The 144,179-nt window shown below is 50.1% G+C and overlaps 1 protein-coding gene and 1 long non-coding RNA gene across 2 annotated transcripts; both read left to right on the top strand.

Annotated features, from left to right (window-relative positions):
- Positions 1 to 55,267: 55,267 nt before the first annotated feature.
- On the top strand, positions 55,268 to 74,525 carry LOC139274768 (uncharacterized). Its single transcript, XR_011595608.1, has 3 exons — positions 55,268 to 55,354; positions 62,752 to 62,861; positions 74,336 to 74,525. It is a non-coding gene; the product is annotated as an uncharacterized lncRNA (long non-coding RNA).
- Positions 74,526 to 74,573: 48 nt separating this feature from the next.
- Positions 74,574 to 127,565, top strand: LOC139274687 (uncharacterized). Its single transcript, XM_070891396.1, has 9 exons — positions 74,574 to 74,677; positions 78,368 to 78,637; positions 85,449 to 85,790; positions 85,869 to 86,138; positions 99,038 to 99,145; positions 118,048 to 118,125; positions 119,163 to 119,219; positions 124,102 to 124,145; positions 124,286 to 127,565. The coding sequence occupies exons 3-9, from the start codon at positions 85,607 to 85,609 to the stop codon at positions 124,355 to 124,357; spliced, it is 813 nt and encodes a 270-aa protein (XP_070747497.1). The 5' UTR covers positions 74,574 to 74,677; positions 78,368 to 78,637; positions 85,449 to 85,606; the 3' UTR covers positions 124,358 to 127,565.
- The last annotated feature ends 16,614 nt before the right edge of the window (positions 127,566 to 144,179 follow it).

The following is a 144,179-nucleotide window of genomic DNA, read 5'->3' as shown; positions in this document are numbered from 1 at the left end:
CCACACCATCACTGGGCACACCATCACCAGGCACACCATCACGAGGCACACCATCACTGGACACACCATCACCGGACACACCATCAACGGGCCTACCATCACCGGGCACACCATCATGATGCACACCATCACCAGACACACCATCACCGGGCACACCAACACTTACACACCATCACCGGACACACCATCACCAAGCACACCATCGCTGGACAAACCTTCACCAGGCACACCATCACCAGACACACCATCACCGGACACTCCATTACCAGGCACACCATCACCAGACGCACCATCATCAGACACACCAGCACCAGGCACACCATCACCAACACACCATCGCCAGACACACCATCACTGGACACACCATCACTGGACACACATCACAAGACACACCATCCCCGGACACACCATCACCGGACACACCATCACCGGGCCCACCATCACGAGGCTCACCATCACCAGACACACGATCACCAGACACACGATCACCAGACACACGATCACCAGACACACCATCACCGGACACACCATCATAGGACAAACCATCACCAGACACACCATCACCAGGCACACCATCACCAGGCAAACCATCACCAGGCAAACCATCACCAGGCGCACCATCACCAGACACCCCATCCCCGGGCACACCCTCACCAGGCACACAATCACGAGGCACACCAACACCGGACACACCATCACCAGGCACAGCATTACTGGGCACACCATCACCGGGCACACCATCACCGGGCACACCATCACGAGGCACACCATCACCAGACACACCATCACCAGACACACCATCACCCGGCACACCATCACCAGATACACCATCACCGGACACACCATCACCGGGCACACCATCACCGGGCACACTATCACCCGGCACACCATCACCAGACACACCATCACCAGGCACACCATCACCAGACACACCATCACTAGACACACTATCATCAGGCACACCATCACCAGACACACCATCACCAGACACACCATCACCAGACACACCATCACCGGACACACCATCACCCGGCACTCCATCACCAGACACACCATCACCAGGCACACCATCAGCAGCCACACCATCACCGGGCACACCATCACCGGACACACCATCATCAGACAGACCATCACCCGGCACACCATCACCAGATACACCATCACCGGACACACCATCACCCGGCACACCATCACCAGATACACCATCACCGGACACACCATCATCCGGCACACCATCACCAGATACACCATCACCGGACACACCATCACCGGGCACACCATCACCGGGCACACCATCACCCAGCACATCATCACCAGACACACCATCACCAGACACACCATCACCAGACACACCATCACCGGACACACCATCACCAGACACACCATCACCAAGCACACCATCACCGGACACACCATCACCAGGCACACCGTCACCAGACACACCATCACCAGGCACGGCATCACCTGACACACCATCACCAGACACGCCTTCACCAGACACACCATCACCAAACACGCCATCACCTGACACACCATCACCTGACACACAATCACCTGACACACCATCACCGGACACACCATCACCAGGCACACCATCACAGGACACACCATCACCGGACACACCATCCCCGGACACACCATCACTGACAAACCATTACCAACACACCATCAACAAGCACACCATCACCAGACACACCATCACCGGGCATACCATCACCGGACACACCATCACCGGACAAACCATCACCAGGCACACCATCACTGGACACACCATCACCGGACACACCATCACTGGACACACCATCGCCGGGCACACCATCAGCGGACACACCATCACCAGACACACCATCACCAGGCAAACCATCGCATGACACAATATCACCAGGCACAACATCACCAGGCACACCATCATCAGGCTACCATCACCAGACACACCATCACCAGACACACCATCACTGGGCACACCATCACCGGGCACACCATCACCAGATACACCATCACCAGACACACCATCACTGGACACACCACCACCGGGCCCACCATCACCGGGCACACCATCACCAGGCACACCATCACCGGACACACCATCACCGGGCCCACCATCACTGGGTACACCATAACCAGGCACACCTTCATCAGGCACACCATCACCAGACACACCATCACCAGACACACCATCACCGGGCACACCATCACCGGACACACCGTCACCGGGCCCACCATCACCGGGCCCACCATCACGATGCTCACCATCACCAGACACACGATCACCAGACACACCATCATCAGACACACCATCACCAGGCACACCATCACCGGGCACACCATCACCGGACACACCATCATCGGACACACCATCACCAGACACACCATCACCAGGCACACCATCACTAGGCAAACCATCAGCAGGCAAACCATCACCAGGCGCACCATCACCAGACACCCCATCACCGGGCACACCATCACCAGGCACACCATCACCGGGCACACCATCACCGGGCACAACATCACCGGGCACACGATCACGAGGCACACCATCACCAGACACACCATCACCAGACACACCATCACCCGGCACACCATCACCAGATACACCATCACCGGACACACCATCACCGGACACACCATCACCGGGCACACCATCACCCGGCACACCATCACCAGACACACCATCACCAGGCACACCATCACCAGGCACACCATCACCAGACACTCCATCACCAGATACACCATCACCGGACACACCATCACCCGGCACACCATCACCACACACACCATCACCAGGCATACCATCACCGGACACACCATCACCAGGCACACCATCACCAGACACACCATCACCAGGCACACCATCACCAGACACTCCATCACCAGATACACCATCACCGGACACACCATCACCCGGCACACCATCACCACACACACCATCACCAGGCATACCATCACCGGACACACCATCACCAGGCACACCATCAGCAGCCACACCATCACTGGGCACACCATCACCAGGCGCACCATCACGAGGCACACCATCACTGGACACACCATCACCGGACACACCATCAACGGGCCTACCATCACCGGGCACACCATCATGATGCAGACCATCACCAGACAGACCATCACCGGGCACACCAACACTTACACACCATCACCGGACACACCATCACCCGGCACACCATCACCACACACACCATCACCAGGCATACCATCACCGGACACACCATCACCAGGCACACCATCACCAGACACACCATCACCAGGCACACCATCACCAGACTCTCCATCACCAGATACACCATCACCGGACACACCATCACCCGGCACACCATCACCACACACACCATCACCAGGCATACCATCACCGGACACACCATCACCAGGCACACCATCAGCAGCCACACCATCACTGGGCACACCATCACCAGGCACACCATCACGAGGCACACCATCACTGGACACACCATCACCGGACACACCATCAACGGGCCTACCATCACCGGGCACACCATCATGATGCACACCATCACCAGACAGACCATCACCGGGCACACCAACACTTACACACCATCACCGGACACACCATCACCAAGCACACCATCGCTGGACAAACCTTCACCAGGCACACCATCACCAGACACACCATCACCGGACACTCCATTACCAGGCACACCATCACCAGACGCACCATCACCAGACACACGATCACCAGACACACGATCACCAGACACACGATCACCAGACACACCATCACTGGACACACCATCATAGGACAAACCATCACCAGACACACCATCACCAGGCACACCATCACCAGGCAAACCATCACCAGGCAAACCATCACCAGGCGCACCATCACCAGACACCCCATCACCGGGCACACCCTCACCAGGCACACCATCACGAGGCACACCAACACCGGACACACCATCACCAGGCACAGCATTACTGGGCAAACCATCACCGGGCACACCATCACCGGGCACACCATCACGAGGCACACCATCACCAGACACACCATCACCAGACACACCATCACCCGGCACACCATCACCAGATACACCATCACCGGACACACCATCACCGGGCACACCATCACCAGGCACACTATCACCCGGCACACCATCACCAGACACACCATCACCAGGCACACCATCACCAGACACACCATCACCAGACACACCATCATCAGACACACCATCACCGGACACACCATCACCCGGCACTCCATCACCAGACACACCATCACCAGGCACACCATCTGCAGCCACACCATCACCGGGCACACCATCACCGGACACACCATCACCGTGCACACCATCACCAGGCACACCATCACCAGCCACACCATCACCAGGCACACCATCGCCACGCACACCATCATCGGACAGACCATCACCCGGCACACCATCACCAGACACACCATCACCAGGCACACCATCACCAGACACACCATCACTAGACACACTATCACCAGGCACACCATCACCAGACACACCATCACCAGACACACCATCACCAGACACACCATCACCGGACACACCATCACCCGGCACTCCATCACCAGACACACCATCACCAGGCACACCATCAGCAGCCACACCATCAGCAGCCACACCATCACCGGGCACACCATCACCGGACACACCATCACCGGGCACACCATCACCAGGCACACCATCACCAGCCACACCATCACCAGGCACACCATCGCCACGCACACCATCACCGGACACACCATCACCAGGCACACCATCACCAGACACACCATCACCGGACACACCATCACCGGACACACCATCACCGGGCACACCATCACCAGGCACACCATCACCAGCCACACCATCACCAGGCACACCATCACCAGGCACACCATCACCAGACACACCATCACCGGGCACACCATCACGAGGCACACCATCACTGGACACACCATCACCGGACACACCATCACCGGGCCTACCTTCACCGGGCACACATTCATGATGCACACCATCACCAGACACACCATCACCGGGAACACCATCATCGGACACACCATCACCGGGCACACCATCACCAGACACACCATCACCAGACACACCATCACCGGACACACCATCACCAGACACACCATCACGAGGCACACCATCAACAACACACCATCGCCAGACACACCATCACTGGACACACCACCACCAGACACACATCACAAGACACACCATCACCGGACAAACCATCACCAGACACACCATCACCGGACAAACCATCACCGGACAAACCATCATCAGGCACACCATCACCACGCACACCATCACCACGCACACCATCACCAGACACACCATCATCAGACAGACCATCACCCGGCACACCATCACCAGATACACCATCACCGGACACACCATCACCCGGCACACCATCACCAGATACACCATCACCGGACACATCATCACCCGGCACACCATCACCAGATACACCATCACCGGACACACCATCACCGGGCACACCATCACCGGGCACACCATCACCCGGCACATCATCACCAGACACTCCATCACCAGATACACCATCACCGGACACACCATCACCCGGCACACCATCACCACACACACCATCACCAGGCATACCATCACCGGACACACCATCACCAGGCACACCATCACCAGACACTCCATCACCAGACACACCATCACCAGGCACACCATCAGCAGCCACACCATCACCGGGCAAACCATCACCAGGCACACCATCACCAGGCACACCATCACCGGACAGACCATCACCGGACATACCATCACCGGGCACACCATCACCAGGCACACCATCACCAGTCACACCATGACCAGGCACACCATCGCCACGCATACCATCACCGGACACACCATCACCAGGCACACCATCACCAGACACACCATCACCGGGCACACCATCACGAGGCACACCATCACTGGACACACCATCACCGGACACACCATCACCGGGCCTACCTTCACCGGGCACACCATCATGATGCACACCATCACCAGACACACCATCACTGGGCACACCATCACCGAACACACCATCACCGGGCACACCATCACCAGACACACCATCAACAGGCACACCATCACCAGACACACCATCACCGGACACACCATCACCAAGCACACCATCACCGGGCACACCCTCACCAGGCACACCATCACGAGGCACACCATCACCAGGCACACCATCACCAGACACACCATCACCGGACACACCATCACCAAGCACACCATCACTGGACACACCATCACCAGGCACACCATCACCAGGCACACCATCACCAGACACACCATCACCGGACACACCATCACCAAGCACACCATCACTGGACACACCATCACCAGGCACACCATCACCGGACACACCATCACCAGACACACCATCACCGGACAAACCATCACCGGACAAACCATCATCAGGCACACCATCACCACGCACACCATCACCACGCACACCATCACCAGACACACCATCACCAGGCACACCATCACCAGACACACCATCACCAGACACACCATCACCAGACATACCATCACCAGACACACCATCACCAGACAAACCATCACCAGCCACACCATCACCATACACACCATCATCGGACACACCATCATCAGACAGACCATCACCAGACACAACATCATTGGGCACACTATCACCAGACACACCATCACCGGACACACCATCACCGGGCACACCATCACCGGACACACCATCACCATACACATCATCATTGGACACACCATCACCAAACACACCATCACCAGACACACCATCACCGGACACACATCACCAGGCACACCATCACTGGACACACCATCATTGGACACACCATCACCAGACACACCATCACCAGACACACCATCACCAGACAAACCATCACCAGGCGCACCATCAACAGACACCCCATCACTGGGCACACCATCATCGGGCACACCGTCACCGGACACACCATCACCAGGCACACCATCACCAGAAACACCATCACCAGAAACACCATCACCAGGCACACCATCACCGGACACACCATCATCGGACACACCATCACCATACACACCATCACCAGACACAACATCACGAGACACACCATCACCAGGCACCCCATCACCGGGCACACCATCAGCAGGCACACCATCACCAGCCACACCATCACCATACAGACCATCATCGGACACACCACCATCAGACACACCATCACCAGACACACAATCATTGGGCACACCATCACCAGACACACCATCACCGGACACACCATCACCGGGCACACCATCACCGGACACACCATCACCATACACACCATCATCGGACACACCATCACCAAACACACCATCACCAGACACACCATCACCGGATACACCATCACTGGGCACACATGACCAGTCACACCATCACCGGACACACCTTCATCGGACACACCATCACCATACACACCATCACCAGACAAACCATCACCAGGCACCCCATCACCGGACACACCATTAACAGACACACCATCACCAGACACACCATCACCAACACACCATCGCCAGACACACCATCACCGGACACACCATCACCGGACACACATCACAAGACACACCATCACCGGACACAACATAACCAGACACACCATCACCAGACAAACCATCACCGGACAAACCACCATCAGGCACACCATCACCACGCACACCATCACCACGCACACCATCACCAGACACACCATCACCAGGCACACCATCACCAGACACACCATCACCAGACACACCATCACCAGACACACCATCACCAGACAAACCATCACCAGCCACACCATCACCATACACACCATCATCGGACACACCATCATCAGACAGACCATCACCAGACACAACATCATTGGGCACACTATCACCAGACACACCATCACCGGACACACCATCACCGGGCACACCATCACCGGACACACCATCACCATACACATCATCATCGGACACACCATCACCAAACACACCATCACCAGACACACCATCACCGGACACACATCACCAGGCACACCATCACCGGACACACCATCATCGGACACACCATCACCAGACACACCATCACCAGACACACCATCACCAGACAAACCATCACCAGGCGCACCATCAACAGACACCCCATCACCGGGCACACCATCATTGGGCACACCGTCACCGGACACACCATCACCAGGCACACCATCACCAGAAACACCATCACCAGAAACACCATCACCAGGCACACCATCACCGGACACACCATCATCGGACACACCATCACCATACACACCATCACCAGACACACCATCACCAGACACACCATCACCAGGCACCCCATCACCGGGCACACCATCACCAGGCACACCATCACCAGCCACACCATCACCATACAGACCATCATCGGACACACCATCATCAGACACACCATCACCAGACACACTATCATTGGGCACACCATCACCAGACACACCATCACCGGACACACCATCACCGGGCACACCATCACCGGACACACCATCACCATACACACCATCATCGGACACACCATCACCAAACACACCATCACCAGACACACCATCACCGGATACACCATCACTGGACACATATGACCAGTCACACCATTACCGGACACACCATCACCATACACACCATCACCAGACACACCATCACCAGACACACCATCACCAGGCACCCCATCACCGGACACACGATCAACAGACACACCATCACCAGACACACCATCACCAGACACCCCATCACCGGACACACGATCAACAGACACACCATCACCAGACACACCATCACCAGACACACCATCACCAGGCACCCCTTCACCGGACACACCATCAACAGACACACCATCACCAGACACACCATCACCAGACACACCGTCACCAGACACACCATCACTTGACACACCATCACAGGACACACCATCACCAGCCACACCATCACCAGACACACCATCACCACACACACCATCACCAGACACACCATCACCGGACACACCTTCACCAGGCACACCGTCTCCAGGCACACCATCACCAGACACACCATCACCAGACACACCATCACCAGGCACACCATCACCGGACACACCTTCACCAGGCACACCGTCACCAGGCACACCATCACCAGACACACCATCACCAGACACACCATCACCAGGCACACCATCACCAGGCACACCATCACCAGGCACACCATCACCAGACACACCATCACCAGACACACCATCACCAGACACACCATCACTGGACACACCATCACCGGACACACCATCACCAGATACACCATCACCAGGCACACCATCACCGGACACTCCTTCACCAGGCACACCGTCACCAGACACACCATCACCAGGCACACCATCACCAGGCACACCATCACCAGACACACCATCACCAGGCACGCCATCACCAGGCACACCATCACCAGACACACCATCACCAGACACACCATCACCAGACACACCATCACCGGACACACAGACAAACCATCACCATACACACCATCACCAGGCACACCATCACCGGACACACCTTCACCAGGCACACCGTCACCAGGCACACCATCACCAGACACACCATCACCAGACACACCATCACCAGACACACCATCACCGGACACACCATCACCCGACACACCATCACCAGGCACACCATCACCGGACACACCATCACCAGGCACACCGTCACCAGACACACCATCACCAGGCACGCCATCACCTGACACACCATCACCTGACACACCATCACCGGACAAAACATCACCAGGCACACCATCACTGGACACACCATCACCGGACACACCATCCCCGGACACAACATTACTGACAAACCATCACCAACACACCATCAACAGGCACACCATCACCAGACACAGCATCACCGACACACCTTCACCGGGCATACCATCACCGGACACACCATCACCGGACAAACCTTCACCAGGCACACCATCACTGGACACACCATCACCGGACACACCATCACTGGACACACCATCGCCGGGCACACTATCACCGGACACACCATCACCGGCACACCATCACCGGACACACCATCACCAGACACACCATCACTAGGCAAACCATCGCATGACACAATATCACCAGCCACAACATCACCAGGCACACCATCACCAGGTACACCATAACCAGGCACACCATCACCGGGCCCACCATCATCAGGCACACCATCACCGGGCACACCATCACCAGGCACACCATCACCAGACACACCATCACCGGGCCCACCATCAACGGGCACACCATCACCAAGCACACCATCACCGGACATATCATCACCGGGCCCACCATCACGATGCTCACCATCGCCAGATACACCATCACCAGACACACGATCACCAGACACATGATCACCAGACACACCATCACCGGACACACCATCATCGGACACACCATCACCAGACACACCATCACCAGGCAAACCATCACCAGGCGCACCATCACCAGACACCCCATCACCGGGCACACCCTCACCAGGCACACCATCACGAGGCACACCATCACTGGACACACCATCACCAGGCAAACCATCACCGGGCACACCATCACCGGGCACACCATCACCGGGCACACCATCACTGGACACACCATCACCGGGCACACCATCACCTGGCACACCATCACCAGACACACCATCACCAGGCACAACATCACCAGACACACCATCACCAGACACACCATCACCAGACACACCATCACCAGGCACACCATCACCAGACACACCATCACCAGACACACCATCACCAGGCACACCATCACCAAACACACCATCACCAGACACACCATCACCAGGCACACCATCACCAGATGCACCATCACCGGACACACCATCACCCGGCACACCATCACCACACACACCATCACCAGGCATACCATCACCGGACACACCATCACCAGACACACCATCACCAGGCACACCATCACCAGACACACCATCACCAGACACACCATCACCAAACACACCATCACCTGACACACCATCACCGGACACACCATCATAGGACAAACCATCACCGGACACACCATCACCAGATACACCATCACCAGACACACCATCACCAGCCACACCATCACCAGGCACACCATCGCCACGCACACCATCACCGGACACACCATCACCAGACACACCATCATCAGACACACCATCACCAGACACACCATCACCAGACACACCATCACCTGACACACCATCACCAGACACACCATCACCAGACACACCATCACCGGACGCACCATCACCAGACACACCATCACCAGGCACACCGTCACCAGGCACCCCATCACCAGACACACCATCACCAGACACACCATCACCAGGCACACCATCACCAGGCATGCCATCACCTGACACACCATCACCAGACACACCATCACTAGGCAAACCATCGCATGACACAATATCACCAGCCACAACATCACCAGGCACACCATCACCAGGTACACCATAACCAGGCACACCATCACCGGGCCCACCATCATCAGGCACACCATCACCGGGCACACCATCACCAGGCACACCATCACCAGACACACCATCACCGGACACACCATCACCCGACACACCATCACCAGACACACCATCACCGGGCCCACCATCACCGGGCACACCATCACCAGGCACACCATCACCGGACACACCATCACCGGGCCCACCATCATGATGCTCACCATCCCCAGATACACCATCACCAGACACACGATCACCAGACACACGATCACCAGACACACCATCACCGGACACACCATCATCGGACACACCATCACAAGACACACCATCACCAGGCAAACCATCACCAGGCGCACCATCACCAGACACCCCATCACCGGGCACACCCTCACCAGGCACACCATCACGAGGCACACCATCACCGGACACACCATCACCAGGCACACCATCACCGGGCACACCATCACCGGGCACACCATCACCGGGCACACCATCACCGGGCACACCATCACGAGGCACACCATCACCAGACACACCATGACCAGACACACCATGACCCGGCACACCATCACCAGATACACCATCACCGGACACACCATCACCGGGCACACCATCACCTGGCACACCATCACCAGACACACCATCACCAGGCACACCATCACCAGACACACCATCACCAGACACACCATCACCAGGCACACCATCACCAGACACACCATCACCAGACACACCATCACCAGACACACCATCACCAGATACACCATCACCGGACACACCATCACCCGGCATACCATCACCACACACACCATCACCAGGCACACCATCACCGGACACACCATCACCGGACACACCATCACCGGGCACACCATCACCAGGCACACCATCACCAGCCATACCATCACCATACACACCATCGCCACGCACACCATCACTGGACACATCATCACCAGGCACACCATCACCAGACACACCATCACCAGGGACGCCATCACAAGGCACACCATCACTGGACACACCATCACCGGACACACCATCACCGGGCATACCATCACCGGGCACACCATCATGATGCACACCATCACCAGACACACCATCACCGGGCACACCATCACTGGACAAACCATCACCGGGCACACCATCACCAGACACACCATCACCAGGCACACCATCGCCAGACACACCATCACCAGACACACCATCACCAGACACACCATCACCAAGCACACCATCACTGGACACACCATGACCAGGCACACCATCACCAGGCACACCATCACCGGACTCTCCATTACCAGGCACACCATCACCGGACACACCATTACCGGACACACATCACAAGACACACCATCACCGGACACACCATCACCAGACACACCATCACCGGACACACCATCACCGGACAAACCATCATCGGGCACACCATCACCACGCACACCATCACTACGCACACCATCACCAGACACACCATCACCACGCACACCATCACCAGACACACCATCACCAGACACACCATCACCAGACACACCATCACCAGACAAACCATCACCGGCCACACCATCACCATACACACCATCATCGGACACACCATCATCAGACACACCATCACCAGACACACCATCATCGGGCACACCATCACCAGACACACCATCACCAGACACACCATTACCGGACACACATCACAAGACACACCATCACCGGACACACCATCACCAGACACACCATCACCGGACACACCATCACCGGACAAACCATCATCGGGCACACCATCACCACGCACACCATCACCACGCACACCATCACCAGACACACCATCACCACGCACACCATCACCAGACACACCATCACCAGACACAACATCACCAGACACACCATCACCAGACAAACCATCACCGGCCACACCATCACCATACACACCATCATCGGACACACCATCATCAGACACACCATCACCAGACACACCATCATCGGGCAGACCATCACCAGACACACCATCACCAGACACACCATCACTAGGCAAACCATCGCATGACACAATATCACCAGCCACAACATCACCAGGCACACCATCACCAGGTACACCATAACCAGGCACACCATCACCGGGCCCACCATCATCAGGCACACCATCACCGGGCACACCATCACCAGGCATACCATCACCAGACACACCATCACCGGGCCCACCATCAGCGGGCACACCATCACCAGGCACACCATCACCGGACACACCATCATCGGGCCCACCATCACCAGACACCCCATCACCGGGCACACCCTCACCAGGCACACCATCACGAGGCACACCATCACCGGACACACCATCACCAGGCACACCATCACCGGGCACACCATCACCGGGCACACCATCACCGGGCACACCATCACGAGGAACACCATCACCAGACACACCATCACCAGACACACCATGACCCGGCACACCATCACCAGATACACCATCACCGGACACACCATCACCAGACACACAACCACCAGACACACCATCACCGGACACACCATCATCGGACACACCATCACCAGACACACCATCACCAGGCAAACCATCACCAGGCGCACCATCACCAGACACCCCATCACCGGGCACACCCTCACCAGGCACACCATCACGAGGCACACCATCACCGGACACACCATCACCAGGCACACCATCACCGGGCACACCATCACCGGGCACACCATCACCGGGCACACCATCATGAGGAACACCATCACCAGACACACCATCACCAGACACACCATGACCCGGCACACCATCACCAGATACACCATCACCGGACACACCATCACCGGGCACACCATCACCTGGCACACCATCACCAGACACACCATTACCAGGCACACCATCACCAGACACACCATCACCAGTCACACCATCACCAGGCATACCATCACCAGACACACCATCACCAGACACACCATCACCAGACACACCATCACCGGACACACCATCACCCGGCACACCATCACCACACACACCATCACCAGGCATACCATCACCGGACACACCATCACCAGGCACACCATCACCAGACACTCCATCACCAGACACACCATCACCAGGCACACCATCACCAGCCACACCATCACCGGGCACACCATCACCAGGGACACCATCACCAGGCACACATCACCGGACACACCATCACCGGACACACCATCACCAGATACACCATCACCAGACACACCATCACCAGCCACACCATCACCAGGCATACCATCACCAGGCACACCATCGCCAGACACACCATCACCAGACACACCATCACCAGACACACCATCACCAAGCACACCATCACTGGACACACCATGACCAGGCACACCATCACCAGGCACACCATCACCGGACTCTCCATTACCAGGCACACCATCACCGGACACACCATTACCGGACACACATCACAAGACACACCATCACCGGACACACCATCACCAGACACACCATCACCGGACACACCATCACCGGACAAACCATCATCGGGCACACCATCACCACGCACACCATCACCACGCACACCATCACCAGACACACCATCACCACGCACACCATCACCAGACACACCATCACCAGACACACCATCACCAGACACACCATCACCAGACAAACCATCACCGGCCACACCATCACCATACACACCATCATCGGACACACCATCATCAGACACACCATCACCAGACACACCATCATCGGGCACACCATCACCAGACACACCATCACCAGACACACCATTACCGGACACACATCACAAGACACACCATCACCGGACACACCATCACCAGACACACCATCACCGGACACACCATCACCGGACAAACCATCATCGGGCACACCATCACCACGCACACCATCACCACGCACACCATCACCAGACACACCATCACCACGCACACCATCACCAGACACACCATCACCAGACACACCATCACCAGACACACCATCACCAGACAAACCATCACCGGCCACACCATCACCATACACACCATCATCGGACACACCATCATCAGACACACCATCACCAGACACACCATCATCGGGCAGACCATCACCAGACACACCATCACCAGACACACCATCACTAGGCAAACCATCGCATGACACAATATCACCAGCCACAACATCACCAGGCACACCATCACCAGGTACACCATAACCAGGCACACCATCACCGGGCCCACCATCATCAGGCACACCATCACCGGGCACACCATCACCAGGCATACCATCACCAGACACACCATCACCGGGCCCACCATCAGCGGGCACACCATCACCAGGCACACCATCACCGGACACACCATCATCGGGCCCACCATCACCAGACACCCCATCACCGGGCACACCCTCACCAGGCACACCATCACGAGGCACACCATCACCGGACACACCATCACCAGGCACACCATCACCGGGCACACCATCACCGGGCACACCATCACCGGGCACACCATCACGAGGAACACCATCACCAGACACACCATCACCAGACACACCATGACCCGGCACACCATCACCAGATACACCATCACCGGACACACCATCACCAGACACACAACCACCAGACACACCATCACCGGACACACCATCATCGGACACACCATCACCAGACACACCATCACCAGGCAAACCATCACCAGGCGCACCATCACCAGACACCCCATCACCGGGCACACCCTCACCAGGCACACCATCACGAGGCACACCATCACCGGACACACCATCACCAGGCACACCATCACCGGGCACACCATCACCGGGCACACCATCACCGGGCACACCATCACGAGGAACACCATCACCAGACACACCATCACCAGACACACCATGACCCGGCACACCATCACCAGATACACCATCACCGGACACACCATCACCGGGCACACCATCACCTGGCACACCATCACCAGACACACCATTACCAGGCACACCATCACCAGACACACCATCACCAGTCACACCATCACCAGGCATACCATCACCAGACACACCATCACCAGACACACCATCACCAGACACACCATCACCGGACACACCATCACCCGGCACACCATCACCACACACACCATCACCAGGCATACCATCACCGGACACACCATCACCAGGCACACCATCACCAGACACTCCATCACCAGACACACCATCACCAGGCACACCATCACCAGCCACACCATCACCGGGCACACCATCACCAGGGACACCATCACCAGGCACACATCACCGGACACACCATCACCGGACACACCATCACCAGATACACCATCACCAGACACACCATCACCAGCCACACCATCACCAGGCATACCATCACCGGACACACCATCACCAGGCACACCATCACCAGACACTCCATCACCAGACACACCATCACCAGGCACACCATCACCAGCCACACCATCACCGGGCACACCATCACCAGGGACACCATCACCAGGCACACCATCACCGGACACACCATCACCGGACACACCATCACCTGATACACCATCACCAGACACACCATCACCAGCCACACCATCACCAGGCACACCATCGCCACGCACACCATCACCGGACACACCATCATCAGACACACCATCACCAGACACACCATCACCAATCACACCATCACCTGACACACCATCACCGGACACACCATCACCAGACACACCATCACCGGACACACCATCACCAGACACACCATCACCAGACACACCATCACCGGACACACCATCACCGGACACAGCATCACCAGACACACCATCACCAGACACACCATCACCATACACACCATCACCAGGCACACCATCACCGGACACACCTTCACCAGGCACACCGTCACCAAGCACACCATCACCAGACACACCATCACCAGACACACCATCACCAGACACACCATCACCGGACACACCATCACCCGACACACCATCACCAGGCACACCATCACCGGACACACCATCACCAGGCACACCGTCACCAGACACACCATCACCAGGCATGCCATCACCTGACACACCATCACCAGGCACACCATCACCAGGCACGCCATCACTGGATACACCATCACCAAACACGCCATCACCTGACACACCATCACCTGACACACCATCACCTGACACACCATCACCGGACAAAACATCACCAGGCACACCATCACTGGACACACCATCACCGGACACACCATCCCCGGACACACCATCACTGACAAACGATCACCAACACACCATCAACAGGCACACCATCACCAGACACAGCATCACCGACACACCATCACCGGGCATACCATCACCGGACACACCATCACCGGACAAACCATCACCAGGCACACCATCACCGGACACACCATCACCGGACACACCATCACTGGACACACCATCGCCGGGCACACCATCACCGGACACACCATCACCGGCACACCATCACCGGACACACCATCACCAGACACACCATCAAAAGGCAAACCATCGCATGACACAATATCACCAGCCACAACATCACCAGGCACACCATCACCAGGTACACCATAACCAGGCACACCATCACCGGGCCCACCATCATCAGGCACACCATCACCGGGCACACCATCACCAGGCACACCATCACCAGGCACACCACCACCGGGCCCACCATCACCGGGCACACCATCACCAGGCACACCATCACCGGGCACACCATCACCAGAAACACCATCACCAGACACACCATCACCGGGCCCACCATCACGATGCTCACCATCCCCAGATACACCATCACCAGACACACAATCATCAGACACACGATCACCAGACACACCATCACCGGACACACCATCATCGGACACACCATCATCGGACACACCATCACCAGACACACCATCACCAGGCAAACAATCACCAGGCGCACCATCATCGGGCACACCATCACGAGGCACACCATCACCAGACACACCATCACCAGACACACCATGACCCGGCACACCATCACCAGATACACCATCACCGGACACACCATCACCGGGCACACCATCACCAGGCACACCATCACCAGACACACCATCACCAGGCACACCATCACCAGACACACCATCACCAGACACACCATCACCAGGCACACCATCACCAGACACACCATCACCAGACACACCATCACCAGATACACCATCACCGGACACACCATCACCCGGCACACCATCACCACACACACCATCACCAGGCATACCATCACCGGACACACCATCACCGGGCACACCATCACCAGACACTCCATCACCAGACACACCATCACCAGGCACACCGTCACCAGCCACACCATCACCGGGCACACCATCACCAGGCACACCATCACCAGGCACACCATCACCGGACAGACCATCACCGGACACACCATCACCGGGCACACCATCATCAGGCACACCATCACCAGCCACACCATCACCAGGCACACCATCGCCACGCACACCATCACCGGACACACCATCACCAGGCACACCGTCACCAGCCACACCATCACCGGGCACACCATCACCAGGCACACCATCACCAGGCACACCATCACCGGACAGACCATCACCGGACACACCATCACCGGGCACACCATCATCAGGCACACCATCACCAGCCACACCATCACCAGGCACACCATCGCCACGCACACCATCACCGGACACACCATCACCGGGCATACCATCACCGGGCACACCATCATGATGCACACCATCACCAGACACACCATCACCGGGCACACCATCACTGGACAAACCATCACCGGGCACACCATCACCAGACACACCATCACCAGGCACACCATCACCAGACACACCATCACCGGACACACCATCACCAAGCACACCATCACTGGACACACCATCACCAGGCACACCATCACCAGGCACACCATCACCGGACTCTCCATTACCAGGCACACCATCACCGGACACACCATCACCAGACACACCATCACCAGGCACACCATCACCAACACACCATCACCAGACACACCATCACCGGACACACCATCACTGGACACACATCACAAGACACACCATCACCGGACACACCATCACCAGACACACCATCACCAGGCACACCATCACCAGACACACCATCACCGGGCACACCATCACGAGGCACACCATCACCGGACACACCATCACCAGACACACCATCACCGGACACACCATCACCCGGCACACCATCACCACACACACCATCACCAGGCATACCATCACCGGACACACCATCACCAGGCACACCATCACCAGACACTCCATCACCAGACACACCATCACCAGGCACACCATCACCAGCCACACCATCACCGGGCACACCATCACCAGGGACACCATCACCAGGCACACATCACCGGACACACCATCACCGGACACACCATCACCAGATACACCATCACCAGACACACCATCACCAGCCACACCATCACCAGGCATACCATCACCAGGCACACCATCGCCAGACACACCATCACCAGACACACCATCACCAGACACACCATCACCAAGCACACCATCACTGGACACACCATGACCAGGCACACCATCACCAGGCACACCATCACCGGACTCTCCATTACCAGGCACACCATCACCGGACACACCATTACCGGACACACATCACAAGACACACCATCACCGGACACACCATCACCAGACACACCATCACCGGACACACCATCACCGGACAAACCATCATCGGGCACACCATCACCACGCACACCATCACCACGCACACCATCACCAGACACACCATCACCACGCACACCATCACCAGACACACCATCACCAGACACACCATCACCAGACACACCATCACCAGACAAACCATCACCGGCCACACCATCACCATACACACCATCATCGGACACACCATCATCAGACACACCATCACCAGACACACCATCATCGGGCACACCATCACCAGACACACCATCACCAGACACACCATTACCGGACACACATCACAAGACACACCATCACCGGACACACCATCACCAGACACACCATCACCGGACACACCATCACCGGACAAACCATCATCGGGCACACCATCACCACGCACACCATCACCACGCACACCATCACCAGACACACCATCACCACGCACACCATCACCAGACACACCATCACCAGACACACCATCACCAGACACACCATCACCAGACAAACCATCACCGGCCACACCATCACCATACACACCATCATCGGACACACCATCATCAGACACACCATCACCAGACACACCATCATCGGGCAGACCATCACCAGACACACCATCACCAGACACACCATCACTAGGCAAACCATCGCATGACACAATATCACCAGCCACAACATCACCAGGCACACCATCACCAGGTACACCATAACCAGGCACACCATCACCGGGCCCACCATCATCAGGCACACCATCACCGGGCACACCATCACCAGGCATACCATCACCAGACACACCATCACCGGGCCCACCATCAGCGGGCACACCATCACCAGGCACACCATCACCGGACACACCATCATCGGGCCCACCATCACCAGACACCCCATCACCGGGCACACCCTCACCAGGCACACCATCACGAGGCACACCATCACCGGACACACCATCACCAGGCACACCATCACCGGGCACACCATCACCGGGCACACCATCACCGGGCACACCATCACGAGGAACACCATCACCAGACACACCATCACCAGACACACCATGACCCGGCACACCATCACCAGATACACCATCACCGGACACACCATCACCAGACACACAACCACCAGACACACCATCACCGGACACACCATCATCGGACACACCATCACCAGACACACCATCACCAGGCAAACCATCACCAGGCGCACCATCACCAGACACCCCATCACCGGGCACACCCTCACCAGGCACACCATCACGAGGCACACCATCACCGGACACACCATCACCAGGCACACCATCACCGGGCACACCATCACCGGGCACACCATCACCGGGCACACCATCACGAGGAACACCATCACCAGACACACCATCACCAGACACACCATGACCCGGCACACCATCACCAGATACACCATCACCGGACACACCATCACCGGACACACCATTACCAGGCACACCATCACCAGACACACCATCACCAGTCACACCATCACCAGGCATACCATCACCAGACACACCATCACCAGACACACCATCACCAGACACACCATCACCGGACACACCATCACCCGGCACACCATCACCACACACACCATCACCAGGCATACCATCACCGGACACACCATCACCAGGCACACCATCACCAGACACTCCATCACCAGACACACCATCACCAGGCACACCATCACCAGCCACACCATCACCGGGCACACCATCACCAGGGACACCATCACCAGGCACACATCACCGGACACACCATCACCGGACACACCATCACCAGATACACCATCACCAGACACACCATCACCAGCCACACCATCACCAGGCATACCATCACCGGACACACCATCACCAGGCACACCATCACCAGACACTCCATCACCAGACACACCATCACCAGGCACACCATCACCAGCCACACCATCACCGGGCACACCATCACCAGGGACACCATCACCAGGCACACCATCACCGGACACACCATCACCGGACACACCATCACCTGATACACCATCACCAGACACACCATCACCAGCCACACCATCACCAGGCACACCATCGCCACGCACACCATCACCGGACACACCATCATCAGACACACCATCACCAGACACACCATCACCAATCACACCATCACCTGACACACCATCACCGGACACACCATCACCAGACACACCATCACCGGACACACCATCACCAGACACACCATCACCAGACACACCATCACCGGACACACCATCACCGGACACAGCATCACCAGACACACCATCACCAGACACACCATCACCATACACACCATCACCAGGCACACCATCACCGGACACACCTTCACCAGGCACACCGTCACCAAGCACACCATCACCAGACACACCATCACCAGACACACCATCACCAGACACACCATCACCGGACACACCATCACCCGACACACCATCACCAGGCACACCATCACCGGACACACCATCACCAGGCACACCGTCACCAGACACACCATCACCAGGCATGCCATCACCTGACACACCATCACCAGGCACACCATCACCAGGCACGCCATCACTGGATACACCATCACCAAACACGCCATCACCTGACACACCATCACCTGACACACCATCACCTGACACACCATCACCGGACAAAACATCACCAGGCACACCATCACTGGACACACCATCACCGGACACACCATCCCCGGACACACCATCACTGACAAACGATCACCAACACACCATCAACAGGCACACCATCACCAGACACAGCATCACCGACACACCATCACCGGGCATACCATCACCGGACACACCATCACCGGACAAACCATCACCAGGCACACCATCACCGGACACACCATCACCGGACACACCATCACTGGACACACCATCGCCGGGCACACCATCACCGGACACACCATCACCGGCACACCATCACCGGACACACCATCACCAGACACACCATCAAAAGGCAAACCATCGCATGACACAATATCACCAGCCACAACATCACCAGGCACACCATCACCAGGTACACCATAACCAGGCACACCATCACCGGGCCCACCATCATCAGGCACACCATCACCGGGCACACCATCACCAGGCACACCATCACCAGGCACACCACCACCGGGCCCACCATCACCGGGCACACCATCACCAGGCACACCATCACCGGGCACACCATCACCAGAAACACCATCACCAGACACACCATCACCGGGCCCACCATCACGATGCTCACCATCCCCAGATACACCATCACCAGACACACAATCATCAGACACACGATCACCAGACACACCATCACCGGACACACCATCATCGGACACACCATCACCAGACACACCATCACCAGGCAAACAATCACCAGGCGCACCATCATCGGGCACACCATCACGAGGCACACCATCACCAGACACACCATCACCAGACACACCATGACCCGGCACACCATCACCAGATACACCATCACCGGACACACCATCACCGGGCACACCATCACCAGGCACACCATCACCAGACACACCATCACCAGGCACACCATCACCAGACACACCATCACCAGACACACCATCACCAGGCACACCATCACCAGACACACCATCACCAGACACACCATCACCAGATACACCATCACCGGACACACCATCACCCGGCACACCATCACCACACACACCATCACCAGGCATACCATCACCGGACACACCATCACCGGGCACACCATCACCAGACACTCCATCACCAGACACACCATCACCAGGCACACCATCACCAGCCACACCATCACCGGGCACACCATCACCAGGCACACCATCACCAGGCACACCATCACCGGACAGACCATCACCGGACACACCATCACCGGGCACACCATCATCAGGCACACCATCACCAGCCACACCATCACCAGGCACACCATCGCCACGCACACCATCACCGGACACACCATCACCAGGCACACCATCACCAGACACACCATCACCGGGCACACCATCACGAGGCACACCATCACTGGACACACCATCACCGGACACACCATCACCGGGCATACCATCACCGGGCACACCATCATGATGCACACCATCACCAGACACACCATCACCGGGCACACCATCACTGGACAAACCATCACCGGGCACACCATCACCAGACACACCATCACCAGGCACACCATCACCAGACACACCATCACCGGACACACCATCACCAAGCACACCATCACTGGACACACCATCACCAGGCACACCATCACCAGGCACACCATCACCGGACTCTCCATTACCAGGCACACCATCACCGGACACACCATCACCAGACACACCATCACCAGGCACACCATCACCAACACACCATCACCAGACACACCATCACCGGACACACCATCACTGGACACACATCACAAGACACACCATCACCGGACACACCATCACCAGACACACCATCACCAGGCACACCATCACCAGACACACCATCACCGGGCACACCATCACGAGGCACACCATCACCGGACACACCATCACCAGACACACCATCACCAGGCACACCATCACCAGACACACCATCACCGGGCACACCATCACGAGGCACACCATCACTGGACACACCATCACCGGACACACCATCACCGGGCATACCATCACCGGGCACACCATCATGATGCACACCATCACCAGACACACCATCACCGGGCACACCATCACTGGACAAACCATCACCGGGCACACCATCACCAGACACACCATCACCAGGCACACCATCACCAGACACACCATCACCGGACACACCATCACCAAGCACACCATCACTGGACACACCATCACCAGGCACACCATCACCAGGCACACCATCACCGGACTCTCCATTACCAGGCACACCATCACCGGACACACCATCACCAGACACACCATCACCAGGCACACCATCACCAACACACCATCACCAGACACACCATCACCGGACACACCATCACTGGACACACATCACAAGACACACCATCACCGGACACACCATCACCAGACACACCATCACCGGACACACCATCACCGGACAAACCATCATTGGGCACACCATCACCACACACACCATCACCACGCACACCATCACCAGACACACCATCACCACGCACACCATCACCAGACACACCATCACCAGACACACCATCACCAGACACACCATCACCAGACAAACCATCACCGGCCACACCATCACCATACACACCATCATCGGACACACCATCATCAGACACACCATCACCAGACACACCATCATTGGGCACACCATCACCAGACACACCATCACCGGACGCACCATCACCGGGCACACCATCACCGGACACACCATCACCATACACACCATCATCGGACACACCATCACCAAACACACCATCACCAGACACACCATCACCGGATACACCATCACTGGACACACATCACCAGGCACACCATCACCAGACACACCATCATTGGGCACACCATCACCAGACACACCATCACCGGATACACCATCACCGGGCACACCATCACCGGACACACCATCACCATACACACCATCATCGGACACACCATCACCAAACACACCATGACCAGACACACCATCACCGGACACACCATCACTGGACACACATCACCAGTCACACCATCACCGGACACACCATCATCGGACACACCATCACCATACACACCATCACCAGACACACCATCACCAGACACACCATCACCAGGCACCCCATCACCGGGCACAGAATCACCAGGCACACCATCACCGTACACACCATCACCAGGCACCCCGTCACCAGACACACCATCATCGGACACACCATCACCAGACACACCATCACCGGACACACCATCACCGGACACACATCACCAGGCACACCATCACCAGACACACCATCACCGGACACACCATCACCAGACACACAATCACCAGACACACCATCACCAGACACACCATTAGCGGACAAACCATCACCAGACACACCATCACCAGACACACCATCACCGGACACACCATCACCGGACACAAATAACCAAGCACACCATCACCAGACACACCATCACCGGACACACCATCACCAGACACACAATCACCAGACACACCATCACCAGACACACCATCACCGGACAAACCATCACCAGACACACCATCACCAGACACACCATCACCAGACACACCATCACCAGACACACCATCACCAGACACACCATCATCGGGCACACCATCACCGGACACACCATCACCAGGCACACCATCACCGGACACACCATAACCAGGCACACCATCACCGGACACACCATCATCAGACACACCATCACCGGACACACCATCACCGGACACACCATCACCAGGCACACCATCACCGGACACACCATCACCAGGGATAAATGGGTCATTCTCGGGTTGGCAATCAGTAACTAGTGGGGTGCCGCAGGGATCAGTGCTGGGACCCCAACTATTTACAATCTATATTAACGACTTGTAAGAAGGGACTGAGTGTAATGTAGCTAAGTTTGCTGATGATACAAGGATGAGAGGAAAAGCAATGTCTGCAAAAGGACATAGTCAGGCTAAGTGAGTGGGCAAAAATTTGGCAGATGAAGTATAATGTTGGAAAGTGTGAGGTCATGCACTTTGACTGAAAAAAATCAAAGAGCAAGCAGGGTGGATAGAGGTGTACCGATGGATGTGGTGCATTTAGATTTCCAAAAGGCATTCGATAAGGTGCCACACAAAAGATTACTGCAGAAGATAGAGGTACGCGGGGTCAGAGGAAATGTATTTGCATGGATCGAGAATTGGCTGGCTAACAGAAAGCAGAGAGTTGGGATAACTGTGTCCTTTTCGGGTTGGAAATCGGTGGTTAGTGGTGTGCCACAGGGATCGGTGCTGGGACCACAACTATTTACAATATACATAGATGACCTGGAAGAGGGGACGGAGTGTATTGTAACAAAATTTGCAGATAACACTAAGATTAGTGGGAAAGCGGGTTGTGCAGAGGACACAGAGAGGCTGCAAAGAGATTTGGATAGATGAAGTGAATGTGCTAAGGTTTGGCAGATGGAATATAATGTCGGAAATTGTGAGGTCATCCACCTTGGGAAAAAAAACAGGAAAAGTGAATATTATTTGAATGGGGAGAAATTACAACATGCTGCGGTGCAGAGGGACCTGGGGGTCCTTGTGCATGAATCCCAAAAAGTTAGTTTGCAGGTGCAGCAGGTAATCAGGAAGGCGAATGGAATGTTGGCCTTCATTGCGAGAGGGATGGAGTACAAAAGCAGGGAGGTCCTGCTGCAACTGTATAGGGTATTGGTAAGGCCGCACCTGGAGTACTGCATGCAGTTTTGGTCACCTTACTTAAGGAAGGATATACTAGCTTTGGAGGGGGTACAGAGACGATTCACTAGGCTGATTCCGGAGATGAGGAGGTTACCTTATGATGATAGATTGAGTAGACTGGGTCTTTACTCGTTGGAGTTCAAAAGGATGAGGGGTGATCTTATAGAAACATTTAAAATCATGAAAGGGATAGACAAGATAGAGGCAGGGAGGTTGTTTACACTGGTAGGGGAGACTAGAACTAGGGGGCACAGCCTCAAAATACGGGGGAGCCAATTTAAAACCGAGTTGAGAAGGAATTTCTTCTCCCAGAGGGTTGTGAATCTGTGGAATTCTCTGCCCAAGGAAGCAGTTGAGGCTAGCTCATTGAATGTATTAAAGTCACAGATAGATAGATTTTTAACCAATAAGGGAATTAAGGGTTACGGGGAGAGGGCGGGTAAGTGGAGCTGAATCCACGGCCAGATCAGCCATGATCTTGTTGAATGGCGGAGCAGGCTCGAGGGGCTAGATGGCCTACTCCTGTTCCTAATTCTTATGTTCTTATTATTTAAATGGATAAAGATTGCAAAATGCTGCAGTACAGTGGGACCTGGGGTACTTGTGCATGAAACACAAAAGGTTAGTATGCAGGTACAGCAAGTGATCAGGAAGGCCAATGGTATCTTGGCCTTTATTGCAAAGGGGATGGAGTATAAAAGCAGGGAAGTCTTGCGACAGTTATACAGGGTACTGGTGAGGCCACACCTGGAATACTGCGTGCAGTTTTGATTTCCATATTTACGAAAGGACATACTTGCTTTGGAGGCAGTTCAGAGAAGGTTCACTAGGTTGATTCCGGAGATGAGGGGGTTGACTCATGAGGAAAGGTTGAGGAGGTTGGGCTTCTATTCATTGGAATTCAGAAGAATGAGAGGTGATCTTATCGAAATGTATAAGATTATTAGGGGGTTTGACAAGGTGGATGCAGAGAGGATGTTTCCACTGATGGGGGAGACTAGAACTAGGAGGCATAATCTTAGAATAAGAGACCACCCATTTAAAACTGAGATGAGGAGGAAGTTCTTCTCTCAGAGGGTTGTAAATCTGTGGAATTTGCTGCTTCAGAGAGCTGTGGAAACTGGGACATTGAATATATTGTGTTCCTAACACAGATGAGGCTGCACAAAGGGAGGTTAAAGTAACAGTGACCTCAGTCTTTATTAAGACACTCCAGAGTGAGGAACAGGCCTTAGGGGCCAGTTTATATACAGTGCTCCCAAGGGATGCAAGGATCCCTTAGGACTTCAGGGGATGAGCTCCCTGGTGGCGGAACATGGGAGTGCATGCTTTACAGATACACAACATCACTCCCCCCGCAAAGTCAAAGTGAAAACTATTTACAAGGTGAGGCAGTCGGGAGCCTTTCCCTGGTGGACCGCTTCGGTACAAATGTCTGATCTGGTGTGTTGGCTGTGCCCTCGCTGGGCTTGGGTGTTGTTGGCCCTGCAGGGCTGATAGTTGAGCCTGGCCTTGCTGGGCTGTTGGGCGTGATGGGTTCGATGTCCTGGTCCGGTGTGGTGTCGTTGATCCTTTGGGTGTGTGTTGTGGGTTCGAAAAAGGTGGTGTCTGCTGTGGGTTGTTCAGGGCAGTCTCTGAACCGCAGCCTCGTTTGGTCCAGGTGCTTTCTGCAAATTTGTCCATTGTCTAGTTTGACTACAAACACCCTACTCCCTTCTTTAGCTATCACCGGGCCCACGATCCACTTGGGACCATGTCCATAGTTTAGCACATACACAGGGTCATTCAGATCAGTTTCCAGTGACACAGTGGCGCGACCATCGTTTACATTTTGTTGCTGCCGCCTGCTCTCTACCTGATCATGCAGGTTGGGGTGAACCAGCGAGAGTCTGGTTTTAAGTGTCTTTTTTATGAGTAGCTCAGCCAGGGGCACCCCTGTGAGCGAGTGGGGTCTCGTGCGGTAGCTGAGCAGTACTCGGGACAGGCGGGTTTGGAGTGAGCCTTCTGTGACTCGTTTGAGGCTCTGTTTGATTGTTTGTACTGCCCGCTCTGCCTGTCCATTGGAGGCTGGTTTAAACGGGGCCGAGGTGACATGTTTGATCCCATTGCGAGTCATGAATTCTTTAAATTTGGCACTGGTGAAACATGGCCCGTTGTCACTGACCAGTATGTCAGGCAGGCCGTGGGTGGCAAACATGGCCCTCAGGCTTTCAATGGTGGCGGTGGCGGTGCTTCCCGACATTATTTCATATTCAATCCATTTTGAAAAAGCATCCACCACCACCAGGAACATTTTACCGAGAAACGGGCCCGCATAGTCGACATGGATCCTCGACCATGGTCTGGAGGGCCAGGACCACAAACTTAGTGGTGCCTCTCTGGGCACGTTGCTCAACTGAGCACATATGCTGCATTGCCGTACACAGGACTCGAAGTCAGAATCTATACCGGGTCACCACACGTGGGATCTGGCTATCGCTTTCATCATTACTATACCCAGGTGTGTGCTGTGGAGATCCGAGATGAACATCTCCCTGCCCTTTTTGGGTCGCACTACGCGGTTACCCCACAACAGGCAGTCTGCCTGAATGGACAGCTCGTCCTTTCGCTGCTGGAACGGCTTGATTAGCTCTTGCATTTCAACGGGGATGCTGGCCCAGCTCCCATGCAATACACAGTTTTTTACTAGGGACAGCAGAGGATCTTGGCTGGTCCAAGTCCTGATCTAGCGGGCCGTGACAGGTGATTTATCATTTTCAAATAATTCCATGACCATCAACAAGTCTGTGGGCTGCGCCACCATCAACAAGTTTGGCAGACTGCGCCATTTCCACCCCCGTGGTGGGCAATTGTAGCCGACTGAGAGCATCCGCACAGTTCTCGGTGCCTGGCCTGTGGTGGATGGTATAGCTTTTCGCTGATAGTGTGAGTGCCCACCTTTGTAGGCGGGCTGAGGCATTAGTATTTTTCCCCTTGTTTTCAGCGAACAGGGATGTGAGGGGCTTGTGATCAGTTTCTAGCTCAAATTTGATGCCATGCAGGTACTGATGCATTTTCTTTACCCCGAACACGCACGCTAATGCCTCTTTGTCAATCATGCTGTAGGTCCTCTCGGCCTTAGACAAGCTCCTGGGAGTATAGACGACAGGTTACAACTTCCCTGCAACGTTAGCTTGTTGTAATACACACCCGACTCCGTACGATGACAAGTCACATGCTAGCACAAGTCTTTTACACGGGTTATACAACACAAGCAGCTTGTTGGAGCATAAAATGTTTCTGGCTGTCTCAAAAGCAATTACTTGTTTTTTTCACCATACCTAGTTCTCACCTTTGCGCAATAACACATGTAGGGGCTCTAAAAGGGTGCTTAACCCCAGTAGGAAGTCACCAAAATAGTTGAGGAGTCCCAGGAACGACCGCAGCTCCGTGACGTTCTGTGGCCTGGGCGCATTCCTGATAGCCTCTGTCTTGGTGTCTGTGGGCAGAATGCTGTCTGCCGCGATCTTTCTCCCCAAAAACTCCACTTCTGTTGCCATGAAGACGCATTTTGACTTCTTCAGCCGCAGCCCTACGCGATCCAGTCGCTGGAGGACCTCCTCCAGGTTTTGTAGGTGCTCAGCGGTGTCCCAACCCGTGACCAGTATGTCGTCCTGAAAGTCCACCGTGTGTGGTACCGACTTGAGTCAGCTCTCCATGTTTCTCTGGAAGATCACTGCAGCCGACCGAATTCCAAACGGGCATCTGTTGTCGATGAACAGTCCCTTGATGCAGGTGAGACCCTTCGAAGACTACTCCAGCTCCTGTGTCATGTAGGCCGAAGTCAGGTCGAGCTTGGTGAACCTCTTGCCTCCTGCCAGTGTCGCAAATAGGTCGTCTGCCTTAAGTAGCGGGTGTTGATCCTGTAGCGAGAAACGATTAATAGGTACTTTATAATCGCTGCAAATCCTGACCGTGTCATCTGTTTTGAGTACTGGAACAGTCGGGCTGGCACACTCGCTGAATTCCACTGGGGAGATGATGCCCTCGCGTTGCAGCCAGTCCAGCTCGATTTCCACTCTCTCCCTCATCATGTGAGCTACTGCTCGCCTGGCTCAAAAAGGGAAAGAAATTTGTTAAGAACCTGGTACATGAGGCCTCATCGACGTGTGATAGCGCTCGGATGTCATCCCAGTTCCAGCAGATTTTGCCCAGCCAGCTCCTTCCAAGCAGTGTGGGGCCATCGCCCGGGACAATCCAGAGTGGCAGTTCATGCACCGTGCCCTCGTAGGTGACCTTCACCAGGACAGTGATAAGCTCTTTGATGTACGTTCTCAGTTTCGTGTGGATGGGGCTCAAGGCTGGTCTGAATGCCTTGTTACACCATTGTCTCTCAAACATATTTTTACTCCAATGGATTGGCTAGCACCAGTGTCCAGTTCCATGGCTACGGGTAAGCCATTCAATTTTACGTTTAGCATTATAGGTAGACATTTCATCGAAAATGTGTGCACCCCGTGTACTTCAGCATCTGCCTCCTCTCTCTGATGCTCGAAATTGCTTTGATCCACCATGGACCGATCTTCTTCTGCCACGTGGTGGATAGCAGATTTTGCAGAGCTTGCAGCTCGTTTGCAAGCTCGTTGGAGGTGCCCCATTGTTCCACAGCTCTTGCAAACATATCCTTTGAAGCGGCTGAATGGAAGCCTCCACAACGCCAACAAGGTGTGAATTGCCTTGCATTCATCCTTTGTTGGGGATTCTGAGTCATCTGGGTCACCTGAGGCCTGCTGGCAGTTGCAGATTTGTGGGTTCTGCCCTGTACATTTCTGCTCGCAAACATAGTTCCAGTTAATTTATGAACATTGCTAGCACTTGTGTGCTGAGAGATTTGGTTGGTGTTATCACTGGTGGACTTAAAAGCCTGTGCTATCGCAATGGCCTTACTGAGGGCCAGTGTCTCTACAGTCAAACGTTTTCATAGGATAGTCTCGTGGCCAATGCCCAGAACAAAAAAGTCTCTGAGCATTTGCTCCATGTAGCCATCAAACTCACATTGTCCTGCAAGTCATCTTAGCTCGGCGACGTAGCTCGCCACTTCCTGACCTTCAGATCGCTGGCACGTGTAGAACTGATACCTCGCCATCAGCACGCTCTCCCTTGGGTTAAGATGCTCCCGAACCAGTGTACACAGCTCCTCATACAACTTATCTGTGGGTTTCACCGGAGCCAGAAGATTCTTCATGAGGCTGTAGGTCGGTGCCCCGCAGACTGTGAGGAGGACCGCTCTCCTTTTTGCAGCACTTCCTCCTCTGTCCAGCTTATTGGCTACAAAGTACTGGTCTTGCCGTTCGACATAGGCTTCCCAGTCCTCAACCTCCGAGAACTTCTCCAGGATGCCCACAGTTTGTTGTATCTTTGCGTTGGATTCATATTCTCGTCGCCAGTTATTGTGCTCCTAACACAGATGAGACTGCACACAGGGAGGTTAAAGTAACAGTGACCTCAGTCTTTAATGAGACACTCCAGAGTGAGGAACAGGCCTTCGGGACTGGATGCTGGGATCCCTTGGGACTTTAGGGGATGCGCTCCCTGGTGGCGGAACATGGGAGTGCATGCTTTACAGATACACAACAGAATAAATTTAAGACAGAGATAGACAGTTTCTCAACCGATAAAGGGTTAAGGGGTTATGGGGAGCAGGCAGGGAAGTGGAGCTGAGTCCATGATCGGATCAGCCATGATTGTATTAAATGGCGGAGCAGGCTCGAGGGGCCGTATTGCCTACTTGCTTGGATGATGTGGAATCTATATGGGTAGAGCTGCAGAATACCAAAGGGCAAAAAACGTTAGTGGGAGTTGTGTACAGACCTCCAAACAGTAGTAGTGATGTTGGGGAGGGCATCAAACATGAAATTAGGGGTGCATGCAATAAAGGTGCAGCAGTTATAATGGGTGACTTTAATATGCACATAGATTGGGTTAACCAAACTGGAAGCAATACGGTGGAGGAGGATTTCCTGGAGTGCATAAGGGATGGTTTTTTAGACCAATATGTCGAGGTTCCAACTCGGGGGGAGGTCATCTTAGACTGGGTGTTGTGTAATGAGAGAGGATTAATTAGCAATCTCGTTGTGCGAGGACCCTTGGGGAAGAGTGACCATAATATGGTGGAATTCTGCATTAGGATGGAGAATGAAACAGTTAATTCAGAGACCATGGTCCAGAACTTAAAGAAGGGTAACTTTGAAGGTATGAGGCGTGAATTGGCTAGGATAGATTGGCGAATGATACTGAAGGGGTTGACTGTGGATGGGCAATGGCAGACATTTAGAGACCGCATGGATGAACTACAACAATTGTACATTCCTGACTGGCGTAAAAATAAAAAAGGGAAGGTGGCTCAACCGTGGCTATCAAGGGAAATCAGGGATAGTATTAAAGCCAAGGAAGTGGCATACAAATTGGCCAGAAATAGCAGTGAACCCGGGGACTGGGAGAAATTTAGAACTCAGCAGAGGAGGACAAAGGGTTTGATTAGGGCAGGGAAAATGGAGTACGAGAAGAAGCTTGCAGGGAACATTAAGACGGATTGCAAAAGTTTCTATAGATATGTAAAGAGAAAAAGGTTAGTAACTACAAACGTAGGTCCCCTGCAGTCAGAATCAGGGGAAGTCATAACGGGGAACAAAGAAATGGCGGACCAATTGAACAAGTACTTTGGTTCGGTATTCACTGAGGAGGACACAAACAACCTTCCGGATATAAAAGGGGTCGGAGGGTATAGCAAGGAGGAGGAACTGAGGGAAATCCTTATTAGTCGGGAAATTGTGTTGGGGAAATTGATGGGATTGAAGGCCGATAAATCCCCAGGGCCTGATGGACTGCATCCCAGAGTATTTAAGGAGGTGGCCTTGGAAATAGCAGATGCACTGACAGTCATTTTCCAACATTCCATTGACTCTGGATCAGTTCCTGTAGAGTGGAGGGTAGACAATGTAACCCCACTTTTTAAAAAAGGAGGGAGAGAGAAAGCAGGGAATTATAGACCGGTCAGCCTGACCTCAGTCGTGGGTAAAATGACGGAATCAATTATTAAGGATGTCATAGCAGCACATTTGGAAAGAGGTGACATGATAGGTCCAAGTCAGCATGGATTTGTGAAAGGGAAATCATGCTTGACAAATCTTCTGGAATTTTTTGAGGATGTTTCCAGTAGAGTGGACAAGGGAGAACCAGTTGATGTGGTATATTTGAACTTTCAGAAGGCTTTCGACAAGGTCCCACACAAGAGATTAATGTGCAAAGTTAAAGCACATGGGATTGGGGATAGTGTGCTGACATGGATTGAGAACTGGTTGTCAGACAGGAAGCAAAGAGTAGGAGTAAATGGGTACTTTTCAGAATGGCTGGCAGTGACTAGTGGGGTATCGCAAGGTTCTGTGCTGGGGCCCCAGCTGTTTACACTGTACATTAATGATTTATACAAGGGGATTAAATGTAGTATCTCCAAATTTGCATATGACACAAAGTTGGGTGGCAGTGTGAGCTGCGAGGAGGATGCTATGAGTCTGCAGAGCGACTTGGATAGGTTAGGTGAGTGGGCAAATACATGGCAGATGAAGTATAATGTGGATAAATGTGAGGTTATCCACTTTGGTGGTAAAAACAGAGAGACAGACTATTATCTGAATGGTGACAGATTAGGAAAAGGGGAGGTGCAACGAGACCTGGGTGTCATGGTACATCAGTCATTGAAGGTTGGCATGCAGGTACAGCAGGCGGTTAAGAAAGCAAATGGCATGTTGGCCTTCATAGCGAGGGACTTTGAGTACAGGGGCAGGGAGGTGTTGCTACAGTTGTACAGGGCCTTGGTGAGGCCACACCTGGAGTATTGTGTACAGTTTTGGTCTCCTAACTTGAGGAAGGACATTCTTGCTATTGAGGGAGTGCAGCGAAGGTTCACCAGACTGATTCCCGGGATGGCGGGACTGACCTATCAAGAAAGACTGGATCAACTGGGCTTATATTCACTGGAGTTCAGAAGAATGAGAGGGGACCTCATAGAAACGTTTAAAATTCTGACGGGGTTAGACAGGTTAGATGCAGGAAGAATGTTCCCAATGTTGGGGAAGTCCAGAACCAGGGGACACAGTCTAAGGATAAGGGGGAAGCCATTTAGGACCGAGATGAGGAGGAATTTCTTCACCCAGAGAGTGGTGAACCTGTGGAATTCTCTACCACAGAAAGTTGTTGAGGCCAATTCACTAAATATATTCAAAAAGCAGTTAGATGAAGTCCTTACTACTCGGGGAATCAAGGGGTATGGTGAGAAAGCAGGAATGGGGTACTGAAGTTGCATGTTCAGCCATGAACTCATTGAATGGCGGTGCAGGCTAGAAGGGCTGAATGGCCTACTCCTGCACCTATTTTCTATGTTTTCTATGTCTATGTTACTCCTGCTCTTATTTCTTTTATTTCCTTTAACAGGATAAGGCAGTGACTAAAAACAGCAAACTGGTCAAAACTGTCATTGGGTAATAATACAGAGGATCAGTGGGAGATGTTGAAAAATCATTTAGTTTAATGCAGAACCGGTATATAACCGTAAGTGCAAGAACTCTACTTAATAAATAAAACAGCCCTGACTGATAAAAGAGCTGAGAGATAACATCAAACCAAAGGAAAGAGCAGACAGAAGTGTAACGAATAGTGTCGGTCCAGGGGACTGGGAGAGATATAAAGACCAACAATACGACAATGATAGTAAGAGCTGCAAAAAGAGAATATGAAAAGAAAGTTGGGAGGGATATCATGATTACCACAAAAAAAGTTGTAATGATATTTGAAGATCAGGGTAGTCACGGTTAATGCGGGCCCTTTAATAACAGATGCAGGTGATATTACAAATGAGATGAAGTAATGGCTGTTACTGCTCTCGCCGCACACTCAACACTATACACCGCTACATGTACACTGTCGACCGCTCTCTTCAGCAGCACAGACTCACTCGATCTCTCAGCTGTCCTGGTCCACAGTTCCATTTCATCCTTCGTCTCATCCGGCACTTTAACAAATAACTTTTGTCCTTCCTTTCAGGTGTCAAGGATGGTAAACTTCAACAACTCTTGGGCACCTACGGCCTTCCAGAACCTTCTTCCCTCTTCACTTCCCTCTGATCTTATCCATTCTTCCAATCTCACTCCCTGCCATGTTTTCACTATCCCCTCTGACCTTCTCCTCTCTGATCCCGAATGATCAGTCCTCAGCAAAGGTCTGAGCTCCATTCCCTTACTGAGTCGAATACCTCTTGTGCTTTGAACAAAGCAGTCTTTATTACCGGCCAGTAAGACCTATCAGACAGAAGATATACTCTCTGGATAGAGCGTACACACTCCCTACGGATAGGTGAAGTTACATCGTAAAGCGTTAACAGTTATACAGTTTTGAAATCAGATAACAAAATACAAATGGATGGACAGTCTAACTCAGTCACTCATTAGTCAATCTATATGAGATGTTCTTCTTGAAAGCTCAAGTATTGCCTCTAAATGTTTCAATCTAATGGTGTGACTATTAACTGAGACCTTGCAATTCTGCAGATTTATTTCATGTTACAATTCGATGTCATTGGCAGGAGTAGTGACTTGAAACCTTGAGACAGACTGTTAGCTATGCTGATGTTGCACTATTTGCAATCTGACATTCTCCCAGCTATTCTTCCACGGCTTATACATTTTCATATATCCCGTTTACTTTACTGTCCTTAATTCCATATATTCCGTTCAGATATCCACAGCCCCACCTCAATGAATTTCGAGCTCGGCACGATGCTGAGCTCTTTTTCTGCCGCCTTCATCTCTGTGCCCACCTCTTCGGCCAGGAGTCTTCCCCCGGCACAGCTGACCCTTTCTCCCGTTTTCAAAATTCTCACTCTGCCTGGACCCCTCTCTCTGGCCTCTGACCCTCTCTACATCTCTTCATTGCAAACTGCCGATGGAACATCGACCATCTTCATCTCTCTGCTCCCCTCACTCACTCCAACCTCCCTCCCTCTGAACTTGCAGCACTCCACTCGCTCAGATCCAACCCCAACCTTGTCATCAAACCTGCTGACAAAGGTGGCACTCTTGTTGTTTGGAGAACCGACCTCTGCCTTGCAGAGACTAATCGCCAACTCTCTGACACCTCCTTCTACCTCCCCCTGGACCATGACCCCACTACTGAACACCAAGTCATCATTTCCCAGACTGTCACTGACCTCATCTCCTCCGGAGATCTTCCACCCACAGCCACCAACCTCATAGTTCCCCAACCCCACACAGCCTGCTTCTACCTCCTTCCCAAGATCCACAAACAGGACTGCCCCGGTAGACCCATCATTTCAGCCTCTTCTTGGCCCATGGATCTTATTTCTTCCGATCTCAACTCTATTTTTTTCTCCCCTTGTCCAGTATCTTCCCACCTACATCCACGACTCCTCCGACGCCCTCTGTTACTTTAACAGTTTCCAGTTTCCCAGCCCCAACCATCTCCTTTTCACCATCGTCCAATCCCTCTACACTTCCATCCCCCACCAGGATGGCCTGAGGGCGCTCCGCTTCTTCCTCGAGCAGAGGCCCAACCAGTCCCCATCCCCCACCCTCCTCCGCCCGGCTGGACTTGTTCTCACATTGAACAACTTCTCCTTCAACTCCACTCACTTCCTCCAAATTAAAGATGTTGTTATTGGAACCCACATGGGTCCTAGCTATGCCTGCCTTTTTGTGGGATATGTGGAACATTCTTTGTTCCAGCCCTACTCCGGTCCCCTCCCTCACCTCTTTCTCCGTCACATTGATGACTATATTGGTGCTGTTCCTGCTCTCGCCCTGAATTCAAAAATTTTATTCGTTTTGCATTCAATTTCCACCCTTCCCTTCCTCGACTTCTCTGTCTCCATCTCTGAGGATAGGCTATCGACCAGTATCCACTATAAGCCCACTGACTCCCACAGCTACCTGGACGACACGTCCTCCCGCCCCGCATCCTGTAAGGACTCCATTCCATTCTCCCAGTTTCTCCGTCTCCGTCGCACCTGCTCTGACGACGCCACCTTTCACACTAGTGCCTCTGACATGTCTTCCTTTTTCTTCAACCGAGGATTCCCCTCCACCATGATTGACATGGCCCTCGACCTTGTCCGTTCTATTTCCCGCATCTCTGCTCTCACCCCTTCCCCCCCCCCACTCTCAGAACCACGACAGGGTTCCCCTTGTCCTCACCTTTCTCCACCAGCCTCCACACTCAACGGATCATCCTCCGCCATTTCCGCCACCTCCAGCATGATCCCACCACCAATCACATCTTCCCCTCCCCTCTCAGTGTTCCGAAGGGACCGCACCCTCCGTGACACCCTGATCCACTCCGCAGTCACCCCCAGCACCCCCTCCCCTTCCCACAGCACCTTCCCGTGCAAGTGCAGGAGATGCAACACCTGCCCTTTTACCTCCTCCCTTCCCACTATCCAGGGCCCCAAATACTCCTTCCAGGTGAAACAGCGATTTACTTGTACTTCTTTCAGTTTAGTATACTGTATTCACTGCTCACGATGTGGTCTCCTCTACATTGGGGAGACCAAGCGTAGATTGGATGACTGCTTTGTGAAACACCTCCGTTCAGTCTGTAAGGATGACCCTGAGCTTCCGGTCGCCTGTCACTTTAATTCCCCGCTCCACTCCCACTCTGATCTCTCCGTCCTCGGTCTCCTACACTGTTCCAACGAAGCTCAACTCAAGCTCGAGGAACAGCACCTCATCTTTCGTTTAGGCACTTTACAGCCTCTGGACTCAACACCCAGTTCAACAATTTCAGCCGTAACCCCTGCCCATCTTTTGCTCTCTTTCCTCCTTTTTTAACCCCTCCCCTCCCCACACCCCCCCTCCCCCCTCCCCTCCCCCCCCCCCACACCCCCCTCCCCCTCCCCCCCCCAACCCCCCCTCCCCCCCCCCACCCCCGCTGATCTTATGTATTTTTTCTCTGTCTCTGTTTCCGATGGCAGCTGGTAATTATTCCACTGTTCACACCCAATCTAGACTCATCTTTTCTAACTTCCACCATCATCATCTCAAGGCGGCCCATTTTCCGTTTTCTCTCTCTAATCTCTCCTGTCTTCCACCCGATCACAGACCTTCCCTGTTGTTCTTTCCTCCCCTCCCCCTTTCAGTGCTTTTAAAGAATCTGTTCCTTTTGTACATTCGCCGGTTCTGACGAAGGGTCATCGACCTGAAACGTTAACTCTGTTTCTCTCCACAGATGCTGCCTGACCCGCTGAGATTTCCAGCATTTTCTGTTTTTATTTCAGATTCCGGCATCCGCAGTATTTTGCCTTTGTGTTCAGTAATGGCAGACTTGCTGAATAATTACTTTGTGTCAGTTTTCACAGCGGAGGAGTAGGATAATATACCTGACATTCCAGGCAAACTAATAAAGTATCAAGGAGCGGAACTCACTAAAGTTAATGTAAGCAAGAAAATAGTATTAGAAACAATGATGGCACAACAGAGCACCAATCTCCAGGACCTGGAGCGAGCAGCAGTTTCACGGAAAGCCATGAACTCCGCCCGCATCAGACCCTCCGAGCCGGCAACATTCCGGCCAGTGTGACTGAGCACAGGGAGACATTTCAGCTGATTGGAGAGAGCCAACGTGGATTTGTAAAGCCTTTGTCATCTGTAACAAATTCATTGCTTTTTTTGAGAAAGTAACTAAAGTGGTAGAGGAATGTCTGTGGATATAGTTGAACATCCAGAAGACATTAGATAAGGGAAGGGGAAGGCTGCAAAGCCCAAGAAGACATCGGGTGAACAATCAAGGAACAGCAAGAGGCAACGTGCAATCCTCATTGGGGCCTCCACCTTCAGGCACACAGACAGCACCCTTTGTAGTTGACCAACTGACTATTGAGGCGCCACAGGGATCAGTGCTGGGGCCTCAACTATTTACAATCTATATTAATGGCTTGGATGAAGGGACCGAGTGTAACGTAGCCAAGTTTGCTGATGATACAAAGATGGGTGGGAGAGCAAGTTGTGAGGAGGACACAAGAAATCTGCAAAGGGATGTAGGCAGGCTAAGTGAGTGGGCAAAACATAGTTGTATGGAGATGGAGTATAATGTGGGAAAATGTGAGGTTATCCACTTAGGCAGAAAAAATAAAGAAGCAAATTATTATTTAAATGAAGAAAAATTACAAAGTGCTGCAGTACAGAGGGACCTGGGGGACCTTGTGCATGAAACACAAAAGGTTAGTATGCAGGTACAGCAAGTGATCAGGAAGGCCAATGGAATGTTGGCCTTTATTGCAAGGGGGATAGAGTATAAAAGCAGAGAAGTCTTGCTACATTTATACAGGGTGTTGGTGAGGCCACACCTAGTACTGCGTATAGTTTTGGTCTCCTTATTTAAGAAAGGATATACTTGCATTGGAGGCAGTTCAGAGAAGGTTCATTAGGTTGATTCTGGAGATGAGGGGGTTGACTTATGAAGATAGGTTGATAGGTTGGCCCTCTACAAATTCGAGTTCAGAAGATGAGTGGTGATCTTATTGAAACATGTAAGGTAAAGAGGGGGCTCGGAATAAGGTGGATGAATTAACTGCGCAGATAGCAGTTAACGGATACGATGTGATTGGCATCACGGAGACATGGCTCCAGGGTGACCAAGGCTGGGAACTCAACATCCAAGGATATTCAGCATTTAGGAAGGATAGACAGAAAGGCAAAGGAGGCGGGGTGGCATTGCTGGTTAAAGAGGAAATTAATGCAATAGTAAGGAAGGACATTGGTTTGGATGATGTGGAATCGGTATGGGTGGAGCTGCGGAATTCCAAGGGGCAGAAATCGCTCGTGGGAGTTGTGTACAGACCACCAAACAGTAGTAGTGAGGTTGGGAACAGCATCAAACAAGAAATAAGGGATGTATGCAATAAAGGTATAGCAGTTATCATGGGGAACTTTAATCTACATTTTGATTGGGCTAACCAAACTGGTAGCAATGCGGTGGAGGAGGATTTCCTGGAATGTATTAAGGATAGTTTTCGAGACCAATATGTCAAGGAACCAACCAGGGAGCTGGCCATCCGAGACTGGGTAATGTGTAATGAGAAGGAACTAATTAGCAATCTTGTTGTGCGAGGCCCCTTGGGGAAAAGTGACCATAATATGGTAGAATTCCTTATTAAGATGGAGAGTGACAAAGTTAATTCGGAAACTAGGTTTCTGAACTTAAGGAAAAGTAACTTCGAGGGTATGAGGCGTGAATTGGCTAGAATAGACTGGGAAATGATACTTAAAGGGTTGACAGTGGATCGTCAATGGCAAACATTTAAAGATCACATGGATGAACTTCAGCAATTGTACATCCCTGTCTGGAGTTAAAATAAAACTGGGAAGGTGGCTCAACCGTGCCTAACAAAGGAAATTAAGGATAGTGTTAAAGCCAAGGAACAGGCATATAAATTGGCTCGAGAAAACAACAAACCTGAGGACTGAGAAATTTAGAATTCAACAGAGGAGGACTAAGGGTTTAATTAAGAGGGGGAAAATAGAATATGAGAGGAAGCTTGCAGGGAATATAAAAACTGACTGCAAAAGCTTCGATAAATATGTGAAGAAAAAAAGATTAGTGAAGACAAACGTAGGTCCCTTGCAGTCGGATTCAGGTGAATTTATAATGGGGAACAAAGAGGTAGCAGACCAACTGAACCAATACTTCGGTTCTGTCTTCACGAAGGAAGATACAAATAACCTTCCGAAGGTACTAGACGACAGTGGGTCTAGTGAGAAGGATGAACTGAAGGATATCCTGATTAGGCGGGAAATTGTGTTAGGGAAATTGATGGGATTGAAGGCCGATAAATCCCCGGGGTCTGATAGTCTGCATCCCAGAGTACTCAAGGAAGTGGCCCTAGAAATAGTGGATGCATTGGTGATAATTTTCCAACAGTCTATCGACTCTGGATCAGTTCCTATGGACTGGAGGGTAGCTAATGTAACACCACTTTTCAAAACAGGAGGCAGAGAGAAAACGGATAATTATAGACCGGTTCGTCTGACATCAGTAGTGGGGAAAATGTTGGAATCAATCATTAAGGATGAAATAGCAGCGCATTTGGAAAGCAGTGACAGGATCGGACCAAGTCAGCATGGATTTATGAAAGGGAAATCATGCTTGACCAATCTTCTGGAATTTTTTGAGGAGGTCACTAGCAGAGTGGACAAGGGAGAACCAGTGGATGTGGTGTATTTGGACTTTCAAAAAGCTTTTGACAAGGTCCCGCACAAGAGATTGGTGTGCAATATCAAAGTGCATGGTATTGGGGGTAATGTACAGGCGTGGATGGAGAACTGGTTGGCAGGGAGTTGGGATAAACGGGTCCTTTTCAGAATGGCAGACAGTGACTAGTGGAGTGCCGCAAGGCCCAGTGGTGGGACCCCAGCTCTTTACAATAAACATTAATGATTTGGATGAAGGAATTGAGTGTAATAACTCCAAGTTCGTGGATGACACTAAACTGGCTGGCAGTGTGAGCTGTGAGGAGGACGGTAAGAGGCTGCAGGGTGACTTGGACAGGTCAGGTGAGTGGGCAAATGCATGCCAGATGCAGTATAATGTGGATAAATGTGAGGCTAACTATTTTGGAGGCAAAAACACGAAGACAGAATATTATCTGAATGGCGGCAGATTAGGAAAAGGGGACGTGCAACGAGACCTGGGTGTCATGGTTCATCAGTCACTAAAAGTGGGCATGCAGGTACAGCAGGCGGTGAAGAAGGCAAATGGTATGTTGGCCTTCGTAGCTAGGGGATTTGAATATAGGAGCAAGAAGGACTTAATGCAGTTGTACAGGGCCATAGTGAGGCCTCACCTGGAATATTGTGTTCAGTTTTGGTCTCCTAGTCTGAGGAAGGATGTTCTTGCTATTGAAGGAGTGCAGCGAAGGTTCACAAGACTGATTCCAGGAATGGCTGGGCTGTCATATGAGGAGAGACTGGATCAACTGGGCCTTTATTCATTGGAGTTTAGAAGGATGAGAGGGGATGTCATAGAAACCAATTAGATTCTGATGGGACTGGACAGGTTAGATGCGGGAAGAATGTTCCCGATGTTGGGGAAGTCCAGAACCAGGGGACATAGTCTCAGGATAAGGGGTAGGCCATTTAGGACTGAGATAAGGAGAAACTTCTTCACTCAGAGAATTGTTAACCTGTGGAATTCCCTGCCGCAGAGAGTTGTTGAGGCCAGTTCATTGGATATATTCAAGAGGGAGTTAGATATGGCCCTTACAGCTCAAGGGATCAAGGGGTATAGAGAGAAAGCAGGAAAGGGGTACTGAGGGAATGATCAGCCATGATCTTATTGAATGGTGGTGCAGGCTCGAAGGGTCTACTCCTGCACCTAGTTTCGATGTTTCTATGACAAGGTGGATGCAGAGAGGATGTTTCCACTGATGGGGGAGACTAGAACTAGGGGGCATAGTTTCAGAATAAAGGGCCGCCCATTTAAAACTGAGATGAGGAGGAATTTCTTCTCTCAGAGGGTTGTAAATCTGTGGAATTCTCTGCCCCAGAGAGCTGTGGAGGCTGGGTCGTTGAATATATTTAAGGGGGAGATAGACAGATTTTTGAGCGACAAGAGAATAAAGGGTTATTGGGAGCGGGCAGGGGAGTGGAGCTAAGTCCATGATCAGATCAGCCATGATTGTATTAAACGGTGGAGCAGGCTCGAGGGGCAGGTGGCCTACTCCTGCTTCTATTTCTTATGTTGTTATGTAGAGGTAAGGCTCTGTCTAGAGCAGTTTTCTGTTTTCCAGGGGATAAGGTAGCTGATCTCCAGGATCGTGTACATAAACTGATGAAAGGTGAGTGTAAAGATACTGTAATAGGCTTACATATTAGAACTGATGATATTATGGATAGAAGACCATTGGTTTTGCAGGATACCTACAAAAGCCTCATTAATGTCCTTCAGCAAAGGGGTGCGAGGGCAATAGTCTCTGGGCTATTACCGGCCATGTCCCGATCGATGGAGAGGAATATCCGGATCGTGGGATTCAACATCTGGCTTCGGGATCTCTGTAAAAAGAAGCTTCACTTCGATAATTGGGAGCTGTTCACTGGGCAAGGCAAGTTGTTTCGAAGGGACAGTTTCCATCTTAACTTCGTGGGAGCACAAAGGCTGGCAGAGGATATTGAGCATGTGTTCAGAAAGCATTTAAACTAAGTCAGAACGGGGAGAGTGGCGATAAGTTCAAAGTTAGTAATAACTACATACATGCTAAGCAGAAAGATGTACCAGGTAGGGAACAAATAATGAATAACTTTAAGAAATTTGATGGAGACCTTTAAATTACTTTGCTGTAAATGCACGGAGTGTTAGCAGCAAATGCTGTGGTGAGGAATTTAAACGTATCGTGTATTTCTGAGACATGGCTGGATGACAATGATGGGTCAGACATTCACCTAAAGGGCTACGAGGGTTTGAGAAAGGATAGGGTGGGTCAGAGGGGAGGTGTGGTTGCTATTTTTATCAGTGAGAATCTAACAGCTAGACAGAGACTTGATATTGTCTGATCAGGCTCAGCTGGAGCTATCTGGGTTCCAGTGGACCAAGCTCACGGGCAGGGATTAATTATCGGTAATTGTTATAGTCCCCCGGGTCAGACACTTGAACGTGACGAGTTATTATGGAAACGGATCACTGATGTTTTTAATATAAAATGCCACCTTTGTCTGGTGGGTGATTTTAATTTTCTGCCATTCAGTGGCACCATGGTTTACCTGCTGCTGAGGCGGAAAGTGCAGCTGGAAAATGTATTGAACATTTACAGGACTGTTTCCTGAATCAACATGTGAATGAAGTAACTGGGGAAAACCATAGACTGAATCTGGTGTTCAGTCGTGAGCCTGACCTTGTATCAGGTCTCCATATGGGGAACATCTGGGCAACAGTGATCACATTATACATCCCAATTGGCCGGGAGAACCAAAGGGACTGAGAACCTGCAACTCAGACCACATTTCAGAAGGGCAACCTTCTCCAAAATGGCAGAGGTCGTGCAACAGATAAATGGGCCAACCCTCCTCGTGGTGAAGCGTCCGATGTTGAATATAAATGGAAAGTTTTTAAGAATAAGATTAAAAATGTGGAAAACAAACATGTACCCAAGATCTAAAGGTGGAAATGTGATAAGAAAAGGCCCAGGTGGCCGACTGACTCTGTACAAAGACAAATAAGATGTAAACAGAAATGTTTTTATGAACTGAAGAAATTTAACACTCAACTAAATAGGGTTGACTACAAAGAACAACTAAAGAAAACTAAGGCTGCTATTAGATCAGCAAAAAGGCTGATGGAAAAAAGGATTGTCGACAACTGTGGCAGTAATGGGAAGAGCTTGTTTAGTTATGTGAAGAGTCAGAGAACTATCAAAGACTGTATTGGGCCACTGAAGGGTGTTCAAGGACATCATCATCGTCACAGGCACTCCCTCGTATCGAGGATGACTTGCTTCCACGCCAAAAAGGGATGAGTGCACAGGTGTTTCAATGAAGGACCGAATATTCCAGGTCCCAGACTCTATGTTGAAGGGTGGAAGATGCCTGTGTGTGGATGTTTTAACGTGGGGTGACCGTTGCACACCAGCCACCACACGGGCTTGACAGAGCGAGGTCTTGGTCCAGTGGCAAGGATTACCCAAGATGACTGGAGATCAGCTCTGCTGCACGGACCCAGTGTGCACACATATCACAGTGTGAGCTGGGCCATGCTGCCCCTGGGCCCTCGCCTCTTCTGGGCCCCGAACTCTCGCCTCTCCTGGGCCCCGATCACATCGCTCCACAATCTCTCGCTGCTCCTTTGCCCCAACCTCGCCGCTCCTGCTGTACCTGCCCACGCTCCAATCAGCAACCTGGACCTTGGTGATGTCCAATCCAGTCATCCTCTCCACAGCCGTCGCTCTCCAGCCCGCGCTGTACCTTGAGGCGGTACGCTCCGCGCTGCTCCTTTGAAGGCCCCGACCTGTTGATGGTCCTTGCAGGTCGGGGCCGCTGTGCAGAATGCCGGGTCGGGCCACACATTCAAAGACAGGTTACTAATGACTCACTGAGTATGGCGGAAATATTGAATGAGTAATTTGTATCAGTATGCACCTTGGAAGATCATGCTCAAATATTAGACATTAATAATACTAGTTTTATCAGTAACATTAGCAGAGATAAGCACATCTGTAATGGATCCGTTGCTAAGGATCATGGCCTGCATGTCGCCGTGGAGCAGGTGAAGGATGATGGAAAACTTTTGGGGGCATCCGAAATGGAGGAGGACGTTCCATAGATTCTCGCGGTTGACATAGAAACATAGAAATGAGGTGCAGGATTAGGCCATTCGGCCCTTCGAGCCTGCACTGCCATTCAATAAGATCATGGCTGATCATTCAACCTCAGTACCCCTTTCCTGCTTTCTCTCCATACCCCTTGATCCCTTTAGCCGTAAGGGCCAGATCTAACTCCCTTTTCAATATATCTATCGAACTGGCCTCAACAGTTTTCTGCGGTCGAGAATTCCACACGTTAACCACTCTCTGGGTGAAGACGTTTCTCCTCATCTCGGTCCTAAATGGCTTACCCCTTATCATTAGACGGTGACCCCTGGTTCTGGAACTCCCCAGCAACGGGAACATTCTTCCCGCCTCTAACCTGTCTAATCCCGTCAGAATTGTATATATTTCTATGAGAATATATTTCTTCTAAACTCCAGTGGAGACAAACCCAGTTGATCCAGTCACTCCTCATATGTCAGTCCTGCCATCCCGGGAATAAATCTGGTGAACCACCGCTGTACTCCCTCAATAGCAAGAACGTCCTTCCTCAGATTAGGAGACCAAAACTGAACACAATATTCCAGGTGTGGCCTCACCAAGGCCCTGTACAACTGTAGCAACACCTCCCTGCCCCTGTACTCAAATCCCCTCGCTATGAAGGCCAATATGCCATTTGCCCTCTTCACTGCCTGCTGTACCTGCATGCCAAATTTCAGTGACTGATGTACCATGACACCCAGGTCTCGTTGCACCTCCTCTTTTCCTAATCTGTCACCATTCAGATAATATTCTGTCTTCCTGTTTTTCCTCACATTTATCCACATTATACTGCATCTGCCACGCATTTGCCCACTCACCTAACCTGTCCAAATCACCCTGCAGCCTCGTAGCATCCTCCTCACAGCTCACACTGCCACCCAGCTTGGTGTCAGCTGCAAACTTGGAAATATTACACTCAATTCCTTCATCTAAATCATTGATGTATATTGTAAATAGCTGGGGTCCCAGCACTGAGCCCTGCGGCACCCCACTAGTCACTGCCTGCCATTCTGAAAAGGACCCGTTTATCCCGACTCTCTGCTTCCTGTCTGCCAACTAGTTCTCTATCCACGTCAATACATTACCCCCAATACCATGTGATTTGATTTTGCACACTAATCTCTTGTGTGGGACCTTGTCAATAGCTTTTTGAAAGTCCAAATACACCACATCCACTGGTTCTCCCTTGTCCACTCTACCAGTTACATCATCAAAAAATTCTAGAAGATTTATCAAGCATGATTTCCCTTTCATAAACCCATGCTGACTTGGACCGATCCTGTCACTGCTTTCCAAATGCGCTGCTATTTCATCTTTAATGATTGATTCCAACATTTTCCTCACCACCGATGTCAGGCTAACCTGTCTATAATTACCGGCTTTATCTCTCCCTACTTTTTTAAAAAATGGTGTTACATTAGCTATCCTCCAGTCCATAGGAACTGATCCAGAATCAATAGAATGTTGGAAAATGATCACCAAAGCATTCACTATTATTTTTGGGGCCACTTCCTTAAGTACTCTGGGATGCAGCCTATCAGGCCCTGGGGATTTATTGGCCTTCAATCCCATCAATTTCCCGAACACAATTTCCTGACTAATAAGGATTTCCTTCAGTTTCTCCTTTTCGCTACACCCTCGAACCCCGAGGATTTCCAGAAGGTTATTTGTGTCTTGCTTAGTGAAGACAGATCCAAAGTATTTGTTCAATTTGTCTGCCATTTCTTTGTTCCCCATTATAAATTTACCTGATTGTGTCTGCAAAGGACCGATGTTGGTCTTCACTAATCTTTTTCTCTTCACACATCTATAGAAGCTTTTGCAGTCAGTTTTTATGTTCTGTGCAAGCTTCCTCTCATACTTTATTTTCCCCCTCTTAATTAGACCCTTTGCCCTCCTCTGCTGAATTCTAAATTTCTCCCAGTCTTCAGGTTTGCTGCTTTTTCTGGCCAATTTATATGCCTCTTCCTTGGCTTTAACACTATCCCTAATTTCCCTTGTTAGCCATGATTGAGCTACCTTCCCCTTTTTATTTTTACTCCAGACAGGAATGTACAATTGTTGAAGTTCATCCAAGTAATCTTAAAGGGTTGACAGTGGATAGACTTTAAGTATCATTTGCCACTGTCAACCCTTTAAGTATCATTTGCCAGTCTATCCTAGCCAAGGCCTTTGTAAGCTGAAAAAGGCCAGGTATAGGGCGCTGAGCACTTCGAGTCTCAATGCAGAGAGCGTGCAGAAATCAAGCGCAGCCAGCAGAAAGAGCGTGCGGTAAACCAGTCCCACCCACCCCTTCCCTCAACAACTATCTGTCCCACCTGTGACAGGGACTGTGGTTCTCGTATTGGACTGTTCAGCCACTGAAGAACTCACTTGAGGAGTGGAAGCAAGTCTTCCTCGATTCCGAGGGACTGCCTATGATGATGATGATGATGAGATTAGCATGTTGTTTTAGAAAGAACAGGGCTCCTCAGGGCTCATATATCACAAACATTGAGAGGGTTCTGATCGCTCTGCTGTTTCTGTTTCTGTGAGGTGGATGGCCGCTGTATAATGGGTTTTACATTTAGAGAGAGAGAAAGGTGGATGACCTGACTTGGTCCCCACCCCGTAATGTGTAGCCCACACGTAGGGGATTTATTACAGAACAATAACATCTCCAGCGGAGACTCTCCCCTTCCCGTATCTTCAGTGCACCATCGCATCTCAAAGCACATTGATGTTCTCCATCTTCCCTCAGCTTCGGTCGTGGCCAGTGTTGTCCCGGCAACCATAAGGCTCCGTATCATGGTCTGTGGGAAACACCATCAGTGTAGCATTTACTCTTTGGCAGTTTTTAACTGATCAATGTGAACAATGTCTTGTACTTAACACCCTTGAACCTCCAACCATCCAACTCAGAGGCGAGAGTGTGACCACGGAGCGCAGGTCACTTGATGGTCCTTATATGAAATATTTTCACCCAGATCAGAGGTTTATTTGCTAAGTTTTAATTATAACTCAGAATACACAAATGAATAGTCACTAACTCAAATTGTGAACAGGCTCCTTGAGCCTATTAACTGCCGTTCAATTAGATTATATCTGATCTCTCGATCTACTCCATTCACCCACTGTTGCTCCATATCCCTTGATACATTTACGCAACAAAGATCTTCCATCCTCAGCCTTGAACATTTCAATTGTCGCAGCATCCACAAACTATTGGGGCAGTGAGTTCCACATTTTCACCAGCCTGTGTGTAAAGAGGGTTTGCTCGCTGTAACATACGTTTTACAAATGATGCCCCTTCAGCACAGGAAGTGCTGCAGACAGGTTTCAGAGAAAAGCCAGCAACTCAGCCTGGCCATAAACAGACCACATTAGTTCTGTTCACAGATTGTGAAAGTCTGGGTGTATTCTGTAACATCAGCACGGAGTACAATGGAGGATGTACGAGGAAAGTGGAACGTTTTAAACACAAATAATTTCCCCAATTTCCCAACTTGTGAACCTGTCGTCATGGTGACTGACGTCCTGCTCCCCTCCCCCTCCCCCACACACCCTCCCCCACACTCCCCCCATACTCCCCCTCCCCCATACTCCCCCTTCCCCACACTCCCCCTCCCCCCACACTCCCCCTCCCCCACACACCCTCCCCCACACTCCCCCCATACTCCCCCTCCCCCATACTCCCCCTTCCCCACACTCCCCCTCCCCCCACACTCCCCCTCCCCCACACACCCTCCCCTACACACCCCCCACACTCCCCCTCCCCCACCACACACACTTCCCCTCCCCCACACTCCCCCCACACTCCCCCTCCCCCACACTCCCCCCACACTCCCCCTCCCCCACACTCACCCCACACTCCCCCTCCCCCACACTACCCCCACACTCCCCCTCCCCCACAATCCCCCTCTCCACTCCCTCTCCTCCACCGCTCCCCCTGCCCCATAATCTCCATACTCCACCCCCTCCTCACAATTGCCCTCTCCCCATCCCACACCAACCCCTCCGCCTCCCACGCCACCCACACCGTTCCCCTCCCCCCTGTACCATCCCCTCCCTTCTTCCCACTCCCCCTCCCCCTCCCCCCTACGCCCTCCCCCTCCCCCCCACACACTCCCCTTCCCTGCCCCCCCCACGCCCTCCCCCTCCCCCCCACACACTCCCCCTCCCCCCCCCACGCCCTCCCCCTGCCCCCCACACACTCCCCCTCCCCCTCCCCCGTATTACTGCCTGCCCGTACATCTGATGGACAGCTCCTTCTCCACACACTCGAATGTAACTGGAAAATGGTGCCTGAGACCAGGTGGACTGATGCTCCTGGTGTTTTTTTGGTATTTGCTTCTGAATTAATCCAATTGGAAGGAAATCAGACCCACAGCAATGTGGTTGACCTTAACTGCCCTCTGCAATCACATAGCAAGCCACTCAGTTTTAACAAACCGCTACGAAAAACAAGAAGAATAAAACTGGACGGACCACCCAGCATCGACCTCGGTACCTGCTTCACACACGACAACGGCCCACCCAGCCCAGCCCACCCGGCAAAGTCCTCCTCACCCACATCTGGGGACGTGGTAAAATTGGGAGAGCTGTCCTACAGACTAGTTCAGCAACAGCCTGACATACTCATACTTACACAATCATACCTTTCAGACAATGTCCCAGACTCCTCCATCACCATCCCAGCGGCAGGACAGACCCACCTGAGGTGGTGGCTCAGTGGTATACAGTGCGGAGGGAGTGGCCCTGGGAGTCCTCAACATTGACTCCGGACCCCATGAGGTCTCATGGCTTCAGGTCAAACATGGACACAGAAACCTCCTGCTGATTCCCACCTACCGCCCTCCCTCAGCTGATGAATCAGTTCTCCTCCATGTTCAACACCACTTGGTAGAAGCACTGAGGGTAGCAAGGGCACAGAATGTACTCTGGGTGGGGGACTTCAATGTCCATCACCAGGAGTGGCTCGGTAGCACCACTACTGACCGAACTGGCCGAGTCCTGAAGGACACAGCTGGCAGACTGGGCCTGCGGCAGGTGGTGAGAGAACCAACACGAGAGAGCAACCTACTTGACCTTGTCCTCACCAATCTACCTGTCACAGATGCATCTGTCCATGACAGCATTGGTAACAGTGACCACCACACAGTCATTGTGGAGACAAAGTCCCATCTTCACACTGAGGATACCCTCCATCGTGTTGTGTGGCACTACCACCGTACTCAATGGGATAGATTCAGAACAGATCTAGAAGATCAAATCTGGTCATCCCTGAGGCGCTGTGGGCCATCAGCAGCAGCAGAATTGTATTCCACCACAATCTGTAACCTCATGGCCCGACATATCCCTCACTCTACCATTACCATCGAGCCAGGAGACCAACCCTGGTTCAATGAGGAGTGGAGAAACAGCATGCCAGGAGCAGCACCAGGCGTACTTGAAAATGAGGTGCCAACCTGGAGAATCTGCAACACAGGACTACATACATGCTACACAGCAGAAGCAGCATGCTATAGACAGAGCTAAGCGATCCCACAATCAACGGATCAGATCAAAGCTCTGCAGTCTTGTCACATCCAGACGTGAATTCATGGAGCCTCCTCCTCCCATTAGTTGTTTAGTGGTGGACCATTAAACAACTAATGGGAGGAGAAGGCTCCACAAATATCCCCATCCTCAATGATGGCGGAAACCAGCTGTGAGCGTAAAAGACAAGGCTGAAGCCTTTGCAACCGTCTTCAGCCAGAAGTACTGAGTGGCTTTCTGCTGAGGTCCCCACCATCACAGAAGCCGGTCTTCAGCCAACTCGATTCACTCCATGTGACACCAAGAAATGGCTTAGTGCACGGGATACAGCAAAGGCTATGGGCCTTGACAACAGCCCGGCTGTTGCGTTGAACACATGCTCCAGAACTAGTCTCGCCTCTAGCCAAGCTGTTCCAGTACAGCTACAACACTGGCGTGTACCTGACAATGTGGAAAACTGCCCAGGTATGTCCTGTCCACAAAAAGCAGGACAAATCCAATCCGACCAATTACTGCCCCATCAGTCTACTCTCAAACAAGTGTGGCAGCAAGGAGCCCTAGTAATGAAGTCAATGGGAATCAGGGGGAAAACTCTCCACTGGCTGGAGACATACCCAGCACAAAGGAAGATGGTTGTGGTGGTTGGAGTTCAATCGTCCCTGACCCAGGACATCGCTGCAGCAGCTCCTCAGGGCAGTGTCTTAGGCCCAACCATCTTCAGCTGTTTCATCAATGACCTTCCCTCCATCATAAGGTCAGAAGTGGGGGATGTTCGCTGCTGACTGCACAGTGTTCAGTTCCATTCACAACTCCTCAGATAATGGAGCAGTCCATGCCTGCATACAACAAGATCTGGATAGCATTCAGGCTTGGGCTGATAAGTGGCAAGTAACATTCATGCCACACAAGTGCCAGGCAATGACTACCGAGAGTCTAACCACTGCCACTTAACATTCAATAGCATTACCATCACCGAATCCCCCACCTTCAACATCCTAGGTATCACCATTGACCAGAAACTTAACCGGACCAGCCACATAAATACTGTGGCAACAAGAGCGGGTCAGTGGCTGAGTATTCTGTGGTGAGTGTCTCACCTCCTGACTCCCCAAAGCCTTTCCACCATCTACAAGGCACAAGTCAGGAGTGTGATGGAATACTCTCCACTTGCCTGGATGAGTGCAGCTCCAACAACACTCGAGAAGCTCGACACCATCCAGGACAAAGCAGCCGCTTGATTGGCTCCCCATCCACTACCTTCAACACTCACTCCCTCCACCACCGGCGCCCCCTGGCTGCAGTGTGTACCATCTACAAGATGCACTGCAGCAACTCACCAAGGCTTCTTCAGCAGCACCTCCCAAACCCGGGACCTCTACCACCTAGAAGGACAAGGGCAGCAGGCGCATGGGAACACCACCACCTCCACGTTCCCCTCCCAGTCACACACCATCCTGATTTGGAAATATATTGCTTTTCCTCCATTGTCGCTGGGTCACAATCCTGGAACTCCCTCCCTAACAGCACTGTGGGAGCACCTTCACCACACGGACTGCAGCGGTTCAGGAAGGCAGCTCACCACCACCTTCTCAAGGGGCAGTTAGTGATGGGCAATAAATGCCGGCCTTGGCAGCAACGCCCACATCCTGTGAACAAATAAAAAAAACATTATTTCGTGTAGATGAGACTAATTTTTTACTTTTAATTTTCACTTTAACAATAAATAGCAACAGGACCCAAAAGTGTAAAGACTGACAATAAGAGCTATGTGCAGAGAATGAGGGTAAACCAGTATTTCTGTGCCTGCCCCACACCAGCCATTCTGGACAGCAGCCTGGCTCCCATGAAGGTGAGCGCTGGGCTCAGGATTCCCTCAGACCCATTCCACTGTCCCCTGCTCATTCTTCCCCTTTGTTTTACTTTCTCAATCCCTCCTCTCTCTGGGAATGTATCCGATTCTCTCTTCATCCCCTGTCTACCATTTGATTCAATGGTCTTCCCTGTTATCTGATCCCATCACTAATATCCTTTCAGTGAAAACATTCTCCCTGCCCTCGCTTCCTATGCAGAACTTAATTTGTCTCACCCGTTATGTCGCCCCTCATCATACGGAGCAACTTGTACGGATCAATTCTGTCTGCTCTCTAAGGATCTTGAACATTTCCGTCTGACAATCTCCAGGTGTGACTTCCTGAACCTTTCCTGATAAATTACACTCCTGATCTCCAAATCATCTTTCTTGCTCATCTCTGTAATCCTCTATCGGTAATAATATCCTTCCTGTTATTGGGTGACCAAAGATGTACACAGCAGTGCAGAAAGGGTTCCACTCATTGTCTGATAGATTTGTGGCTGTAAGATTTCAGTCCTTCTGAATCTGGTTATAATGTTCCTGATTTGCCCTCTCTCATTTTCTGCTATCTGGAGCCGTCATCTCCCGATCCTTATCACCAGGAGTGGATCGAGGGGGAATCACAGATTAACCTGACAGGTCTGATGGAATCACCCAAACGTGCGAATGAACCCATCCCTGGGATTTGGGGCGGGGTCAGTGTTTATGGCTAGAGATGGCCAGGAGATCTGCTCTGTCCCTGTTCTGTCGTGGGGCTGGAACCCCTGAATTTCAACCCTGGCACTTCATGGTAAACACTCCTTTCATTATCAAACAGCAGCTTCTCCCATTTACCATGAGCTCTGCCATTTGAGATCCTCCAGTAACATTTAAATGACCAAGACTAACCCCTTTGCCTCCCACCCCTAAATGTTTTTGAGCTTGATAAGTTCCCATTTTGAGCTGCCCTGTGTTTTATTTATTGAGCCAATATTCTATCTCAGCTCGAACAGGCACAGCACCAATGATGTCTGACCCCTGAGCTGAAAGGGAAGAGGAATCTTGCCTGTCCTGTGCTTTCACAAGAGACTACGTCAGTTACTTTGTGCAGAGTAATGACTGAGACCTCAGAGTGTTGTGTATCGCTGGGAGCTTTGCTGCTCCGTCTCTGGACTCCTTCACTGGTCTCTTCCCACAAGGTAGGCAATCTTACTGCAATCATACTTCTTTTCAAAGGATTGATGTAAATGTGCTTTCAATAACTGATCCCATTTGGGCATTGCTCAAAGACCTTGTCCCTTGTTGATCTTTCACTCTTTCAGGTCACTTCCTCTGTTGCACCCTGTTCCTCTTTAGACTAAACACGGGCATCAAGTGCTTATTTATTTGGTTTGTCTCATTTTTCATAAAGCTCCAAGAAGGAGGTTTCTTACAACTAACTGACGGCCAACTTTTGTCTAAAATTAGGGTCTTAAATCTGACCAAAGCAAATTACGTAGGTATGAGGGGCGAGTGGGCTGAGGTAGATTGGGAAACGACTTTAAAAGATTTGATGGTAGTAAAGCAATGGCAAACATTTAAAGAAATAATTCACAACGAATATAAATTCGCTTAAGGAATAAAATCCCTACGGGAAACGTAGTCCAACCGTGGCTAACAAGGGAAGTTAAAGATAGTATTAGATTAAAGGAAGAGGCTTATAATGTTGCCTAAAGGAGAAGTAAGCTTGAGGGTTGGGAGGATTTTAGAATTCAGTAAGGAGGACCAAGTAAAAATAATAACAATTTTAGGCATTGCTCAACCGAGAGTCAATGTAGGTCAGTGAGCACAGCGGGTGATGGGTGAGCAGGACTTGGTGCGAGTTAGGACACGGTCAGTGAGCACAGGGGGTGATGGGTGAGCAGGACTTAAACATAGAAACATAGAAAATAGGTGCAGGAGTCGGCCATTCGGCCCTTCGAGCCTGCACCACCATTCAATGAGTTCATGGCTGAACATGCAACTTCAGTACCCCATTCCTGCTTTCTCACCAAACCCCTTGATCCCCCGAGTAGTAAGGACAACATCTAACTCCTTTTGAATATATTTAGTGAATTGGCCTCAACAACTTTCTGTGGTAGAGAATTCCACAGGTTCACCACTCTCTGGGTGAAGAAGTTTCTCCTCATCTCGGTCCTTATCCTTAGACTGTGACCCCTGGTTCTGGACTTCCCCAACATTGGGAACATTCTTCCTGCATCTAACCTGTCTAAACCTGTCAGAATTTTAAACGTTTCTATGAGATTCCCTCTCATTCTTCTGAACGCCAGTGAATACAAGCCCAGTTGATCCAGTCTATCTTGATATGTCAGTCCCGCCATCCCGGGAATCAGTCTGGTGAACCTTCGCTGCACTCCCTCAATAGCAAGAATGTCCTTCCTCAAGTTAGGAAACCAAAACTGTACACAATACTCCAGGTGTGGCCTCCCTGCCCCTGTATTCAAATCCCCTCACTATGAAGGCCAACAAGCCATTTGCTTTCTTAACCGCCTGCTGTACCTGCATGCCAACCTTCAATGACTGATGTACCATGACACCCAGGTCTTGTTGCACCTCCCCTTTTCCAAATCTGTCACCATTCAGATAATAGTCTGTCTCTCTGTTTTTACCACCAAAGTGGATAACCTCACATTTATCCACATTATACTTCATCTGCCATGCATTTGCCCACTCACCTAACCTATCCAAGTCACTCTGCAGCCTCATAGCATCCTCCTCGCAGCTCACACTGCCACCCAACTTAGTGTCATCCGCAAATTTGGAGATACTACATTTAATCCCCTCGTCGAAATCATTAATGTACAATGTAAACAGCTGGGGCCCCAGCACAGAACCTTGCAGTACTCCACTAGTCACTGCCTGCCATTCTGATAAGTAACCATTTACTCCTACTCTTTGCTTCCTGTCTGACAACCAGTTCTCAATCCATGTCAGCACACTACCCCCAATCCCATGTGCTTTAACTTTGCACATTAATTTCTTGTGTGGGACCTTGTCGAAAGCCTTCTGAAAGTCCAAATATACCACATCAACTCGTTCTCCCTTGTCCACTCTACTGGAAACATCCTCAAAAAATTCCAGAAGATTTGTCAAGCATGATTTCCCTTTCACAAATCCATGCTGACTTGGACCTATCATGTCACCTCTTTCCAAATGCGCTGCTGTAATATCCTTAATAATTGATTCCATCATTTTACCCACTGCTGATGTCAGGTTGACCGGTCTATAATTCCCTGTTTTCTCTCTCCCTCCTTTTTTGAAAAAGTGGGGTTACATTGGTTACAATGGTGCGAGTTAGGACACGGGTCAGCAGAGTGTGTGATGGGTGAGCAGGACTTGGTGCGAGTTAGGACACAGGTCAGTGAGCACAGTGTGTGATGGGTGAGCGGGACTTGGTGTGAGTTAGGACACAGGTCAGTGAGCACAGGAGGTGATGGGTGAACGGGACTTGGTGTGAGTTAGGACACAGGTCAGTGAGCACAGGGGGTGATGGGTGAACGGGTCTTGGTGTGAGTTAGGACACGGGTCAGCACGGGGTGATGGGTGAGTGGGACTTGGTGCGAGTTAGGACACAGGTCAGTGAGCACAGTGGGTGATGGGTGAATGGGTCTTGGTGTGAGTTAGGTCACAGGCAGCGAGCACAGTGGGTGATGGGTGATCGGGACTTGGTGCGAGTTAGGACATGGGTCAGCGAGCACAGGGGGTGATGGGTGATTGGGACTTGGTGCGAGGTAGGACATGGGTCAGCGACCACAGGGGGTGATGGTTGATTGGGACTTGGTGCGAGTTAGGACAGGGGTCAGCAAGCACAGGGGGTGAAAGGTGAGCGGATTCGATGCGAGTTAGGACACGGGTCAGCACAGTGGCTGATAGGTGAGCGGGACTTGGTGCGAGTTAGGACACGGCAGCAGACTTTTGGATGAATTTATGGAGCACAGGACGTGGGATGCCAGCCAGGAGTGTGTTGAAATAGTCAAGTCTAGAGGTAACAAAGGCATGGATGAGGGCTTCAGCAGTAGATGAGCTGAGATAGGGGTGGAGTTGGGCGATGTTACGGAGGTGGAAATAGATGGACTCAGTGATAGCACGTTCAACTGTATGAGGGACACCACCACCAGCGCTATTTAAAAGTATCATAAACTACTTGCGGGTTAGTTGGTGGATTATTTCTTCTGTAAGTTGCTGAAATTCTATGGTTTGGATGTTTTCCATACTGGTTAAAAGTTTCAATATTCCACATGGAGCGGTCTGTCTGGTGCTGAATTACTTTTTGGTAACGTAAAGGCTTGTGCACAAACCAGTTGCTTCCAGGCATAAGTGGCCTAGTAGGGTTTCCTCTTGGCTTTGAGCATGACTGGGAGAGTGAGCAGAGGCCACGCAGAGCAGTACATCTGCTGGAAGAGGGAGGAGGAGGGAGGAGGAGGGGGTTAAGTGTGCTCAGCAGGAGGCCATATCCACAGAGAGCCTTCAGGGAGCAGGTCTGTTGATGAACAAACTCCTGGAGTGTTGTGATGCCCTGGAAAGTCCTTTGAACATTGGTAACTACGGCCACGATGGCAGCAGTCTGAGGATCCAATGACCACAAGCTGAGATTGCCTGACAACAGTCTGAGGATCCAATGACCACAAGCTGAGATTACCTGACAACAGTCTGAGGATCCAATGACCACAAGCTGAGATTGCCTGACAACAGTCTGAGCTGCCAATGACCACAAGCTGAGATTACCTGACAACAGTCTGAGGATCCAATGACCACACGCTGAGATTGCCTGACAACAGTCTGAGCCTCCAATGACCACACGCTGAGATTACCTGACAACAGTCTGAGGATCCAATGACCACAAGCTGAGATTGCCTGACAACAGTCTGAGGATCCAATGACCACAAGCTGAGATTACCTGACAACAGTCTGAGCTGCCAATGACCACAAGCTGAGATTGCCTGACAACAGTCTGAGGATCCAATGACCACAAGCTGAGATTACCTGACAACAGTCTGAGCTGCCAATGACCACACGCTGAGATTGCCTGACAACAGTCTGAGGATCCAATGACCACAAGCTGAGATTGCCAGACAACAGTCTGAGGATCCAATGACCACAAGCTGAGATTGCCTGACAACAGTCTGAGGATCCAATGACCACAAGCTGAGATTGCCAGACAACAGTCTGAGGATCCAATGACCACACGCTGAGATTGCCTGACAACAGTCTGAGGATCCAATGACCACAAGCTGAGATTGCCTGACAACAGTCTGAGGATCCAATGACCACACGCTGAGATTGCCTGACAACAGTCTGAGGATCCAATGACCACAAGCTGAGATTGCCTGACAACAGTCTGAGCTGCCAATGACCACAAGCTGAGATTGTCTGACAACAGTCTGAGGATCCAATGACCACACGCTGAGATTGCCTGACAACAGTCTGAGGATCCAATGACCACAAGCTGAGATTACCTGACAACAGTCTGAGCCTCCAATGACCACAAGCTGAGATTACCTGACAACAGTCTGAGGATCCAATGACCACAAGCTGAGATTACCTGACAGCAGTCTGAGGATCCAATGACCACAAGCTGAGATTACCTGACAACAGTCTGAGGATCCAATGACCACAAGCTGAGATTGCCTGACAACAGTCTGAGGATCCAATGACCACAAGCTGAGATTGCCTGACAACAGTCTGAGGATCCAATGACCACACGCTGAGATTGCCTGACAACAGTCTGAGCTTCCTCTGCAACACTCAGACTTTGGGTGGGTGCTGCTTGTGTTGCAATGGAAGCTGGGACATTGGCCATCAGACGCTGCGTCCTGGTTGGTTCCACAGGTGTGCTGCTGGAGGTAGCCACCCGTTCCATGTTGGAAATGATGGGCTCCAAGCTCTGCACAAAGCCCTGTGCCAAGTTAGTGCCTGAGTTGTCCATGCTCCTTAACATTGAAGGTAGGCTTCTGGCAGGCTTTCCGGTGTGTCCACCCAGCAGCCTCTGGTGTAGCCTGGCCCATCGAAGTCATTAGCTGAGTCCTCTGTATCAGAACTAGTGCGTGGCCTCAACCTGCGGCGAGCTGCTACCTGAGCTGTCATTTCCCCCTGCCCTGGCTGCAGCGCACTTGTGCCCAGTGTCTCACCGTGTGCAGATCCCACCTCTTTCCTCTTGCAATTACACACAATGTCAGTATGTGAGCTGGTGGCTGCGACTGTGAAACCCAGTGACGGTGTGTCTTCCTGCTCTGCCTCCACTGTCTGGGCAGCTTGTAGTTCCTGGCTATTTCAAATGAAAAGTGACACGTGAAGGGTTGTGGTGAGGGGCGAGGAGAAAGTAAGAAGTGCTTGTTTACACCATCTGCAGCTTCTCAGTCAGAAGAGATTGTGGGATGGGACAGAGGTGGGATGAGAGAAGGAGGATTAGGAATGTGGATACCCTTATCTTCAATGGTCTCAGCCCCGCTGGTGGCCACGGCCTCAACAATGGCCCTTCCCAAAATGGCCAGCATCGTATCTCCATAGAGGTTCCAACATGCAGGCACGCCTCACCCTCTCCGGTTAGTCCCTGCTGCATCCGGTTCTGCATTACCTTCTCCACCGAGAAAGATGGAAGTGTGTCAGTGAGTATTGTGCAATCTGTCCGGGTGATGTGACTGACATGGTTGAATAGCTGCCTGTGTGTGCAAGCTGTGAGATGTAGGTTGGAGGCTTGCAAAAGTGCTAAGTGTGTGAGGGTGAGGTGAAACACATGAATGTTTGGGTTGAGTCCTGATTGATAGAGATTAGAACGCTCTATCACGTTCTCAGGGGTTATTCAATTTAACCCCTACTGCCTTTCAAGAATTCTGTTTGGAAATATTTAAACGGAAGGATTACTTCCCATTTACAGTTATCTGGGCCTTGACAGTTCAGTGAAGGATGTAAATGTGGTTAATGCGAAACAGTGACACTAAGATAACTATCTACTGCTTTGGGTCTCTCACATGACCAAAGTCAGGACCAATTAAACAAGCCCACCACCATTTCACTATTGTCCGACATTTCAAAGATTCATAAGAAAACATTTTAGGTCGTGTTTTGGAGTTGGTATTCTACGTTTTATTTGTAACACTAAATATAAAAATGATTAGTTTCACCTAACTTTCAGACACAAGACTCTGTATATAAGGTGTCAGCCATGGCTCAGTGGAACACTCTCACAGATACGTTTGTGCATCTTTAAGGGAAAATTGGATAAATATTTGAAGCGGGGTAAGATTGAGGGCTGTGAGAGAGTGGGGCAGTGGGATTAGTTTTTGGATTGTTCGAGCAAAGTGTTGGCACAGACACAACGGGACAACTTCCTCTGATGTAATCTTCAATGTCTCTATAGAAAGGAGTGACACCATTGAAGAATATAGTGAGCAATTATCTTTGTATCCATCAGAGAGAACCGAATCCTGGAGCGAATCAGTTACTTGTATAGATTCTGCCTGAGATGTAGAGAACAAGAAATGCTGCTGAGAGAATAAGCACAAAGTGGGAGATCTTGTACAAGGAATGATGTCTCTTCAGCTTCACTCCAACCCAGTTCCACACACGCACACACGTGTATGTGCATGCACACACGCATTAGAGAGAAAGAACTGGTACTTATATACTGTGCTTGAAATCAAGACAGCATTTAACCAAGTGAGGCAGTAAGGAGCCCCTGTAAAACTGGTATCAGTGGGAATGAGCGACGACGATGGTTGTGACAATTTCAAGCCAATCATCTCAACCCTATGACATCGCTGCCCACCATATTGGAAGGTTAGGGATCCAGCTTGTGCCCAAAAAATGGGCGCTGCCCCATCGAGTTTCTAGGCCTGAGTCTCAGCCTCAAGACAGCTTCCAACTCCAGGCTGCTGATTTGATACAACCTCATTTACAAAGAGTTTCATTGGTCACTACAGAGAGCACCAACCTGAGGGAAGGCTGCCAAATAGATCACACAACTGAGGTGCAAAATGTAGCGGTGGTCAGGTGTGATGGAACTAAGTTACCTCTGATTTGGCTCAGTGTTAGTGATAGTCACACCAGGACTTTCCTTTTGCTAACTAGTTCTTTTAACCCCAATCCCGACCAGTAGTTTATGTTTTACATCAGTTTGTGAGATGGTATCCTGTAATACCTTTTTGCCGGGGTGCATAACGGCCTGGTAAAAGTCTTTCAAATATATTTTATTAATAATTCTTCTCGGGATATGGGCGTCGCTGGTAAGGCTGGCATTTTTGCCCATCTCTAGTTGCCCTTGAGAAGGTGGTGATGGGCCGCCTTCTTGAACCGCTGCAGTCCGTGTGGCAAAGATATTCCTACAATGCCCTTAGGGAGGGAGTTCAAGAATATAGACAGGGTGACATGTGACTTGGAGGGGAACTTGGAGGCGATGGTGTTCCCATGCGTGAGGAAATCATTTGGTAAGCTGTTTTATCCGTTTTATTTTTCTTCACAGTCCGAAGTGTTAAACATATTGAAGAAATGTGCCTCAGTTTTACGTCTGGTGGTTTTCTGGTACTATATATATCTGTATCTATGTGTGTATTTCTTACAGGGAAAGAGAGTGAATCTGTGAAATGAGTCGACGATTTGTCTGCAGCAAAATGCCAGCTGGTTTGATGTTCAGTTTCTGTGTGTTTCTCCTTCCGTCTGTTCTCACACACAGTAAGTGTCTTATTTCCACCAATCACAGTTTTACTGTATCACTGTTTAATGAATTCATTCAGCGGGTATTCAGGAAGTACGTAAGGTCTATGGCCTCAAATTTCCCCAATGCCGTTTTTTTAGCGTATTGCCAGAGTTACGCCTCAACTCCAAAAAAATAAGTAGCAAGTTTCCCCGGTCTATTGTTTGAAATTGGGGCCACGCAGCCTGCCCTGTATCTTCAGGGGGTGGAGCCTAATGTCTGCGCCGAAAAAACAATGTCCCCCTTCTGCGCATGCGTGAAAAAAATGGATGTTTTTGACGTGATTGCTGTGGGCGCGCATGCACAGGACAGCTCTCGGTCTGCTTTCGGCCATTTGTAAAGGACCAGTTGGGTGTGAGAACTTTAATTCTCATTGGAAAAATCCGAGCTGCAATACAAGATGCAACGCGGCACAAGGACCTAGAATTCCTTACAGGGTGAAGTGGACGCACTAGTTACTGTGATTGAGGCCAGATGGCATGAGCTGGACACCAGCAGAGGTCACATAAAAGTTTCACCAAAAGAAATGAAGAAACGCTGGAACCAACTTGCAGAAGATTACTGTGCAATGCTGACCACCCCGAGGTCTGGAGGTCGGTGCAGAGAGAAGTGGCAGGACCTTGGTCAAGTAGTCAGTGTAAGTAATATTTTCATTTATTCAATGGAATTGCAATTGTAAATGTGACCAGCTGCATGTCCCACACAGCAGAAAGACACCCTTCCTAAAAAGTTATGTTTTCATCTTTGCAGAGGAAGCTGGCACACAACAAAAGGGAAAGAACTCGAACAGGAGGAGCCTGGTAAACCTGCACCCACCGACACCCTTGGAAGAGAGGCTCACTGCTTTGATGGTCCTGCCTGGAGAAAAGCAATCACCACGACACAAGCTGGGCCCACACTCGAGGGAGAGGGTAAGTCCTGCAAATTCCACAGTCTGCCTTTGCTAAATGTTAAGTACCGCGCGGGCTAGCCACGCTTCGGTTCATGGGGATGTCTCCATCAGCTACACTTCAGTTAATGCAATGTGCTATCATTCATCGTGGTCCTTCAAATCAGCCTGCTGCCTGCACTGTGTGAGCCTCCTCATACCCCCCACCCTGGCCCCTCCTCTGCTGCTAACCATTTGTCTGTTCTGTTATATTTTGCAGAACTTGAGGCCAACCTTGACGATGCAGAAGATTGAGACACGGACAAGCCAATCCCATCTTCCCGACCAAGAGCATGAGGGTGAGGGGGAGGGGTTGTACTCACTCTGGAGGAGGTGCAGGTGTCCCCCATTGAGGTGCCGTCCCTTTTCCTGAGTGGTACGAGTGTTGCTGGGACATTCCATGGGTTCCCACAGTCCGAGGCTGTGGGTCCCAGTGGGATGTAGTGAGCCACACCCAGGGACCCACTGTTCGAGGCTGCGGGTCCCAGTGGGATGCAGAGAGCCACACCCAGGGCCCCACTGTCCGAGGCTGCGGGTCCCAGTGGGATGAAGTGAGCCACAGCCAGGGTGAGGAGGGGAAGGAGAGCTCGACAGCGCTCTCCTCAGGTGCAGGATCTAACAGATGTGGTTCAGATGATGGCAAAAGAATGTGGAGAGCATTGACCTTACACGATCACTCCTGGACACCAATAGTGGGATGGGTGATGAGGTATCAGGACTGTCGGGAGAAGTAACAACACTCTCAGGAGAAATGGAAACACTGCGGGAACATGAGGGAGGGAGTTTTGCAGGTGGCTGATACATTGTCGGTGAACGTGAGGGAGGAATGTCACAGGTAGTTGACACACTGTTAGTGAACATGAGGGAGGGAATGTCACAGGTAGTTGACACACTGTTAGTGAACATGAGGGAGGGAATGTCACAGGTAGTTGACACACTGTTAGTGAACATGAGGGAGGGAATGTCACAGGTAGTTGACACACTGTTAGTGAACATGAGGGAGGGAATGTCACAGGTAGTTGACAACTGTTAGTGAACATGAGGGAGGGAATGTCACAGGTAGGTGACACACTGTTAGTGAACATGAAGGAGGGAATGTCACAGGTAGGTGACACACTGTTAGTGAACATGAGGGAGGGAATGTCACAGGTAGTTGACACACTGTTAGTGAACATGAGGGAGGGAATGTCACAGGTAGGTGACACACTGTTAGTGAACATGAGGGAGGGAATGTCACAGGTAGGTGACACACTGTTAGTGAACATGAGGGAGGGAATGTCACAGGTAGGTGACACACTGTTAGTGAACATGAGGGAGGGAATGTCACAGGTAGTTGACACACTGTCAGTGAACATGAGGGAGGAATGTCACAGGTAGGTGACACACTGTTAGTGAACATGAGGGAGGGAATGTCACAGGTAGGTGACACACTGTTAGTGAACATGAGGGAGGAATGTCACAGGTAGTTGACACACTGTTAGTGAACATGAGGGGAGGAATGTCACAGGTAGTTGACAACTGTTAGTGAACATGAGGGAGGGAATGTCACAGGTAGGTGACACACTGTTAGTGAACATGAGGGAGGAATGTCACAGGTAGGTGACACACTGTTAGTGAACATGAGGGAGGGAATGTCACAGGTAGTTGACACACTGTTAGTGAACATGAGGGAGGGAATGTCACAGGTAGTTGACACACTGTTAGTGAACATGAGGGAGGGAATGTCACAGGTAGTTGACAACTGTTAGTGAACATGAGGGAGGGAATGTCACAGGTAGTTGACACACTGTTAGTGAACATGAAGGAGGGAATGTCACAGGTAGGTGACACACTGTTAGTGAACATGAGGGAGGAATGTCACAGGTAGTTGACAACTGTTAGTGAACATGAGGGAGGGAATGTCACAGGTAGGTGACATACTGTTAGTGAACATGAGGGATGGAATGCCACAGGTAGTTGACACACTGTTAGTGAACATGAGGGAGGGAATGTCACAGGTAGGTGACACACTGTTAGTGAACATGAGGGAGGGAATGTCACAGGTAGTTGACACACTGTTAGTGAACATGAGGGAGGGAATGTCACAGGTAGGTGACACACTGTTAGTGAACATGAGGGAGGGAATGTCACAGGTAGGTGACACACTGTTAGTGAACATGAGGGAGGGAATGTCACAGGTAGTTGACACACTGTTAGTGAACATGAGGGAGGGAATGTCACAGGTAGGTGACACACTGTTAGTGAACATGAGGGAGGAATGTCACAGGTAGGTGACACACTGTTAGTGAACATGAGGGAGGGAATGTCACAGGTAGGTGACACACTGTTAGTGAACACGAGGGAGGGAATGTTGCAGGTAGGTGAGACGCAGTCGGGGCACATGAGGGAGGGAATGTCGGAGTTAGCTGCTGCAATAGGGGAACGCGCTCAGACCCTGCGCCCATTGACAGAATCAGTTGCCACTCCCACTCCAATCCCCAGACCAGCCTCTGAAGGGGCCCAAGTCGGGCCTTCTACATTACCGCCCCTCCCCCCCCGACCCCCCCATCAAGAAGTGCACAATATCCGAGATGTTCGAAAGAATAAGCTTGGTACCAACCCAAGAAACGATGCGTGTCACCAACACCAAGTACAGCGGGCGGTCTGAGAATAAGGTGGAGGAGAGATGGGTGCTGCCTTTCTTTGCTGCTGCTGTTCTTTTTATTATTGCTGTTACTGTTGTCACTGTTCTCAAATTAAACATTTTTGTAAGTTATATAAATTTACAAGTTTCAAAGTTTCAAAGTGATCTTAAAGCTTTTAATGATCTTAGAGTTTGAAGTGATCTTAGATTTGTCAGCATTGTTAAAGTTTGTAAGTGATCTTAACTGAAAACTTTAAAGTTTGATACAAGAATATTTTTATTAAAGGTAAGTACAAACAAATGTTTGTTAAACTTTTGAATAAAATATATTTTAAATTATAACTGAATCATTGCCATTATTTGTTCCATTACTAACACAAGATTTTGAAGTAAACAAGAATCATTTCCATGATTTGTTCCATTAACACAATTAACATTACGGAATAGTTGCCGCTGAGCCCTCGGGCAGCAAAGTGTTCATGGATGAGCTGCTGGTGCAAGGCGCGAGCAATCGTTAAAGGGGCACGAAGGCCCGCTCTCCTCCGCCATCGTACTCTGGGTTCAGGTAGTTGCATGGCTTCCTCGTCCTCCTCCTCCTCCTCCTCCTCCTCCTCCTCCTCCTCCTCCTCCTCCTCCTCCTCGTCCTCCTCCTCCTCCTCTTCCTCCTCCTCCTCCTCATCTGCAGCTTCCTCATCATCATCAGCCACTCTCACCTCAGGTGGGTCTTCACTACCAGCTGCTGCTGCCTCATGACTAAGTTATGCAGCATGCAGCACACAACAGTGAACTGACCGACAATCTCAGGGGAGTATAGCAAGTAGCCTCCAGAATGGTCCAGGCATCGGAAACACTGTTTCAAGATGCCAAAGGTCCTCTCTATTATGCTGTGCGTCGCAATGTGCGACATGTTGTATTCCCGGTCAGCTTCCGTCCGGGTTATACGCAAGGGCATCATGAGCCAGGTGGCAGGCCGTACCCTTTGTCTCCCAGTAGTCAGCTCTGCCCTTCTGGCTGCTGCTGAAACATGGTAGATATAGCGCTCTTGCATTGGATGAACGTATCATGGGTACTCCCAGGGTATCTTGCATCAACTGACATGATGCGATTCATGTCGTCACACATGAGTTGCACATTAATGGAGTGGAAGCCTTTTCTGTTCCTGTACAACTCGCATTCCTCCCAAGATGCATGCAAGGCGATGTGGGTACAATCAATGCCGCCTTGTACCCTTGGGAAGCCAGCAATCCTGGAGAAGCCCACAGCCCTTTCTCGCATTGCCTGGGTGGACATGTAGTCATTCCTCCGGGCATATACTGCAGCAGTCACCTGCCGAATGCAGACATGTGTTGCATGTTGAGAAATGGTGCACACATCCCCAGTTGTAGCTGGAAACGATCCAGATGCATAGAATGAAAGTGCAGCTGGAACCTTCACTTCAACTGACAAAGCAATCCTCCTGACGCTTCTAGGTTGCAGGTCTGCTTTCACTAACTCACAGATCTCAGTTACAACTTTTTTGTGGAAATGCAGCCTTCTGACACAGTCTGCATCACTCAGGTGCAGGTACTAACACCTGTCTCAATATACCCGAGGTGGGTAAGGCCTCCTGCCCATCATCCTACATGTTCTGAGGTTCCTCACACGATGGCGTCGAATCAATTGTCTCCTCCGCAGCACCATCATGCAGCAGGCTTGCACGTAGTATGGCATTGTCACTATTGCCCCCATGATTAAATTGTACCTTTGCAAGAAGCTCAAAACGACAGGCAGGACAAGTTTCTTTGTTGTCTCGCTCCCCAAGGTCAATGTCCCAGTATGGACCACACCCAGGTCTGAGCATGTGCAATGGGTTTGCATAGATCGGGAACCTCCCCCCGCTGGATTTATTTGATGCAGAGTGACATAGTGTAAGGGTTCTCATCCCTTCAGTTCAGATTCCATCCCCCCCTCCCGGCCCACCCCGCTGGGCTTTTCGAGCCGAGCCCCGAGCCCCTGTGTGCGGGCGAGGGACTGAATCTGCCGGTTGACGCTCCGACCCTCGAGCCCGGTTTGGAGATGTCCGGTGGGGGCGTGGCACTTTAAAAATTATCCAAACTTAAAGAATTGCACGAAAGCTCCATTCTCTGCATCTTCAGTTGGACAAATGAAGCCCGATGATGTGTATTTATGTGTTCGTGACTCCCTCCAAAACTTCACCGAAACACAACGGTGTTTTTCTGCGTTGATTTTTTGACGTGCGCTGGTTTTTTGTAAGTGCCCAGAAGGTTTTTTAGGAGTGGTCACATTCGCTGTCCTCGGAGAAATGGAAGTTGGCCAAACTTGCATAATTGTGTAAAAATGACGCAGACATCAGGTTACTATGTCTCAAACAAACCGTAACTAACTGAGTTACGCTGGCGCACAATCTTTGGGGAAACTTGGACTTTAAAATTTAGGTCAAAAAAACGGCACAAATCACTGGGGAAAATTGAGACCCATAATTTTCATGTCCCTGCTCCTTTAGAATCAGAGAATCATCGGGGCTGAAATTGGGGAGCACCCCGTGTGGGCTGTTAACTTTTAAAAGTTTAAAAAATTAGTTCCAAACGCAAATGATTTCAAACTTTTACAACATTTTCCGTTTGCCCAGTGGGCAGCACGGTTCCACTTCCTTCCTGGAGCGCGATGGGCAGCGGGCAGGGGGAGGGGTCACTGGGCACTGGGGGGCACACTGGGCACTGGGGGGCACACTGGGCCGGGGGGGTAGCGGGGGGGTCACTGAGTGGAGCCGTGGAGCAGAGACCTTGCAGAAAGCAACGGTCCCAATACCGACCCTGGGGAACACCACTGTGTAGCGACCCTGGGGTACACCACTGTGTACCGACCCTGGGTAGCACCACTGTGTACCGACCCTGGGGTACACCACTGTGTACCGACCCTGGGGAACACCACTGTATACCGACCCTGGGGAACACCACTGTGTACCGACCCTGGGGAACACCACTGTGTACCGTTCCTGGGGAACACCACTGTGTACCGACCCTGGGGAACACCACTGTGTACCGAACCTGGGGAACACCACTGTGTACCTACCCTGGGGAACGACACTGTGTACCGATCCTGGGGAAAATCATGGTGGACCGACCCTAGAGAACACCATTGTGTACCGTTCCTGGGGAACACCACTGTGTACCGACCCTGGGGAACAACACTGTGTACCCACCCTGGTGAACACCACTGTGTACCATTCCTGGGGAACTACACTGTGTACCGATCCTGGGGAACACCACTGTGTACCGACCCTGGGGAACACCACTGTGTACCATTCCTGGGGAACACCACTGTGTACTGACCCTGGGGAACAACACTGAGTACCGACCCTGGGGAACGACACTGTGTAACGATCCTGGGGTACACCACTGTGTACCGACCCTGGGGAACACCACTGTGTACCGACCCTGGGGAACACCACTGTGTACCATTCCTGGGGAACACCACTGTGTACTGACCCTGGGGAACAACACTGAGTACCGACCCTGGGGAACGACACTGTGTAACGATCCTGGGGTACACCACTGTGTACCGACCCTGGGGAACACCACTGTGTACCGATCCTGGGGAACACCACTGTGTACCGACCCTGGGGAACACCACTGTGTACCGACCCTGGGGTACACCACTGTGTACCGACCCTGGGGAACACCACTGTGTACCGACCCTGGGGAACACCACTGTGTACCTCCCTCCAGTGCGATAAACAACTGTTGAGTTGATCTTCTCGCTGCAGATGGTCAGTAAATGTTTAGGGACCAGTATCGCCCCCCCAGAGGTAACAACGGGAGGTGCTGAGGAGGCCAATTCCTCGACCTCTGTGTTTAAACTTCACTGTGTATACATTGAGCATGGAACACTTTTATTTTTGCTAACTGTGATGTGAATTGCTATTTAATCTAGAGTCACAGATACTTGGAATTTATCACTTCAGCTAAGTTCATTTATGAACAAGTAAATTTAAAAATGGTTACAATGGGGATTGTACTGTTACCCTTGAGTATCCAATAATATTTGTTTACTGCTGTGCTTAGAGTGAAGGCACCTCATGAATCAAAGGAGAAAGTGCAGTTCTGTGATTGGTAGTGATGGACTATTGACTGAATGATGTGACCACTGTCACCAGAGGCCACCTGGAAGTATCGGAATACATTAACCTAAAGTACATTTGTCACTGTCACAGCCACAGTTGACCAGGAGTTGTAACAGTAACATGGGGGTACTTGTGCATGAAACACAAAAGGTTAGTATGCAGGTTCAGCAAGTGATCAGGAAGGCCAATGGTATCTTGGCCTTTATTGCAAAGGGGGTGGAGTATAAAAGCAGGGAAGTCTTGGTACAGTAACACAGGGTATTGGTGAGGCCACACCTGGAATACTGCGTGCAGTTTTGGTTTCCATATTTTTACGAAAGAATATGCTTGCTTTGGAGGCAGTTCAGAGAAGGTTCACTGGGTTGATTCCGGTGATGAGGGGGTTGACTTATGAGGAAAGGTTGAGTAGGTTGGGCCTCTACTCATTGGAATTCAGAAGAATGAGAGGTGATCTTATCGAAACGTATAAGATTATGAGGGGGCTTGACAAGGTGGATGCAGAGAGGATGTTTCCACTGATGGGGGAGACTAGAACTAGGGGGCATAATCTTAGAATAAGGGGCCGCCCATTTAAAACTGAGATGAGGAGGAATTTCTTCTCTCAGAGGGTTGTAAATCTGTAGGATTCACTGCCTTGGAGAGCTGTGGAAGCTGGGACATTGAATAAATTTAAGACAGAGATAGACAGTTTCTTAACTGATAAGGGAATAAGGGGTTATGGGGAGTGGGCGGGGAAGTGGAGCTGAGTCCATGATCGGATCAGCCATGATTTTATTGAATGGCGGAGCAGGCTCGAGGGGTCGTATGGCCTACACCTGCTCCTATTTCTTATGTTCTTATATTCATAGTGGTTATGTTACTGGGCCAGTAATCCAGAGGCCTGGACTAATGATCCAGAGGCCAGAGTTCAAATCCCACCACGGCAACTGGGGAATAAAATATTCAGTGAGTTAAAATCTGGAATGAAAAGCTATTATCAGTTATGGTGACCATGAAACTATCTGATTGCTATAATCCCCATCTGGTTCACTAATGCCCCACCCGGTCTGGCCTACATGTGACTCCAGACCCACAGCAATGTGATTGACTTTGAACTGCCCTCTGCGGTTCAGGAAGGCGACTTACCATCAGCTTCTCACGGGCAATTAGGGAGGGCCCTAAAGGGTGACCTTGGCAGTGGTGCTCATATCTCAAGAATTAATTCAAAAAAACATTTTTACAATTGCTGAAGTACAGAGAAAAGGAATAATCACTGGCCACAATGATCTAACAATACTTTGGGGGAAAGCTTGCCCTGTGCCCTGATTGGGGCAGTAAGTTTCTGGGGCCAGGACTTTCAGCGCCCGGAATTGCCCCACACAGGAAGTGGAACATAATCTCACGCGCTGCACTTCCTTTGGGGGTGGGACCCGGAGCACTATTGGGGAACTGAAGGAAGCTCTATATGGATGCTCCACACAGTGTGCTGACACACTTCAACGCCTCTCCCCTTGCTCTCTGCAAGGCCTCAGATGTGGTTGACCCTTAACTGCCCTCTGCAATCACATAGCAAGCCACTCAGTTGTAACAAACCGCTACGAAAAACAATAATAAGAATAAAACCGGACGGACCACCTGACATCTACCTTGGCACTGGCTTCGGGCACGATAACGGCCCACCCAGCCCAGCCCACCCGGCAAAGTCCTCCTCACCAATGTCTGGGGACTTGTGGTAAAATTGGGAGAGCTGTCCCACTGACCAGTCAAGCAACAGCCTGACATAGTCATACTCACACAATCATACCTTTCAACCAATGTCCCAGACTCCTCCATCACCATCCCACCGGCAGGACAGACCCACCTGAGGTGGTGGCTCAGTGGTATACAGTGTGGAGGGAGTGGCCCTGGGAGTCCTCAACATTGACTCCGGACCCCATGAGGTCTCATGGCTTCAGGTCAAACATGGACACAGAAACCTCCTGCTGATTCCCACCTACCGCCCTCCCTCAGCTGATGAATCAGTTCTCCTCCATGTTCAACACCACTTGGTAGAAGCACTGAGGGTAGCAAGGGCACAGAATGTACTCTGGGTGGGGGACTTCAATGTCCATCACCAGGAGTGGCTCGGTAGCACCACTACTGACCGAACTGGCCGAGTCCTGAAGGACATAGCTGGCAGACTGGGCCTGCGGCAGGTGGTGAGAGAACCAACACGAGAGAGCAACCTACTTGACCTCATCCTCACCAATCTACCTGTCACAGATGCATCTGTCCATGACAGCATTGGTAGCAGTGACCACCACACAGTCATTGTGGAGACAAAGTCCCATCTTCACACTGAGGACACCCTCCATCGTGTTGTGTGGAACTACCACCGTGCTCAATGGGATAGATTCAGAACAGACCTAGAAGGGCAAATCTGGTCATCCCTGAGGGGCTGTGGGCCATCAGCAGCAGCAGAATTGTATTCCACCACAATCTGTAACCTCATGGCCCGACATATCCCTCACTCTACCATTACCATCGAGCCAGGAGACCAACCCTGGTTCAATGAGGAGTGTAAAGAGCATGCCAGGAGCAGCACCAGGCGTACTTGAAAATGAGGTGCCAACCTGGAGAATCTGCAACACAAGACTAAATACATGCTACACAGCAGAAGCAGTATGCTATAGACAGAGCTAAGCGATCCCATAATCAACGGATCAGATCAAAGCTCTGCAGTTCTGCCACATCCAGTCATGAATGTAACAATTGGAGGAGGAGTCTCCATGAATATCCCCATCCTCAACGATGGCGGAACCCAACACGTGAGTGCAAAAGACAAGGCTGAAGCGTTTACAACCATCTTCAGCCAGAAGTGCCGAGTGGATGATCCATATTGGCCTCCACCTGAGGTCCCCACCATCACAGAAGCCAGACTTCAGCCAAGTCGATTCACTCCACGTGATACCAAGAAAGGGCTGAGCGCACTGGATACAGCAAAGGCTATAGGTCCCGACAGCATCCCGGCTGTTGTGCTGAAGACTTGTGCTCCAGAACTAGCCACGTCTCTCGCCAAGCTGTTCCAGTACAGCTACAACACTGGCATCGACCTGACAATGTGGGAAACTGCCCAGGTAAGTCCTGTCCACAAATGGAGGACAAATCCAATCTGGCCAATTACAGCCCGATCAGACTACTCTCAAGGCTTCTTCGGCAGCAACTCGCAAACCCGCGATCTCTACCACCTCGATAGACAAGTGCAGGAGGCACATGGGAACACCACCACCTCCACGTTCCCCTCCGAGTCACACACCATCCTGACTTGAAATATATCGGCGTTCATTCATCGTCGCTGGATCACAATCCTGGAACTCCCTCCCGAACAGCACTGTGGGAGCACCTTCACCACACGGACTGCAGCGGTTCAAGAAGGTGGCTCACCACCACCTTCTCAAGGGGCAGTTAGTGATGGACAATAAATGTCGGGCTTGGCAGTGACGATCACATCCCATGAATACATTTTTTTAAAGATATTTGGAGCCTTTATATCCTGTAACCTGGAATGAACTATTTTCTCTCTTTTTATGTTGATAATTGTAGTAATGCTGTATGTTTTATCACTCTAGTAATGGATACACTGAATGTATAATGGAATTGTTCTGTTTTTCTCTGTAATAGTGACTGCAGTGAAGGTAACATGATCAGTTAAATATACAAATATGACTGTAAATAAATGAACTACATAAATAATTACTAACATGGATTAAGGAATTGTGATTTGATATCAAAGTGCTGACATTGTTTCTCTTTCCAACAGGAAACACCAATCATATTTATTTTTTAGATGAGAGAGCTGAAATTCCATTAAAAGGACCAGACAATCCTGGGGATGGCCCTGTTGTCTGGGAATGGAAAGCACACTCAGGGCAAGTAATGCAGCGGCTGGTTACTTTTCACAAGAGGAGTTCGGGCTGGTGGGACGCACAATGGAATGATCAGACTGGAGATCAGGACTTGTACAGTAAAGTACGGCAGGATCCTGGTACCATCAATCTGATAATTTACAATCCCACATTTAAACTTGCGGGATCATTCATCTTAACTCAAACACAGCCGAGTAATAAAACCCTGAAACTGTACGAACTATTTGGGATCAAAGGTGAGTGAGACAAAGAGCAGAAAAAGGTCAACAAAACGATTCTCGGTAAATAATTTCACATGTAACGATGAGAGATTGCCAGGACCACGTGAGATTGATATCACCCAGTGCAGAGAGCAGCTCTCATTAAACAGGGGAAAGATTTTGTTCGTTGTTTCTCCTGAAATGGTCAACATGAGTAAAAATGTGTTGATAATTTCACCAGAAATAGCAAACGGAGGAATCTAGCCCACAGAGAGTATTATGGTCTGCACACTGACGCACTCTCTGAAAGATAGAAACATAGAAACATGGAAAATAGGTGCAGGAGTAGGCCATTTGACCCTTCGAGCCTGCACCACCATTCAAGATCATGGCTGATCATTCACCTCAGTACCCCTTTCCTGATTTCTCTCCATATGCCTTGATCCCTTTAGCCGTAAGCGTCATATCTAACTCCCTCTTGAATATATCCAATGAACTGGCATCAATAGCTCTCTGCGGCAGGGAATTCCACTCACCTAACCTGTCCAAGTCAACCTGCAGCCTCGTAGCATCCTCCCAGCTACCCAGCTTAGTGTCATCTGCAAACTTGGAGATATTACACTCAATTCTTTCATCCAAATCATTGATGTATATTGTAAAGAGCTGGGGTCCCAGCACTGAGCCCTGCGGCACTCCACTAGTCACTGCCTGCCATTCTGAAAAAGACCCGTTTATCCTGACTCTCTGCTTCCTGTCTGCCAACCAATAGGTCACTGTAGTAATAGGCCTCAGCACTGTGGGACAGGTATACGATGGGCCAGTATCACTGCTCCTGATTGGTGCCCACTGAACCCGTTAGATGTGGCACTTGGTTCAGGTCCCAGAGGATGTGGGGTGTCTGTGGAACTTGTGCTCTGCCAAAGAGTTAACGCCTTCAGGAAAGCGGGAAGGAACATGACAGAGAAAAATAGGTATATTGTGTCAATTCAATAATATTTAAAATCTTTAGTGTAAATAAATCAAAATCTTTAAATGGTGCCAACAAAAGATGTTGCTGAACAGCTTCACATCCTGGTTGATTGATGGGTGGAACATCTAAATGAGGCGAAGGTCACCGTCAAATGAACTTGATACAAAATATCATCCTATCCTGAAATATCATCATGGACAAAATATGATCGTGACAGTACTGTCCCTGGACCATTACATAGGAATACATCGGATATCATCATCATAGGCGGTCCTCGAAACGCCAAAAAAAGGACGAGTTCACAAGTGTTTCAATGAAGGACCTAATATTCCCGATCCCGAACTCCATGTTGAAGGGTGGAAGATGTCAGTGCGTGGATTTTTTAACGTGGGGTGACCGTTGCACACCAGCCACCACACGGACTTGACAGAGCTAGGTCTTGGTCCAGTGGCAAGGATTACCCAAGACAACTGGAGACCTGCTCTGCTGCACGGGCCTAGTGCACACACATATCGCAGTGTGGGCTGGACCGTGCTGCCCCTGGGCCCCTGGCCCTGAACTCATGCTTCCCCTGGGCCCCGATCACCTCCCTCCACAGTCTCTCACAGCTCCTTCGCCCCGACCTCGCTGCTCCTGCTGTATCTGCCCACACTCCAATCACTGACCTGGACCTTGATGACTTCACTCTTGGTTGCCGTCGCCCTCCTGCACCAGCTCGCGCAGTACCTTGCCGTGGTATGCAGCCACACTGCCCATGGCCATCGCTCACTGCTCCTTTTATGGCCCGACCTGCCGCTGATGTTCCCTCGCAGGTCGGGGTCTCCACACTGCCCATGGCCATCGCTCACTGCTCCTTTTATGGCCCGACCTGCCGCTGATGTTCCCTCGCAGGTCGGGGTCTCCACACTGTCCATGGCCGTCGCTCACTGCTCCTTTTATGGCCCCGAGGGGTCACTAAGGGGTTTCGGAAACATAGAATGAGCCATTGATCTCCAACCACTAAATTGATTGTTAATATCAAACATCCATCTGCCCCCTGTGGTTGTATGGTGGCTATATATCAGTTACAGATAGAGTATCCCTTCCACTTCTGCAACACCGCCCGACTCTTCCCCTACTCCAGCCTATCTGCCGCTAAAACTCTCATTCGTGTATTTGTCACCTCCAGACTTGACTATTGCAATGTTTTCCTGGCCGGCATCACACCCTCTACCCTCTGTAAACTTCAGCTTGTTCAAAACTCTGATGTCCAAATTCTATCCAACACCAAGTTCCACTCATCCATCACCCTTGTTCTTGAGGACCTACATTGGTTCCGGATCCCACAATTAATCTAATTGAAGATTATCATCCCTGTGTTTAAATCCTTTCATGGCTTCACCCTTAGGTCACTGTAACCTCCACTAACCATGCAACCCATCCCTTCCATGCCCCATAACTGCATTCCTCTAACTCTCGCCTCTTGTAAATCCCCTCCTTCATCTCACCATCGGTGACCATGCCTTCAGCTATCGGATATACAGAACATAAACAGGCCATTCGGCCCAACCAGTCCAGTTTATGATCCTCCTCCCGTCTTACCTCATCTAAATCTATCAGCATAACCCTCCATTCCCTTCTCCCTCATAAGCTTATCCAGCCTCCCCTTAAATACATCGATACTATTCACTTCAACCCCTCCCTGTGGTAGTGAGTTCCACATTCTCACCACTCTCTGGGTAAAGAAGTTTCTTCTGAATTACCCATTGGATTTCTTGGGTGACTATCTTATATTGGTGGCCTCTAGTTCTGCTCTTCCCCACAAGTGGAAACTCTCTCTCTGTATCTACTCGATCAACACCATTCATCATTTTAAAGACCATTATCAGGTCACTCCTCAGCCTACTCTATTCAATAGACAAGAGAAAAGAAAATTGTTCCTGAGGTGTTGGCCCAAACTGCACCAGCACGAGTTGACCATGATAGAAAGTCCACCCATTTACACGTGCTAGGGGCACTCATGGTACATCGTGCGTGGTACATGGGGAATGCCACATGGGTCGGGCACCAGTGTGTTGGGTGCCAGCACCGAATGGATGCCACCATTATATTTGCCTGGCATTGGAAATAAAGTCCCTGTTGAAGATTTGATTTTTACTTGTTATGTTGTCGGTGGGACTGAACGTCAGGGTGAACATTTTTAGAACAAGTGTCTCCTGAAGTTCCATTCCTCGTGGAGGCTCAATGATTGGAGCTCTGCTCAGGAGCATTCTGGGAGCACACTCATTTAAATAATGTCTGGGACTGTAATGACCTTTGAGGTGGGTTTTGTGAACAGGCTCCCAGTGCATGTGTTGGCTGGTCTTACTGCAGTGTGCTCGGCCCATAGAGAACTGAGTAGGACTGGAGCCCTCTCCATGTCTGATAATATGGTGCTACATTTCCAGCACACCCTCCTCTGGTGAGTTTCTTCACCTGACCATCCCCAAATACCATCCATACTGTGTAACCTTGACCTGACCCCGGATACTCCAGCAGGGTCAGGGGTAAAGTTCACCGACCCCACTCTGCCTCACTTACATTGGTGGAGCAGGACCGAGAGATTTCGGGCCCAATATTTTACTGATTAAAATGCACTGTGTGTAACCTGGCCTGACTCTTTAATGCAGCAAGTTACAAGTATTGATAATGGGCACATTCTACTGTCAGTTAGAACCTAATCATTGGATTGTACATGTCACGACGTACACTAAATCTTATTGATCTGTTTTTCACAGTTGAGAGAAGTCCACAGAGAGCTGTGGTGGGCAGTGACGTTACACTCAGCTGTACCATCTCCAAACTCTCAGATACAGTCAGTCTTCAATGGAAACCCAGAGATTCATCTCAGCAGGACAGGAGGAACACTGATCAGATCCGACTAAATAACACAGTCTATCTGATAGTCAGACACGTTGCAGTAGAGGATCAGGAGTTGTACACGTGTGAAGTGCAGGAAAATGGATCCAGTATTCTCACAGGAAAAGCACATTTCTCTGTGGCCAACAGTAAGTGCAGTTACCTCACAGTGGATATTAAAGAGTTACTAATATAAAACTGTTACATATAAAGTGGAACCATACATTACAACCATCAGCACCATGCCCACAGTCAGCATGTGGGGGCCTGGTGCACATATCAGCATTGAACACAAACTGGCCTCTCTCCCCTCAATGTCACTTCTAACCCAGTTCTGCTGCTATTGGAAGTGATTCCAGGCGCTGCATACTCTCAGCTTCAAATAAGCATTGAGCCAGGAGCAGGATTAAGGGAAGAGGGAAGGGCAGGGAATCAGTGGCCATGAACGGGAGAGGGAAGGATGGAAATGTTGGGAATGTAGAGGAGAGATGGTGGGCAGGGGGAAACGACAAAGGCTGGGAGTGGGGCTTTGGGGGAGGGAGAGAGGAAAAGCTGGGAGTGGGGCTTTGGAACAGAAGATAAGAATGTGTATTTGTGTGAAGTGTAGAAAAAATACTCTTATTAAAATAGCATCAAAACTATTGATGTGGATCTGGGTAAGCCCAGAACTACCTTACAGTAGATATTAAAGAGTTACTGAAATAACACTGTTCCACACAATGTCCAGGGAGCACAGAGACATCAGATGCTTTTACTACAGACTGGGCTGTATTTTCTCTTTGGAACATTGGTGTAAATATAATATTGCAATACACTGGGCAAATATCAACAACCAGGTCTTGATGGATTGGATAATAAATAGCTAAAGGGTTAAATGTGAACAGAAACATTCTCACACAACTCATCAGTGACCATAACACAGAGACAATTATTTTCTAAATATGGTTCACTTTACTCACTGCACAGGCACAGAATTACAGTCCAGCCCTGACTGACTACTCAGTGCTCTCCCAATACACACACATAGGGGACAATACTGAGTGACTTTGGTTGAACATCATTGGTCGTACCAGAAGTGTACAAACAGTTATGGTGCTGTGTGGTCGTTAGCATCTGATATCAATAGATTGGGAGTGGAGGGAGGGTGGGTGGTTATAATGTGGCCGGTTCTGTACAGGTAACTGAATGGGGAACCACTTCACCAGCTGTTGAGAGGCAAGTGGAGGAGAGTGACAAGGCTGCAGTCAATGTTGGTTTATCTTGTCTAGAATTGTTAAAGTAAATGAAGCAGTTCAACACTGGAAGGTAGAAAATCTGAATTGCAGCGTTTTTTTAATAAATGGTACCGGAGATAAAACAAAAACAGAAAATGCTTTCAGTAACAGCACCTTGAAGAAAGAAATAAAACAATGCTTCACTGAGGAAGAATGAAGTGGACATCGGTATTAGTGAGAAAGAGAGGTGACTGAAAGCTTGGTCAGAGATAGGTTTTCAGTGTGTGTGTAGACAAAGTAGGAGGTTTTAGTGTGGGAGAGAATGTGGATGGGTCATTTTGACTTTGTGCAATAGTAAGTTATCTTTGTGAGATGTAAAATGTGTTTCCAATTCACTACCAGCTGTTTTACACTATCACATAATAGAGCTCAACCTGGTGGACTACTGATCCACCTAGTGGACTACTGTGGTAATGTAACTACTCACGTATATACAATAAAAGCATCATGTGACAAGGTCACCTGACAAGTTCCAGTACAGCCATCTTGTGTATGTGTGTGTTTGTGATGTTGTAAGGAAGATATCACATTGGCGATGTAGGATGGGATTTCTGGATTCCCGAGCTGAAATTTTTTTGGTGGCTGTTCCAGCCAACCAGCAGAGAGACTTTGAGAGGTTCTTTGATTTGCAACACAACTAAAAATCCAAGGTAAATTTCAAGCACACTGTTGACATTGCCAGAGTCCAGATGGCCACACCTATGGGAATAATAGGGTGCTTGGGTGAGTTCCATCCTGACTGAGAGACTTTCGAGCATACATGGAGTGGCTAGAAATGTTTTTCACCGCGAAAAGTATCATCGAGGTCCCCGATGATGAAAACCGTAACCGGGTGGTGTTCGAAAGAAAACGGGCTATTTTCCTGACTTAATCAGGCCTGGAGGTGGATGCAACCCTGAAAAATGTGCTTGTTCCTGACAAGACAAAGGGCCCGCCACTGACGGAGATTGTTAGCACGACAGTCCTGAGCCCCTGGAAGTTGCTGAAAGTTAATGTTTTGGAATATGAAATCAATTCATTGACGAGAGTATCAGTGAGTACATTGTAGCTTTAAAAAAGCTTCCCATTCACTGTCATTTCGTAAACTTTCAGGACCAAGCATTGCGTGACCACATTGTTTGTGGAATGAAAAATAAAGCAATCAGAAGAAAGTTGTTGACAACCCCTAACTTGACTTTTGATTTAGCTTGTAAGACAGCTATGTCGATGGGTATGGCAGACCAATATTCCTGAGAATTTCACGCCATTTCCAGTCTTCAGACAACCGAAGTGACTCGGCTTCAGGCTAGAAGTAAAAGGCAGTTGGACCTCAAGGCCTCTGCAACTGACCAAGGTAACAGCGCATTGAAGTCATGCTATCGGTGATTGGGACAACACATCGCTCAAAATTGTACGTATGTGAAGGCAGAGTGTTTCTTCTGCAAGAAAACTGGATATCTTGCGAAGGCATGCCGACTGAAGGGTAAACTGCTGTTCAATGCTATAAGTAGAAATCACCAGAGATTATGTAGCATTGAACAGAAGCAACAGGATGAGGAGGTTCTGAAGACACACGTCATCAGGAGCACAACGGTACCTAACAACAATTCATGAAGTATCGTCATCCAAGTAGACGTTGCAGGAACCAGGATACCCATGGAAATCAACACTGGTGCATCCGTGAGCGTAGTACTGGAATTGTTATATCTCGACAAGTTGAGTGATTTTTCACTGGAAAAGTCAAACATAGAACTGCGAGGCTACTCAGGAGAGCAAATCCCTGTGGTAGGATGTATCACCGTACCGGTAAAATACAAGGATCAGTTTCAGAGCTTACCTCTCTTAGTCATAGCAGGAGACAAGCCTTAATAGGTAGAAATAGGTGGGGATCATTGAAACTGGATTGGAGTGAGATTTTTTGAGTTGAAACGAGATTTGCATCGAAGGATGATGTCATCAAACAGTATCCAAAGGTGTCCGTGAAACAGGCAGTGCAATCCTAGGTTTCAAGGTGAGTGTCAGGGTACAGGAGAATGCTAGACCAGTTTACTGCAAGCCATATCCCATGCCATATGAACTCAAAGAGAAAGTTGATCAAGTACTCAAAAGACTAGAAACTGAGAACATTATCTCTAAAGTAGACCTAAGTATTGGGCTACACCCATTGTTGTTGTACCTAAGTCAGATGGTAATGCTGATGCTATGTCCAGGTTGCCATCCCCATCACAAGTTACACCCAATGAGGAAGAAGTGTTCTATTTTTCATACATTGATCAGTTGCCTGTCACAGCTGAAGAGCTTGGTAGAGCAACTAAGCATGACTCAGTTATGTCAAAGGTGTATGATTGTATAGCAAATGGCTGGCCAAACCAGATATCAGAGGAAGATATTCATCCATACTTCGTCCATAGGAATGAATTATCAGTCGATAAAGATTTATCATGTGGGTGCAAGAGTAGTTATCCCAAATAAGTTCAGGTCCAAGTTGTTAGGAGATCTTCATGACCAGCACCTGGGAATGTGCCTGACCAAGAGTTTTGCACACAGTTACTTATGGTGGCCAGGTCTAGATAAAGATACAGAGTGCATCATCAGTCAGTGTACAATATGTCAATCGGTAAGCAAGATACCACCATCAGTACCATTACAGCCATAGAAATGGCCTCCCAGGGTGTGGCAAAAGTTACAAGTAGATTTTGCTGAGCTAGAAGGACAACAATTGTTCATTGTGATTGATAATCATTCGAAATGGGTAGAAGTATTTCCGATGCAGAAAATAACAACAAATAAAATAATAGACAATTTGCAAAGATTGTTTTCTTCATATGGTGTCCCAGAAGAAATTGTTTCTGATAATGGGCCGCAATTTTGTTTAGAAGAATTTTCACAGTTCATGAGCAGGAACAGTGTGAAACATACCAAGGTTCCACCATACCATCCTGCTTCAAATGGTGCACCGAGTGCACAGTACAAATTGTAAAACCCTGTCCTCAACAAGCAAATATTGGATCCAAATCCAAAGAAATGGCAGTTGTCATTGGATCACAAACTAGCAAATGTTCTGATTATGTATCGTAATACTCCTCATACAACTACTGGTGGAACACCAGCAGAATTGTTTCTCAAACGACAACCACGAATCAGGTTCTCGTTGTTGAAGCCAAACTTGGCACAGTTAGTAGAAGAGAAACAACTAAGACAGAAAGAGAATCATGATAGAGGTAAAATAAGAGAGAGAAGTGTGAAATTAAATCAGAAGGTGAGAGTGAAGAACCATCACCATAATTGGTTAAAATGGTTACCAGGAAGCGTAGTGAGGATATGCGACTCTCGAACATATTTGGACAAGATGTTTGATCTTGGAAAGGGTAGGTTTGTTCATATTGACCATATTTTACCTACAGATGTGGAAGGAGTTGAAAGTTGGAATGATTCGATTATTTCTGATGAGACAGATAGTCTTATTACAAGTAGAGTACCAGTAGCAAATCCTACATCAGATGTTCTAGAAACAAGTCCAAGAGAAAGTCAGAATTTATGTCTGAGTCTGAGTCAGGCAGACAGACAGTCTGAAGTTGTAGAGAGTCAAAATGTAGATCAAGGGTTGCCCTTGAAGAAAAACTCTCCTCAGGCTCAGCCTAGAATGAGTTTAAGTTCAACATCAAGTTTGGAAAGATCTGTTCGAGAGTGAAAGTATCCTCTTCGAAACAGAAAACAAGTGGTAAAGTTTGATTTGTAAAAATGGAAAAATAAGTCTATATTTGTTGTGTTTAACCATGCAAATTATGTATGGTGATTGTTTAGAAACAGAGGAAGTAGGTGCAGGAGTAGGCCATTCGGCCCTTCGAGCCTGCACCACCATTCAATATGATCATGGCTGATCATACAACTTCAGTACCCCATCCTGCTTTCTCTCCATACCCCTTGATCCCTTTAGCCGTAAGGGCCACACCTAACTCCCTTTTGAATATATCTAATGAACTGGCCTCAACAACTCTCTGCGGTAGAGAATTCCACAGGTTCACAATTCTCTGAGTGAAGAAGTTTCTCCTCATCTCGGTCCTAAATGGTTGCCCCTTATCCTTAGACTGTGACCCCTGGTTCTGGACTTCCCCAACATCAGGAACATTCTTCCTGCATCTAACCTGTCCAGTCCTGTCAGAATTTTATATGTTTCTATGAGATCCCCCTCATTCTTTTAAATTCCAGTGAATATAAGCCTAGTCGATCCGATAAAATTACTGCACAAGAGATTACTCCAGAAGATTAAGGGGCGTGGAATTTGGAGGAGGATAGCAAACTGGATTAAAAGGAAGGTGAAAAAAAAAGTAGGGGTTAAAGGCAGTGTATTTTTATTTGTTCCCAATGATGTGGGCGTCGCTGGCAAGGCCGGCATTTATTGCCCATTCCTAATTGCCCTCAAAGGTGGTGATGAGCTGCCTTCTTGAACCGCTGCAGTCCGTGTGGTGAAGGTGTTCCCACAGTGCTGTTGGGGAGGGAGTTCCAGGATTTTGACCCAGCGATGATGAAGGAACGGCCGATATATTCCCATGTCGGGATGGTGTGTGACTGGGAGGGGAACGTTGAGGTGGTGGTGTTCCCTTGCACCTGCTGCCCTTATCCTTCTGGGAAGTAGAGGTCGCGGGTTTGGGAGGTGATTTTGGAGAAGCCTTGGCGAGTTTCTGCAGTGCATCTTGTAGATGGTACACACTGCAGCCACGGTGTGCCGGTGGTGGAGGGAGTGAATGTTTAACGTGGTGTATGGGGTGCCAATCAAATGGGTGCTTTGTCCTGGATGGTGTCGAGCTTCTTGAGTGTTGTTGGAGCTGCATTGTTATGATTACTTCTTCATTAAGAAGGGAGAAGTGTAATAGAGCTCCACTTAGTGGACTACTGTGGTAATGCAACTTCTCATGCAAATTCAATACAAGTATCATGTGACAAGGTCACATAATAAGTTCCTGTCGAGCCATCTTGTGCATGTGTGTGTCTGTGATGTGGTAAGGCAGATATCACATTCACTATCACCTCTTTTACACTATCGCACAAGGCCAAATTACCCCCATGTTTTTGAAAGAAAGTATCGTGATTGCCCCTTGGACAATAAGGAAAGGTTTTCCAATTTTCCCATCTTGTCAACTGCCAAGTTGTATTGCAAAAGCAATTAAAATGACTCTGGGTTAGTCTTGCTGAGAAAATGTGAAGGCTTTAGTGGAAATAGTGAAAGAAATATCAGGAGAAAGAAAGAAAGTAACAAAGAAAGAATAGAAAAGGCACAGGTATAAAGTCTGTGCAGAATGTTCAATACAGAAGGAGACAGATGCTCACTGTGAATGAACCACTCCACTGAATACAAACTGAGTATCGTGAGCAGGTTATTGGTGAGTAAGGGCTGCTTGATAGCTCTGTTGACGACACCTTCCATCACTTTGCTGAAGATTGAGAGTAGACTGAAGGGGCGGTAATTGGCTGGATTGGATTTGTCCTGCTTTTTGATTGTAGGACATACCTGGGCAGTTTTCCACATTGTCGGGTAGATCCCAGTGTTGTAGCTGTACTGGGACTGCTTGGCGAGAGGCGTGGCTAGTTATGATAATCAAAACACAAAATAGTTTTATATAATTTTTGCCAATAATTATTCTGGCTTTTCTCTCTACCTTAGAAACTGTTAAATTCTAACACGTTGTTCTCTGTCTCTCTATCACAGATTTATATCAAGAGAGTTACACACTTTATCGGTCAGGCACAGATCGCAGTGAACTCGACCTGATTTGCTATTCTGTTGCCTCTACTTACAATGCTGCTGCATGGACCTGGAGCTCACATCATCTTCCAGATCAGGAGAAAAAAATAGCAACTGCTTCGATGTCTCAGCCTATCGATGTGAACAGGACTGACTTTGGGAGTCGACTGGTGCCCACAGTGGGACATTTTAATGGCAGGACCTTCAGTGTGAGGATTGTCCCTGTACTGTTTGACGATGCAGGAGTTTACACATGTTCTCTGGGATCACGTAAATTTGTGACCATTAAACTAATCACAGTTAAAGGTAGGACACAGAATGTTGCTGGTGTTTTCAATGATAAAGTCATTGTGTAAAAGCTGAATGATTTTCCTGTTTCCACAGTCACAGCTGAACCATCTGATGCAGAGACTGAGGGAGACACCGTTACCCCGACCTGCTCTGTGTCTGATGTCACTGAACCAATGAGACTGGTTTGGATCAATAGTGACGGCAGAACTGTTGGAGAGAAAACATTGAATGGACGGAATGGGGAAGAGAAATCATTGCGACTGATTATTCAGAAAGCTGACAGAGGCAGAGGGAACTGGATATGTGCTGTGTTTTATCAAAACCGGCCCCAGGTTTTAGTCCCGTACTATCTGGAGCCCAGTGGTAAGTGACTCAGGGTTTGCTCTTTAATCTTATAATCTCCACAGGAAATTCTTGTCACTTATTGTTCTTGTTGCCTGGAGTAACCCCTCCTTTATATCCTGTGTGTGAAGCTGTACAGTGGTTCAGAGCCTCAGGAAATCTACCCTGAGATAACTCAGCACAGCCTGGGATCGAGCGAGGAACTTTGCTGGTCTGTGTGCCTCAACTACGCTCTTGGTAAACTCACTGAGACAGGACAAGCATTTAAGTTTGACAATCCAGTGGTACAGAAGTCATTTCTGTTGGTTTTCTGACACAGAATCAATCTGAATGCTCCGAAAAATCAGAGCAAATAATTCCCAGCTGCAAATATTGCAATTGGAAGTCTCCCCAAAGCCCATCTTGGAGAGCACGTCCATCAGGTACGTGTGCGATATCCTGTCAAAGGCCTTCTCCTGGTCCAAGTTGATTAAACAGGTGTCCACCCTCCTGTCCCACACGTAGGCGATCGTATCCCTGAGTAGCGCGAGGCTATCAGAGATCTTCCTGCCGGGGACAGCGCAGGTCTGGTCCGGGTGGATCACCAGCTCCAGAGCAGACTTGACCCTGTTGGCGATGACCTTTGACAGGATCTTGTAGTCCACATTGAGCAGCGAGATGGGCCGCCAGTTTTTGATTTCCTCCCTATCCCCCTTCTGCTTGTAGATGAGGGTGATGATGCGTTTCCTCATTGATTCTGACATACTGCCGGCCAGAAGCATACCCCCGTACACTTCCAGCAGGTCTGGGCCCATCCAGTCCCACAGAGCCCAATACAACTCGCCCGGTAAGCCGTCGCTTCCGGGAGTTTTACTCGTCGCCAGGGACCGGACGGCCTTTGTCAGATCATCCAGAGTTAGTGGGTGGTCCAGACTCTCCCGCTCGCTGTCGTCTAAGATCTCTGAGATAGACGACAGGAAAGACTGAGAGGCCGCGTGGTCTGTGGGCTTGACGTCGTACAGCCCGGCATAGAAGAATTTGCTGATCCTCAGCATGTCGGGCTGCGAAGACGTCACAGAATCATCATCTTCCTTTAGGCTGGTGATCACAGAGCTCCCCGTGTGTACCTTTTTGGAAGAAGAAACGCGAACACGTCTCATCCTGCTCGATTGAGCGGACTCTGGAGCGGAAGATGATTTTGGAGGACTCTGAGGCAAAGAGCGAGACTTGCTGGCCCTTCACCTCTTCGAGTTCCTCCGCGACATCGACCCCCATCGACTGCAGCAGGAGCAGGTTTTGCATACTCTTCTGGAGTTGGGACAATTCCCTCTGTCTCCCTCTCGCCTCCTGAACACCTTTGAGGATGAAGAACCTCTTGATGTTTGTCTTGATTGTTTCCCACCAGTGCATCAGGGAATCACAGAGGGGTTTTATGGTTCTCCAACCTTTGTAATCCCTCTTGAGTTCCTCAACGTTTTCCGGAGTCAACAGTTTCATGTTCAGCTTCCATATCCCCCTGCCAACTTTCTGGTCTTTCTGTGGGAGGCAGTCGGCCAGTAGGAGGCAGTGGTCAGAGAAGAACACCGGCGTGACGTATGTGGATCGACCTTGAGCATGTGGGACACAAACAGGAAGTCTATTCTGGAATGGACGGACCCGTCAGGTCTCGACCAGGTGTATCTGCGCGGTGCTCCGTCTGCAGGGTTGCTGAAGATGTCGCACAGCTTGGCATCTTTTACCGCGTCCATCAGGAGTCTGGACGTGGTGTCCAGTTTGCTGTCAGCTCTGCTGGATCGTCCAGCCACATAGATGATACAGTTGAAATCACCGCCCAGAACGACCGGTCTGGATGTTGCCAGTAGCAGTGAGAGCTGCTGGAGGAGGGCCAGTCGCTGGCTTCTGAGAGGTGAGGCATACACGTTAATTAGCCTCAGAGGAACATTTTTAGACAATACATCTGCTACGAGGAGGCGGCCGCCCACCACCTCCTTAACTTCGGTGATGGTGAAGTGGCCTCCCCGCAGCAGAATGCCCAGGCCGGAGGCCCGGCAATCGTTGCCTCCTGACCAGACGGATGGTCCATTGCGACCACTGCCGGTAACTGCTGAAGTGCGGCAGGCCACACTCCGGCAAGAACAGCAGGTCTGCCTTGACCTTGGCGAGGTACCCCAAGGTGGAAACACATCGCGTAGATGACTTAATGCTACGCACGTTAATGGATGCTATCTTTAAACCCATTTTTAAATTGGTGATTTCAATCCAAACATTACATTTCAAACACGCAGTCCTTTGGCCCTGTGGCCTGTTCCCGTATACATCGGTTAACTTTAAACTTTTCTACTGCACCTTGGCTGAGATATGGGTTGTCCTCTGCCTTGGGGATGGTTTGACCAGAGGACACCAGCAGTATGGACGGGGGACCTCCATGTTAACTGGGCTGCCCTTGCCTGGTGTTGGTTGTTCCTTGTGTGCATCCCCTGTGGTGTCGTCGCTCCCAGAGATCCGGAGCGGGGGGTATCTGTCACTTCATCGCTCCCAGAGATCCGGAGCGGGGGGCATCTGTCACTTCATCACTCCCAGAGATCCGGAGCGGGGGGCATCTGTCACTTCATCGCTCCCAGAGATCCGGAGCGGGGGGGCATCTGTCACTTCGTCACTCCCAGAGATCCGGAGCGGGGGTTATTGGTGACATCACTGCTCCCAGGGTCCCGGAGCTGGACTGCGCTGGTCACATTGGTGTTTTGCCCCTTCTGCTGGTGGTAGTGGGGGCTTTTGCCTCGCCCTTCGTCATCGGGTGAGCTGCAGCCACTGCTGTCCGTCGTGGACAGTAGCTGTCTTTTGCCTCTCATTTCTGCAGGAGGCCTCTTTTCCCTTGACTTGTGGGCCGCCTTCTTCTTCATCTTGACGAGCTGCCATTCGTGTTTTCCTTCTGCTCCTGCTCCCTCCTCTTCCATGGACTCGGTGTCTCGGGGGGAGTTTCACTGCTGGGTGTTAGTGTCTGGCGGCTTGCTGTGGCAGACTGCCCTTCCTCCTCTCGGTCAGTGTCGACTAGGGCAGTGGTTTGTTCGCACGGTGTGTTGGGAGGGAGGGCGGTGTCGGTCTCCTCTGGGGCGTTGCACTCCTCAGCTTTCTCCTCACATGTCACCATGTTCTTTGCCGCCTGCGCAGAGCTGACATTGTGCTTGGGGCAGGCCTTGTACAGATCTCCAGCCTGACCACAAAGGTTGCAGCACTTGGTCTCCTTACAGTCCTTTGTCTGGTGGCCTTCCTTCTTGCAGTTGCAGCAGATGACAGTTGTGCAGCTTGCCACCACGTGGCCTGCCTTCCCGCAGGTCCGGCACACGTTGGGTTGTCCGGCGTACACCATGTAGCCCCGACTTCCTCCGATGGTGAAGCTGGAGGGAGGGTGCAGGATGGTTCCGCTGGCGTCCACTTTCATGGTGACCTGGATCTGGCGCTTGCTGGTCTATATCCCGTGGAGGTCTTTCAGGTCGATGCTGCTTCCTGCCCCATCGACATACCTGGTGAGGAATGTCAGCACATCAATGACCGGGATGTGGGGGTTGTACATCTGCACTGTGATAGTGCGTCTTCTCTGCGACGGGAGGGTGAACAGTGGTTCCCAAGTCAGCATTGACCGCAGTGGTTCACTCACCTCCTTCAATCCCCTCAGGAACTTCAGGCATAGGGTGACGTTTCTGAAGGACACATCAAAGTAACCTCTCTTCGGGATGTCCTGCAAGGTGAAGATATCCGCGACTTTCATGCCACAGGTTCCAAGCAGGACTTTCTTCACGAAGAGGTCCCGGTGCATCGTTGTCTGTCCTTCCACTTTCTTCACCGTCACTCGGATGGTGTTTCGGACGCCCTGGTTCACCGCTCGGTTGGCCACCATCCATTTGCAGATTCCTCCTTTCAGCTTGTGTTTTGGCCGAAGCCTTCAATCTTTCGTGGTGCCAGTCCGGCACCTTGGCTGACCGTTGGTCGTTCGACGTGCAGATTTCTACAATTGGTGCTTGTCCCGAGCAAAAAGACCAGACCCAGCCAAACTGGAAAGATGAGTTTCTGCAATTAGTCAATTAGCATATGAATGGCCAATCCACAGAGAGTGCCACTGAGCAGCAACACTTCAAAGCACTCAGCTCCCAAAAGGGATTGCCTATGATGATGATCCCTCCTTTTTTTTAAATTTCAAAATGTACTTTATTGATATAAAAATGTGCACAATACATTGGAGACAGTTCAGTACATTTGGATGCAGTCAGCAAGTCCATACAATACATTTGGGTGCTGACGGCAGTTCCGTTCAATACATTTGCTTGCTTTACATTTCGAGGTATATTTCAGTACAATCCAGGATACATTGTAATACAGTCATCAAATTACTTTACTAGTGACACTATACGGTACACGGAATGGGTGAGGGTACAGTTACATTTCTTTGCAACATACATTACTAAACAGAACTTGCATTATACATGGCACTCCACAGGTGTTTTCAGATCATGGTGCTCTATGTATACAACAAGTTTACAAGTACAGCCCGAGGGGAGTTTTATACTGATTCCTGCCCCTTGGTTTACCGTGGTGGAAGGGCTTTAAACTGTGGCCCTTCCCCACCGTGCCTTTGCGGCGACTGCACCAATTGTTAGTGTGACCCTCAGCACGTACTCCTGGATCTTGGATTGTGCCAGTCTGCAACACGCAGACGTGGACATCTCCTTGCTCTGGAAGACCAGCAAGTTTCAGGAAGACCAAAGTGCATCTTTCACTGAGTTGATGGCCCTCCAGCAGCAGATGATGTCTGTCTCGGTGTGTGTCCCTGGGAACAGCCCGTAGAGCACAGGGTCCTGTGTTACCTCGATGAACCTCGACAGCAACCACTGCATCTCCATCCAGACCTGCCTTGCAAAGGCGCAATCCCGAAGGAGATGGATGACTGTCTCGTCCGCACCACAGCCAACTCTGGGGCAGAGGGCCGTGTCTCTGAAACCCCGGCTGTGTATGAAGGATCTGACGGGTAGGGCCCTCCTCACCGCCAACCAAGCCACACCTTGGTGCTTGTGTGAAAGCTCTGGCGATGAGACGTTCTGCCAGACGAGTTCGACAGTGAGATCAAAAGCAGGAAATTCAAGGCTGCAAATCCACTGGCCCTCCTTATAATGTATGTAAATGAGCTAATTTGGGAACTCCACAGGCAGATTGTGGGAAGGGACATTCCCGGGGATTAACGTTGGTATGAAAATTAAACAACTTCTTCTGCATTTCACTGTCAGAAACATTTACACTGGGAGTGTGGAATTGCTGAGTTTACTCTCAGTCAGTGAGCACTGGTTGGGAGGTCCCCCTCAGGTACAAATCTCTTCACCTGTGCAGCCTTCTGTAAGCAGATAGAGAAGAGACATTTTCTGGTATTGTGAGCAGAGACAGTGCCACCCTAGACCGAGCCTAACATCCACCGTTTGTGAGTCTGTGAACACGCAGTGTGCAGATATCTTGTGTTGGCAGTGTGCTCGGGTGTCCAGTGTTTCTGTGTATTTGCAAAGTGGGTGAACAGTTGTCAGAGAGCTGTGCATTTTCCCACCTTGATGCCCCATTAAACTTGCAGTGAAGTGCTGACAGCCTGTGTTGGAAGGTCAGATTGTAAAAGGAGGCAAAGTGTAAGCACAGTTACCCTAGCAACCCTTGGGCGATTAGTGAATGTCTTCCTCCTCGGATCACGAAGCAGTGTGTAAGATGGGGGAGAGGAGGGAGCAGAGGAGCCACAGGCTGCCTAGATTTTGGTCAAAACGTTCCATTAACTCATTGCACAACAACAATAACACAACAACTTGTATTTATAGAGCGCCTTTAACGTAGTGAAACATCCCAAGGTGCTTCATAGGAATATTATGAGACAAATATTTGACACCGAGCTGCATAAGTAGAAATCACGGCAGGGGACCAAAAGCTTGGTCAGAGGTATGTTTTAAGAAGTGTTTTGAAGGAGGAAAGAGAGCTAGAGAGGCGGGGAGGTTTAGGCAGGGAGTTCCAGAGCTTGGGGTCTAGACAACAGAAGGCATGGCCACCAATGGTGGAGCGATTCTAATCAGGGCTGTTCAAGAGGGCAGAAATAGAGGAGCGCAGACATCTCGGGGGATGGGGGGCGGGGGGTGAGGGGCTGGAGGAGATTACAGAGATCGGGAGGGGCGAGGCCATGGAGGGATTTGAAAACAAGGATGACAATTTTGAAACCGAGATGTTGCTTAACTGGGAGCCAATGTAGGTCAGCGAGCACAGAGGGTGATGGGTGAGTGGGACTTGGTGCGAGTTAGGACACGGACAGTCGAGTTTAGGATCATCTCTAGTTTACGTAGGGTAGAATGTGAGAGGTCAGCCAAGAGTGCTTTGGAATAGTGAAGTCTAGAGGCAACAAAGGCAAGGATGAGGGTTTCAGCAGTGGTTATCATGGCCAACAGTGGAGGCTGTGGGAAGGGAGGTCTGAAGAGGTAGTACAGTATGTGGTAGAGGAGGAGAGTTTGCAGGGGTCCAGCATGAACCTGGAGTGTTGGGGATATTTGGTCACAGGGCGATGCCATGAAAAGATCCAGAATGTGCTGCCCACCCTCTGGAGGGTAAGAAAGCCCACCTAAAGTTCTGGAGTTTTTCTCTGCCCTGGTACATAGACAGACTAGATACCTGTGGAAAAGCAAAAACGTAGATGAGGTTGAAAAAAGCAGCTGGTTGTTTCCGAATATAATGTTCCTTCCTTTTCCTAATCTACATGCTGCGTCTCGGTGACATCATGCACGGGGTCACTGCCCGTGTGTTGAGGACACCCAGCTCTCCCACTCCACTATTTCCCCTGACTGCCGTGACTACCTTTGATCTTCAGCCTTCAGCCAGAGTCTGGAAATACCACAAAACTTTCCTCCTCTTCATTTCTCCGCGCTGCTTTAAAAACATTCTCCTATTTTTTTTAATATTGAGTCTCATCTCCTAATTTTCATATCGAGGTTGGATGAAACCCTCCGAGATCTCTGCTCTCCTACAATGTTGGCATTTTGTGCAAGCCTGATTTTCATTGCTTCACAATCGGTGGGTGTGGCTTCAGCTGCCTATGCCCTGAGCTCTGGAATTCCCTCTCTGTCATGTATGTACTTTTGGGCTCACTAGCCACTAGATGGCGTCACTGTTGGAGGCCATTGGGCTGCATGCGCGTGTGTGCAGCCCAAGTATAAAAGGCCAGCCATTTTGTATATGAGTCACTTTGGCCTTAATAAAGCAGAGCCAAGGTCATACCTCTTGGAGTTACACAGTACTCAGTCTAACAGTTATTGCATACACAACACTCTCTAAGGCCAGAATTTCTATCAGGAGGTTGGGTGGGAGAGGGGGGTGCTAGAAGCTGATAACTTAATGGTTTTCCTTGCATGCAGTGTTGCTATGTGGCTATTTAGATGCTCAGTTCAGTCGATTCTCCCCTTAAATGTTTGGGAACATTTTTCTTTTGGTATCCCATCTCTTGCACCATATCGTGTGGAAAATGCTAGAATCTATTATTAAGGACGTGGTAACGCCATTTAGAAAATAATAATAGGAGTGGGCAGATTCAACAAGGATTTATGAAAAGGAAATCATATTTGACAAATCTGTTGGAATTCTTTGAGGTTGTAACCAGTAGAATAGATAAGGGCGGACCAGTGGATGTGGTATATTTGGATTTTCAGAAGGCATTTGATAAGGTGCCACACAAGAGGTTATTAAACAAAATTAGGGTTCATAGGACTGGGGGTCATTTTTTAAATTCCTGGGATGTGGACGTCGCTGGCAAGGCCGGCATTTATTGCCCATCCCCAATCGCCCTTGAGAAGGTGGTGGTGAGCCGCCTTCTTGAACCGCTGCAGTCCGTGTGGTGAAGGTACTCCCACAGTGCTGTTAGGGAGGGAGTTCCAGGATTGTGACACAGCGATGATGAAGGAACGGCCGATATATTTCCAAGTCAGTATGGTGCGTGACTCGGAGGGAAACTTGGAGGTGTAGGAATAAACGGGTCATTTTCGGGTTGGCAGGCAGTAACTAGTGGGGTACCGCAAGGATCAGTGCTTGGGCCCCAGTTATTCACAATCCATGTCAATGATTTGGATGAGGGGACAAAATGTAATTTATGTAAGTTTGCTGATGATACAAAGCTCGGTGGGAATCTAAGTTGTGAGGAGGATACAAAGAGGCTTCAAGGGGATATAGAAGGCTGGGCAAGAACATGGCAAATGGAATATAATGTGGAGAAATGTGAAGTTATCCACTTTGGTAGGAAAAATAAAAAAGCAGAGTATTTTTTAAATGGTGTGAGATTGGGAAATGTTGGTGCTCTTGTTCACGAATCACTGAAAGTTAATATGCAAGTACAGCAAGCAATTAAGAAAGCAAATGGTATGTTGGCCTTTATTATATAAGGATTTGGGTATAAGACTAAAGACATCTTACTGCAATTATATCGGGTCCTGGTGAGACCACATCTGGAGTATTGTGCACAGTTTTGATCTCCTTACCTAAGAAAGGATATACTTGCGTAGAGGGAGTACAATGAAGGTTCACCAGACTGATCCCTGGGATGGGGGGATTGTCCTATGAGGAGACCTTGAATAAACTCGGCCTATATTCTCTAGAGTTTCGAAGAATGAGAGGGGATCTCATTGAAACATATACAATTCTAACAGGGCTTGACAGGGTAGATGCAGGTAGGATGTTTCCCAGGCTGGAGAGTCTAGAACCAGGGGTCACAGTCTCAGAATAAGGGGTCGGTCATTTAGGACTGAGCTGAGGAGAAATATCTTCACTCAGAGGGTGGTGAATCTTTGGAATTCTCTACCCCAGAGGGCTGTGGAGGCTCAGTCGCTGAGTATATTCAAGGCAGTGATCGATCGATTGTTGGATATTAAGGAAATGAAGGGATATGGGGACAGTGCAGCAAAGTGGAGTTGAGGCATGATCGACTCTCGAGGGACTGAATGGCCTACTCCTGCTCCTAAACCTTATGTTCTAGGATCTACCTGAGACAGTGTGGACAGGTCTCTACCAAAGGTGCCCTCCAACCTGCCACAGGGAGGTGCATGAGGTGAGTTGTTGCCGCTGCATTTTTTCATCCTCCCTGGGGAATGCTCATCCACACTTTTCCCACCTTCTGAAACTTGGACTGAGATTGTATGTTTGGGTTGTGACACATCGTGGTCACAATCTCATTCCATGGTCGTGTCTTGCTGCTCTAATATACATTGTCAGGCCATACCTGAGGGAGCACTGTCATGGATTAATTATTGCTCAAAATTATAGCCAGGAAGATATTGTACAAATTTTCTGTCAAAATTATCTGTCTGTTTCTCCTCTTTCCTCTTCACCTCCCATGTTGGGGTAGATCTTCATAGAATCATAGAAATTTACAGCACGGAAGGAGGCCATTCGGCCCATCGTGTCCGCGCCGGCTGACCAAGAGCTACCCAGCCTAATCCCACTTTCCAGCTCTTGGTCCGTAGCCCTGAAGGTTACGGCACTTCAAGTGCATGCCCAAGTACTTTTTAAATGTGGTGAGGGTTTCTGCCTCTACCACCCTTTCAGACAGTGAGTTCCAGACCCCACCACCCTCTGGGTGATAACATTTCCCCTCAAATCCCCTCGAAACCAATTACTTTAAATCTATGCCCCCTGGTTGTTGACCCCTCTGCTAAGGGGAATAGATTTTTCCTATGCACTCTATCTAAGACCCTCATAAGTTTATACATCTCAATCAGGTCTCCCCTCAGCCTCCTCTGTTCTAAAGAAAACAGACCCGGCCTATACAATCTTTCCTCATAGCTAACATTCTCCAGTCTAGGAATCAGCCTCGTAAATCTCCTCTGTACCCTCTCTGTGGCAATCACATCTTTCCTGTAATGTGGTAACCAGAAATGCACATAGCACTCCAGCTGTGTCCAAACTAGTGTTTTATACAGTTCAAGCATAACCCCTCTGCTCTTATATTCTATGCCTTGGCTAATAAAGGCAAATATTCTGTATGACTGTCCCTGATTAATCCATGTCTTTCTCAATGAAGATTTATTCTGTCCCTCAGTATTTTCTCCAACAATTTTCCCACCACCGAGGTTAGGCTGACTGGCCTGTAATTACTCGGTCTATCCCTTTCTCCCTTTTAAATAAGGGTACCACATTAGCAGTCCTCCAGTCCTCTGGCACCTCACCTGTGGCCAGAGAGGATTGGAAAATGATAGTCAGAGCCTCTGCTGTTTCTCTTAACAGCCTGGGATACATTTCATCCGGGCCTGGGGAGTTATCCACTTTCAAAGCTGCTAAACCCCTTAATACTTCCTCTCTCACGATGTTTATTTCATCTAATATTTCACACTCCTCCTCTCCGATTGCAATGTCTGCATCGCCCCTCTCTTTTGTGAAAACAGACGCAAAATATTAATTAAGAACCAAACCCAGGTCTTCCGCCTCCACACACAGATTACCCTCATGGTTCCTAATAGGCCCTCCCCTTTCTTTAGTTATCCCCTTACTCTTAATGTATTTATAAAACATCTTTGGATTTTCCTTGATTTTACTTGTCAAAATGTTTTCAAGGTCTCTCTTGGCTTTCCTAATTTCCTTTTTAATGTCACCCCTGCACTTCTTATGCTCCTCGATGGTTTCTGCAGTATAGAGCCCTCGGTATCTGTCATAAGCCTCCCTTTTATTCTTTATCCTACCCTGTATGGCCCATGACATTCAGGGGGCTCTAGTTTTGTTAGCCCCACCCTTTTTCTTTAAGGGAACATACTTGCTCTGAACCCTCAGGATCTCCTCCTTGAATGCCTCCCACTGCTCTGTCACTGATTTACCTCCCAGGAGCTGTTTCCAGTCCACTGTGGCTAAATCACCTCTCAGCTCAGTAAAATTGGCTTTCCTCCAATTAAGAACTTTTATTCCTGGTCTATCTTTGTCCTTTTCCATAACTACCCTAAATCTAACTTAATTATGATCACTAGCACCAAAATGCTCTCCCACTGATACACCTTCCAGCTGCAAAAGCAGAAGGCATTTGACAAGGTGCCACATAAAAGGTTACTACACAAGATAAAAATTCACGGGTTTGGGGGTAATATATTAGCATGGATAGAGGATTGGCTAACAACAGAAAACAGAGAGTTGGGATAAATGGTTCATTCTCTGATTGGCAATCAGTAACTAGTGGGGTGCCGCAGGGATCAGTGCTGGGACCCCAACTATTTACAATCTATATTAATGACTTGGAAGAAGGGACTGAGTGTAACGTAGCCAAGTTTGCTGATGATACAAAGATGGGAGGAAAAGCAATGTGTGAGGAGGACACAAAAAATCTGCAAAAGGACATAATCAGGCTAAGTGAGTGGGCAAAAATTTGGCAGATGGAGTATAATGTTGGCAAGTGTGAGGTCATGCACTTTGGCAGAAAAAATCAAAGAGCAAGTTATTATTTAAATGGAGAAAGATTGCAAAGTGCTGCAGTGCAGCGGTACCTGGGGGTACTTGTGCATGAAACACAAAAGGATAGTATGCAGGTACAGCATATGATCAGGAAGGCCAATCGAATCTTGGCCTTTATTGCAAAGGGGATGGAGTGTAAGAGCAGGGAAGTCTTGCTAAAGCTATACAGGGCATCGGTGAGGCCACACCTGGAATACTGCGTGCAGTTTTGGTTTCCATGTTTAGGAAAGGATATACTTGCTTTGGAGGCAGTTCAGAGAAGGTTCACTAGGTTGATTCCAGGGATGAGGGGGTTGACTTATGAGGAAAAGTTGAGTAGGTTGGGCCTTTACTCATTGGAATTCAGAAGAATGAGAGGTGATCTTATTGAAACGTATAAGATGATGAGGTGGCTTGACAAGGTGGATGCAGAGAGGATGTTTCCACTGATAGGGGAGACTAGAACTTGGGGGCATAATCTTAGAATAAGAGGCTGCCCATTTAAAACTGAGATGAGGAGGAATTTCTTCTCTCAGAGGGTTGTAAATCTATGGAATTCACTGCCTCAGAGAGCTGTGGAAGCTGGGACATTGAATAAGGGGTTTTGGGGAGCGGGCTGGGAAGTGGACCTGAGTCCATGATTGGATCAGCCATGATTGTATTAAATGGCGGAGCAGGCTCGAGGGGCCATATGGCCTACTCCTGCTCCTATTCCTTATGTTCCTATTATTCCCTAGAACAAATCCAGAACTGCCCCCTCCCTTGTTGGGCTTGCGACATACTGGCTAAATACGTTCTCCTGAATGCATTTTAGGAATCCCGCACCCTCCATACCTATCACATTACATCTATCCCATCTAATATTAGGGTAGTTGAAATCCCCTTTGATTACAGCCCTATAGTTTTTGTACTTCTCAGAAATTTGACGACATATTTGCTTTTCTATCTCCCTCTGACTACTTGGGGATCGATAGTATACACCCAGCAGTGTGATCGCCTCTTTTTTGTTCTTCATTTCAACCCATATGGCCTCATTTAAAGATCATTCTGACATATCATCCCCCTCACAGCTGTAATTATTTCTTTTATCAATACTGTGACCCTCCCTCCTTTTCCCCCTCTCTATCCCGTCTGGAAACCCTGTAACTGGGAATGTTGAGCTGCCATACCTGCCCATCTTTCAGCCATGTCTCAGTAATAGCTATAATGTCGGACTCCCAAGTGTCTATCTGTGCTGTCAGCTCACCTGCCTTATTCCCCAGACTCCTTGCATTGAAGTATATACCATGTAGCACGGCCAAACTCCATTGTTGTCTGTTTTCTCTCCGTTTCCAGGAATGAAACCGAGGGCCCTCTGCTCTGTATGGTTCAATGGTGAATCAGGCAGTAGGTTTATCCACTGGGTCATTGGGGCAGCCTATTTTTGTTTAAGAAGTTAATCTATAAACTAAACGTGAAATCTATGCTTATTCTTCTGCCAGATGATTACACTTTTAAACACACCAATGTGGTTATTTTCGGGAGTCTGGCTCTTCTCCTCGTCATTGTCCTGACAATGGTGCTGTGTCTGAGAAAACGCAAGGTTGCAGGTAAGATCTGGAAATTGCTGCAAACTATTTCAGGTTTCATACATGTGATAAAATGTGAATGTGGCACATGATTCCAAAAATTAGGAATGACAATTATATCCTTGTTTGAAATTGATAATTTAATCCATTAGGATTAGATTAACCAATGTGTTTGCATTTCTATGTGTCAAATATTCTCGGGAGGCAATAGTTCCTGAACTGGCCAGAATGATAGGAGTTCAAGACTGGGTTATCCAACTGGTCACAGATAAATAACAACAACAACTTGCATTAATATAGTGCCTTTAATGTATTAAAATCTCAAAAGGCACTTCACAGAAGCAGTATAAAATAAAATTTGATACTAAGCCTGTTGTGGAGTGCTACAACGATACTCAACACAAGTCTGCTTTGGAGAAAAGAATTGTTTATTATAAAGTACTCGATCAAGGAAGAGACAGCTTCTACATGAGTTTAGTAACTCGGTGACCCAAACCAGCCGTTCTCTTCGAACAATCATCGGGTTACTGTTTTTATACAGTCAAAATACATACAAAATCATGAAGTTCCACGCGGAGGCTTTCCATTTGTTGTTTCCCTGCCGCATCACAAAGTTTCGACTAACTACTATGATTACAAATATTAATTGGGTGATACAATTATATTGACAGCAAGCTTCATTACCTCCCCTGTGCGCCTTTTATCTGATCAGTTACGTGCTACATCATTACTTTTCTACGGTTAAGCAATTCCTGTGAAAGTACTTTTTCCCAGACCTATTTGTCCTTGGCCAAATCTTCTGTTAATAAACAGACAAAGCTGGGGTGTTTATCGATATCTCGTGTAATTCTGTCTATGCTAGGACATCTGCCAAATACTCCCTTCTCGAGAGTTATACGTTCTGCTCCCACACTCAACTTAAGCTTAGCCACAAACTTTTTAGAAATACTAAATGATTTTTAATTCCTTCAGATCCACACAAAGAGATATTGGGACAGATGACAAAAAGCTTAGTCAAAGAGGTCGGTTTTAAGGAGTATCTTAACTGAAGATAGGCAGTTGGCACGGTGGAGAGGTTTGAGGAGGAAGTGCCAATGCTTAATGTCTGGGCACGGCGCCATGATGCAGAGATGATCATTGGGGATACGCAAGCGGCCAGAATTGGAGGAGTGCAGAGATCTCGGAGGTTGTAGGGCTGGGGGAGTTTACCGATGTAGAGGGGGCGAGGCCATGGAGGGATTTGCAAACAAGGATGAGAACTTTAAAATCAAGGCATTGCCAGACTGGACATTGTATCGGTTACACATTTGACGGATATTCTGGATATTTTCTGTTATCTTTGAAACCAGGGGAACCATAATTTGGGATATTTAGTAAGTTGGTTGGATTTCACAATAGGACCATCTGCACACGGTCTGCCGGAGGAATGGGTTTAATGGGCTGAATGGTCCTCATATTATCTTTGGCACTTATTTTGGTTATATCTGGTAATGAAAAGATTTGTATGGCACTGGAATAAACCAATATATTATAATATTCTCTCTAGCTCTGTTCATTTTCTGAAGTTTATCCAGGAGATGTAGAATGTTGCCTTGAATAATGTTGATTATGTCCTCGAGTTTTTCATGAAATGTGTGGATGGGCACATTTGTAGAGAAGAAGATTGGGCCCAACAGTGAGGCTCCAGGTTCACACATGACGGCCGGTTGCTCAGTTGAACAGGTTCCCTGGTGAGAAAGTGGAAGCACACAGGGGTCGAGATTGGTTATGGCCGTTTTTGGAGCGGTGTCACCGCCTGAGTGCTGATTTTAGTGCCGGACGTTAGGCGCAGCCTCAGAGTCCTCAGTTCAGTTTTTACACCCAAGGATGAGAGAGCAGCACCAACAAGTGGCGTTGTACACTGATCCTCGAACAGGAGCTCAGCAGGCCGACTGAATCTCTCATCGGGAGGCTGCCGACATGCTAGAGAAAAAAGGGAAGAAAAAATCACTCACACTTCTACGATCCACACACACACACTTTGTCACTCTTAAAACTAATGAAAACACGCAGAAACGAATAAAGATTCTGCCCGAGATCCACTCGTTTATGACCACCTTTTCCTGGCTGTACAGCCGCCTCCTGTTACACCAGCCGTACAAAGCAAATCTCGCGACAGAGGCGACAGAGGGATTGTACGCTGGATGATGTCACCTCGGGGGTGATGTTGGCTGGTGCAGCGTTGCCTCTGGCACCTCTGTCAAAGAGCCGACTGAATTTAGGATGCAGCGTCGATGCCGCTTACTGTCGAAGGAAGTCCTTTGCCACCCGTTAGTCACCTAACACCGGGTGTTAACAGGCAGCGTTATCAAGCAAGTTTCACCCTGTTGTGTTCATACTCCGTTTGTTTGTTACACGAACCCTCACTAGGCAGGCATTAGGACCCTGCAGGAGATATTCACATACTGCTGTAAACATGCTGGTTCATGCTGGTTTGGGGACAACCATTTTGGGAGTTGCTTTAAAGGGCACAGTTAAGTTACATTACTCCTGTTTCAGTTAGTCTGGTATTTATGTACACAACATAGTTTGGTGACGAGGATGTGTTATGTATCTGGACTTGTATATATTCTGTACAGCCACCAGAGGGCTCATTCCCCAGAGTCCCAAGGGATCTGATAATCCCTCAGAAGCACAGGTATTTAAGAGTGCTTCACAGGTTGGAGAGGCACTCTGGAGACCTGCAATAAAAGACTAAGGTCACACTTTACTTTGAGCTCACAGTGTTCAGTCTGACTCTTTCTCCATACACCACAACTGTCAACGAGACACAGATAGCGAACCCAAAGATGCAGAGAACAGTGGGCATCCTGGAGAAATTCTCGGAGGGAGATGATTGGGAAATTTTTGTGGAGCGACTCGACCAATACTTCGTGGCCAACGAGCTAGATGGGGAAGGGAGCGCTGCCAAACATAGAACGATCCTCCTCACCCTCTGTGGGGCACCAACGTATGGTCTCAGGAAGAATCTGCTCACTCCAGCGAAACCCGCAGAAAAATCGTACGATGATTTGTGCACACTGGTCCGAGAGCATTTGAACCCGAAGGAAAGCGTTCTGATGGCGAGGTACCGGTTCTACACCTACAAAAGATCTGAAGGCCAGGAAGTTATGTCGCCGAGCTTAGACGTCTTGCAGAACATTGTGAATTTGAAGGACATTTGGAGCAGATGCTCAGAGACTTTTTCTTACTTGGCATTGGCCACGAAATCATACTTCCCAAACATTTGACTGTAGAGACCCCAACCTTGAGTAAGGCCATAGCGATAGCCCAGGTGTTCATTGCCACCAGTGACAATACGAAGCAAATCTCTCAGCACACAAGTGCTGCTCCAAGTACTGTGAACAAAGTGATGTTGTTTTCGAATTGTAACGGACAGGGCAGGTCACACTTACCTGCTGCTACACGTCCGCAGATGTCTCAGAGTTCACCATCAAGGGTGATGAATGCAAGGCCATTAACTCCTTGTTGGCGCTGCGGGGGTGATCAGCGTTTTCATTCATGCTGATTCAAAGGATACATTTGCAAGGGCTGTGGAACAATGGGACACCTCTAACGAGTGTGCAGGCGAGCTGCTCGGCCTGCTAAACCTGCAAACCACCACGTTGCAGAGGAGGACAGATCCACTGAGGGTCACGATGAAACAGAACCTCTGATAGAGGAGGCAGAGGTACATGGGGTGCACACATTCACCACGATTTGTCCCCCGATAATGCTGAATGTTGAACTAAATGGACTCCCGGTGTCAATGGAGCTGGACAGGGGCGCGAGCCAGTCCATCATGGGCAAAAAGACTTTTGGAAGATTGTGGTGCAACAAGGCCTCAAGGCAAGTCTTAATTCCAATTCGCACGAAACTAAGAAAGTACACGAAAGAACTGATTCCTGTAATCGGCAGTGATACCGTAAAGGTCTCCTACGATGGAGCGGTGCACAAGCTACCACTCTGGGTGGTACCGGGCGATGGTCCCACGCTGCTCAGCAGGAGCTGGCTGGGAAAGATACGCTGGAACAGGGACGACATCCGAGCGCTATCGCCCGCTGACGACACTTCGTGTGCACAGGTCTTAAACAAATTTCCTTCGCTGTTCGAACCAGGCATCGGAAAATTCCAAGGAACAAAAGTGCAGATCCACCTAATTCTGGGGGCGCGACCCATCCATCACAAGGCGAGAGCAGTACCGTACATGATGAGAGAAAGGGTAGAGATCGAGCTAGACTGCCTGCAAAAAGAGGGCATCATCTCACCGATCGAGTTCAGCGAGTGGGCCAGTCCTATTGTCCCAGTCCTCAAGAGAGACGGCACCGTCAGAATCTGTGGCGATTACAAAGTAACCATCAATCATTTCTCCCTGCAGGACCAATACCCACGACCAAAAGCCGACCTCTTTGCAACGCTGGCGGGAGGAAAGACGTTCACGAAGCTGGATCTGACTTCAGTCTACATGACGCAGGAACTGGAGGAATCATCGAAGGCCCTCACCTGCATCAACACGCACAAAGGTCTTTTTGTTTATAACAGATGCCCATTTGGAATCCGATCAGCGGCGGCGATATTTCAGAGAAACATGGAAAGTTTACTGAAGTCAGTCCCGCACACCGTGGTCTTCCAGGATGACATCTTGGTCACAGGTTGGAACACAGTCGAGCATCTGCAGAACCTGGAGGAGGTTATTATCGGCTCAACCACGTGGGACTCAGGTGAAGTGCGTTTTCCCGGCACCTGAAGTGGAGTTCTTTGGAAGAAGGATTGCAGCGGACGGCATCAGGCTCACCAACGCGAAGACGGAGGCAATCGAGAACACACCGAGACCACAGAACGTGACGGAGCTGCAGTCGTTTCTGGGACTCCTGAACTACTTTGGTAACTTCTTAGCGTGTCTCAGCACACTGCTAGAACCACAACCTGTCTGACTACGAAAAGGGGGCGAATGGGTTTGGGGCAAAAGCCAAGAAAATGCCTTTGTAAAAGCAAGAAAATTGTTATGCTCAAACAAATTGCTTGTGTTGTATGATCCATGTAAGCGTTTGGTACTAGCATGTGATGCGTCGTCATATGTTGTCGGGTGTGTATTGCAACAAGCCAATGATTTCGGGAAACTGCAACCGGTTGCTTATGCATCCAGGAGTCTGTCTAAGGCCGAGAGAGCCGATAGCATGATTAAAAAAGAAGCATTAGCGTGTGTCTATGGGGTAAAGAAAATGCATCAATACCTGTTTGGGCTAAAATTTGAATTGGAAACTGACCATAAGCCACTTATATCCCTGTTTTCCGAGAGCAAAGGGATAAATACCAACGCATTGGCCAGAGATGGGCTCTCATGTTGTCCACATAAAACTACACCATCTGCCACAGGCCAGGCACAGAAAACTGCGCCGATGCTCTCAGTAGGCTGCCATTGCCCACCACGGAGGTAGAAATGGCGCAGCCCGCAGATCTAGCCATGGTTATGGAAGCATTTGAGTGTGAGCAATCACCCGTCACTGCCCGGCAGATCAAAACCTGGACAAGCCAGGACCCCTTATTATCCCTAGTCAAAAGCTGTGTGCCTCATGGGAGCTGGTCCAGTGTCCCAGTGGAATTGCAGGAAGAGATAAAGCCGTTCCAACGGCGCAAAGATGAAATGTCTATACAGGTAGACTGCCTTCTGTGGGGCAATCGAGTCGTGGTCCCCAAGAAGGGCAGAGACACCTTCATCAATGACCTCCACAGTACCCACTCAGGCATCGCAATGATGAAAGCGATAGCCAGATCCCACATGTGGTGGCCGGCATCGATGCGGACTTAGAATCCTGCGTTCACAGATGTAATACGCGCTCGCAGTTAAGCAATGTACCCAGCTAAGTTTATGGTCTTGGCCCTCCAAACCGTGATCAAGGATACACGTCGACTATGCAGGCCCGTTTTTGGGTAAAATGTTCCTTGTGGTTGTAGACCATGAGTCCATTTGAGTCCAAGTGGATTGAATGTGAGATAATGCCGGCCAGCACGTCCACTACCACCACTGAAAGCCTGCGGGCCATGTTTGCCACCCATGGCTTACCTGATGTCCTGGTGAGCGACAATGGGCCATGTTTTACCAGTGCTAAGTTCAAAGAATTTATGACCTGTAACGGGATCAAACATGTCATATCTGCCCCGCTTAAACCAGTGTCCAATAGTCAGCCTGAGAGAGCATTGCAAGGCTTGAAGAGGGTAATTGAAGGCTCACTGCAGACTCATCTATCCCGAGTCCTGCTTAGCTACCGCACGAGACCACACTCACTCACTGGGATACCACCTGCTGAACTGCTCATGAAAAGTGCATTTAAGACAAGGCTCTCGTTTGTTCACCCTGATCTACATGAACAGGTAGAGAGCAGGCAGCTTCAACAAAGTACATACCATGGTAGTGCAAATGTGTCACGCGAGATTGAAGTCAATGATGCTGTATTTTTATTAAATTACGGGCAAGGTCCCAAGTGGCTTCCCGGCACTGTCGTGGCCAAAGAGGGGAGCAGGGTGTTTCGGGTCAAACTTTCAAATGGACTCATTCACCGGAAACATTTGGACCAAATCAAACTCAGATTCACGGACTACCCTGAGCAACCCACCTTGGACCCTGCCTTTTTTGATCCCCCAACATACACACCAGTGGCAACCAGCACCATGGCTGACCACGAAGCAGAACCCATCATCCACAGCACCCCAGCGAGGGACTCAACAACACCAGCCTTCACACCGAGACGATCAACCAGGGCAAGAAGGGCCCCAGATCGACTCACATTGTAAATAATTACACGATTAACTTTAGGGGGGAATGTTGTTATGTATCTGGACTTGGATATACTCTGTACAGCCACCAGGGGGCTCATTCTCCGGAGTTCCAAGGGATCCCATAATCCCTTGGGAGCACAGGTATTTAAGGTGGCTTCACAGGTTGGAGAGGCACTCTGGAGACCTGCAATAAAAGACTAAGGTCACACATTACTTCGAGCTCACAGTGTTCAGTCTGACTCTTTCTCCATACACTACAGGATGAATCAAATTAACCTCCCTACGCCCCAACCCACTGACCCCGCCTTGCCTCTCCACACCCGGGGACCCTCCAATCCCGTGGCCGAGATGGATAAAACGTTTTTCGACCTACATCACGGTGAGTGGGTTAGACGGTGACAACGCAACACCAGCTCACCACCGTGCAATACTTATCCACTGCCTCTGCACCGAAGGCCAACGCATCTTTGGCCAAATCGAAGACACGGAGTCCTACGACAAAGCGGTAAGCGCCCGAGAGAAATATTTTTGGCCGAGGAAAAGTTTCATGATGGAAAGATTCCATTTTCGTCAAAGGGGGCAAGAGAACGGTGAACCAATCAAACAGCACATCATTTCATTAACTGAACTGGTTGCTACGTGTAACTTTGGAGCATCACCGAGGAAATGATCAGGGATCAAATGATTGAGAAAACAACGATCTCCCGCATTCGGGAACGCTTGCTAATGGAAGGTGACAAATTGCCATTTGACAAAGCAACTAATTTGGCCATCCAAATCGAATCAGCGTTTTCCGATTCAAAAGTGATCAGATCCCCTGCTCCCCCTGTGCAGTCGACCAGTTACAGCCCATGTGCAAGGCATTCGTCCAAAGTGGGAATCACAGCAGAGACCCAGGGCTAGTAATAAGCCACCCACTATGGATCACGGGCTTAACTTCCACTGCTTTAACTGTGGAGACAAATCACATGCAGCAAAGAGTCCTAACTGCCCTGCACGTGGGAAGAGATGCTCTGCATGTGGTAAAATGAACCATTTTGCTCGTGTCTGTCGCTCATCGCAGCATATTCTACAGGTGGATAACTCCAATAATGATGAACCCAGTATGGTTTACACCGTTAGTGACATTTCGCAAATCGGTTTGGGCAAACTCAAGGACTGTGATGTAAACATTGACGGCACGCCCATCTGCCTCCTCATTGACCTTGGAGCCAAAGTCCCCATTTTGAGCGAGGCTGTGTACAAAACCCACTTCACGCACTGTCAACTGCAGCCCGCAACTTCCACTCTACATGGGCACTCCGACTCCAAAATTGAGGTACTTGGGGTCATATATGTCCCGATATACTACAAGGGCATAACATTGGAGAACTTTTCCTTTCATGTCGTGAAGGGACGAAGCATCATGGGTGTTGACCTTTTTGACAAGCTTGGGTTCAAAGTTTACGACCCAACCGACACACCTGTATACACGGTGGACTTTGACAAGCAGTATCCCTCAATTTTCACAGGGTTTGGAGTGACAACAAAATTCTGCCGTTGTCCCTGCATTGACCCTTCCGTCAAACCAGTTACGCAGTGACTTCGCCGTCTCCCATTCGCGGTTTGTGACCAAGTATCCGCAGAATTAACGCGACTCGAATCTCAGGGAATCATTCAGAGCATCGACTCCTCACCCTGGATCTCGAACTTAGTCATTGCTTGGTGTAAACATGGGGAGATCCGCCTATACATCAACCTGAAAAAGGTCAACAAGGCCATCATCCCCGACAAGTATCCTCTTCCTACCATCGTCGAACTGTCTTCAGAATTCCACGGCTCAATAGTTTTTATGAAACTCGACATGCGCCGCAGTTACCTGCAAATACCCCTAGCGGAGGACAGCAAACTGCTCACGGTATTCACGACACATGATGGTCTGTATCAGTATCGACGCATGCCCTACGGACTATCTTCTGCACCAAGTGCATTTCAGAAGATTGTCACTACTATGCTAGCAGGCATAGAGGGAGTCCTCAATCTGCTTGACGATATCGCAGTCCATGGACGGACAATGGAAGAACATGACCAGCAACTTCACACATTTATGGCTAGACTTGCTACACATAACATTACACTTAATGCCAATAAATAATGTACATTCGCTGCTGGAGAAATAAACTTTCTGGGCTACAGAGTCACAGCACAACATTGAGGCGATCCAGCGAATGTAGGAGGCTACCAATGTCGAAGAACTTTCATCATCCTCGGCACTTGCAACTTCTATCTGAAGTTGGTCCCGCACTACGCGCACATTGCCGAACCACTTCTCAAGTTGCTGTGCAAGGACATCCCTTGGGAATGGACAGATCCCCAGGCTCAGGCATTCACCACTCTTAAGGGGAAAATCACATCCCCTCCTATCCTTGCACACTTTGATCCGAATGCCACTACATATGTCACCATAGATGCATCAGGCACCACCATGGGTGCTGTGCTCTGGCAATGGATTGACGGCCTGGAACATCCAGTCGCATTCGCCTCTCACACGCTCTCGTCTGCAGAACGTAAATACTCTACAGGAGAACGCGAAGCACTCGCTTGCATCTACGCATGTGAACGCTGGCACATCTACCACTATGGCAGGAAATTTACCCTCCGTACAGATCACCAAGCACTAACTACGCTACTCGCTACAACTGGATCTGGGCACAGACCACTACGGATCAGCCGATGGTCAGATCGCCTTCATCAGTATAACTTTGATGTCCAGTACATTGCTGGCAGTCACAACCACGTAGCTGACATGTTCAGCCGCTCAACACCTGCTTCAGACTCTGGTGCTGACTTGTTCACAGATGACGACACACATGTCACGTTGATCATCACTCAGTCCATCGCAAATCTTTTCTCCTGCGACAAATTCGAAGGCCTTTGTGAGGTCAAAGAAAGCCATGTACAGAGGTTGATGCTGCTCTCTACATTTTACGTGGATTTTTTGCGTGGTGAAGATCATGTCCGTTGTGTCCCTTAGTGGGTGGAATCCACATTGCGACTCTGGGAGGAGTTCTTCAGCCACTGGGAGGAGATGATTGAGGAGGATTCTTGTGATGGTTTTCCCTGTGGCAGACAGCAGGGAAGCTCTTGTTTAATTACCGCAGTCGGACTTGTCTCCTTTCTTTAATATGGTCACGATTATGGTGTCTCTGTGATCCCCTGGCATGCTCTCCTCCTTCCAGATCAGAGAGAGGAGGTCATGGATTTGTGCCAAGAGTACTTCTCTGCCATGTTTTAGTGCTTCAGCGTGGATTCCAGCTGCTCCCGAGGCCTTGTTGTTCCTCAGTTGTCGGATGGCCTTTTCAACCTCGTGCCGGGCTGGGGTTTTATTGAGATGGTGACGGGTGACATGCTGCGGGATGGAGTCAAGGACACTCAGGTCAAAGACAGAGTTTTGGTTGAGAAGATCCTCGAAGTGCTCCTTCCAGCGGGCATTGACCTTTCTAACCTCTCCTTGACTCTCAGTGGTATTGGACCTTGAGTGCTTGGGCCATAGGTGGACTTGATGGCGCTAAAAATTCCATGCACCTCGTGATTATCGGTTACATGCTGGATCTCCTGCGCTTTTTCCAGCCACTGTTTATTCTTTAGGTCGTGAGATTTTCATTGGACCTCGGCCTTCAGTTGTCTGTAAGTCTGCTTTCTTTCACTCCAATTGTGGAGTTGTTTCAATTCAAAAATGCCTTGTATTTGCGGTTTATTAGCTCCTGGATCTCCTGATCGTTCTTGACAAATCTTCTGGAATTCTTTGAGAATGTAACTAGCAGAGTGGACAAGGGAGAACCAGTGGATGTGGTGTATTTGGACTTTCAAAAGGCCTTTGATAAGGTCCCACATAAGAGATTGGTGTGCAAAATCAAAACACATGGTATTGGGTGTTAATGTTCTGGCATGGATAGAGAATTGGTTTGCAGACAAGAAGCAGAGAGTCGGGATAAACGGGTCCTTTTCGGAATGGGAGGCAGTGACTAGTGGAGTGCCGCAGGGCTCAGTGCTGGGACCCCAGCTCTTTACAATATACATTAATGATTTGGATGAAGGAATTGAGTGTAACATCTCCAAGTTTGCAGATTACACTAAACTGGGTGGCGGTATGAGCTGTGAGGGGGACGCTAAGAGGCTGCAGGGTGATTTGGTCAGGTTAGGTGAGTGGGCAAATGCATGGCAGATGCAGTATAATGTCGATAAATGTGAGGTTATTCACTTTGGGGGCAAAAACACGAAGGCAGAATATTATCTGAATGACGGCAGATTAGGAAAAGGGGAGGTGCAACGAGACCTAGGTGTCATGGTTCATCAGTCATTGAAAGTTGGCATGCAGGTACAGCAGGCGGTGAAGAACGCAAATGGCATGTTGGCCTTCATAGCTAGGGGATTTGAGTATAGGAGCAGGGAGGTCTTACTGCAGTTGTACAGGGCCTTGGTGAGGCCTCACCTGGAATATTGTGTTCAGTTTTGATCTCCTAATCTGAGGAAGCACGTTCTTGCTATTGAGCGAGTGCAGTGAAGGTTCACCAGACTGATTCCAGGGATGGCTGGACTGTCTTATGAGGAGAGACTGGATCAACTGGGCCTTTATACACTGGAGTTTAGAAGGATGCGAGGGGATCTCATAGAAACGTATAAGATTCTGACTGGACTGGACAGGTTAGATGCGGGAAGAATGTTCTTGATGTTGGGGAAGTCCAGAACCGGGGACACAGTCTTAGGATAAGGGGCAGGCCATTTAGGACTGAGATGAGGAGAAACTTCTTCACTCAGAGAGTTGTTAACCTATGGAATTCCCTGCCGCAGAGAGTTGTTGATGCCAGTTCATTGGATATATTCAAGAGGGAGTTAGATATGGCCCTTACGGCTAAAGGGATCAAGGGGTATGGAGAGAAAGCAGGAGAGTGGTACTGAGGGAATGATCAGCTATGATCTTATTGAATGGTGGTGCAGGCTCGAAGGGCCGAATGGCCTACTCCTGCACCTATTTTCTATGCTTTCTATGTTCTCATCGAACCAGTCTAGATGTTTTCTGATAGAGTGACCGAGTGTCACTTCTCAGGTGCTAATTATGGTGGATTTGAGGACAGACCAGGCACTGTGGACACTCTGCGGCTCCGGTTCATTGGAAGTCGTCAGGTTGTCTATGAGGTGTTGGCTGACTCGGGCTTTCTTTGTCGGGTCTTTGAGTGTTTCAGCGTTGATCCTCTTGCGGCAGTCATTCTGTTGCCACAGCATTTTGAGGCTACATTGATGGACATCACCGAGGGGTTTAGGCAGTGGTCCGTCCAGCAGCTCCTGTCATGGCGCGAGTGATGTGCACACCCTTGCGATCCCTCGCTCGAACGATGATGTAGTCGAGCAGATACCAGTGCTTGGAGCGAAGGTGTTGCCAGGAGGCCTTGTAGTTACGAAACAAGGTGTTTGTTATAACAAGCCCATGTTCTGAGCATTTTGTCAGGAGGCAGATACCATTGGAATTGGTTTTCTCTACCCATTCCCTGCCACTCACCTCTCCCCAGAGCTCTGTGTCCTTTCCAACTCTGGCATTGAAGTCGCCAAGGAGGATCAGCTTGTTGCCCGTTGGGAGTCGGGACAGGGATTGTTCAAGGCTGGAGTAGAATTCCTCATCAGTAGCTTCCAGGTTTGGGACATATGCACTGATGACCGTAGCACACTGGTTCTGGGTTAGGGTGAGCCGAAGGGCCATGGGGTGTTTGTTTATCCTGTAGGGGGAGTCTCTGAGACGGCCCACTAGCTCATTTTTGATGGCGAAGCCAACCCTTACTACTAGGGGGATCAAGGGGTATGGCGAGAAAGCAGGAAGGGGGTACTGAAGTAGAATGTTCAGCCATGAACTCATTGAATGACGGAGCAGGCTAGAAGGGCCGAATGGCCTACTCCTGCACCTATTTTCTATGTTTCTATGAAACAGCATTCTTCTTCTGGTTTGCCTTTCAAGAAGAAAGTGTATCCAGCACCTTGTTCCTTGAGCTGACCTTCTCCTGCCCGACGCGTCTTGCTCAGGGTTTTTTTTAATTTCAAAATATACTTTATTCATATAAAATTTGTACAGTACATTCAAAAGCAGTTCAGTACGTTTAGCTGTGGTCAGCAATCCCATACACTACATTTGGGTGCTGACGGCAGTTCCGTTCGATATATTTCCTTGCTTTTCAGTCCAAGTACAATTCGGTCCAATACGGGATACATTGTAGTACATTCAACAAATTACATTACGTGTGTCACTATACAGCACACGGAATGGGTGACAGTACATTGACATTTTTCCTTTCCAACGTGCATCACGAAACAGACCTTGCATTATACATGGCACTACACAGGTGTTTTCAGTACTTGGTGCTCTATGTATACAACAAGTTTACAAGTACAGCCCGAGGGGAGTTTTATACTGATTCCAGCCCCTGGGTTTACCGTGGTGGAAGGACTTTAAACTGTGGCCCTTCCCCACCGTGCCTTTGCGGCGACTGCACCAATTGTTAGTGTGACCCTCAGCACGTACTCCTGGATCTTGGATTGTGCCAGTCTGCAACACACAGACGTGGACATCTCCTTGCTCTGGAAGACCAGCAAGTTTCGGGAAGACCAAAGTGTGTCTTTCACTGAGTTGATGGCCCTCCAGCAGCTGATGATGTCTGTCTACGGTGTGTGTCCCTGGGAACAGCCCGTAGAGCACAGAGTCCTGTGTTACGGAGCTGCTCGGGATGAACCTCGACAGCAACCACTGCATCTCCATCCAGACCTGCCTTGCAAAGGGGCAATCCCAAAGGAGATGGATGACAGTCTCGTCCGCCCCACAGCCAACTCTGGGGCAGAGGGCCGTGTCTCTGAAACCCCGGCTGTGTATGAAGGATCTGACGGGTAGGGCCCTCCTCACCACCAACCAAGCTACACCTTGGTGCTTGTGTGAAAGCTCTGGCGATGAGACATTCTTCCAAACGAGTTCGACAGTCTGCTCGGGGAACCACCCGACAGGGTCCACCCTCTCCTTCTTTCATAGGGCGTCCAGGGCCTTACGTACCGACCACTGATTTATGGCCTTGTGGTCAAAGGGGTTTTTGCACATCTTGCTCAGGGCGGTGATGTCGATGGCGTAGTGTCTGAGTTCCCGGGTAATGATAGTAATACGACGTAAGTCGTGGAGTACGGATGGTGGCGGCCCAACGAACAGGTGTCCCAACGAACAGGTGTCCCAATGAACAGGTGTCCCAACAAACAGCTGTCCCAACAAACAGGTGTCCCAACAAACAGGTGTCCCAACAAACAGGTGTCCCAATGAACAGGTGGCCCAACAAACAGGTGTCCCAACAAACAGGTGTCCCAACGAACAGGTGTCCCAACAAACAGGTGTCCCAACAAACAGGTGTCCCAACAAACAGGTGTCCCAATGAACAGGTGTCCCAACGAACAGGTGTCCCAACAAACAGGTGTCCCAACGAACAGGTGTCCCAACGAACAGGTGTCCCAACAAACAGGTGTCCCAACGAACAGGTGTCCCAACGAACAGGTGTCCCAACAAACAGGTGTCCCAACGAACAGGTGTCCCAACGAACAGGTGGCCCAACAAACAGGTGTCCCAACGAACAGGTGTCCCAACGAACAGGTGTCCCAACGAACAGGTGTCCCAACGAACAGGTGTCCCAACAAACAGGTGTCCCAACGAACAGGTGTCCCAACGACGACATCCGGCGGCAAGGTACGAGAATCCAGTAAAAAATGTAGCGCCGGGGGCCATGGGTGGTGATAATCGGCGGGTGGCAGGAATTGGAGAATCGGCGAGCGGCAAGGAGCGGAGAATCGGCGAGCGGCAAGGAGCGGAGAATCGGCGAGCGGCAAGGAGCGGAGGATCGGCTGGATCGGCAAGGAGCGGAGAATCGGCGATCGGCAAGGAGCGGAGGATCAGCGAGCGGCAAGGAGCGGAGGATCGGCTGGATCGGCAAGGAGCGGAGGATCTGCGGGCGGCAAGGATTGCCAACAGGGAGGTGGGGACCCAGGGAAGGCTCAGCATGGACCAGCAGCGAGGTCGGGACACGAGGCCAGAATATGCGTGGTCACTAGTAAAGAACTAACGGCCAAAGCGTGAGCGGCTGGAGAGAGCGGAGAAGTGCAGGAGACCAGTGCGCTGGAGATGCAGCCTCGGGGCCCAGGGCACAATGTCAGTATTTTATGGACAAATTCACAAGCTGCTCCAAGATGCCTTCACCTACACTGCGATCTCTGAAAAGCAGAGCGAGAGGACCTGAGGGAGGGAGGAAGGGAGGCAGGGGCTCAGTAGGAATGTAGGCCAGACCCACAGTAGGAGTATGTTTGTGTCTATGTACTAGGCCCATGTAGCGGAGCCTGGTCTCCAGTCGTGTTTGATCCCATTGCCACTGGACCAAGACATCGCTCTGTCAAGCCCGTGTGGCGGCTGGTGTGCAGTGGCCACCACACGTTAAAAAAATCATCGCACAGGCATCTTCCACCCTTTACAATGAAGTTCGGGACCTGGAACATCAGGACCCTCATGGACAACCCCAACAGTGACAGACCGAACGTCATACTTCTATCATTGTCTTGAACATAATCAAGGACTGAGCCTCCACAGCCCTCTAAGCTAGTGAATTCCAAAGATTCACCACCCTCTGAGTGAAGAAATTCCTCCTCATCTCAGTTCTAAATGGCCGACCCCTTATTCAGAGACTGTTACCCCTGGTTCTCGACTCCCCAGCCCGGGGGAAACATCCTCCCTGCATCTACCTTATCAAGCCCTGTAAGAATGTTGTACGTTTCAATGACATCACCTCTCATTCTTCTAAACTCTAGAGAATACAGGCCTAGTCTACTCAATCTCCCCATCCCAGGAATCAGTCTGGTGAACCTTCGTCGCACTCCCTCTATGGCAAGTATATCCTTCCTTAGGTAATAGATCAAAACTGTACACAATACTCCAGTTGCGGTCTCACCAGGGCCCTATATCATTGCAGTAAGACGTCTTAATCTTATACTCAAATCCTCTTACAATAAAGGGCAACATACCGTTTGCTTTTTTAATTTCTTGCTGTACCTGCATGTTAACTTTCAGTGATTTGTGTACCAGGACACCCAGGTCCCTCTGAACACCAACATTTCCCAATCTCTCACTGTTTAAAAAATATTTTTCTATGTTTCCTACCAAAGTGGATAACTTCACTTTTCTCCACAATATATCCCATTTGCCATGTTCTTGCCCACTCACTCAGCCTGTCTGTATATCCGCTTGAAGCCTCTTTGAATCCTCCTTACAACTTACATTCCCACCGAGCTTTGTATCTTCAGCAAACTTGGGTATATAACATTTAGTCTTCTCATCTAAATCATTGATATAGATTGTGAAGAGCTGGGGCCCAGCACCGATCCTTGCGGTACTCCACTAGTTACAGTCTGCCAACCCGAAAATGGCACGTTTATTCCTACTCCCTGTTTTCTGACGGTTAATCAATCTTCAATCCATTCCAGTATATAATCCACAATACCATGAGCACTAATCTTGTTTAGTAACCTCTTGTGTGGCAACTTATCGAATGTCTTCTGAAATCCAAATACACCACATCCACTGGTTCCCCCTCATCTATTCTGCGAGATACAACCTCAAAAAACTCAACAGATTTGTCAAACATGAATTCCATTTCTTAAATCGAAGTTGCCTTTCCCCAATCCTATTAATATTTTCTAAGTGCCCTGTTTCCACATCCTTAATAATAGATTCTATCATTTTCCCTCCGACTGATGTCAGGTTAACTGGTCTGTAGTTCCCCGCTTTCTCTCTCCTTCCTTTCTTAAAAAGTAGGGTTACTTCCATAGATTCTCATTGGATCTTTGGTTCTCCACTCCAGGGAGGTTTTTTACATCTTCTTCTGTGAGAATATGGACACAAAGTATTTGCTTATTTTCTCTGTCATTTCCATATTCCCCATTATAATTTCTCCTGTCTCAGCCTATAAGGGACCCACATTTACTTTCACTAACCTTTTCCTTTTTACATACCTATAGAAGCTTTTACAGTCTGCTTTTATGTCTCTTGCCAGTTTACTCACATTCTATTTTCCCTTTCTTCGCCAATTTCTTGGTCCTCCTTTGCTGAATTTTAAAACCCTCGTAATCCTCAGGCTTACTGCTCTTTTTGGCAACATTATAAGCCTCATCCTTTGATCGAATACTATCTTTAACTTCTCTTGTTAGCCACAGTTGGACCACTTTTCCTGTGGGGTTTTTGTGCCTTAAAGGAATGTGTGTTTGTTGTAAATGATGTATTAGTTCTTTAAATGTCAGCCATTGCTTGTTTACTGTCATACCTTTTAATGTCATTTCCCAATCTATCTTAGCCAACTCATAGAAACATAGAAACATAGAAAATAGGTGCAGGAGTCGGCCATTCGGCCCTTCGAGCCTGCAGCACCATTCGATAAGATCATGGCTGATCATTCCCTCAGTACCCGCCCCTCATACCTACGTGGTTTGCTTTGTTTAGATTGAAGACCCTAGTTTCGGATTTAACTAAATCACAATGAAACTTAATATAAAATTCTATCATATTATGTTCACTCTTCCCTAAAGGCCCCTTTACTACAAGGTTATTAATTAACCCTTTCTCATTGCACAAACTATAAACATTCAGAAATCACATCACACAACAATGCAACCTGCATTAGTTTAAATCTCACTTATAGTTAGCCATGTATCTCAATTCATCATCATCTCATCCCTGGAACCAGGATGACTTGCTTCCACATGAGTTCACTGATGTTTCAATGAAGGACCCGATGTTCCAGTCCTGATCTCCAATTGAGGGGGTGGAAGATGCCTGTGTGTAAATTTTTTTAACGTGTGGTGACGTTGTACATCAGGCACCACACGGTCTTGACAGAGCTAGGTCTTTATCCAGTGGCAAGGGTTAACCAGGACGACTGGAGACCTGCTCTGCTGCACAGACCTAGTGCGCACACATATCGCAGTGTGGGCTTGGCCCGTGTTGCCCCTGGGCCCTCGGCTCTTCTGGGCCCCGTATCCTCATTTGCCGTACCTCAGCCATGATGGTCCAGGCCCCAGCGCTCCAGCTCTATAGCCCCGACCTGTGGTGATGTTCTCACACAGGTCGGGACAGCCCATGATGGTCCAGGCCCCGGTGCTCCAGCTCTATAGCCCCGACCTGTGGTGATGTTCTCACACAGGTCGGGACAGCCCATGATGTTCCAGGGCCCAGTGCTCCAGCTCTATAGCCCCGACCTGCAGTGCTGTTCTCACACAGGTCGGGACAGCCCATGATGGTCCAGGCCCCAGCGCTCCAGCTCTATAGCCCCGACCTGTGGTGATGTTCTCACACAGGTCGGGACAGCCCATGATGTTCCAGGGCCCAGTGCTCCAGCTCTATTTATAACCCCGACCTGCGGTGATGTTCTCACACAGGTCGGGACAGCCCATGATGTTCCAGGGCCCAGTACTCCAGCTCTATTTATAGCCCCGACCTGTGGTGCTGTTCTCACACAGGTTGGGACAGCCCATGATGTTCCAGGGCCCAGTGCTCCAGCTCTATAACCCCGACCTGCGGTGATGTTCTCACACAGGTCGGGACAGCCCATGATGTTCCAGGGCCCAGTGCTCCAGCTCTATTTATAAACCCGACCTGCGGTGATGTTCTCACACAGGTCGGGACAGCCCATGATGTTCCAGGGCCCAGTGCTCCAGCTCTATTTATAACCCCGACCTGTGGTGGTATTCTCACTACTTTATATTCTGATTAATAGCTGTATTTTGAGTCCTCTTCCCCTCCAAAAGCGTGGTCACACATTTACTAAACTATCACGCTACAACCCTTAAATACCTCGAGCACACGTCACAAATACTCCAGTGTTTCTAAATCCACTCGTAACATCTAATGCCAAAGATTCAGTATAACGTGAATATCTTTTCTAGGCAATATTGCTTTCTCTGAAGGACTGATCCCACTTTGCTGATCATTCCAATATATCTCATTCGCAATGGAGAAGCTTTTGTAGAAATACCTGATACAGCTTTCTGAAAATCAGGCCATGCTAATGTCTTCATCATAAAAATATATTTTCCAGGTGTTACCGAGATGCCGGTGCCTGAGACAAGTCGTGTGGCTGAAAATACAACTGTCAATAGAAAGGCAAAAGTAGACGGTGAGCAGATGAATCATATTATGTGGTTCTCTCTGTGTAGGGATTGTTAACATAGCAACTGTCAGAGTTCATAAAATGTTGTTTCTAGTTTCATACTTTGGCTCAGGAGCTCTCCAGATATGTAATGTTAGACTCTGAAATACTTGAACAATCTTCAGTAAAATAGATCTTTGTGATGCTGGTCCACTATAAAAGGTTTCACGCACAATACAGAAACCTATTTATTCAGTCACTTTACTGATTGTGTATATCACAAGTTTGCAATAGGAATGGCTGTTTAGAAACAATATGAATCACTAAAAGAAAGTAAACAAGTAGCAACAAGTGCGGATGTCAGGATCCCGCTCAGTTTGAGACTCCACATGATCCGAGAGCTTCCCAACACTTCATATCCAGGCTCACACATGAAGCACCAACATTTGAGTTATAGACTGGAGGGCTGTCAGGCCTTGTGGACCCAGAGCCCAGTGAGAGTCAGGAGAGGTGGGAGAAAAGAGAATCAAATGGGAAAAGTCCTGATCCGTGAGCAATGCTTTTCATTTAACTTGTTTAGTAAATCTGCAGCCACAGAACCACTTTGTTCATTCTCCAATTTATGAGTCAACTTGTCATTTTGGGGGCAGGAATTTGTGGGTTCAAGCCCCACTTCAGACTTTCACAGAATCATAGAATGGTTACAGCACAGGGGGCCATTCGGCCCATCGAGCCCGTACTCTTCACTGACACTTCAGGGGATTGCTGCATTTTCAAAAGTGCTGCCTTTCAGTTAAGACCTTTTTTGGTGAATGTTAAAGACATCATTGTATCTATTGATGGCGAGCAGGGTGTTGTCCTGACATAATTCTTCCCTCAACCAACACCACCACAAGAGATGAACTGGTTGTTATCTCATTTCCTGCTTGTGGGACCTTGAATGGTGTTTGTTTACCTGACAACAGGACTTCCACTTTAACAGTGATCATTACTTGCTTTGGGATATGGCCAGCCGCGATATATATATCGATGCAAATTCTTTATCTCCATCTTATTCTCTGCAGACACAGGAAGAGAAGATATTCATTACGGATCCATCGCTTTTCAGACAAGTTCACCAGGTAATGAAACCCAATATTGCTATTTCTTTCTCTCAGTTTTGTGTTCTTCAAGGTGAGGAATGTTAATGCTGGGTAATAAAACTCGTTGCTGCCTCTGTTTTTTCCCCGGAGGGGCGGTAATGGCGGCAGAAAGCATTTCCGAGCCGGGGGCCAGCATCCAGCGCCCTGCCGGGACATTCGGTGTCAGGTACCCGGCGGGCGGGGGAGGGGCAGTACGGCCCGGGGGAGGTGAGCCGTGTGTGTGTGTGGGGGGGGGGCCCGGGGGAGGTGAGCCGTGTGTGTGTGTGGGGGGGGGGCCCGGGGGAGGTGAGCCGTGTGTGTGTGTGGGGGGGGGGGGCCCGGGGGAGGTGAGCCGTGTGTGTGTGTGGGGGGGGGGGGCCCGGGGGAGGTGAGCCGTGTGTGTGAGTGGGGGGGGGGCCCGGGGGAGGTGAGCCGTGTGTGTGTGTGGGGGGGGGGGGCCCGGGGGAGGTGAGCCGTGTGTGTGTGTGGGGGGGGGGCAGTACGGCCTGGGGGAGGTGAGCCGTGTGTGTGTGTGGGGGGGGGGCCCGGGGGAGGTGAGCCGTGTGTGTGTGTGGGGGGGGGGCCCGGGGGAGGTGAGCCGTGTGTGTGTGTGGGGGGGGGGGGCCCGGGGGAGGTGAGCCGTGTGTGTGTGTGGGGGGGGGGGGCCCGGGGGAGGTGAGCCGTGTGTGTGTGTGTGGGGGGGGGCAGTACGGCCTGGGGGAGGTGAGCCGTGTGTGTGTGGGGGGGGGGCCCGAGGGAGGTGAGCCGTGTGTGTGTGGGGGGGGGGCCCGAGGGAGGTGAGCCGTGTGTGTGGGGGGGGGGGGCCCGGGGGAGGTGAGCCGTGTGTGTGTGGGGGGGGGGCCCGAGGGAGGTGAGCCGTGTGTGTGGGGGGGGCAGTACGGCCTGGGGGAGGTGAGCCGTGTGTGTGTGTGGGGAGGGGGGGGCAGTACGGCCCGGGGGAGGTGAGCCGTGTGTGTGTGTGGGGGGGGGCAGTACGGCCCGGGGGAGGTGAGCCGTGTGTGTGGGGGGGGGGGGGGCAGTACGGCCCGGGGGAGGTGAGCCGTGTGTGTGGGGGGGGGGGGCGGAGGGCAGTATGGCCCGGGGGAGGTGAGCCGTGTGTGTGGGGGGGGGGGGCGGAGGGCAGTATGGCCCGGGGGAGGTGAGCCGTGTGTGTGTGTGGGCGGGGGGGGGGTGCCCGGGGGAGGTGAGCCGTGTGTGTGTGTGGGCGGGGGGGGGTGCCCGGGGGAGGTGAGCCGGTGTGTGTAGGGGGGGGGGCGGAGGGCAGTATGGCCCGGGGGGAGGTGAGCCGTGTGTGTGGGGAGTGGGTGGTGGGGGGTGGCAGTACCAAGGAGTGAGGTCGGGGCCCAGGAGTGAGGTCGGGGCCCAGGAGTGAGGTCGGGGCCCAGGAGTGAGGTCGGTTCCCAGGAGTGAGGTCGGGGCCCAGGAGTGAGGTCGGGGCCCAGGAGTGAGGTCGGTTCCCAGGAGTGAGGTCAGGGCCCAGGAGTGAGGTTGGGGCCCAGGAGTGAGGTCGGGGCCCAGGAGTGAGGTCGGGGCTCAGGAGTGAGTTCGGGGCCCAGGAGTGAGGTCAGGGCCCAGGAGTGAGGTCGGGGCCCAGGAGTGAGGTCGGGGCTCAGGAGCGAGGTCGGGGCCCAGGAGTGAGGTCGGGGCCCAGGAGAGAGGTCGGGGCCCAGGAGTGAGGTCGGGGCCCAGGAGTGAGGTCGGGGCCCAGGAGTGAGGTCGGGGCCCAGGAGTGAGGTCGGGGCCCAGGATTGAGGTCGGGCCTAGGAGTGAGGTCGGGGCCCAGGAGTGAGGTCGAGGCCCAGGAGTGAGGTCAGGGCCCAGGAGTGAGGTCGGGCCTAGGAGTGAGGTCAGGGCCCAGGAGTGAGGTCGGGGCCCAGGAGCCGGGTCGGGAGGGGTGAGGTCAGGGCCCAGGAGTCAGGTCAGGGTCCAGGAGCCAGGTCGGGAGGGGTGAGGTCGGGGCCCAGGAGTGAGGTCGGGGCTCAGGAGCCGGGTCGGGAGGGGTGAGGTCGGGCCCCAGGAGTGAGGTCAGGGCCCAGGAGTGAGGTCGGGGCCCAGGAGTGAGGTCGGTGCCCAGGAGTGAGGTCGGGGCCCAGGAGCGAGGTCGGGGCCCAGGAGCGAGGTCAGGGCCCTGGAGTGAGGTCAGGGCCCAGGAGTGAGGTCGGGGCCCAGGAGAGCGGTCAGGGCCCAGGAGTCAGGTCAGGGCCCAGGAGCCGGGTCGGGAGGGGTGAGGTCGGGGCCCAGGAGTGAGGTCGGGGCTCAGGAGCCAGGTCGGGAGGGGTGAGGTCGGGGCCCAGGAGTGAGGTCAGGGCCCAGGAGTGAGGTCAGGGCCCAGGAGTGAGGTCAGGGCCCAGGAGTGAGGTCGGGCCCAGGAGTGAGGTCAGGGCCCAGGAGCCGGGTCGGGAGGGGTGAGTTCGGGGCCCAGGAGTGAGGTCGGGCCCAGGAGTGAGGTCAGGGCCCAGGAGTGAGGTCGGGCCCAGGAGTGAGGTCAGGGCCCAGGAGCCGGGTCGGGAGGGGTGAGGTCGGGGCCCAGGAGCCAGGTCGGGGCCCAGGAGTGAGGTCGGTGCCCAGGAGTGAGGTCGGGGCCCAGGAGCGAGGTCGGGGCCCAGGAGCGAGGTCAAGGCCCAGGAGTGAGGTCAGGGCCCAGGAGTGAGGTCGGGGCCCAGGAGTGAGGTCGGGGCCCAGGAGTGAGGTATGGCCCAGGAGAGAGGTCGGGGCCCAGGAGTGAGGTCAGGGCCCAGGAGTGAGGTATGGCCCAGGAGTGAGGTCAGGGCCCAGGAGAGAGGTCGGGGCCCAGAAGCCGGGTCGGGGCCCAGGAATGAGGTCAGGGCCCAGGAGTGAGGTATGGCCCAGGAGAGAGGTCGGGGCCGAGGAGTGAGGTCGGGCCCAGGAGCCGGGTCGGCCAGTGTGGTGGCTGGTGTTAAAATGAAGTTTGGGACCTGGAATGTCAGGACCTCATAGACAACCCCAACAGCGACAGACCTGAATGCCGTACTGCTATCGTTGCCCAGGAACTCAAACGCTTCGACATAGACATCGCTGCCCTTAGCGAGACTCAGTGGGCAGGGGAAGGTCAACTCAAAGAACAAGGTGGTGGCTACACCTTCTTCTGGAAAGGGAAGCCAGAAGAAGATCACCGCCTCCATGGGGTTGGCTTCATCATAAAAAACGAGCTGGTGGGCCGTCTCAGAGACTCCCCCTGCGGGATTAGTGAACGTCTCATGACCCTTCGGCTCACCCTAGCCTGGAACCAGTGCGCTATGTCATCAGTGCGTTCGCCCCAACACTGGAAGCTACAGACAAGACCAAAGAAGAATTCTCGTCCAGCCTCGAACAATCCCTGTCCCAAGTCCCACCGGGCGACAAGCTGATCTTTCTCGCCGAATTTCACACCAGGGTCGGAAAGGACACAGACCTCTGGGGAGGAGTGATCGGGAGAGAAGGGGTAGGGAAAACCAACTCCAGCGGTACCCTCCACCTGGCGAAATGGTCAAAGCATGGTCTTGTCATCACCAACACCCTGTTCGGTCAGAGAGACAAGTACAAGGCCTCCTGACAACACCCTCGCTCCAAGCACTGGCATCTGCTCGACTACATCATCGTCCTAGCGAGGGATCGCAAGCATGTGCGCATCACCCGCGCCATGACAGGAGCTGACAACTGCTGGACGGACCACCGTCTAATCCGCTCAGTCATTTCCATCAATGTAGCCCCAAAACAGCGGCAGCAACAGAAACAATGCTGCAGGAAAATCAATGCTGGAGCACTCAAAGATCCTGCGAAGAAAGCCCTATTCAGCCAGCGCCTCACAACCAACCTGACGACTTCCAGTGACCCAGAAATGCAGAATGTCCACAGTGCCTGGTCTGCCCTCACCTGGGACAGCACCGGACCGAGATAGCAGTGGGTCATGTAATCTCCCAACAATCACAGAAGGAGCTTTGTTCATTAATGACCACCCCTGTGGCTCACTGTGTAAATGCAGGGCTCAGTGTGGATCTGAGTCATACAGAGGACAACTGGGTTCACTGTCAATCACTGTCTTGCTGATCATTGGCTGTCCCAGTGAAATGCAGTAAGTTGGCCCAGAATTCCCGGTTTCTTCTTCCCGTGGGCGTTCGACTACCAATAGGACAGAAGATGCGCACTTACCTTTTGGTCGAATGCCCGCCAGAGATCCCGGACTTGAGGTCTCCTCTTCTTGCGCAACGGAGCGTGCTCACATCGGGACGTGCGCAGGCCGGGAGCTGGAGTCACATGGCTCTGGGCAGCCAATCAGGTAAAGTATATTCCCATTATTATGAATGAGAACCCTCCCCAAAACACTAATATGCAATAATAAAAGTTATTATTATAAAATATTAAAAACATATTTTTATTAATTTAATTTTAAATTATTTATGTATTTTAAAAATATTTTTCCAATTTTTAAAAAAGTTTTTAAAATTATAGTTTAAAATAAACTTACTGTAGTGGGGAGGGTTTTAACAATAATACGTATTTTTAAAATGTTATTTTACAATGTGTTTGTGTGTTTTAAAACTCTTATGCCTGTAACAGTGGGCTATGCACCTGGTTTTATCAGGCGCGAGAGTTTTGAGGATATTTGCCGGGAAAGATATGGGTAAATCCCACAATCCTGCCCGTACAAATATCCTCGCTCCCGAGATGTGCGAGATCTGTCAAGCAAGAAACTTGACAGATCGGAAAAGCCGGTCTCAGCGCATTGCGTATTGCGTAGACGCTCCGTACGGACTCAGGGAGTCCGGGATTTCCGGGCCATTGGTTCACCGTTAGTCAGGTTTTATTGTTAGAGCAATCGATCAATGTCATCCCTTAATTGTGATATTTGCAATTATCACAGGGTCCAGACACGGTACGCAGTGCAATAAACAATCTTCAGATCCTGTAAGTATATCAATCCCTATTGGTGAAATCACACAACCGACAATATTAATAACGGCAACAAATTTGTAAAGTTGTTATCTGATGTTAAGAGATGCAATAATAGATCACATTATTATAAATGGTTAATTTCTCTCTTGCAGAACCTGGCTCCTTCAAAGGAAGATGGTTCATCTGTCATCTATGCACAAATAGCACAAGCAGACTATACATGAGTTGCACAGGACAGAGAGGAAGAGCTTGGAGTTCGATATGTGGAACATAACATTTTGGGAATTTATATTTTTACCTGAGAACAGATATGGAGCTTTCTTCCTGGTATCTGCTCTGATTTATCACAATCATTGCAGCACGCTTTTCAAACATGAACATAACTTATGAATGATAACTTGCAATAGAAATGGTTCTTTTAACATTGCTTCAACAACGCTTCTGCAGACGCTATGTAAACACAAACATCGGCTACATTATGGAAATTAATTGGATGTTGCACGTAATTTTGTTGCCCACTCAATTAATATCTCAGAAGTGTAATAACCAACAATGATGATTCAACTGCGCAATGTATTGCTTAAGCTCAAATTTTTCTGTTCCCGACTGGGTTAATTTGGATAAATTCATCCCATTAACAGCCACCAGCATTGAATTAGTTCACTCAACAATGCATCGACTGCTGTTATCCTTATTTACTAGTGTCAGTTCCATCTAATGCGGCCATTTTTCACCACACCCCGACTAAAAACTCAAAATTAAAAATCGACTTTTTATGTCGAATTACTTTTATACGGGGCCTGAAATTGCTGGAGGCTCCTGCCCCTGATGGAAGTGCAGGGGATGGGATTTCCCATTGTCAGCATGGCCCAGCGTTGACCCTGTCCCGAGGGCCTGTGGCCCCACAGGGTGGCTGGCAGTACAGAGGGGCAGCTTCCCACTCTCGGGGTGCCGGCCCCTACAGACAAGGGTAGGTTTTATTCAAGATGATCCTCAGATTGCTCCATTTTTAATGTAAATAAAATCAATGTCCATTTTCACTCTAGAATTTAAAATTCTGAAAAATGGTCAAAAAATTAAATCTTGTGCCTTCGAAACTGGTGCTCTCCTAAAACTTTCATAAACTTCTGACTTTTCTCGTTCACGATGAGTAATAATTTTGGGTGCACTTTGCAGCATAAATGACCACACACATTGTACACTCACATTCAGGGTGGCTTGGGAGTTGTTGGTCTTTCTGATTGTGTGGCAACTTTCTTTTGAAGCTGTTGCTTAGCTTTTAGTCAATGGCAGTGTATTTATATCTTGACTTCAACACGTTGAGGATGTGGGTAAGAGGCAGAATGAGTCAGATGGCAAATCTGTACCTTAGGAGGAACAAGGAGAAAAGCTCAGAGAAGCATTGACTACAACAGTATGGTTAATATAGCACGACAAGAAATGTTGCAAAGGGAGATCCATCTGGTCCATGCAAGACTTTGGTTGAAGTGAAATCAAGATTTCCCATCAATGCCTGAAGAATGATTCCTACTTCTGATAAGACTGTGTTCCCACAATCCAGGTCTGTACCATGTACATGTTATTCTCGCAGGCTGGTGTAAACTGACTCTGCCCCAAAATAGATGGCCGCTGTAAATAATGGCCGATGAGCTGTGAGGATAAGGAGTTGGAGTGAAAGTGAAGTGAGACACAGGCCAGTCATAACTTTAACAACATCTCCTTTAATGCGAAAAAATCAGTGAATGATTTAACAATTTACCCAAGGGAAACACAAGTGTTGTAGACATGTGACTCTGGTTAATTTTAAATTGAAGCATGTTTCTAACAGGCGGGGCGAGCCTCAAACCCCTCCCCCACACCTCAAACCCCTCCCCCATACCTCAACCCCCTCTCCCACACCTCAAACCCCTCTCCCATACCTCAACCCCCTCTCCCACACCTCAAACCCCTCTCCCATATCTCAACCCCCTCCCCCACATCTCAAACCCCTCTCCCATACCTCAACCCCCTCTCCCACACCTCAAACCCCTCTCCCATACCTCAACCCCCTCTCCCACACCTCAAACCCCTCTCCCATACCTCAACCCCCTCTCCCACACCTCAAACCCCTCTCCCATACCTCAACCCCCTCTCCCACACCTCAAACCGCTCTCCCATATCTTAACACCCTCCCCCACATCTCAAACCCCTCTCCCATACCTCAAACCCCTCCCCCACACCTCAAACCCCTCTCCCATACCTCAACCCCCTCTCCCACATCTCAAAACCCTCCCCCACACCTCAAACCCCTCTCCCATACCTCAACCCCCTCCCCCACATCTTAAACCGCTCCCCCATACCTCAAACCCCTCTCCCACATCTCAAACCCCTCCCCCATACCTCAAACCCCACTCCCACAGCTCAAACCCCACCCCCACAGCTCAAATCCCACCCCCACAGCTCAAACCCGTCCCTCACACTTCAACCTCCCCCCCACACACACCCCTCCCCATACCAAAAACCCCTCCCCCACTCCCCACCTCAAACCCCTCACCCACGCTCACCCCTCCCGCACACCTCAACCCCCTCCTTAGCTCCTACCCCTCCCCATGCCTCAAACACTTCCCCCACCACTGCCCACACTCGGGCAATTTTAACCTCTGGGCCTCATTTACATCTCACCAGCCAGCTGCCCCCCAGCAATGGGGGAGGGGCTGCCCTCCGGCAATGGGGGAGGGGCTGCCCTCCGGCAATGGGGGAGGGGCTGCCCCCCGGCAATGGGGGAGGGGCTGCCCCCTGGCAATGGAGGAGGGGCTGCCCCCCAGCAGGTGAAGATTGTGTGGCCTAGAGGCAACCCACTGGCACTGAACAAAGTTGCAAGGGAGGGATGGCAGGGGTTCCGTGGGGTATAACGGGTTCAAACGGCAGAGCCCAGGACATCAGAGGCCTAGACCTGACTCCTAAAGATAAGTTAAAATTGATTAATTTGAGGCTTTCGCTTCTTCCCCAAGAAGGTTTACTGAGTGGAGTTGCTGCAATCAGTTACCAGTTAAAATGCCATCATGTCCTAACGGCAGGCTCTTGATTTGCAAATAGTGAGACAACTCCCACTCCAGGTACCTGGGCGTTACCTAAGAAACAGCCCAGTTAAGGTGGGAGCATGTGGGATTGGAGCGACAACACAACACGACGGTCTGAGGGGCAATTTTAATGACATTGCCCAGTAGCTGCTGGACAGGGGGTTAATGTCACCCCCTTATTTTCGAGAGGAACATTCCCAGAAAGTTACGATTTGATCAAGTCTTTATTTGGTGCATTGCCTGATAGTTTGAAGCCAACTGTAATTCTACCTTTTAAGCCAAACATAATTTCTCCAGAGTTTCAGATATTGTAAATATATGAGAGTAATAGTGACTTCAATAAACTTTACAGGTGCAGTAAATCTGACCCTGGGTACAGCCGCTTGTGTGAACTGAATCTTTTACATCACACACCGATAGAAAGAGCTGGTCCTTTTAAAGAACTGTCATATCTTCAGGTTATTTCGATCGTCAATGAAGCACTTTGTGAACTGAGGGAAAGAGGCCGTTAATGGGCCCACAGCCAGCAAACAATGGGGGAGAAAGTGGACATGGCTGAGGACACACAAGGGGCAGAATGGTGTTTGCCGACTGTTATACAACACGCCCGATTGTTGTATTGAAGTCAATGGAACTGAAAAAATACCACGGAGGCTGGAAATTGGGAATACAAACAATGCTGGAAATACTCAGCGGGTCAGGCAGCGTCTGTGGAGAGAGAAACAGATAATGTTTCAGGTCGATGATCTCTCTGCAGAACTGACTATCGGGCGGAGAGTATCCCAGATGAACGATGTGATATCGACTAATTTACATTCCTGCCCTCGTCCAATTGCACCCCCAACCTGTTTTAGTGATGTTTGCTGAGCAACAAATGTGGACCACAATAACTCTGCTGCTAATATAGGTCACTGCCCTCTATATCGAATCAGTGGCGATATTGGACGACTTTTTCTGCTTTTGCATTCGCCAATCTGTGATTTCTGTTGTGTGTTTTCACTTTAATAGTAAGAAAGTCAGAGGCTGTGAGCACAGAGTGGAAAGCACAGGCCAATCGGTCATGGCTTTGAGTATCCCAAATTCTGCACCAGCTCAATTAAAACAACACTTTTTTTTGTAGAATTATGCAAAGTTAAGAGAGACTTTAAGTGGACTATCCATCCAAAAGCAAAGCATCAGTAATGAAAACATGAAGCATTGAGGAGAAATGTTCACTCAGAGGATGGTGAATCTTTGGAATTCTCTACCCCAGAGGGCTGTGGAGGCTTAGTCGTTGAGTATATTCAAGACCGAGATCAATAGAGTTGTGGCTATTAAGGGAATCAAGGGATATGGGGATAGAGCAGGCAAGTGGAGTTGAGGCAGAAGACCAGTCATGATCTCATTGAATGGGGGAGGGAATTGGTGGGCCCAATGGCACATGTTGTCTGGGTACATGTTGTCCTTGTGGTTCCTCGAAACCTTTATCCCCTGTTTTGATAGTGTCCACCGCCGTCCCATTGACGGACTTTCCTTTCAATCAGGGATATGATATATCCCTGAATATCGATGACTTCTTTTGGCACAAAACAGAAGTCGATGATCGTGATAGGCAGCGGGTAATTCCCCCACCGTCATGTTGATCGCCGTGGTGCTCACATACCATCCTCCCTTTCCTTGTGAGGCAGCAGTCGTTTCGGAGTCCAGTGTCAGCGGTGTGACACTCAACACACATCCTACTGTTCTGTTATGTCTGTGATGTGCTTATGAATGACTCCACGAGGCAATGTGTTGTACTCAAACTGTAGTGACCTTGGTCCTTTATCCGTAACTCCAGAGTGAGGCACATGCATTGTGGACAGCCTTTTATACAGCCCCTGCCACCAGGGCAGGAAACCCTGGTCTCCACCAGTTGCACCCTCTAGTGGTGCCAGCATGCATAGACACAGTGTAAACCTTATTGTCAGTATATCAGGTAAACAAGCCTCCAACTTATGCAACTATACAGTGACTACACAGAGAGTATATCTATAGTCTGCATATATAACATCACTCTCCCCCAAGTCCTTTGTGCCAATTACCTTTGCACTATGTACTCTGGCTGAGCTCTCCCCAGACATAAGTGCCAATAGCCCTTGCAACCTTGGCTGTGCTTTGGCTTGGCTCTCTCCCTGTTAACCCCAAGTCCTTTTGCCACAACGTTGGGTAGTGGGTGTCCGGCCAGTTCCCAGCGCTGTCCCAGCGGGCCTGGAGTGGGCTGGTTTGAGCCGGAGCAGGATCCGTGGTCCGGACTGTAACGTAGAACGGGGACTCAGGCCTGCCGTTGTTGCTGCCGGTGTCGCGAGGTGTGGATGTCTGAGGCAATCGGCGGGCAGGGGGTGGGGGGGGCGCTCGGTGCCCAACAGCTGCCGCGGGAGCCCGGCCGCTGCCATCTTGGATGTGTTGGAAGCCGCCGCGGGGACGCAGGAGTGTCGACACAGATTACTGCTGTCAAGGTACAGCACGAGCTGGTGCAGGAGGGTGACGGCAGTGAAGAGGGACATCATCAAGGTCCAGGTCGGTGATTGCAGCGTGGGCAGGTACATCAGGAGCAGCAAGGTCGGGGCGAAGGAGCGGCGAGAGAGCGTGGAGCAACGTGATCGGGGCCCAGGAGAGGCGCGAGTTCAGGGCCAGAAGAGGCGAGGGCCCAGGGGCAGCACGGACCAGCCCACACTGCGATATGTGTGCACTAGGTCCGTGCAGCAGAGCAGGTCTCCAGTCGCCCTGGCTAATCCTTGCCACTGGACCAAGACCTCACTCTGTCAAGCCCGTGTGGTGGCTGGTGTGCAACGGACACCCCACGTTAAAAAAATCCACGTACAGGCATCTTCCACTCTTCAGGATGTAGTTCGGGATCGGGAATATTAGGTCCTTCATTGAAACACCTGTGAACTCATCCCTTTTTTGGCGTGGAAGCAAGTCATCCTCGTTTCGAGGGACTGCCTGTGATGATGGGTTAGTGATGACCAGTTTGGATGGTTCGATGATGCTGTGGAGGTTCCAGTGGGTTCTGGGTGTGATCCACATGTGTGTGTGTCCCTGGCTATATATATCCATTCCCCCCCCACAGCGAGATCATGCAGCTGGCCCGTTACATTAACATACAGGATCAGACACAGTGCAAGTACAAAGAAAGGAAGAAAAAGAAACAGTTTGTATCGTGACACCTTGGTTCAGTGACTTACATTCGCTCTGTTTTACGGTCGTGCGCCAGGATTGGGTAGATTGCGTTCATGGTTCAGTCATGGTCAGTACTGAGGTATGTACAGGTATACGAGGACGCAGGTTCCAGAGCAACCGGACAGGGTCCTAGTCGTCTGATAGTGACACTGTGCCCCCTGCTAGCGGGGGGGCTTGGTTCTCTCACCTAGCCAGGACTCAGGGTCTTTACCGTTGCCTAGTGGTGGGCAGAGCCACAGATGTGTGTGGCCTCCCTGTCCTCCTTTGAGGTGCTGCAGAATCTTTTGCCTGCTCTCTAACGGTGTTGGGAACCTGTCTGTTCCAGGTCCCGTTGGATCTGACCTTTCACTCCCGGACATGGCCGAGGTAGTGACTGGGTCTGGGGGCTGTGCCGTCTCCACCCGGGGGGTGGGCAATGGCAGCCAACTGCGTGTATTGGCGCCATTTCCGTTTCCGGGTCCCTGGCGAATGATGCCATTGGATGCCTGCAGCATGGGATCGGCTTGGGGCAGGGTATCAGGGTCAGTGCCTTCACCCTCCTGAGGTCACTGACCTATAACTTGTGGGGACACCTGGGGCAGGGTATCAGGGTCAGTGTCTTCACCCTCCTGAGGTCACTGACCTATAACTAGTGGGGACACCTGGGGCAGGGCATCAGGGTCAGTGCCTTCACCCTCCTGAGGTCGCTGACCTATAACTTGTGGGGACACCTGGGGCAGGGCATCAGGGTCAGTGCCTTCACCCTCCTGAGGTCACTGACCTATAACTTGTGGGGACACCTGGGGCAGGGCATCAGGGTCAGTGTCTTCACCCTCCTGAGGTCGCTGACCTATAACTTGTGGGGACACCTGGGGCAGGGCATCAGGGTCAGTGTCTTCACCCCTCCTGAGGTCACTGACCTATAACTTGTGGGATAGACCTGGGGCAGGGCATCAGGGTCAGTGCCTTCACCCTCCTGAGGTCACTGACCTATAACTTGTGGGGACACCTGGGGCAGGGCATCAAGGTCAGTGCCTTCACCCTCCTGAGGTCGCTGACCTATAACTTGTGGGGACACCTGGGGCAGGGCATCAGGGTCAGTGCCTTCACCCTCCTGAGGTCGCTGACCTATAACTTGTGGGGACACCTGGGGCAGGGCATCAGGGTCAGTGCCTTCACCCTCCTGAGGTCGCTGACCTATAACTTGTGGGGACACCTGGGGCAGGGCATCAGGGTCAGTGCCTTCACCCTCCTGAGGTCGCTGACCTATAACTTGTGGGGACACCTGGGGCAGGGTATCAGGATCAGTGTCTTCACCCTCCTGAGGTCACTGACCTATAACTTGTGGGGACACCTGGGGCAGGGTATCAGGATCAGTGTCTTCACCCTCCTGAGGTCGCTGACCTATAACTTGTGGGGACACCTGGGGCAGGGTATCAGGATCAGTGTCTTCACCGTCCTGAGGTCACTGACCTATAACTTGTGGGGACACCTGGGGCAGGGCATCAGGGTCAGTGCCTTCACCCTCCTGAGGTCGCTGACCTATAACTTATGGGGACACCTGGGGCAGGGCATCAGGGTCAGTGCCTTCACCCTCCTGAGGTTGCTGACCTATAACTTGTGGGGACACCTGGGGCAGGGCATCAGGATCAGTGCCTTCACCCTCCTGAGGTCGCTGACCTATAACTTGTGGGGACACCTGGGGCAGGGCATCAGGGTCAGTGCCTTCACCCTCCTGAGGTCGCTGACCTATAACTTGTGGGATAGACCTGGGGCAGGGTATCAGGATCAGTGCCTTCACCCTCCTGAGGTCACTGACCTATAACTTGTGGGGACACCTGGGGCAGGACATCAGGGTCAGTGCCTTCACCCTCCTGAGGTCACTGGCCTATAACTTGTGGGGACACCTGGGGCAGGGTATCAGGATCAGTGTCTTCACCCTCCTGAGGTCGCTGACCTATAACTTGTGGGGACACCTGGGGCAGGACATCAGGGTCAATGCCTTCACCCTCCTGAGGTCGCTGACCTATAACTTGTGGGGACACCTGGGGCAGGGCATCAGGATCAGTGCCTTCACCCTCCTGAGGTCACTGACCTATAACTTGTGGGGACACCTGGGGCAGGGCATCAGGGTCAGTGCCTTCACCCTCCTGAGGTCACTGACCTATAACTTGTGGGATACACCTGGGGCAGGGCATCAGGGTCAGTGCCTTCACCCTCCTGAGGTCACTGACCTATAACTTGTGGGGACACCTGGGGCAGGGTATCAGGATCAGTGCCTCTACCCTCCTGAGGTCGCTGACCTATAACTTGTGGGGACACCTGGGGCAGGGTATCAGGATCAGTGCCTTCACCCTCCTGAGGTCACTGACCTATAACTTGTGGGGACACCTGGGGCAGGACATCAGGGTCAGTGCCTTCACCCTCCTGAGGTCGCTGACCTGTAACTTGTGGGATAGACCTGGGGCAGGGTATCAGGATCAGTGCCTTCACCCTCCTGAGCTCGCTGACCTGTAACTTGTGGGATAGACCTGGGGCAGGGTATCAGGATCAGTGCCTTCACCCTCCTGAGGTCACTGACCTATAACTTGTGGGGACACCTGGGGCAGGGTATCAGGATCAGTGCCTTCACCCTCCTGAGGTCACTGACCTATAACTTGTGGGGACACCTGGGGCAGGGTATCAGGATCAGTGCCTTCACCCTCCTGAGGTCACTGACCTATAACTTGTGGGGACACCTGGGGCAGGGTATCAGGATCAGTGTCTTCACCCTCCTGAGGTCGCTGACCTATAACTTGTGGGGACACCTGGGGCAGGGCATCAGGGTCAATGCCTTCACCCTCCTGAGGTCGCTGACCTATAACTTGTGTGGACACCTGGGGCAGGGCATCAGGGTCAGTGCCTTCACCCTCCTGAGGTCACTGACCTATAACTTGTGGGATAGACCTGGGGCAGGGCATCAGGGTCAGTGCCTTCACCCTCCTGAGGTAACTGACCTATAACTTGTGGGACACCTGGGGCAGGGCATCAGGGTCAGTGCCTTCACCCTCCTGAGGTCGCTGACCTATAACTTGTGGGGACACCTGGGGCAGGGCATCAGGGTCAGTGCCTTCACCCTCCTGAGGTCGCTGACCTATAACTTGTGGGGACACCTGGGGCAGGGCATCAGGATCAGTGCCTTTACCCTCCTGAGGTCACTGACCTATAACTTGTGGGGACACCTGGGGCAGGGCATCAGGGTCAGTGCCTTCACCCTCCTGAGGTCACTGACCTATAACTTGTGGGGACACCTGGGGCAGGGTATCAGGATCAGTGCCTTTACCCTCCTGAATTCACTTGCTTGCTACTTTTGGGGACACTCTGTTCCCGACATCTCACAACAACATTTAGTTCTTTATATTAGTAATGGTACCGATGCATTGATTGCCATGCATACAATGTCTCTTTAAGTTCAGTTGGTTGCAGGTTTCCTTTAAGAGAACCCTGCTGGCTTTACCCCAATCAGATCCTTTGTTGGACACCACGTGTTGGTCCCTCAGCGTTGCACCTCGTGGTCTGGCCGTGGACATCTTTTTTTTCAGCCACGCTGCCCCTCGCTGCAGCAGGGACGCCATCTTGCCTCTGTCCTCGAGGTCGACTGCCTTGATCCTTCTCTCCCGCGATTCTGCCACAAAAGCTGGAAGTGTGCCTGTGAATTCGATCTTCCTCCCCAGGAGTCCTGCCACTGGAGCTGGGAAGGTACTTTTAGGTCGTTCCACGCAGCCGTGATGGACGGTCTGTGCCTCAGGTGCTGCACTGGTCTGTTCTCTGGTGCCTGGCCCAAGTGAAGGTGAGGTTTTGCTCTACCTCTCAGCACGGGGGACATCGATTGATGGAGTGAAGAGGTCTTCCCATTTCCACTGGATCTTCCCCATCCACCTTCTTCCGAGTAACGTTGGACCATCACCTGCAACAATCCACAGAGGTCACTTGTGCACCATGCCATTATGGATTACACTTACATCCGCACTACCAAGGACTGGGATCAGCTCCTTGGTGTAGGTGCGCAACTTTTCCTGTACTGGAACCAGCTCGGGTCGTTTTTCAATCCATAGCCTCTCAAAGGCATCCTGGCTCATCACTGACTGGCTCGCTCCCGTGTCCACTTCCATGAAGAATAGAATGCCGTTTATCTCGACTTCCATCTTCACTGGAGGACAATCGGTGGTGCAGGTATACATTCCATACACTTCTTCTTGGGGCTGAGCTGCCTCTCTGGCCAAATCATCAGACTCCCCACTGGATTCAAAGTCATTTACCGACTCCTCAGCTAGACAGTGAGTCGTATTTCTTTTATACATACGCTGGAGGTGGCCCTTCATGTTACAGGCTTTGCCGATATACTCAGCAAACCGACACTGGTGAGCCCTATGCTTTCCTCCACAACGCCAGCATGGTGCTACTCGATTAGCACCCCTCGGCAGACTCTGAGTTCTGGAACCCTGAGGTCTGTGCTCTCTGTCCTGGGCAGAGCTGCGTTCTACAGACTTGCCTGTGAAAGGCACCATTCTGTGTACAGTACTTGCCGGGTTTGAGACCCACAGGATGAATAATTTGCTTGGTGCTGCAGGTCGGGGTCATGAACACCTGACTGATGCTGATGGCCTTCTGCAGGTTGACTGTGGTGTCGACAGATAATAGCTTGTGAAGGAGGCCCTCGTGGCCAATTCCTGTAACGAAGATGTCTCGCAATGCTTGAGGTGCGTGCCAAAATCACACGGTGCCGCAAGTCTCCTGAGGTCGACAGCTTATTTTGCAATCTCCTGGCCCTCAGGTCTGCGGTGAGTGTAGAATCTGTGCCTGGTCGTGAGGATGCTCTGTTTTGGTTTTAGCTGGTCACGAATTAGTTCAATCAGCTCATTGTATGTCTTATCCTTGGCCTTCGTGTGTGCCAGCAAGTCCCTGATGAGGCGGTAGACCTCGGGCCCACAACTGGGCAGCAGTATAGCCTTGCGCTTCTCCGCCAATGTGTCCGTCTCCCCTGCCAGGTCGTTTGCCATGAAATATTGCTTGAGCCTTTCCGTGAAGGCATCCCAATCATCACCCTCTACAAAGTCTTTTAGTGTGTCAAAGGTAGCCATAATTGCGTGAAATTCTGTATTCTCATCGCCAGTTGTTATGTCTGTGAATGACTCCACGAGGCAATGTGTTGTACTCAAACTGTAGTGACCTTGGTCCTTTATTTGTAACTCTAGAGTGAGGCACAAGCTTAGTGGGCAGCCTTTTATACTGTGCCCTGCACACCTGTACAGGTGACCCTCAGGTCTCCCACCACAATGCCCTCTGGTGGACAGTCTCTGCCACAGGGGCAGGAAACCCCGGTCCCCACCAGTTGCACCCTCTAGTGGTGCCAGCATAGTATATACACAGTGTAAACCTTATTGATAGTACATCAGATAACAAGTCCCCATCTTATGCAACTATACAGTGACGACACAGAGAGTCTGCATATATAACACTTCCAATAGTACAATTTCTCTTAAAGTTGCCTTTCTGTTACCTCCTCCCACTCCTTGTATGCTGATCGTTTCCTTGGTAAGGGGTAAGTCTCGATTAGTTATGGATATTGATGCTCCTGTGTCTATCAGCATCTCGCACTGCCGATCCTCTAACACTGCGCTAACAAACATTCTTGCGTCCTCTCTTTGTGATCCCACATCTTCACTGGGGGCCGGTAACCCCTATTGGGTGGCTGCCAACCGTAGCACACTTGTGATGTACTCGTTAGAAAGCGTCTCTTGTGGGGAGGTTGGCCGCGAAGGCCGCTGAGCTTCTCTAAGGAGCGCTACCACTTCTCCCCTGGTCAGAGGTGGTCCTTCACCTGGGACTGCTCTAATCTGTCCTGGTCCCTGTCCTTCCCCCCCTCCCCCCTTAGCCCAGCATATCCTCACTACCACTTCTCCCCTGGTCAGAGGTGGTCCTACACCTGGGACTGCTCTAATCTGTCCTGGTCCCTGTCCTTCCCCCCCTCCCCCCTTAGCCCAGCATATCCTCACTACCACTTCTCCCCTGGTCAGAGGTGGTCCTTCACCTGGGACTGCTCTAATTTGTCCGGGTCCCTGTCCTTCCCCCTCCCCCCTTAGCCCAGCATGTGCTCACTACCACTTCTCCCCTGGTCAGAGGTGGTCCTTCACCTGGGACTGCTCTAATCTGTCCGGGTCCCTGTCCTTCCCCCTCCCCCCTTAGCCCAGCATATCCTCACTACCACTTCTCCCCTGGTCAGGGGTGGTCCTTCACCTGGGACTGCTCTAATCTGTCCTGGTCCCTGTTCCCCCCCTCTCCCCTTAGCCCAGCATGTGCTCACTGCCACTTCTCCCCTGGTCAGAGGTGGTCCTTCACCTGGGACTGCTCTAATCTGTCCTGGTCCCTGTCCTTCCCCCTCCCCCCTTAGCCCAGCATATCCTCACTACCACTTCTCCCCTGGTCAGAGGTGGTCCTTCACCTGGGACTGCTCTAATCTGTCCTGGTCACTGTTCCCCCCCTCCCCCCTTAGCCCAGCATATCCTCACTGTGTGGCTTAGTTTGTCACAGTTCTGGCACTCTGGCCTTGATTGTCCACCCCTCCCTTGAGCCCCTTTTTTCTGCTGGCACTCTCTACTAAAGTGGCTTTCTTTTCCACAATTAAAACACGTCAAGGGGGCTTACTCATTCCTTCCACAGCTGCTGCCACTGCAGCCACATGTGCTTCTGTCGCTGCTACTTTCCTTTTCTGAGTAGCATCCAACTCAGATGCCCATCTGGACAAGTGGTCATAGTTTGGCCTTGTGACTAGCCCTGTTTATAATACGTCGAGGTGTGCAGTACTCAACCCGTCTTTGTATATTTTCAGGAATACTTGATTATCCCTGGTGGGGCTCAGTATTCCCGAATACGCTGGGAAGTTCAACCATATTCGCTCTGCATAGTCCTGTGCGGACTCCCCTTGTTTTGAGTGACCCCCATGATTATTCCCCAGTTTATGGGTATTGTTCCTGCTACCCGAGTTAGGTCTGCTTTAAACGCCTGATATTCTGCCTCCGATTGGCAACAGTGGGGGTTATCATCGCACACCAAGTGCCGTCCCTGTATCGTTGTCCCAACTGTTGCCACATTTCTTCAGTCATTTTTGCTCTTACTAACGCTTCCACATCGCGGTTGTGAAGGCTGAGCATATTCTTATTTCCCGTATTTTCTGCCAAAACTCTTCAGTACTTCGTCTCCTCTCTAACTTGGGTAACATTTGTAATAACTTCAATGTGTCCCCGGGTGTCAGTGACACAGAGGTGGTTTTTATCCGAGGCACCACGGCGGGTATTGTGGGTGTGCCCGGGTTGCCTCCGGCAGCTGGTACCGCTGGGACAGCTGGGTACAGATTCTACCCAGATCGGGGCTGCCTGTACCTTCTGGTATGGGGGAGGCCCACCTTCTCGTCCCCAATCGTCATAGTCTGGATTATATTTGTGATCCTCATTGGCCAACTCATCCCACTCTGGTCCCCCACTATTCTCGATTTCTTCACTCAGTGGGGGATATATTGTGGGGCAGTGGGGCAGTGGGTCAGTGGCGCTGTTGGTCGCCCAGTTACTGCAGAACATTTTCTACCATTCCTGCTGCTTACTTCTGCCTCTTCCATCTTTTTTATTTTAGCTTTTAGTTCCTGTATTATCTTATCCTTTCTTTCCATCTCTTTATTTTTTTTCCAATAGCAGGCTAATATTACCATATGAGCCTGGTCCCCTTTATTTCTTGGCTGGCACTCCCACCACTTTGCCTGCCTCTCCGGTGGGTCATCTGGTTGCCATCCCTTTTTCTTCATTCCCTCAATTAATTTCATGTTTTATCTGCTAGCATGTTCCCGACAGATCCCTCGGTCCCCAGTCACATTCACCGGCCATTTCCAAGATCGCTAAGGGGCTGCCTTTCCCTTAGTGGGCTACTCTTGTACCTCCATCGTGTCTCCTGACTGATACTTGTTCACTAGTACTGCGCCCCGGTTGACCATGTTAGAGCCTACTCACACCCCAAACCATCCTTATTCCTTGGTCTCCATCCTCTCCATGGCTCATTTATTTCTTCTTTCTACAGATTTCCTCCTTTCCCATAAACAGTGTAACAGCTCTAACTTGTAGCTGGTATTTAAAACTTACTCACCCCAACAGCTGCCACATCGTTTCGGGTCAGCGAGTCTGTATCCTGCCGACTACGCCAATTGATGGGGAGAATCGCCCTTGTCCTCTCTTAACAAGCCCGGATCCAACAGACGGATTCCTTGGATAAGTTTCAATGACTTTAATTCCAACACGTGAAGGGGGAGCATCTCACTTCTCAGCCCCTGAGAGAGGATCACCATCGAGCTGTTCAAATTGCACCTTAATTATACAGGGTTTAGCACATGGGTGTCCTCGTGGGCAGACCTTAACAGTGACATGATTGGTTCTACCAATGCATGATCAAATACCCATTTGTTCCCTCTTTCCAGGTGTCACTCGCCTTATATGGTTATATGGTTCTATTAGTTCCTCTTTGGATGTTCTTTATTGCTGCCTTGAGCCCGAGGTCAACGAGTGGTCATCTTGTATACGTCTGGTTCGAAGCATACCTTTTGTTGAGCCAGCTCAGGGCCTGCATAATAGCCAGATAACATCCTTGATATTCAATCTTGTTCTTGCACCAATTAGTCCAACTCCTTGTTCACTCGGAGCGGGTGCAGGACATTCTGAAAAGGGAGGGTGAACAGCCAGTTGTCATGGTGCACATTGGTACCAACGATATAGGTAAAAAAAGGGATGAGGTCCTATGAGACGAATTTAAGGAGCTAGGAGCTAAATTAAAACATAGGACCTCAAAAGTAGTAATCTCGGGATTGCTACCAGTGCCATGTACGAGTCAGAGTAGGAATTGCAGGATAGCTCAGATGAATACGTGGCTTGAGCAGTGGTGTAGCAGGGAGGGATTCAAATTCCTGGGCCATTGGAACCGATTCTGGGGGAGGTGGGACCAGTACAAACCAGACGATCTGCACCTGGGCAGGACCGGAACCAATGTCCGAGGGGGAGTGTTTGCTAGTGCTGTTGGGGGAGAGTTAAACTAATATGGCAGGGGGATGGGAACCGATGGAGGGAGACAGAGGGAAACAAAATGGAGACAAAAGCATAAGACAGAAAGGAGATGAGTAAAAGTGGAGGGCAGAGAAACCCAAGGCAAAAAACAAAAAGGGCCACTGTACAGCAAAATTCTAAAGGGGCAAAGTGTATTAAAAAGGCAAGCATGAAAGCTCGGTGCGTCAATGCAAGGAGTATTCGGAACCCAGGATAGGGCTCTGAGCTGGTTAGAGTGGGTGAGCACTCAGATGAACAGGACCCCAAGAAAGAATGCAAAGGCAGGAGGCAACAGAGCAGAGTAGCACTGGGGTAAGTGTAAACCACAAGGTGATAGGAAGGGACAATATGAATGAATATAAAGGGGCTGCAGGAGGGGTCAAAACTAAAAATCATGGTTTAAAAACTAGTATTAAAACACTCTACTGAAATGCATGCAGCATTCGAAATAAAGTAAATGAGTTGACGGCACAAATCATTACAAATGGGTATGATTTGGTGGCCATTACAGAAACGTGGTTGCAGGGTGGCCAAGACTGGGAATTAAACATACAGGGGTATCTGACAATTCGGAAGGATAGACAAGAAGGGAAAGGAGGTGGGGTAGCTCTGTTAATAAAGGATGATATCAGGGCAGTTGTGAGAGACGATATTGGCTCCAATGAACAAAATGTTGAATCATTGTGGGTGGAGATTTGAGATAGTAAGGGGAAAAAGTCACTGGTGGGCGTAGTTTATAGGCCCCCAAATAATAACTTCACGGTGGGGCGGGCAATAATCAAGGGAATAATGGAGGCATTTGAAAAAGGAATGACAGTAATCATGGGGGATTTTAACCTACATATCGATTGGTCAAATCAAATCGCACGGGGTAGCCTGGAGGAGGAATTCATAGAATGCATACGGGATTGTTTCTTAGGACAGTATGTTACAGAACCTACAAGGGAGCAAGCTATCTTAGACCTGGTCCTGTGTAATGAGACAGGAATAATAAACGATCTCCTAGTAAAAGATCCTCTCGGAATGAGTGATCACAGTATGGTTGAATTTGTGATACAGATTGAGGGTGAGGAAGTAGTGTCTCAAACGAGCGTACTATGCTTAAACAAACGGGACTACAGTGGGATGAGGGCAGAGTTGGGTAAAGTAGACTGGAAACACAGACTAAATGGTGGCACAATTGAGGAACAGTGGAGGACTTTTAAGGAGCTCTTTAATAGGGCTCAACAAAAATATATTCCAGTGAAAAAGAAGGGCGGTAAGAGAAGGGATAACCAGCCGTGGATAACGAAGGAAATAAAGGAGAGTATCAAATCAAAGACCAATGCGTATAAGGTGGCCAAGGTTAGTGGGAAACTAGAAGATTGGGAAAATTTTAAACAACAGCAAAGAATGACTAAGAAAGCAATAAAGAAAGAAAAGATAGATTATGAAAGTAAACTTGCGCAAAGCATAAAAACAGAGAGTAAAAGCTTTTACCAATATATAAAATGGAAAAGAGTGACTAAAGTAAATGTTGGTCCCTTAGAAGATGAGAAGGGGGATTTAATAATGGGAAATGTGGAAATGGCTGAGACCTTAAACAATTATTTTGCTTCGGTCTTCACAGTGGAAGACACAGAAACCATGCCAAAAATTGCTGGTCACGGGAATGTGGGAAGGGAGGACCTTGAGACAATCACTATCACTAGGGGGGTAGTGCTGGACAGGTTAATGGGACTCAAGGTAGACAAGTCCCCTGGTCCTGATGAAATGCATCCCAGGGTATTAAAAGAGATGGCAGAAGTTATAGCAGATGCATTCGTTATAATCTACCAAAATTCTCTGGACTCTGGGGAGGTACCAGCGGATTGGAAAGCAGCTAATGTAACACCTCTGTTTAAAAAAGGAGGCAGAGAAAAGGCAGGTAACTATCGGCCGGTTAGTTTAACATCTGTAGTGGGGAAAATGCTTGAAGCTATCATTAAGGAATAAATAGTGGGACATCTAGATAGGAAAAGTGCAATCAAGCAGACGCAACATGGATTCATGAAGCGGAAATCATGTTTAACTAATTTACTGGAATTCTTTGAGGATATAACGAGCATGGTGGATAGAGGTGTACCGATGGATGTGGTGTATTTCAAAAGGCATTCGATAAGGTTACTGTTGAAGATAAAGGTATGCAGAGTCAGAGGAAATGTATTAGCATGGATAGAGAATTGGCTGGCCAACAGAAAGCAGAGAGTCGGGATAAATGGGTCCTTTTCAGGTTGGAAATCGGTGGTTAGTGGTGTGCCACAGGGATCGGTGCTGGGACCACAACTGTTTACAATATACATAGATGACCTGGAAGAGGGGACAGAGTGTAGTGTAACAAAATTTGCAGATGACACAAAGATTAGTGGGAAAGCGGGTTGTGTAGAGGACACAGAGAGGCTGCAAAGAGATTTAGATAGGTTAAGCGAATGGGCTAAGGTTTGGCAGATGGAATACAATGTCGGAAAATGTGAGGTCATCCACCTTGGAAAAAAAAACAGTAAAAGGGAATATTATTTGAATGGGGAGAAATTACAACATGCTGCGGTGCAGAGGGGCCTGGGGGTCCTTGTGCATGAATCCCAAAAAGTTAGTTTGCAGGTGCAGCAGGTAATCAGGAAGGCGAATGGAATGTTGGCCTTCATTGCGAGAGGGATGGAATACAAAAGCAGGGAGGTCCTGCTGCAACTGTACAGGGTATTGGTGAGGTCGCACCTGGAGCACTGCATACAGTTTTGGTCACCTTACTTAAGGAAGGTTATACTAGCTTTGGAGGGGGTACAGAGACGATTCACTAGGCTGATTCCAGAGATGAGGGGGTTACCTTATGATGATAGATTGAGTAGATTGGGTCTTTACTCATTGGAGTTCAGAAGGATGAGAGGGTGATCTTATAGAAACATTTAAAATAATGAAAGAGATAGACAAGATAAAGGCAGAGAGGTTGTTTCCACTGGTCGGGGAGACTAGAACTAGGGGGCACAGCCTCAAAATACGGGGGAGCCAATTTAAAACCGAGTTGAGAAGGAATTTCTTCTCCCAGAGGGTTGTGAATCTGTGGAATTCTCTGCCCAAGGAAGCAGTTGAGGCTAGCTCATTGAATGTATTCAAGTCACAGATAGATAGATTTTTAACCAATAAGGGAATTAAGGGTTATGGGGAGCGGGCGGGTCAGTGGATCTGCGTCCACGGCCAGATCAGCCATGATCTTGTTGAATGGCGGAGCAGGCTCGAGGGGCTAGATGGCCTACTCCTGTTCCTAATTCTTATGTTCTTATGTTCTTATGTTCCTCTGTTTTTCCCCAAAGACTTGCCATTTCATTTCCTTCAAGTATTATCCAAATTCCCTCTTCAATGTCACTATTGTATTTGCTTTCTCCGACCTTTCAGGATGTGCATTCCAGGTCAGAACAATTTGCTGCAAAACATGTTTTCATTCTGTCACCTCTGGGTCTTTTCCCAATGTTCTTCAATCTGTGTCCTTGGGTTACCAACCCTTCTGCCACTGAAATCAGTTTTTCCACATTTACTCAACAACAACTGTATTTATATTGCACCTTTAACGTAGTAAAATGTCCCATACAAGACTCCCAAAAAAGGCCCTCTACTCTGAGCTCCAACACAGCAAGCAAGTCCCAGGAGGGCAGAGAAAATGCTTCAAGGACATCCCCAAAGCCTCCTTGAAAAAATGTACCATCCGCACCGACTGTTGGGAATCCCTGGCCCTCGGCCCACTCAGAGTGGAGAAGCAGCATTGGGGAATGTGCCGAACACTTTGAGTCTCTTTGTCGGAACCACCACCTGCTCCACCTGGGACAGAGTCTGTAGATCCACATTGGACTCAACAGCCAGCTTCGAACTCATGTTAGTGTGGAAGGTAGTCATCCTCGACTGCGAGGGGCTGTCTAACAACAACTTTAATTTATATAGTGCCTTTAACGTAGTTAAACATCCCAAGGTGCTTCACAGCAGTGTTATAGACAAAACAGATAGATTGGACACCGAGCCACAAAAGGAGAAATAACGGCAGATGGTCAAAAGCTTGGTTAAAGAGAGCGGTTTAAAGGAGCGTCTTAAAGGAGGAAAGAGAGGTGGAGAGGTTTAGGGAGGGAGTTCCAGAGCTTGGGGCCGAGGCAACAGAAGGCACGGCCACCGATGGGTGAGCAATTATAGTCAGGGATGCTCAAGAGGGCAGAATTTGAGGAGCACAGACACCTCGGGGGTGTTGTGGGGCTGAAGGAGATTACAGAGATAAGCAGGGGCGAGGGCCATGGAGGGATTTGTAAACAAGGATGAGAATTTTGATATCAAGGTGTCGAGGAAATTTCTAAGTTAAATTAACTCAAGCGGAGATTTCAGAGTCTTGCTTCAAGAGATTCTTTATTTTACACGCGAGATATCTCGGAGAGCTGCTTGGTCGTTACCAAGGCAATACTCTGAATTCTACAGAAAACTCATTCTATCTTTATACAGAAACAAAGGAATTTTATCTCATACAATTGATAACCTCATTATTCATAAACATTACTAATTCTAAACAGGGCACAAAGGTCAGTTCGAAAAGCATGACTTTATCTATTCGGGGACATTTATCATTTCTTCTGAGGGTCAGCAAGATCATCATGAAAAGCCCCTCTTATCAGTTCCTGCATAGTTGAGAAATCTGTCTGCCTCCA

Source organism: Pristiophorus japonicus, chromosome 1, assembly GCF_044704955.1.
Source record: "Pristiophorus japonicus isolate sPriJap1 chromosome 1, sPriJap1.hap1, whole genome shotgun sequence".
In the NCBI taxonomy this organism is placed as follows: Eukaryota; Metazoa; Chordata; class Chondrichthyes; family Pristiophoridae; genus Pristiophorus; species Pristiophorus japonicus.
Note: the sequence above shows the minus strand (reverse complement) of the source record. Positions and strands in the feature narration are given on the sequence as shown.

Coding starts and splice junctions, on each gene's coding strand:
- LOC139274687 (XM_070891396.1), top strand. CDS start 85,607: ATGTCTCAGCCTATCGATGTGAACAGGACTGACTTTGGGAGTCGACTG. Junction 85,791..85,868: donor TAAACTAATCACAGTTAAAG/GTAGGACACAGA, acceptor CTGTTTCCACAG/TCACAGCTGAACCATCTGAT. Junction 86,139..99,037: donor GTACTATCTGGAGCCCAGTG/GTAAGTGACTCA, acceptor TTCTTCTGCCAG/ATGATTACACTTTTAAACAC.